At 37.9% G+C, this 144,179-nt stretch overlaps 2 protein-coding genes across 3 annotated transcripts; both read right to left on the bottom strand.

Moving 5' to 3' along the window:
* Positions 1 to 28,739: 28,739 nt before the first annotated feature.
* Positions 28,740 to 35,968, bottom strand: LOC119062775 (RNA polymerase I-specific transcription initiation factor RRN3-like). The gene is given in 4 exon segments (XM_037163845.2): positions 28,740 to 30,646; positions 30,648 to 31,330; positions 31,333 to 31,846; positions 35,840 to 35,968. Coding segments are annotated over 4 exon segments (2,118 nt in total). The 3' UTR covers positions 28,740 to 29,854.
* A 19,638-nt stretch (positions 35,969 to 55,606) lies between these two features.
* On the bottom strand, positions 55,607 to 112,204 carry PNPLA8 (patatin like phospholipase domain containing 8). Of its 2 annotated transcripts, XM_053655116.1 has the most exons (10): positions 112,059 to 112,204; positions 103,194 to 104,339; positions 102,902 to 103,051; positions 93,861 to 94,012; positions 89,851 to 89,945; positions 86,373 to 86,544; positions 76,305 to 76,362; positions 74,064 to 74,258; positions 61,145 to 61,340; positions 55,607 to 57,528 (listed from the first exon to the last, which is right to left on the bottom strand). In XM_053655116.1, exons 2-10 carry the CDS (start codon positions 104,247 to 104,249, stop codon positions 57,254 to 57,256), a joined length of 2,349 nt encoding a protein of 782 aa, XP_053511091.1. In that variant the 5' UTR covers positions 104,250 to 104,339; positions 112,059 to 112,204; the 3' UTR covers positions 55,607 to 57,253. The 2 variants fall into 2 exon arrangements, with proteins under 2 accessions (XP_053511091.1, XP_037008658.2); XM_037152763.2 differs by lacking the exons at positions 55,607 to 57,528; positions 61,145 to 61,340 and adding an exon at positions 72,576 to 72,810.
* Between the last annotated feature and the right edge of the window lie 31,975 nt (positions 112,205 to 144,179).

Raw genomic sequence — 144,179 nt, forward strand, 5'->3', positions numbered from 1 at the left:
TAAAGACACCTTCTGCTTGGCAGGGAGCAGCAAAATCACCTACAAAGACTTGAACAAAATGTACCCCCTTAAGTTCCCAACTGATGAGAACATCAGTCAAGTTTGAGTCAACTTGACTACAACCAAAAAGAGTAATCACCTGATTAAACTACTAACTTCATACCTTGTCCAGTTAAGAAAATACTTTCCTCACCACTCCCAGTATTTATGTGATTTAATTCAAAGTATGGAGACTTTCTAAATAAATGATTTATATACATATTCCTTTGGTACACAAAGTAGACAATGATGGATATAGATATGTGGACATACGACATAGTTCTGGAGGCTGGAAGTCCAAAATTAAAGTGTCACCATGGTTAGTTCCTTTTGAGGCATCTGTTCCATAGCTGTCCCTGGCTTCTGGCGGTTTGCTGGCAATCTTTGGTGTTCCTTGTTTTGTAATCTCTGCCTTCATCTCCACATGGCTTTCTCCCATTCTGCCTATCTCCAAATTTCCTCTTTTTTATGAAGACACTAGTTATACTGAATTAGGGTCCATTCTAATGACCTCATTTTCACTGTAAAGGCCTTATCTGAAAATAAGGTCACATTGTGAGGTACTAGGGTTTAGAATTTCAACATAAATTTGAGGGGACACTGACCACCTAGAACACATGCCCATTTCTAAAGTTATATGTCTATACCCAGGTCAATGACAACCACTACTTTTCAGCTTTATTGAGGTATTACTGACAAATAAAACTGTTAGATATTTAAGTGTACATCATGATGATTTAATGTACCTATGTATTGTGAAAGGATTCCTCCCATCTAGTCAATTAACACACCCATCACATATTTGGGGGAGGAATGGGGATTAAAACATTTGTGTTATTCTCTTAGCAAACTTTAATTATACAATACAGTGTTATTAACTATAATCACCATATTTTACACTAGATCCTCAGACCTTATTCTTCTTATAACTGAAAGTTTGTACCACTTCACCAACCTCTATTTCCCCATCCCCCAGGTCCTAATAACCACTTTTCTGTTCTGTTTGTATGAGTTTGACTTTGTTTTTTAGATTCCATATATAATTAATATTATGCAGTATTGGTCTTTCTCTATGTCCTCCAGACTCATTCATGTTGTCACAAATATATATGGAACATCTTCATTATCCATTCATCTGTTGATGGACACTTAGATTGTTTTCATATCTTGGCTATTGTGACTCATGCAGCAACGAACATGGGGATGCAGATATAGATATCTCTTAAATGTCCTGTTTTTATTTCCTTTGGATATATACCCAGAAATGGAATTCCAGGGTCAAATGACAGTTCTGTTTTTAATGTTTTCCAGAGTAGCTGTGTGGCTACAATTTTTAAGTACCTGTCTCTTCTCTGAAGTGCAGAGGAACAGAATAAACACAAACAACAATATAAACACAAACCTACTCACAAGCTTCACTGCATGTGTCTCTCTTTATATAAAACCTCGAAGCATATTCAATTTGTGAGCTTGATTAGTTTAATATATTCATATGGTTTCACATTTTATTTGCTTGTGGGGCTGCTAGTTCCTTGTGACTGACACACAAAAATATTAATCATGTCCTCTTGAAAAATATAAATAGGATATGGCTTGAAATAAAACAATTAGATTTCAAAAGACTATTATTGACAGAATACATTTGGAAAAAATGTGTTTGCTGAATTCACAAACTTTTTAATCATATTGACTCAAGCTGATTTTGCATACATATTATCATTTGTTGAATACAGTTTGTGTTTTGAAAACAGTCCCACCATGCAGCATCCAAAAGGTATCGATCTATTTGTAGCATGAGACTACTTCATTTATTTAAAATCATGTAGATATAATTGTTGCTAAGGACTTGTGAACATATGTACCTCTGAAGCAAATTTGGCAGAAAAACATGAAAAAAATTGCAGGTGCATTCTACCTAGTAAGAACATGGACTGACATTGTCTTTCAGCACTTTCATTGTTTTCACTTGTCATATGAATACTACCTCATACTCTTATGAGATAGGTTGGATGATAAGTAAATTTATGTTTTACTTTCATTATCTAGCTAAAGGAAGAGAAGTGCTTAAGCTGCTTTTCCAAAGCTATACGTTTATTGAGGTTTTTTAGTCTATGTAGAGTGGATCGGTACTTCTCAAAATTTAATTATAAATTCCATGTAAATTTTGTTCTCTGGGTATCTCTCAAACATGGCAGCACTGCCTTGTAACCCCCTAACTAGCTGGATAAGGCCAGGCCATCAACTCACATCTTGGAATATAAAGAAAACAACAGATAGGAGTACTTAATGACCAACCAAACGGTAAGAAAATTTACCTTTTAAAACTGCATCCTGAACACTTCTGGGCCTACTTTCATGCACCAGCCTTTACACTTCACATTTCAGTTCTGTCCTGTCTGTTTCACTTCTCATTTCTCCAAGTTCAGAGAGTAGAAAGCAATCTCAGAAAGTACTTAACTCAATCAGTGATCAGTGTGAAGCCACCCAGAGACATACAGAAGGAAATGACAAACACCAGCTTCAGGCAGTGAAGGGAAAGAAAAGCCTTGTGCAAATCCTGAATCATCTGCCACAAGCAGAGGTAGACAATTACAGAGGAACCCTTTCGGGATACAAAAATGTCATTTAGGGCTCCAAAGCAGCAATTTTAAAAATGATACCCTTCTGGATTAAATTACTTCACCTGTCTGCTTTAGTGCCTAGTTTAGAACCAGGAGGCAAATTACAATTACACAGAATCCAGGCATGAAATTATGAATGTTTGATTTTCATTGGTCTAGACTTTGTGTATGTTTTTTAACCAGGGCTGAGGGTCAAATTCTCCATTTTCTCCAACATAGGATCTACTTGACATTTGGCAATATTCAAGTATTCAGTCATTCACTCTTGCATTCACTCATTCATCAAATATGGGGACTCTTGCATACATACCACATGCATAATGAGAAATGCAGCTCAGGCTCCTAATGAAGCAGAGCAAGGGCTGACTTCACAATCTGAAGGCTGGGAGAGCTAACTGAATTCTCTTATGAGCATGCCAAAATTGCCTGGAGTACCGGGATGGCTATTATCTGCCTTTCTTTATCATGAGAGACTTGGCCTCTCAATATTATCTAGAGAAAATATCAAATATTTTCATAAAATTGAGGCAATTCTCTTCATTTACCACCTGTTCACCTCTTTACTGATTTTTTTTTTTTTGCCTTTTGCTTGGGTTTCGCTTGATACCTATTATGCTGTGCTCTTTCAATAGACAAAGTACCCTGTCCACTTAGATATCCCTAGAAAGTTGTGCCTGAATTGACTTCAAAGCATTACAGGAACTCACTCATCATATAATCCTGTACAAAGCAAAGAATCCTATTTACCATTAATAATCACCCCAAATATATTGGTCAAGTTCATGTTTTAATATATCTAATTTTCTCAAGGTGGGACCATCTATATATTGTATAAAGGAAAAAATAGCTAAAGAAGAGGTGATCTGATTAAGAATTTAACTGTTTTATATACTTTGCTTCCTCACACAACCAAAAGAAGGACAACAACCAATTTAAAAACAAAAATAACCAGAACTGCCAGAAAATCAAACTGTATGGAAGTCCAACAACCAAGGAGTTAAACAGAACAAGAAATATTCATCCAGACCGGTAAGTGGGGCAGAGAGAACTCGCAGCAAGGCAGTGCTGAAGGACTGAGCGGTCCCATACTTGCATGTGGATGAACCAGGAGGAACATTGGGGAGAGAGCCAGACTGCACAACCCAAGGTTCCAGTGCAGGCAAATAAAGCCTCAAATCCTCTGACTGTAAAAACCAGTGGAAGTTGCAGTGACAGAAGAAACTCCGAGCCTCATAGGAGAGTTCTTTGGAGAGACCCACAGGGTCCTAAAACATATACAAACCCCCCACCCAGGAATCAGCACCAGAAGGGCCCGATTTGCTTGTGGGTATTGGGGGAAGAGACTGAAAGCCAGCCCAGCACCAAGCAAGCAGCATTATTCCCTCTCAAACCCCTCCCCCTCATATACAGCCACAAGTCAGTGATGTGGGTTGCCCCACCCAGGGGGGGCGGGAGAGAATACCTAAAGCTCCGCCCCTTCCTGTGTAACAGGCATGGAGACAAAAATAATGGCTAAAGGAAAGGACAGCTCAAAGCTCCAAAAATAGAACTAAGTGATGAAGAGATAGCCAACCTATCAGATGCACAGTTCAAAACACTGGTAATCAAGATGCTCACAGAAATAGTTGGATGCAGTCACAACAAAAGAGAGGAAGAAGTGAAGGCTATGCAAAGTGAAAGAAAGAAAAATGTACAGGGAACTAACAGTGAAGGGAAGGAAACTGGGACTCAAATCAACAGTCTGGACCAGAAAGAAGAAATAAACATTCAACCAGAACAGAATGAAGACAAACAAGAGTTCAAAAAATGAGGAGAGGATTAGGAACCTCTGGGACAACTTTAAATGTGTCAATACCTGAATCATATGGATGTCATAAGCAGAAGAGTTAGAACAAGAAATAAAAAACTTATTTGAACAAATAATGAAGTAAAATTTCCCCAATCTGGCAAAGGAAATAGAGTTCTAGGAAGTCCAGGAAGCTCAGAGAGTTCCAAAGAAGTTGGACTCAAGGAAGCTCACATCAAGGCACATCATAATTAAATTCCCCAAGATTAAAGATAAGGAAAGAATCTTAAAAGCAGCAAGAGATAAGGGGACAGTCACATACAAAGGATTTCCCATCAGACTCTCAGCTGATTTCTCAAAAGAAACCTTGCAGGCAAAAAGAGGCTGGAGAGAAGTACTGCAAGCAAGTCATAAAAGGCAAGGACCTACAACCAAGATTACTCTATCCAGCAAAGCTATCATTTAGAATGGAAGAGCAGATAAAGAGCTTCCCAGATAAGGTCAAGTTAAAGGAGTTCATCATTACCAAGCCCTTATTATATGAAATGTTAAAGGGACTTATCTAAGAAAAAGATGATCAAAACTATGAACAGTAAGTAAAATGACAACAAACTCAAAACTATCAACAACTGAATGTAAAAAAACAAAAACAAAAACAAACTAACCAAACAATAGAATAGGAACAGAATCACAGAAATGGAGATCACATGAAGTGTTATCAGTGTGGAGAGGGAGAGGGAATGGGAAGAATGGAGCGAAAGGTACAGGAAATAAGAAGCATAAACGGTAGGTTCAAGATAGACAGGGGAGAGGTGAGAATAGTATGGAAAATGGAGAAACCAAAAAACTTATATGTACGACCCATGGACATGAACTAAGGGGAGGAATGTGGGTGAGAGGGGATACAGGGCAGAGGGGAATAAAAGGGAGAAAAATAGGACAACTGTAACAGCATGATCAATAAAATATATTAAATAAATACATAAACGATACAATTAAAACTCAAAAAAGAAGTTAACTGTTTTATTCTGAAACAACTTTAGCTTTGACTCTTAGTAAGTTCTTCTCATTGCATTTCTTCTCAATGTAAATGTATTAACATATTTTGTTTTGAAGAATGTCTTATAAGTTATTTCCATTTTATGATATCAAGTCACTTCAATGACCTAACATACCACAAAAAAATTACTTTTATGCTGCTCTTTACTCTCTCCTTATTATTTAAAATTCCTTTCACTTCTTCTGCCTTCTGTAGAGGACACTTCTCCAGGATGTCACAGTTCTCATTACTCACCTGAGTCTCCTCTCCATCTGAATCCTTCACACTCTCTGATGTCTACTCTTCCAATCCCAGTCCTACCAATCAGTCTGACCATGAACTCACTCCCTGCTGTTTAATGAGATGGTTCTAGGGCAGCAATAAACCTTTGATATATTTTACCTTCCACTTAATTTTACAACAAGGTAACTGTTACTAGAAATATACATATATAGCAATGGAGTTTTTAAAAACCCTATCCCAACTATTTATTAAAATGCAAATTATTTTAGGATTTGTGAGACATGCAAAGCATGCATCACAATTTATGTAAAGAAAACATGTAACAGAAGTTAATGTAATCAATTCTGAAGTAAATTTACTTTTGTTGCTATTACATAATTAATAGTATTAATTATCTCTGAGTTTCTACTTTATTATTTTATTCACGTAGAAATTTCTTGCCATTATTTCTTCAAATATCAACAAGTAGAAATAGTCAGTTGAATGTATTAAGTGCATATGAAAATGGCTTTTACCTATCATGTCACTTACATCAGAACAAAAGGCTATTACCATCAGATCCTGCAAGTGGTCAAAGATGCCAAAGCAAAATTTTCCATTCTAGTTTTATGGAACCCCAGGAAGTATTTCAAATTACCCCAAATTATTTTTTATTTTTCTTGCATTCCAGTAGCCTCGACTTCCCAGTAGCTACTTATTATTCTTGTTATACACTCAGCTAACTTCTCTTTCTGAAATGTTTTAAATCAGATGCTGCCTATCCAATTGTATGAGGGACCATGTGCCATATTAAAAACAAATAACAAATATGATAGTGATGGATTCCCACTAGAAACAGAAAGCTGAAATCACTCTTCATAAATGTATTCATATAGGAGAAAACACTGGTTAGTCAATGTTTATGATAGATTTATCTTGTCACATATCAAAACAATCTGTGATCAATATCAAAACACTACAGTGAGATTTTACAGGGGAAGGTGACTGGGCATTTCTGTGTTTATTCAACTGAATACTAGAGGTGAAAGCAGGAGAACAGTCAGAAGAAGATTTGCAATGCAATTAGGAGGGACAAGTGCATCTGAGTGTATGCCAGATGCAGGGGCCTGTCCTTATTCACACAGTCCAATGTCTTAATGCAGTGTAAGGCATCAAACTGCACTTCCTACAATTTTAAAACTTTTGTCAGTTAACTAGATGTTTACCGAGCACCTCGCTTGGGCACTCAACATTTTGGGAACACCATCCAGCTCTATGTACGCTGTTCCAACACCATCTGTCACTTAAGCTTCCACAGATTCACAAATTTCAATTCAAACTAATCTACTCGGCACTCAAACTAAAGCTATAATTCAAATTTCGACATGAAGCTTGAATTCCTTTTCAGTGTTCTTCAACTTTGACCCAGCTCCCCCTCCTTCCTTCACTGAAAAGGGCCAAGACAACAGCCCAGCAAGTGGGGCAGGCAAAACAGGCCTCCTTTGTTCACTTTTGTCCTTTCAGCTCTCTATTGAGGTGAGGCACTGAAAAGCACACAGGCTTTGGAAGGCAGCAGCGCACCAGCTCACAAGCCGCCCCCCTCAAAGACCAAAAACCTGGAGAGTGAAACTCTTTCGACAGTCCACTTTTACCTTAAGCCACAATTAATGGGATATTAGTACTTTCCCTTTCTCTTGAGAAAGAATATGTTAATGGTGTTTTATATGAGTCTGTAATGTTCATCAAAAATGTATGCTGCAAATCATACCATTCAAATGCCAAGGGCATCTGAAAGTGGCATGAAAGTGGCTTTAAAGTTGAAATTTGGAGAAAAGTGCTACAGGCTGAATACATATACTAAATTTTTTGAATGCTCTCAGCCCACTTGAGAAAGATAAATCAAATTCATTGCATATTACACAGTAGAAGACCTCCTACAGGATTCCCTCAGATTGCCCTGGGAATATATTTTTCTGGTTACAGTTGGTTTTGAACCAATATATCATGCACATCATAACTTAAATATACATATAAATTTATGTACATATATTCAAAATATTTTCTCCAGCCCTTCCTATCAACATTTAGTAAGAAGAATTCTTAAAAGGATCATTTTCTGCTAATAGTTAACTGTCATTTTCACTCTCATGTGAATTCAGCAATGCTTCATTGCATACAGGGCAGTGTGAAAGGAAATCAGACAGCACGAAAGACGAGATGTGATTTATTTGTCATTCCTGTTTTTAAACTGAATAAGCCAGTTGGCCAGTATGTGCCGTGGATGAGCATCAGTGTCTGCAGATTTGTTCCCTTCACCATGGGCATTTCTCTTATTCAGTAATTTGTTAGTCAGTTGAGGGAAACCCTCCATCAAATTTTTAAAAATTACCTCTTTCTAATTTAAAATTCCAATCTTGTATGCTAGTAAAATAGGTCAAGTACGCTGACACCACAGCTTTTTTATTAGCTCAGCTAAGCAATTATAATTGGGTGGTCAGTGTTTGTGCTGTCATCTTCAGGGACTTAATGATGGGGAGAAATGTCCAACCCAGCCCTGAGATGTACAACTACAGAGCATCCGTAAATACTTCTAGATATGAAGTGAATTTGCTGTTGATATGGGTTAAAATATAGTCATTTTCCCAGTAAAATAAAAGCACCGTAGTATTTAATCTATCCTCATAGCAAAATCACTGAGCACAAATGCACTACAGACATATATGACAATTCGTATTCAACATCAAATCCAATTCAACATAAAAACCCATGAATATATGTAGCCAATGCTGGCTCATCCTGCACTCTGACACACGCTACACAGCGTCTGTTTTAACTTTGAACAAAGTATGGAGTCAATGAATACTTCTTAAAAACTATACATCCCCTTATTAATAGTTAAACTGATAGGTTAGAAAACATCATGAATAACTTGTTTATAATACATTGCATATTAATTTACAACTTTAAAAATTTATAACTCTAGCTCTTGACACCAACAGAATGGCTTTAGCAAGAACACAGAAAGTTAGAGTTGGCAATGATGTGGAGAAATTGGAATCTTTGTGCAATCTTGGTGGGAATGTAACATTATGCAACTGCTGTGGAAACCGGTATGGTGATCCTCAAAAAATTAAAATAGAATTACCATATGATCCAGCAATCCCACTTCTGGCTACATACCCAAAAGAGTTGAAAGCAGTGACTCAAAAAAAAATATTTGTACACCCGTGATCATAGCAACATTGTTCACAATAGCCAAAAAGTGGAACTAGCCCAACTGTCCACTCACAGGTTAATAAATTTTTTAAAGTGGTATGTATATACAATGGAATATTATTCAGCTTTAAAAAGGAAGGAAATTCTGACACAGGTATGAGCCTTGAAGACATTACACCAAGTGATGAAGCCAGTTACAAAAGGACAGATACTGTATAAATTCACTCATATGAGGTACCTAGGGTAGAAAAATTCATAGAGACAGAAGGTAGAACGATTTTTCCAGGGTTTGGGGAGAAGGGGAATAGGGAGTTAGTGTTTAATGGACTTGGAGTTTCAGTTGGGGAAGGTGGCAAAAGCTCTAGAGATGGACAGTGGAGATGGTTACATAATATGAAATATTTAATATTACTAAACTGCACAGTTAAAAATAGCTAAAATAGTACATCTTTAAAAGATTTTGAAAATTTATTTTTAGAGAGAGGGGAAGGGAGGGAAAAAGAGAGGGAGAGATACATAAATTAGTTGCCTCTCTCATATGCCCCCAACTGGGGACCTAGCCCGCAACCCAGGCATGCGCCCTGACTGGGAATTGAACCAGTGACCTTTCAGTTCATAGGCCAGCACTCAATCCACTCAGTCACACCAGCCAGGGGGTAAAACAATAAATTTTGTTGTATGTTTCACCACAATGCAAAAGTAACTTGGCAACAACATCACATTTTGTATAACTATGGATATACTACATTTACTCCCCTATTTAAAGACAACCCGATATTGAAAAGAGTTATCATTGCTAAAACTGGAGGCAGAGCTATTCCCATATTTTCCTCATGTAGCCCTCTCCTTCACATTTTGAGAGGGAAAAAATAAATACCCATCAGTTCATTTTGGAACACTTTCCTACTCTTGGAAACTTCAGCCTCCCAAAGGGGCCTTTTGTTTGCCTGGATGGACAAGGATTAAATAAAATAAGCCATTGGGTTCTTGCCCCTGGCATCCCTAGATGCTAGGAGATCCCTACCATCTCCTCTGTTCTCACCTGGCAGGAAAGCCAGGGCTCCTTCAGGTGGGAAAGCATGAAAGGGAAACATATGTAAATGTATTTAGTAATTTGAACCATTTCAAATTATTTTCATTTTCCTCTTTGACAATCACTTCAGCAGCTGAAGGCTGACCTAAAACAGTCTTGAGATGCAAACACACAAAACTTCCCAGACAAAAAGAATACATTAGGAACTCTATATTCTTGTTAAATTTGTTATTGGTTACCACACTTCTCAAATGGAAACTGTTCTTCGAAAATGGGAATGAGATGCCAAAGTCTGCTGAGAGAGGCGGCGAATCAGGTCTCCTCCTATGGACTGAACTGTGTCCCGCAAAATTCGTATGTTGAAGTCCTAATCCCCAGGATGACTGTGCTTCAAGATACTGCTTTTGGGACGTAATCAAGGTTAACTGAAGTAATAAGGATGGGCCCTAATCTGTGTGGATCAGTGCCCTTATAAGAAGAGGAAAGGGGAAGGGGGTTCTCTCTCTCAACAGGCAGGCACCAAGAAGATAGTCTGCAAGCTGGGAAGCAAGCTCTCACCAGAACCCAACCACGCTGGCACCTTGATCGCTGACTTCCTGATACCAGAAGTATAAGAAAATAAATGTCCATTATTTAAGCCACCCAGTCTATGGTACTTTGTGATGGCAGCCCAAGCTGACTAGGACACAGACTCTGATTCCATGGTGGGGCTACCAGAAAAAAAGCATGGGTGTCTCAGGGGTTACCCTTACGGTGAATAATGACTGGTAGAAGCCACAAGAGGGCTTTCTCCTATGTTCATAATATTTTGTTCCTTTTTTTGAGCTAATCTGGTGTGTTCAGTTTGTGCAAGTTTGGCTAGCTGTGCATTTATAGTATGTGAAAAAAGAGTCTCTGTATGCAGAAGTTTGCAGCATAAAATTAGAATTATTCTCCCTGAAGGCAGGGATTCTGTTCTGCTCACCACTGTAACCTCAGTGCCTAGAACAGTAGGTCATGCACAAAATAGTGATGAATGAATGAATGAATGAATGAACAAATCCCTTTATCAGAAAAGCTTCCTGTAGGATTCTATTAAATAACTCCTTTGTACATGGAGAATATAATATCTTCAGATTCTACTCATTCAATCAGTTACACGAGGAAAACTACACTGACACAAAAGCATTATTTGAAATGACTCTTAAGGAAATTTTCTACAGTGCAGGTGTATACATTCTCATTACCCTCTCACCGTCCTGAAGTACTCACACCAACTATTACTGTCATTGTCACATGGGCCTCACAGAAAGTATGATTTCCAAAGATAACTTCTTTTTCACTTACTCTCACTGATGCAATAATAAAAAAAATGATGTGGTGGCCCTGGCTGGTGTAGTTCAGTGGATTGAACCCCTCACTGGGCCTGTGAACCAAAAGGTCACTGGTTCGATTCCCAGGCAGGGCACATGCCTGGGTTGTAGGCCAAGACCCCAACAAGGGGCCCATGACAAGCAACCACACATTGATGTTTCTCTTCCTCTCTTTCTCCCTCCATTCCCCTCTTTAAAATGAATAAATAAAATCTTTTTAAAAATGATGTGGTGTGAGGGCACTAGCCTACAGTCCAAAGACTTCATCATTACCCTGCATTAGGCCCCACTGTACTTATTTTGAAACCCAAAGGTTCAGGTGATGTTCTCTTACAGCTCTAAAATTCCTGAATTATATAAAATGTTTAGCAAATCTCCTGTAATAGAGTAAAAACAGGTTGAAAGAAGACCAAGAGTTAGTAGGATTTAGAACTCATTCTTCCAAAATTGATCAGTCAGTTATAATCATCCTAAAAACTGTTGCAGGAATAGCTGCTTTCTCTTTAGTTCAAATTCTTGTTTCTAATAGTTAATATGTAACATGTTTGCAAATGCACCACACAGTCTTATATATCTAGGATATTGAACACTTTTCAAAGATTTTATAACTAGGGTCTATTCGAATTCAATATCCAATTTGAGAAGTAAATCTCCCTCAGTCAAAAGTGTCTACAAAAGAGATTCAAATCTGGGAACCTGAGAGAGAAACATTTGCCAAATGGAAACATTGCCTTTTCTTAAAAAAGGAAATAACTACATAAATTAAAAGGTTTCTCAAAAATTATCATGTGCCAGGAAACTCTCAGCCTCTCTGTAATGGCAGGGGGGCTCTGGTCACTAAGAACAGTCCAGTGACTGTAACTAGTTGGATTGTGGTTAACAGCCAAGTACTTAGAAGCTAATGGGAATAAAGGAACTTGTAAAGGAATTAAAGGGCAATAAAAGGCTACTTACACAATACAATTCACTGAATTACTATATTGCCTGCTACTGTGAGATCTACGGGGGTTAGAATTAAATGGGTTTATAATATGTCCCTGATTTTGAACACTGGATGATTTCAGGCTTCCTCTAAACTAACGATAAGCCTCCAAAAGGACCCATTTTCACAGTCTTGAATGACAACGTGTAGGGGCAAAAAGCTTACCCTTGCTTCTCTTAGCATGTGGCCTTGGTAAAGTTACTTGACTTCTGTAAGTCTCCATCTCCCAGTTTTTAACATATGATTGTTGTGGAAAGTAAATGACATGATACGTGTAAGAAACCCAGCATCCAGAAGTATATCTGAAGCTTTTCAAAAAAAAAAATGTTGACTATTATTACCATTAAAGTAGAAAGCATCCAATTGTCTAAACCTATTTCTATACTTCTGGAAGGTCTCATTTATTCGCGAAGTATTATTACAATATTTTAATAACAGGACATGGTTAGCAGAAAACAGTCCCAATCCAAAGCGGACCAGCCCCCTTAGGCTTGTATTCAGCGGTTACCGCTGTCCCTTCCCAGGACAGCCCCAGGGGGAGCTCCTGGTACTGCACGGATGACTCCCACCGCAGTGCACTCGCCTCCACCTCCTCCGGCGGGAGAGAAAGGGCCCAGCCCCTTGGACCCGCACCTCTGCGCGTTAAGCTAGAGCGACCCCTCAGGAAAAAAAATGCTCAGCTCTTCGGACAGACAGCGCGCCGGCTGTGGCTTCCGGCTGGAGCTGATGGTACGAAAACGCGGAGAGAGGTGGGGAGGGAAAGAGACGCCAAGGCTCAGCCCCGGCGTCCTCCCTCTCCGCCCACCCCACGAAGGGGCGGCCTGGGAGCGTGCGGTGGGTAGAGAACGAGGCTGCGGACTAGGATGCAGGCGGGCGGGGAGGCGATCCGAAGAGAAGGAAAATGGCTCGCTCGCCAGTCACCCGGACCCAGGAAACCCACCGGCGTCACTGGCTGCCCCGTGTACACCGCTTTGGAAGAAATGACGACTCCTTGGCTCCCCCTCTCTGCGCGCTGGCAGATGCAGGCTGGGAATGGTTGAGCTGGCGATCCACTGGGGGACCACCACGCAGCGGTTCCCACCCGCGAGGCGTGGAGGGACCCGGCACAGAAGGCGCTGGCCGCGCGATGGATGCTCCACGGCCGGCAGTCTCTCCCCGCCCAGCACAGCTGCGCTGACTGAAGCCGTTACCAGATAACCCCTTAGGGAGCACGGGCAGGAGCCGCTGTGGGGTGCACGGATGGGGAAGGTGCTCCTCGGAATCGGCCTCAAGCCTTGGCGACCCGGCCCCCAGAGGCCGGGCGTGGCGCCAGGTCCCCGGGGCCGGTACCTGGACACAGCCCACCCTGCCCTTCCCTGTGGTCCCCCCGAGTTCTCTCCGGGGCGGCGACAGCGCAGGTCTGCTCGTCCCAGAACTGCGCCGGTCCGCGCAGGTGTGAGCACTTACGAACAAAGCCCACGCCCAGCTGTGTCCTCCCGGACCCAAGAGCGCACCCGCCTGAGCGCGCCGGCCCGGCCCCCGCGCTCCCGGGCCCGCACTGGGGCGTGACCTCCCCGCACCGAGCGTCGGCGCCCGCGAAGCCCAGTGTCCAGCTCAGCAACCCCTCCAGGCCCAGCTCTGCACACGGAGACCGCCAGGCAAGCTTTCCCCTACGCGTCGGGCTCGGACGCGGAGGCAGAAGTTGGCCTGGAGGCGGTGAGGGGCGCCAGCCCGGGCAACGGTGGGCACTGAGCTGTGCCCCCACCCGGGCGCCCGCGGTGGGGTCGGGGCCTGAGGCGAAGCAGGACGGTGGCCACAGGGCTCGCCCTGCCGCGGGGACGGCGGGTGGCGCCGCCTGCCCCAGACGCGCCGCTAATCCCCGCCGGGGTCGCGGTGCCCGGACAGGAGTCCCCGCGCCCTCCTCCGCGTCAGGCGAACCCCTGGTCAGGACCGGGTGTCACCGTCAGACCCGCATCGAGCTACTCACGTTCTAACGGGGCGCCCACCTCTTCGCCCTGGAGTAAGCACTGTCGATCGTGACAAAGCTGTCGCCTCTGGCAGCCCCTCGCTGTCCCCGCGCCAGCGAGTCCGAGGCTCCGACTGCGGCGCGCGTCAGCCCACGGCCGGAGTGAAGCTGGACCGGCCCCGCGCGGCGCGCCCCCGCCGCTCCCGCCTTCGCCGCTCCCCTCCCCGCGTCGGCGCTGCCTCCTCTGGCTCCCGCACTCCCCGGGGTCCCCCGCCCCTTCCCCTGCCCGCCAGCACCCCTCCCGCCCCTCGGCTGTGCTGCCGGCTGCGAATGGACTCCGCCGCCAGCGCCGGGCGGTTTGGGGAGCTCCTCACCTGAGCCCGGGCCAGCTCCACAGCAACGTCATCCTGGGAGCGTTTGAAGTGGGCAGGAGGCTGCTGGGGGTGGGGAGGGACGGAGGGACGGAGGGGGCGAGGGTTCCGGGGGCGAGGGCGGTTGGGATTTGGCTACAAAAGATGTTCCAGAAAATAAATGGGTGGTTTTTAAATACCACTCTCCCAGGTTTCCATTTCTGTGCAACGTCTGTGGTCTTTTTGCTTTCTTTTCTCTTTTAAAACATTTAATCTCTTCGAAACTTGTCAGGTGGGATGATTGAAAATTATTTCCTTTTATTTTCATTTATTTACTTACTTATTTTTCAAGCGTTATTTCCAAACAGCCCCCAGAAAAGGGAGCCTTCAGAGTAAGGTAATGCTATCTATTCGCGGTAGGAATTGGATCTTCTGGTCCCAGAGAACAGAAGTAGTTCAAATTTCCTTATTTTCCACTTTAGGAACATTATGAAGAATTATTAGAAATGTGAGGAGAGTTAGAATTTTCTAAATGTGTAGAATTTTAGCAAACACCCTGAGGGCTGCAGAGGCCAGGCTCTGGAGCCCTAACTCCACTGTATCCTACATGGTGCCCAAGACCCTTAGCCTGGCCCTTAAGGTCCTCCCTCAATAATCTATTCTGCTCTGCAACCTGCTTTCCCGAAGGTTCCTCTCAATCACGAGGTATCACCGACTTGACCACCACTTACTGCAGGCTCTGCTCTCACTTAGCCTGAGCCTGGCTTGGGTCAGTTCTCTAATTAAAGGGAACACTTGTGTAGCCCGGGGTCCCCTCTCCCCACTCCCAGGCTCTGGGCCCCGGTGCTAGGGAGGGGGTTTAGGAAGAAAGAAGGCACAAGGTCACCCTGACAACTCTGCTCTACTCTAATTTGAACTTGCCACTTCTACCCACAGCTCCATGCATGCAAGTGAGCAACCTTCTTTTCTTTCTTTTGCTGCTGCCATCCTCTCCTCCCACCACCAAATGTGCTCCAGCCACACAGAACCTCCTGTTCCTGAAACCACAATTCCCGAAACAGTGCTATGATCTCTGGCGATTAGGTCTTTGCATAGTTTTTCCTCAATCCCATTGCTTTCTGACCCTAGTCTTTACCCTGCCCTACCCTGGGTACCTTTCACCTCTCAATTGTCCAAATTTCCATCTAAATCACCTTTCTTTAAAAAGGAGGGGGGATGTGAATCCATGATACCCTTATTTAAAAGTATGGGCTGGTTCCCTGTCACCTATCAAGCAAATTCCAGCTCTCTTGCCATGCTCCTTCACAGTCTGCCCCTAACTTCTCCATCCTTCAGAGAAAAGAATTTTTGTGACATGAACCCCCTGCATGTGAGATTCCTCTTTTCCAGAATATTCCTTCCATCTCTTTTTCAGCTGGCAAACTCTTGCTCATCTCTCAGAGCCTTACTCAGTTGTTACTTCATTTCTGAAGTCTTTCCTAAGTTCCTAGGTGTTTTATTATGATAGTAATCATCACGTTTTAATTACGTTAGCATATTTGACTCCAGAAAATATCACTTCTTTGAGGACAATTTGTCTTATTTTTGTGTGACCACATTCCAGACTAACATAAAATACAGCCGCAAATACACATAATTAAACTCTCAATAACTCATCATTCCTAACTGTGTAAATTACTTCAGAGCCCTCAATTCTCTCCTCAGTACAATTCCCAACCCCAGTAATTGCCTGGAGTTGTACTATATGTTCTTCTGCTCTGTCCTCTGGCATGACAAGGGTGCCCCTTCACTCAGCCACTGCAAGACAGATTCCCTGATGACATTCCTTTCCAGGGCACCCACATGACAAACCTGTGAGATGGGAAAATGGCACTCTATCCTCTTCAGTTCTTGCCCTAGTTCTGTGTAACAGTTTGTCCCCTGGGCACTAAAGCACTGCCTTATGTTCCCAAATGTTACAACCTCATAAAGACCTTCCTTAAACAACTCCAACTGCTGCTTTGAATGGGTCTTACTCTTCAGACCCCAGCCCTGCTGCATGGAGTCCAGGTCAGTCCTAAGCCTTGAAGACTGCCTACATGCAGAGGCACGTGGTTGCTATTGATGGGATGCAGACATGATGGAATCTCAGGCAAGTGACAGCTTCTCTAGGTAGAGTTTTCCTTATCTCTACAGGTAGAATAGCAATGCTTAATGCACAGTTATTGTAGGGGTCAACTTAAAACACTGCACAGGGGCTAGGACATAATAGGTATTCAGCAAACTCTAGTTTGAAAAGCAATTGTTTAATCAGAGGTTTTTGTCATATGAATATTCCTTCAATAAAAAGAACAAAGACAGCCGAGAGGAAAAGCTCTGGAGGACACACCACTACAGTGACAGCACCAAAAAATAAATAATTTTGATTTGATATATGTAATATAGTAGTATAAAATTATTATCCAATTTCATTTCAGCTCTACATATTGGGGATTAGTGTCCTGAGAGGATGAGTGACAGGAACAACCAAACAGCTACTGCACAAGGATCTGAAAAGAAGAGACCATGAGGAGGAGGAGGAGGAATGACCTGGAAAAGGATTAGAAAGATGCCTGAGTAGGCAAAAGAACTATCTGCTTGATTTGCTTGGTGATACACACAGCATTCTGACCTGACTGCACACTGACACGCCAAGCCTTATTCCATCCCTGAGCTTCACCTTGTTCTCTATCCCAAGATTCACTCCAACTTCAAACTCAGCCTAGGGCATTTTTCCATATGCCCAGCACTGTTCTTTGCACTTACAGTGATTAACTCATTTAATCCCACGGCAGCCCCATGCAGTGTGCACTAGTATTATCCCCATTGTAGAAAACAGGAAAAGCGGGACTAAGTAACTCGCAGAGGTCATGTAACCTGGTAGCAGGGCTGGGATCCAAACCTGGACGTTCTAGCTTTAGGATCCACAGTCTCACCCATTGTGCTCTGCTGCCTTTCAATGACAGCACACTGTGATGTGTGTTGATGGGTGCCTAAGAATGTCATTGCATTAAAGCAGCTGTATCAGAAAGTCATGGAGCCCTCCAGTGGCACCTGCAGTGAATATGTTTTTAGCCTTTCTCCTTGCCTCTTCTTCTGCAGCCCTATTTGTTTCTTTCTTGGTTTTTTTCCCTTTCTACTTTTTGTCTTTCACTTTTTTCTTCTCTCACCTTATTTTCCACCCTAGTATTTTTGTTGTTGTTCTTTTGGTAGCCCTATATTACCTATTCTCTTCTTGTTTAAATGCTTTTTTATGATACTAGATTTTGTCTACATCCATGCTCAGGCCACCCAGGTGAGGTAGTGCGATTAGCCCTGTCCTAAAACCAGTGTTAAGTTCACCAAAACCTAACATGGACTCAGCCACACTGTACCCAGCTGTGTGTCCATGAACAAGTCATTTCCTGTTTTAGTGTTTTCATGCTGTGGAAGGAAGGAGTTGGGCCAGGGAAAAACAAAAATTGTTTGTTAGCTGCATCATTTTATGATTCTGGTGGCAACTGCTATGGTAAAACTCAGATGAAAGTTAGCAGAACTCTAGGTAAGAAAGAGTGGATCACTAAAAATATTCTGTAGTAACGAGGTTGTTTGCTACCAGAGTGGCTTACATCAGTGTCATCATTGTCTTAATATAATATTCCATAGGTGGGCAACATGCATTGGGTTTCTGACAGGGATATAGTAAAGTCAGTAATTTTTAAAACCCTTCTATTTGAAAGGATATTATTATAACCAAATATTGTCAAAAGGCATAATTGTTATGGTGGGCAGCTTCCAAGATGGCTCCCAGAGATCCCCTCCTCCTAGTATTCCTTCACTGACCTTCCCCTTGAGTGTAGACCAAAGCTAGTGACTCACTTCTAATGAATATAATATGGCAAGAGTACTGGGACGTCACTTCTGATACTGTCCCAAAAAGACTGGCTTTAAAAAGAAACAGAGAAAAAAGACTCTGGCTTCTTCTGTCTTGCAGTCTCGCTCTTCTGCTTGCTTGCCCAGAGGAAAGCCAGCTGCTGTGTTGTGAGCTACCTTATGGAGTGGCCTACATGTCAAGGAACTGAGAGAGGCCTCTGGCCAATGGCCTGTGAGGAAAGAGGCCCTCCGTCCAGTGGCCCAGGAGGAGCCGAGTCCTGCCCCAGCCATCTAAGTGAGCATGGAAGAGACTCTGGTCCAGGATGGCTCCCCAACTGCAGCCTTTTGAGAGACCCAGAGACAGAACACTCAGTTCATCTGTATTAAGAGATAATGTTTCTAGTATTAAGCTGCTAAATTCATCACTGATACAGTTATATAAGTGCAGAACTTGAAATTTGCATTTGGCCACACCAATCTTATCTCTTTTCTGTATAGGAAAGGAGAAAACTAATTAAATGATAGTTGTCATAAGACACAGATAGGGTGATGGTTAAAGAAGCAATTGTGAAAAACAGATATCAGTATGACTTGTCCAAGGTGAACCTCAGCAGCTCCTAGTTCCACAACCCAAAACACACAGCTCATACGGCCAGGCCTGGGGTTAGCCTCCTCCTGTGCCCAACCAGAGCTGCTCCTTTCTCCTCTTGGACGTCAGCCACAGGCTCAGCTGTGCCACACCTCTTGAAGCTTCATGGTGGGTGATTATTACCCACCACAGATAATAATAGGATGTGCAGTTACAGATAATACATAAATAATAAAATGTGCAGTTCCATACATGTCCCGACCAGTGAGTAGAAGAAAGTTGTCACAGATACAAAATAGCAATTGTTCTCTCATGCCTCTCCTCACCATGCACCAAATAACCACAAAATTCCGTGTGCTTGTCTGGCTCTGCTTGGGCATGTGTCAAACGGAAAACAGAAATATGCAACCAATTTCTTGCCTAGTGCTTAGCAATACAGTATCCCTACACCTATCTAAAGAATGTAATGCTCAAGCTATTGGAGGAAAATGTGACTTTGGCTGTTGTTATAAGTGGATTTTTTCTCTAGAAGCTATGAATCACTAAGATCTTCTGTCCACCCTCATGCCTGGAGAATCAAGCTGGAAAAAGGAGGAACATTCTCAATAATAATAAGCTTATTCCTTGTGGTCAACTCCTCCATCTCTTCCTACAATGTCTATCTTTAAGAGTATGCAAATCCATTCTACTGAATGGCTTTCAGACTAACCAAGGCCAATGTGCAATTCACCATTGCAATTGGGGTCATCAGGGACAGAAAATTGTTGCTCTGAAAACAGATACTGGCCAACACTCTTGCTATGTGTCCTTCATATCTGCCTTAAGAGGGAACAGATGACAGGTACAAGGAAGATGAATTCACTGTGGAGAAATGAAATGACTTCAGGAACAATATTCTGAGATCTAAATGAATGCTTGGTTGACTTATAGTCTTTCCTATTTGTTTTTATGTCACATTTTAAAAAGAACAACAAAGATGTTAAGTAAATAGATACTAACATTTATTTCTGTTTATATTTTCTTTAAACATTGATTTAATTTTACTTGGTCTTCCTATATTTTTAAATGTCAGAATTTTAAAGGACACAAACAGTTGCAGCACCACCCTACCAGGGCCTTGTGCTTTAGAAAAACCTGCTCTGGTTCACCAAGAGGCCGTGCTGCCCTAAGTACCACTTCCGGGACCATCAAAACCTGCAAAGACCTGCTCATCGTTCTCCTAGCAGAGGATTGCTCTCCTTGTGTGCAGAACTTGAGGCCTAAAAAGATCTAAAAAGTTCTCTTTTGGTCAAGATAGCTGAGTAGGTAAACTTTGCTCACCTCCTCCCAGGGCTACATCAAAATTACAACTAACTTATAGAAAAACCACCTCTGAGAACCACCTGAAAACTAGCTGAATAAAACTCATGTAACTAAAGATATCAAAAAGCCATGTTCAGACTGGTAAGTGGAGCAGAAATGTTAAAGAGCTGGTCCTATACCCACATGTGGCAGTTAAGAATCAGGAGATATCTGAGCTGTGGAAGTCTTCCCTGAGGAGTAAGGGGTCCCAGCCTCACCCTGGGTTCCCCAGTCCGGAGCACCAATGCCAGGAAGAAAACTCCCCTCAATATCTGGTTATAAAAATCTGCAGGGAACCCTGGCTGGCATGGCTCAGTGGATTGGGTGGGCCTCAGGGCCTGCAAACCAAAGGGTCACTAATTCGAATCCCAGTCAGGGCACATGCCTAGGTTGCAGGCCAGGTCCCCGGTGTGGGGCATGTGAGAGGCAACCACACATTGATGTTTCTATCCCTCTCTTTCTCCTTCTTTCTCCTTCCCTTCCCCTCTCTCTAAATATAAATAAATAAGATCTTTAAAAAACTGTGGGGACTCTGTCCAGATGAGACAAGGGCTGCTGTAAGGGTGTCCTCTTAAAAAGCCCAGGCACAGATCCACTCCCAAACACTTGCCCTGAGCTCCAGTGAAGGGACAGTAGCTGAAAAAGCACCAGGGACATATGGGGAGGAACTGAACTGCCTTCAGGCTGGGAGTGGGAGGTAAAGCACTCTCCCAAGTAGAAGTGCTGGCAGGTATCATCGATCTGTTGCTGAACCCGACCCACACATAGCTGGTAGGTATAGGCAGGTGCCCAGTGTGACTCTACATGAATCTGGCCAATACTGCTATATCCACCCTGGTGATTCCCCGAGACCCTGCCCAACTCAGTGAATCAGCTTGAACCTCCTTCAGTGGCTGTGTCCCACGAACAGCCACTCTTCTTGTGCTGAAGATATTCCTAAACTCTTTCAAAGGTCCACGCACCCAAAACAAGTAGTGGCTGGCCTCAGTGTGTCCTGTGCCTCTTGCCAAGTGGCCCAAGCCCAGCACTGCTGGTAGCCAGCCTCAGTATGCCCCCTCTAAGAAGCCCCAGAACCAAAACACTCACTTCAGGCTACACCAGAGTACCAACCAATTAGCTTCACAAATGACATTCTCATAGGGTGAGCCCAGCAGGTACCAGAGCCCAACTAAAGTGAATCCCACTTGTCTACTGTATTATGGCCAGTCCTCACAGCCAGTCAGTCTGAGGGTCAATGCCACAACTGATGTGCCAACAACAATCAGGGCTCAACTGCAACGAGAAGGCAAACATACCCGCTTTCAGGTGACCAGGGCGACTATAACGCTGGGCTTTACATGACACCTACTACATAAGGCCACTTGGCCAAGCAAGCCTTGGACACATAGCAGATCTACTGAATACTTAGAGACAGACACAGAGAAGAATCCAAATTGAGGAGACAAATGTGTCCTAGAGAGAATAAAGATGAAAGATGAGAACAAAACTCCCGAAAAAGAACTAAATAAAATGGAGGCAAGCAATCTACCATATACAGAGTTCAAAATACTGGTATAAGGATGCTCAATGAACTTAGAAGAAGAATAGGTGAACTCAGTGAAAACTTACACAAAGAGATAGAAATCATAAAAAAGAACCAGTCAGAAATAAAGACTATATTAGAGGAAATCAATAGCAGATTAGATGAAGCAGAGGACTGAATCAATAATTTGGAATGCAAGGTCATGGAAAACACCCAATCAGAACAACAAAAAGAAAAAAGAATTTTCAAAAACGAGTCCAGTTTAAGGGACCTCTTGGACAGTATCAAGTGCACCAACATTTACACCATAGTGGTCCACCATAAGGAGAAGAGAACAGGGATTGAAAATCTATTTAAGGAAATAATAACTGCAAATGTCCCTAACCTGGTGATGGAAATAGACACACCAGTCCAGGAAGCACAGAGAGTTCCAAACAAGATGAATCCAAAGAAGACCACACCAAGACACATCATAATTAAAACGTCGAAGATTAAGGACAAGGAGAGAATCTCAAAAACAGCATGATAATAGCAGTTAGTTACCTGCAAGGGAGTTCCCATAAGACTGTCAGCTGTTTTCTCAATAAAAATTTTACAGGCCAGAAGAAACTGGCATGAAATATTAAAAGTGATAGAAAGCAAAAACCTACCCAGAAAGGCTATGAATTAGAATCAAGGAGACAAAAATAGCTTACTAGACAAGAAAAAGCTAAAACAGTTTGTTACCACAAAACCAGTATTACAAGTGTTAAAGGGAATTCTCTAAGAAGGGGGAAAAAGTCCTCATCACAAGAAAAAAAAATTGTAAGTATGTGTGGTGATGGATATTAACTAGATTTATTATAATAATTTCATTATATATACAAATATCATTGTGCTGTATATTTGAAACAAATACAATGTTATACATCATTTATATCTCAATAGAGAAAAATTGTGAGGTGATAGATGTGTTAATCTTGTGTTATTTTGCAACATATACATATATCAAATCATTTCCTTGTACACCTTAAACTTATACTATGTTATATGCCAAATATATCTTACTAAAGCTGGAAAAACAACAAAAGCAAACAAACAAAAAGCTGTTGTTCTGATAAGTGACTAATACAGGGGTATGGACAGAACTTGGACATGTAGGTTGGAGTGTTTATCCAAGTATGCTTGAGGCCTTTGAAGATCCAGGACTAAGCCAAGGGTGGGCCATGGGCTGGGGTCTGGGGCTGCTCTGCCTACACCACCACATTCTGGCAATGAAGTCCAAGAATTAAAAGTTCAAATGTGGACATCAAGATCTTTATGAAGGCATCTTTGTCAATGTAGAAAGTCAGAACTGTTTTCAATTCAAAGAGCATCACCTGCACATTTAGAAACTTCTGCAACCTAAGGGATATATGATTTACTTAATATCTTAAAGTATCTCTTTAGGCACAAATTAACATTTAAGGCCTACGGTTTCTAAGTTCATACTTGTTTTATTTTAAAATCAATTTCAGAAACTAGGGCACTGAAAATTGTTTATAATTATTTGGAAGCAAATCACATGAAATGTATTAGTTTATGTGCAAGAACAGCACTTTTCTCTAAGATCTACAATGTTATTTTCCTATAAACAAGAGTGGGTATTATTATATACACAATTTATATCCCCAAAGTATAATACTAGTATTAGTGTTTTTAGCAATATACCATATGGTACAATATAACAGAATAATGAAAGATAATGCAGGAAAGTATAGAGGTCATAACAAGTGATTGCATGTTCAAGAACTGGAGGGGAAGAGTTTTGCATAACTTAGATCTGTGACATTGTATTTGAGAAACAACATTTTGATTTCAGAAGAATACATTGAAGTAAAAATTAATTCTTTATACTTCCCTATTTTAATTTCCCAGGACATAAAAATAACAGCTATTATTTAGTGAGCAGCTATTACAGTCCAGGCACTTTAACCTCCATTAGTCTTAGTGCTCATAACTCTGCATTTTTTAAGTAAGGAAACTCTCAGGGATGTGAAGTGACTTGTCTAAGGCTTCATTTTGAACCTATTCAAGTTTTTTTTAATATAATTATTGTTCAAATATAGTTTTCTGTCTTTTACTCCCATTCCAGCCCACCCCCCCCAGTGCTCCCCACCTGCCTCCCATTTCCACCTGTTAGTTTTTGTCCATGTGTCCTTTATACTTGTTCCTGTAAACCTTCCCATTCAAGTTTTGACAAAGACCTTCATCTTAAACACAAATCCTGTTGCCTCCTATGGACTATGACCAGGGAGTTTGGAAAAACTGGGTACAAACTGGGCAACACTATGTTGATCCATTTGTGTACTTCCATAGTGTAGAGGATGTCACTCACTATATTATTTTTTTATCTAGATCATCACAGAACCTTCACAGGTCAAATTCTTCAATATACTGAAATGTCATTCAAATTAAGATTGATGACACAGACCTGGCTCACGCAGCTCAGGGGACTGAGCATTGGCCTGTGAACCAAAGGGTCTCTGGTTCAATTTCCAGTCAGGGCACATGCCTGGGTTATAGGCCAGGTCCCCAGTTGGGAGCATGCGAGAGGCAACCACACATTGCTATTTCTCTCCCTCTCTTTCTTCCTTCCTTCCTTTCTCTCTACAAATAAATAAATAAATCTTTAAAAATAGATTGATGATATAAAGGACACTTAAAAATATTATTTAGATGTGAAGGACTCCCATGTTAGAAATACAAAAGCAAATCTCACAGAAATACAAGTTTTGTGCAGTATTGGGAAAGAATACAAATTGCCACCATGATCAAACCTATGAGTTGCATCTGATCTCACCACCTCCAACTATTATTTGGAAAGCAGAGGAAAGAGCCCTGGGCTGAAAATCCACTGGCTCCAGCCATCTTATTTAACAGGATGAGGTCAGACAAGCCTTTGGATTTTTCAGTGCTTTCTTTCCATATGTTCCTTGTTGGGATAACAATGCAGGCCTTGCCAAACCCACAGGACGGCTGTTAGAATAAAAGGAAGTATATTAAAGGTGTTTTGGAAAGTATATAAATGCTGTACCAATTACAAATAAGTGTTGTACACAAATGTATTACTGTAGTTATTGTTCATTGAAGGTACAGAGTTCCCTATCCATAAACTGAGTAAAATAAGGTGTGTCTTTAAGGATTTAGGCAAAAGGCAGCTCAATAAAAAGCCTCAATCTGACAAAATAAGGAAGATCCCAAGCTAGGAGGCAGTGATGAGAAATATGTTTTTAGAATGAACAGATACTGGTCAGAAAGAGGTAGGACAAAGAAAAAGCTCACGCTTCAAACAAAAGAAATCTTTCTTCTGTGCCCAGAGGGTTGTATTTGATCCCTGTCAACATACAAGACATGCAAACAGTGTGAACAATGTTTACCTCAGGCGCTGGGTGCAATGAAATGACAAGCTTTGCAAACTGTGCAGTTTTTATTGTCTGGAAAGAGTCTTGCTCACACGAAAGAAACAACCCCAGCCACCATTCTACCACCAGTATTTTCATTTTGCCAATTTCCCAGAAGGGCATAAAGCAGATCATTCCTAATTTAAGAAAAATATTTATTAAGGACCTATAATGCATCTAACAGAGTGACAGAGGTTATGAGATATTGTTTTAAATGTCAATATTTTTAATTTTTAGGTTTTTTCCTTTTTAGTGAATTTATTGGTGGTGAGACTGGTTAACAAAATTATACTAGTTTCAAGTGCACAATTCTACAACTGCGAAATATTCTTCGGGAGCATATGACAATTGAGTTGGGAGTACATAAAATTAGATTAAAAAAGGCTACATTATTTCAGTTATTGCCCAATGACTATTTTCTTTCATTTTTCTCTCATGCTTCTTAAAGAAGTACATATAATAGTTCTATGCACATGTTTTAAAGTTGTAATCATGACTTTTGCAGATGTTTTCAAATGATTGCAATGCATTCCAGGTACTTTTACAAAAAGTAACTCTTTGGTTGTGAAACTTTTAAAGAGAGTTGCAGTTGAGCTCTCATTTTTTAAGCTGTTTATTAAGCTTGTGATGATGGATATAACATTGTTTTCCACACACTATAGTAGACACATGGGACACTGTCTGCATATCAGGACATAGCCACTTACTTGTGCTCAGAAAATGACAGTGTCATAAGCTTTGAACCCTGAGAAAGAAGATACCTATTTGGAAGGGCTCCTGTTGGGAACCACTCTGCCTGGTTTCAGGACTTGTAACTGCCCCCAATGGCTAAGGCTGAGTGAGTGACCTCAGGAATGGGAGCCAATAAAGGGACAAAGCTTGTCTCTGAGAGCAAATGCTGCTTCTGCGCCAGCCCCTGCCCCCAATGCTTGGTTGGTTAGTCTATGATGCTTAAGACCCCTCAGAGGGGGGGCAACCTAAGCCAGACACGATCACTTGAGAGGCCCTCCAGGAAGGACTTGGGGGGCTGCAGCAAAGAGGGAGTGATGGACCCTCGTCCCCCTGGCTATTCTGACATAGCCCGAGTCCCCATGTCCTCTGGGAGAAGTGCTTCCTGGCTCTAATCCACTTAAGCCTAAAAACCTATGATGGGGAAGGTGATGCAGCCCCTTGCTGGCTAGAGTGAGATCCAGGGAGACTGGGCATAAGAAAGAATTCCTAGAGTCCTATGAAGCCTGCTTTTGCTAAGAGCACTTTCATTCATGTGGTAAGGGTCCGAGCAGGAAATGAGTATGTCTCCCAAAGTTTTTGCAGCCCCTTTACCTGACAGACACTGACTCAGACTAAGCCCTCAGATTTTTTTTTGAAATGTTATATACTGTTTGATCCTTGCTGCCTGACATTGATTGATGAGCTTTACCTGTATTCCTGTGTATTACAACCTAATAAAAGCCATTGAGGAAGAGGTTCTTGGTCCTTCTCCTCTGAGAGATTGCCCACTTCTCCTCCCCAAGCATATCATGTCTTGGCTGTATTATTTTTATTCATGGTGGACGGGGGGAATTGCTGGCAAAGTTGCCCCCACAGGCTCCCAGTGCTAACTGTGCTGAAATAAAAAACAAAACAAAAATAACAATCTAGCGTTGATTTATACTCAAGGGCCTCTCATGCAAACCATACTTCAGGAAGCAGCCTGCACTAAGCTGCCTGCTTCCTGGTTGAAGTGCTTTCCTGTACTGGGTTCCTGCCATCTGGCTCAGCCCAATCAGGACAGTGCCTTTTGGACCAATCAAATTCTGAGAATTTAGAGTCCTCATTTGTGTGAGAACAGACCTATCTGGGACCAGGGCTGGGGACTTCTGCCTATATAAGTCAGTGCCCCTGGCTCAGGGAGTGCACTTTCCCATTTCACTGAAAACTGAATACTGTTTGACTGGATCTGGGGCTGAAACACTAAAGATGTTTCACCTGAGCAGAGTCAAGCCAAAGTGGATCATACCAGAGCAAAGAAGACCTGTCTAGCTGGAGATGGGCCTTGCCCCAGGGCCGCCTCACAGCCATGCTGCCTCATAATTGAGCTGTAACACTACTGAAGTAATCCACAGCCTTGCAGTTTTCACAGCTGTGCTGTATCACAATTGAGCTGTTTGCACTGAATAAAGTTTCCTTTTTTATTGCACCCCAAATCCTGTTGATACTGAATTGATGGCCAATGACAATTGGTTGACAAAGCTTATATTAAAATTCTGTACTATCTGAACTTCATCAAAACCTTGAAGCATGTATTTCCTTGTTATACTCCATATGCATAACATATATAAGCAAATATTTGCATTACATACTTACAGTCTAAGGTTCCATCACTTCTACAGTGCTTGAGTGTCAGCATTTGGCACTTTTCCCATGATTCAGATTGGAAATAGATACCTGAAGGCATGTTTAGATGTGTATGGATTAACCGTATCCTGATACCAAGTGTGTTCATCATAATAAGCAAAATAAGAGAACTGGTAATTTACAAGAACATGGCTTCAATAACTAAGAGACAGAAAAGAACTGTGAATTTAAATGGCTCTTAATCCTACTAGTTTTATTAAAAACTTGTTTTTTAAATAAATCTGAAAGGCAGAGAGAAGTGTTATACTAGTTTTAACTTTTTCAATTTGAGAAACTTCTGATTAAGAATTCTTTAGTTTGTTCATATATGTTGCCACAAACCCCAACTAGAGTGACTGTTTGTCACTCTAAAACATTTATTTTAAAAAATGTGGTCCAATTGTACAAAACATAATGAAAGATAAGATAATTTCTTTGGTGAGATTTCTATACTGACTACCAAGGACTGTCGATCTTGGCATAGAACACTCAGTGACTTGTTTCTTCTCTTTTAATATTGCTCTGTTTGGTCAGATATGGGTTAGTTTTAATTGCATTCACAGTTCTTTTAAAACCATTTTGATAGGTAATTTAATTGCAATGCTACATTAAAGACTATTTTGAAGCAGTGTCTGTTGGGAATACAAAGTAATACAATTAACATAAGATGACACAGCTTTCCTTTCTTCTCAGATAATTGTACTTTTGGATTGCTGTTACTTTGTCGCTTACCAAAATTGTCAGTGGTAGTGTATACTATAAGAAAGAGTGCTATGAAGAGTAATTTTAACTACTTTTTCTTTTTTTTAAAGCAATAAAAATTCATATTTTCCAAAAACATATTTACAGACTGAAATTCAAACTTTACACTGCCTTCAATACATTTATACAAGAGCATACAAAGCCCTAGGAAAGTATTTCATTACAAAATATTTCTCATCAAGAAAATATTACTTGTCCTTAAATAAAATACAGGAAAAGGGGTAGAAAATAAATATGTTTAAAGATGTCCATTCTCATGAGTAACAAAATAGTATACAAATAAATGAAGCTAAAATATGCATGAACTTTAAAACGACTCTAGCAATGTGTGCACAAATTTGTTATAAAGTAAGGTTTCGACAACTCTCTGTGTTTAGTTATAAAAATTCAAAAAGAACCTAGACACAGGGTTTCACTGAGCTGAATCCATGATACAAATAGCCGGTGGACAAAGAATGTAGCTGTAACCTTGGCTTTTGATGCTAGCAAAACCATCCCACCAAATGACCTGAAATGTACCCCACCCTCCCAAAGAAATTTTCAAGATAAGAGATGGTCTACTAATTCTGATAAAAAAAAAGTTTTTAAAAAAGTTAGTATTTCACTACAAACAAGCAGTTTCAGTTCTAACAGCATCCTTGGGAGTTTCAGGGTAAAATGCTCTGTGCTTGTATTTTATGAAAGTCCAACCCCACTTTCGGTCAATGGGAATTACTTCTACCCGAACTCCATTTTTCTTTTAAATCCACCTTTACACTCACCAGCATATGATCTGTCTGTTTCCCTAAACCTCTCTTCCCTCCAGGCCCTTCATGGTCTCCAATGTCCCTGGAGAGCGCTAACTTTCAGCACCTGGGACCAGCTCTGCCCATCTCCCCACTTTCGTCCTGTCTCCTCTGTACCCCACTAAACCCCAGCATACAAATACAGTTACAGCACAGGGCACCCAAAACAATGTACTCAAAATAAACTCATTCTAAAAACCTTAATAGTGTCCTAGAGGATTTTCACCCATCAGCAAAGTCCTATACTTGTGGCTGTGACTAAAACCTATGTTAAAGAACCAATCTGTTAAAACAGGCTGTTGCTGATAACAGAAATTTCACAATAATTACATCAAGAAGCTGTAACAGATAAATAATGTATACCTTAAGTTAAGCCTTCAACATTTGTCATCAGTTCTATTGTAAAATATTGCACATGATATTCAGTCTTTTCCTTTTGTCTGTACGGGAACAAAAAGAAATAAACACATGTCTATTCAGACACCAGAGTAAGTCTAACATGAAGGTAAGCTGCCTGAGACAGGTCCTTGCTCTTGTCTGATGTGAAGCTCCAAGAGTGTGCACCCTGGTACTGAAGGGCAGGATGGGGAGGGATGTTTGTCTCAATCACAAATCCTTGCCACCAGAGGCAAATGGTCTGGCAAGTCCAACACTGGCGGGGAGCCCACACTACTTGAAGGACTTCGGAAATGCGTGTCAAAGGAGTTTGGTGTGATCCCAACTTCGCCTTTCAAAAAGTCATCATCTTCATCTTCTACCACCTCCTTTTTAATGGGTTTCTTAAACTCCTGAAGCTCTTCTGCACTCATGTCTTCCCATATCTGATAAATAGAATCAATAAACTTCTTTGACCTCTTAAGCACACAAGGATCGAAGGGAAAGGTGTCCAGTGGGTTTGTGCAGGTTTGCACTGAGTCTCCTCCAGCTGTATTTCTAATAATTGGTAGCATCTGGCGATTATTCCTCTCAATAATAGTGTAGCAGAAGACTAGCTGGTATTTACTTGTAATTGCAGCAAAAAAGTTAACTACCGAGGGTAGGCAAATCTTCAGAGGATTTAGTTGACTCATCACTATCCGTTCAAAATTTAGACTTTGAAGGTACCTCAAACCTTCCTTCAGGTTTCCACTTAAAAGCTGCTTGTGTCTAAAAACAAAAGTGTAGAACACAGCTTGACAGGCTGAGTAGAATGGTCCGTGAAGAGCAACATCACAAAATGCCTTTGTTCCCGAATCCTGGTTATTAAGGTACATGTGCAGCCAATTAACCAAAAGATCTAGGCATGATTTTACAGTAATAAGAGGAATATATTTAGCTCTTGCCAAAAGGCTTCCAATGTAATTTCCAGCAGCTTGCCTGATGATGGCAGGGTTATTTGGATCCTGCAATTTTTTTCCAGAGATGTTCCAAAAATGCTTCTGCAAATCCCAACTTAAAGCTGCAGAGGTAAAACATGAAGAACTGTACGTGGCAGGAGGGATGGGTGGGCAATAAGAGTTTGTCAAAGATGATTATGAGATCGTGATATAAATCCTTTGTTTTGTTGACATCAATCTTACCATCTACATAGCAGACATCCTTAATGTGGGACAAAAGTAAAGACAGCAGGATGTCCAGGCGTTCCACGACAGGATGGACCATCTGACTGAGCCTTTCAGGGTCAGCCCTTGTTTCGTGTTCAGGAACTTCATCTTCATCCATATTAAACAGTCCTTCTGTGGCATCTGTCCCGCTACCAGTTTGAGCTGCTATTTCCTCAGCATCTTCAATATCCTGCCGGGACGCACTCACATCTAACTTGAGTAACTTTTCAATGACAAGCTCTAGAATGTCATGCCTCAAGGTTGGAAAATACACACTAATCCTTAGTAAGTTATGAACATAACATTCCAATGTTCTCTCAGATTTTCGAACAAATGGAAATTTTTCTACCAGTATTGGCATGAGAAACCATGGTGTCGATGGGACATATCTTGCTATTATTTGCAAGGCCCTATGACACATGTCAAAATTTGCAGGAAGATTATCATCTTCGTCATCAGAATCTGAAACATCTATGTCACCTTCCTTAATGACCACCGGGGAGGTACAAAATGGGAAGCAATCATGCTGAGACATGGTCTAAGGAAGACAGTCTGCGCTGATACGAGATTACCAAGAAAAGCCAAATACTCCTCCACCACCGTCTGACTTCTATTCAACCACTGCAACCTCAGGAGAATATTGATAAGCTGCTCAAAGTCTTTGGTCAAGTACATGATAGAGGAACGGAATTCTAACAGCCAGTTAATGATCTGGTCATCCTTTATGTCTGGATCCAACAGCTGATTCTTTAACAACTCATAGTCATTTGTTTCACCCTTTTTGTACTTCAGCAAGACTTCTCTCACAGTTCCACCAAATCGAACAGTTTTTCTTGGGGAAGAGTTGAAGAAATCATTCTCTAATTCAAGCACATCTGAAATCCCAGGCCTAGAGGCACCCAGCGTCTTCACCACAGAGGCTGAGGCGGCCGCACCTCCAGGTAACCGCGTGTGAAGCACTGGGGCCGCCACTGGGCCGGACAAACGCGACAGCTGTACTACTTTATCTTTCTAGAAGATGGATATATTTATCTTGGGTTGATCCTTGAAAATTGCTTAGGTAATACAAACCAGGCATTTAAATGTGGTGTGGGTTAGATTAGAATATGTGAAAGGATATTACAGTATTTATCTTAGACATGTAATTTAAGAAAGACTGCTACACACCATGTTCATACCATAATCTATACAGAGTCTAAATAGCAGCCAAGAAATAGAGGACTTTTCTCACCATCATCATCTCAGTGCTAGTATAAAACAGGGACAGTGACAATACCTACCTCATAAGGTTGTTGTGAAGTTTAACAGCTAAATATTAGCTACAACTACAACTAGAATGCAACCATTTTAGACCTTATTTAATCAAATTAAGTTTTTTAAAAATTATTTTTAAATATATATTTTAAAAGATTTTATTTATTTTTAGAGAGAGGGGGAGGGAGAAGAGAGAGAAACATCAGTGTATGGTTGCCTCTCACATGTCCCTTACTGGGGACCTGGCCCGAAACCCAGGCATGTGCACTGATTGGGAATCAAACCAACAACCCTTTGGTTCACAAGTCTGCACTCAGTCCACTGAGCTACATCAGCCAGGGCCAGACTGAGATCTTTAAACTACACCCTGATATACACCATCTAGAGGTAAAGACTGGGTCTATATTGTTAAAGATTTTATTATGAAGGTTAAGTCAACATTATAGTCAGCACTTTATTTTTAATTGTATATATTAGTAATACATATCTATAGAATGATCATTTTCAAGCCACCTGCATCAGTTGAATAAAGATTATAATAAGGCAATCAGTATGATTTCTGAAAAAGACATTTATCAAACCCTTGGACAAGTACATGCAAATAATTTAGTCCAGGGACATTTGTACTCTTGAGTCTTTTTTGGATGGTGGATAGCTCCAGAAAGGAACAGAATAAAATTTAAAGAAAAAATGTGATCTTCCTTTCTATTTCCTACTCATGAAGAGTAGCTGCCATAGATTTGGTCCAAATTAAGTGAATAGTTCATTTGTATTTAAACTTGGCAAAAAGAAAGAAGGAAGAGCGATCAAGCATGCACATGGGCCATGCAGAGCTGGTACTTCTGGAGGGCTGTCTCCCATGGAGGCTTCTGTTCACAAATCAGACAGGTGGGTGGTGCGTTGTGTGGCATGATTGTGGGGAGTGGTGTGGGCACTCCTACCTCCACTGTAAGCTCAGGCTACACTATCCTGGGAAGGGGAAGAACTGTCCTTCCCCCTTCTATGTTTGTCTGCAGCATCCCCAACGAGAAACTATTTGGATCTGCCCTTACCCAAGTCCCAGTGGCCCCACCCAGCTGAGCTCAGTTCTGCAGGGGGAAGGGAGGGCTGCTTGGAACTGGGACATTTGAAGTCTGTCTCCCTTAGAAGCTACTGTTGGGGACCAAAACCAAGTGCTTGGCTTCCAACTGCAGGCTCAACTGGCACCACCTCCCCACCCCGAGACTCTTGATCTGTCTCCTCCAAGCCCCAGGGGCTTTGCCGTGCCAAAGTTGCTCCTGCAGAGAGGACGGCTGGCTGTACCCAACCTGAACTTTCAATGTGCTATTCCTGGGGGAGACTATGGCAGAGACTGAGTGCTTTGGTTCTGAAGTAGGAGCCACTTTCCCCCCATTGAGAGCCCAAGTAGGGGAACCACTAGCCCCATCCTCTCAACCAATCTCCCCACCATACCAAGCTCCTAACTTGTGAGGTCTGTGGGTTTGGCCAGCCTGGGCCTATTACAGTCTTTGCAAGGCTCTGGAGGAAGACCAGACAAAAAGAGGGAGGCAAAGTAGCTGATGGGTAGAGGCAGACCTCAGGGAGCATTGAATCTTTTACAGATCTGCCGAAGCTCTAAGCTAGAGGAATCAGAGCCTTGTATACAGGTTGGCCCCTCCCATGCACATTCAGGCCCAGTAGACACAACAACAAACAGTAAATAGTGTGGTAGCTCCAGACACCAAGGATGCTACCTTTCTGGAGCCATCATGCTACTCACTGTGGCTGAACCCCATCCATGTGGACCCAGAACCAACACAAACAGTACCAGGCTCCAGACCACATCAGAGCTTAACCCAACTAGCTACACAAGTTGCACACCCAAAGGGGGATCCCTGAAGATATTAGACCCTGCTGGGAACAACTCTGCCTTGAGGGGCAGCCTCTGCACATACATGGGTACTGAGGTTTATCCTTATAGTCAGCTAGCCTGAAGGGTGAACTCCACCCACAAAAGGGCCAACAGCACTTAACACAACTACAACAGGAGGTTACACATAACCTAGAAAACAATATTCCTGGAGCACCAAGCTCAGGTGATCTGGAAGATTATGCCACCAAGTCAAACAAGACACCTGCATCACAAAGCCATCATAATAAGTTGGAAGTCATAGCAGATACAATATAGAGACAACATGGGAAGGAAGAGAAATAGGCCTCAAAAGAAAGAACAAGAGAATGCCCTGGAAAAAATTAAATGGAAGCAACCAAAATATCAGCTGCAGAGTTTAAAATAATGGTTATAAGGATGTTCAGGGACCTTAGAGGAAATGAATGACTGCAGTGAAAACTTGATAGTAAGCATTTAAAAAGACATAGAAACCATAAAAAAAGAACCAATCAGAAATGAAGACTATAGTATCTGAAATGAAGAAAATACTAGAAGTAATCAACAGCAGGCCAGATGAAGCAGAGTAGCAGATGATTTAGAGGACAAGAAAGATAAGAGTAAGCACCCAAGCAGAGCATCAAAAAGAAAAGAAAGTTTAAAAAACTGAGGAAAGTCCCAGGGACATCTAGGACAACATAAGGATAAGAACATCTACAACATAGAAGTACCACATGAAGAAGGTGAGCAAAAAATACAGAACCTGTTTGAAGAAATAATGGCTGAACATTTCCCAAACCTTGTGAAGGAAAAAGTCACAAGTGTTCAGAAAGAATAGTCCCAATAAAGATGAACCCAAACAGACCCACACAGAGACACTCCATAATTAAATGTCAAAGGCTGAAGACAAAAAGAATCTTAAAAGCAGCAAGAGAACAGCAATTAGTTACCTGCAAAAAAAGTTCCCATAAGACTGACAGCTGATTTCTCAACAGCAACACTTCAGGCCAAAAGAAATTGGCATGAAATATTCAAAGTGATGAAAAGAAGGACTGCCGTGGATGGTGTAGTTCAATGGATTGAGCACAGGCCTGTGAACCGGAGTATTGCGGTTTAACTCCCAGTCAGGGTGCATGCTGGGGTTGCAGGCCAGTTCCCAGCAGGGGATGCATGAGACGCAACCATACATTGATATTTCTCTCTCTTTCTCCTTCCCTTCCCCTCTAAAGATAAATAAATAAAATCTTTTAAAAAAGAAAGGAAAAGCAAGGACCTACAACTAAAACTACTGTATCAAGCAAGGATATCATTTAAAATTGAAGGAGAAATAAATAGCTTCCCATACAACAACAACAAAACCCCTAGAGGAGTCTGTTACCACCAAGCCAGTATTGCAAGAAATGTTAAAAGGCCTGCTTTAAGAAGATGAATAAATAAAAGAGGATCCAAGGTGGTAGAAGAATAAGTGGAAGCTACACTAACCTCCTCCCAGGACCAATCTGGAATTACAACTAATCAGGAATTCCCAAATGAAAAATAGCTGGAGAGAAACCTTATGACCATGGACAGATGTAAGAAACCACTTTACTGCAACATGACTAGTACAGAGTGCACAGGAGGCACAGCAGGCCTGGCTGGGCTACCACAGGTGGCAGCTGAAGTTCCAGAGAAAAATCTCAGCAGCTGAGGGATTCCCCCTGAAAAGTGTGGGCTCTAAACCCCAAGCTGGGCTCCCCATGCCTACAGCACCAGAGCCAGAAAGGAATCCATGTAACACCCAGCTGTGAAAAGCAGCAGGGCTTATGTCTGCTAGGGAGAGACAGCTGAAGATACATGGAACCTCTTGAGGGGCAATGCACAGAATTTCATTTACAGCCACTTACCCTGGGCTCCAGCAAAGTGGGGACAGAGTGGACTATAGACACTTGAAGAAAGTGTGGGTGTGGGGATGGTTTTGGGGACAGAACTGAGGGAGTAGCCTCCAGGGATCCCTGTGCTGAGTCATCCCCCATACTACAGTTGCCATCTTGCTCAAAGCAGTACACTCCCCTCCAAGTAGCCTCAGCCTGAGGAGAAGCAATAGCCCTGCCCACAGGAATTACTCGGCCCTACCCTGTGGTGCTTAAGTATGAGGGCTGATTACAGATTGACTAGATTAACAACTGAGAAAGATATCCACAGACTGTGGATTGCTGGTAGTCTCAAACAGGCTGCCTAGGGACAGGCTGGGACACCATCTGATATCACCAGGGTCAGATCTGGAAAGAGAAGACAATGGTAAACACTATATTCTACTGAGATGAATTCCAAATAATGAAAAGCAAAGGCCTGCAACCAAGACTACTCTACCCAGTAAGTCTTTCATTTACAATGAAAGGTGAAATAAGGAGTTTTCCAGATGAAAAAAAAAAAAAACTAAAAGAATATACCTCCACCAAGCCAGTACTGCAAGTGATGCTAAAGGACTGCTTTATGAAGATGAAGAAAAAGAGAGAAGGGAACACAGGTACAAAAGTACAGAGGGAAAAGGAAACAAAAGACAATGAATAAGTATCTATCAATAATAACCTTAGTGTAAATGGATTAAATGCTTCAATCAAAAGAGAAAGGGTAGCTGAATGGATAAAATATGACTTGCATATGTGCTGTCTATAAGAGACCCACCTCAGAACAAAAGAGCTACACAGACTGGTGAAGGGATGGAAAAAAATATTCGAAGCGAATGGACATGGAAATAAACCCAAAAAACCTGGGGTAGTAATACTTGTAACAGACAAGAGAGACTTTAAAACAAGGGCCATAAAAAGAAACAAAGGACACAACATAATACTTAGGCAATACAACCTTGTAAACATATATGCCCCCAACCAATAGGCACCCAAATATATATAGAAAATCTTGGAGAACTTCAAGAAAGATATCAACAGCAACATACTCATCATAGGAGATTTTACCACTCCACTCTCAACAGTGGATAGATCTTCCCCCCAAAATCAACAAGAATATTGTGGCACTGAACAATATTCTAGATCAAATGGACATAATCAATATATACAGAACCTTTCACCCCAAAGCAGCAAAATATACATTCTTCTCAAATACACATGGAATATTTTCAAAGATAGACCACATGGTAGGACACAAAACAAGTCTCAAAAAAATTAGAAAACTGAAATCATATTAAGTATGAATTGAAATCCCTATAGCTTGAAACTAAAAACTAACCTCAAGGAAAAACTCAAAAACATTCAAATTCATGGGAATTGAATAAAATGCTATTCAATAATTAATGGGTGAACAATGCCATCAAGGGAAAAATCAAAATGCAAATGAACACACAACAGCCCAAAACCTACGGGACACAATGAAGGCAGTCCTGAGAGGGAAGTTCACAGCAATAGAGGTCCATCTAAAATAGATAGAAAAATATCAAATAAACAATCTAACCCTACATCTACAAAAACTAGAGAAACAGAAACAAAGCATAAAGTAGAATGAAGAAAATAATATCAAAGCAGAATTAAATGACACATAGACTAAAAGAACAATCCAAGGGATCAATAAAACCAGGAGCTGGTTCTTTGAAAAGATAAAGAAAATGGACAAGCTTTTACCAGACTCATAAAAAAAAGAGAGAGGGAGAGCCCAAATAATATCAGAAATGAAAGAGGGGAAATTCCAACGAATACCACAGAAATACAAAGGATTTTAAGACATTACTACGATATGCCAAGAAATTTGACAACCTTGGCAAAATGGACAAATTTCTAAAAGCATATAAGCTTCAAAAACTAAATCAAGAAGAAACAGAAAGCCTGATCAGACTGATAAAAACTAGTGAAATTGAAATAGTAAATAAAAAAACCCTCCCAGCACACAAAAACCCTGGCCCAGACAGCTTTACATGTGAATTTCCCCAAACATTTAAGGAAGAGCTCATTTCTATCCTTTGCAAACTGTTCAAAAAAATTCAAAAAGAGGGAGGACTCCAAAACTTTTTTTTATGAGGCCAGTGTTATCCTAAATCCAAAACCAGGTAAAAACACAAGAAAGAAAACTACAGGCCAATGTCACTGATGAACATCAGTGCTAAAATCTTCAACAAAATATTGGCAAACTGGACCCGAAATACATTAAAAAGGTCATACACCATGACCAAGTGGGATTCATCCCAGGGATACAAGGATGATACAATATTTGCAAATCAGCAAATGTAATATACCACACAAACAAAATGAAAGACAAAAATCACACGATCATATCAATAGATGCTGAAAAAACATCTGATAAAGTACAGTACCCATTTATGACTAAAACATTCAGCAAACTGGGAATAGAGGGAGCATTCCTCAACACACTAAAGGCCATATATGGGAGACCTACAGCCAACATCATACTCAATGGACAAAAACTAAAATCTTTCCATCTAACATCAGGAACAAGACAAGGGTATCTGCTTTCACCACTTTTATTCAAGACAATATTGGAAGCTCAAGTCACAGTGATCAAATAGATAAAGAAATAAAAGGCATCCAAACTGGAAAAAAAGGAAGTAAAACTGTCATCATTTGCAGATGACATGATAGTGTACATAAAAGCTCTATAGGCTCCACCAAAAAACTACTTGACCTAATAACTGTATTTGGCAAAATAGTGGGATACAAAGTCAACATTCAGAAACCAAAGGCATTTTTGTACATCAACAATGAAATAGCAGAAACAAAAAGTAGGAAACAAACTCCCACTTACTACAGCAACAAGAAAAATAAAGCACCTGAGAATAAATTTAACCGAGGAAGTAAAAGACCTGTACTCTGAAAACTACAGAACACTGAAGAAAGAAATTAAGGAAGATACCAATAAATGGACTTTTCCATATACCATGTTTATGGACTGGAAAATTAACATTATTAAAATGTCCACACTACCCAAAGCAATCTACATATTCAACACAATCCCTATTAAAGTACCAAAGACATATTTCACATATTTAGAACAAATATTTCAAAAATTTATATGGAACCAAAAATGACCTCAAACAATTGCAGCAATCTTGAGAAAGAACGAATTACAAAGTCACTGTAATTAAAACAGTCTGGTACTGGCATAAAAATAGACACATATCAATGGAACAGAAGAGAGAGCCCAGAAATAAACCTAAGTCTCTATGGTCAATTAATATCTGACAAAGGGTCAGAACACAAAATGAAGTAAAAACAGCCTCTTCAACAAATGATGCTGGGAGAACTAGAATGGTACATGCAAAAAAAAATGAAACTAGCCCTGGCTGGTATGGCCTAGTAGATTGAGCACTGGCCAGTGAACCAAAGGGTCACTGGTTCAATTCCCAGTCAAGGGCACATGCCTGTGTTGCAGGCCAGATCCCCGGTTGAGGGCACATGAAAGACAACCACACAGAAATGATGTTTCTCTCCTTCTTTTTCTCCCTCCCTTCCCCTCTGTCTAAAAATAAAATCTTAAAAAAAAAATGAAAGTAGACCACCAACTTACACCATACACAAAAATAAATTCAAGGTGGATAAAAGAGTTAAACATAAGTCATGACACCTTAAAGTACTAGAAGAGAACACAGGCAAAATTTCAAATATCCCACACAGCAATATTTTCACCAATATATCCTTTAGGGCAAGAAAGTAAAGGAAAGACTAAACAAATTGGACTACGACAAATTAAAAAGCTTCTTTGGGGCTAGAGAAAACACTATCAAAATGAAAAGGGAACCAACCACATGGAAAAACATATTTGTCAAAGATACCTCGGACAAGGGTTCGAGCTCCAAAATATAAAAAGAACTCACATGCCTCCACACCAGGAAGATGAGCAATCCAATAAAAAAATGGGCAAAGGGCCTGAACAGACATTTTTCCAAAGAGGACATACAGAGGGCCCAGAGATATATGAAAGGATGCTCAACATCACTAGCCATCAGAGAAATGCAAATTAAAACCACAATAGGATACCAACTCTCACCTATCAGAATGGCTGCCATCAATAAATCAACAAACAACACGTGCTGGTGAGGATGTAGAGATGAGGAAACCCTTGTACAGTTGGTGTTAATGCAGATTGGTATACCCATTTGGAAAACGCTATGGTGTTGCCTCAAAAAATTTAAAAGGTGGAACTCCTTTCTTGACCTAGCAATTCTACTTCTGGGAGTATATCTGAAGAAACCCAAAATAGTAATTTAAAAGAATACATGCACCCCTATATTCATTGCATTGCTCTTTTTAATAGCCAAGATCTGGACACAGCCTAAGTCCCCATCAGTAGGTGGGTGGATAAAAAAAAAACTATGATATATTTACACAATGGAATACTACTTGACCATAAAGAAGGAAAATCTTACCTTTTGTGACAGCATTGGTAGACCTAGAGCTTATTATGCTAAGTGAAATAAGCCAGTCAGAGAAAGTCAAATACCACATAATCTTATCTCACTTATATATGGAATCTAATAAACAAAATAAACTGACAAACAAAATAGGAACAGTGGCATGGATACATGGAACAGACTGATAGCTGTCAGAAGGGAGGGGGGTTGGTGGACCAGATGAAAGAAAATGAAGGAATTATGCAAATAAAAATACACAAGCACAGACAACAGTGTGGTAATAGCCAGAGGGAAAGTGTGGTGGGGGCCAGGTGGAGGTGGGCAGAGGATGGGAAAATGAGGACATAAAGAAAACTGCTTGGGGTGATGGGCACAAGATACAGATGTGCAGATGTCATTTTGTTGAGTTGTGCACTTGATACCTATATGTTTATGTGAACCAATGTCACCCCAATAAATTAATTCAATTAATAATAAAAAAAGAAAACTGTTTAAGGAATCTTCATTTCCTACTGTATTGTTTAGGTGAGAACTCTGAAAAATCTCTATACATGTTTGGAACATACCTTGGTATACGTGTTTGGTTAATTAGCGGACAGCAGAAACCCTGTCACCCAACAATTCTATTACTTGGAATATACTCAAGAGAAATGAAAATATACATCCATCTAAAAATTTACACACTAATACTCACATGTCCATCAACCAATGAGTAGATAAATAAAATGTGGCATGTTTATACAAAAAATAAACTTGGCAAAAAGTGAAAAAGGAAGAAAAAGGAGCAATTAATTATTTAAAAATCCCTATTGGGATAGAATCAAAGTGGAATTTTACAAATGATTTATGTACCTAACTCTGAGTTAAGTATATCCTCAATTTCTTGTGGAACAATTTGTATTCTGTGGATAACCAACTCACAGTTTCTGAAAGGGAGCAATGTTGGTGTTCTGGGTGGGACAGTTCTCCATTCTTTTTTTTTTTAAAATATATTTTATTGATTATGCCATTACAGTTGTTCTATTTCCCCCTTCATTCCCCTCCACCCTGTACACCCCCTCCCCCACGGTTCCCCCCTTTAGTTTATGACCACGTGTTTCAAGTTCTTTAGATTCTATATCTCCCCTACTATTCTTGCCCTCCCCCCTATCTATTTTCTACCTACCATCTATGCTACTTATTTTCTGTACCTTCTCCCCCCTTCTCCTTCTCCCACTCCCCTGTTGCTAACCCTCCATGTGATCTTCATTTCTATGGTTCGCTCCTGATCTACCTGTCCTCTTAGTTTGCTTTTGTTTTAGGTGTGGTTGTTAATAACTGAGTTTGCTGTCCTTTCACTGTTCATCTTTTTTATCTTCTTTTTCTTAGAAAACATTTCATATAATAAGGGTTTGGTAATGATGAACTCCTTGAATTTGATCTTATCTGAGAAGCACTTTATCTGCCCTTCCATTAAATGAAAGCTTTGCTGGATAGAGCAATCTTGGATGTAGGTCTTTGGATTTCATGACTTGGAATACTTCTTTCCAGCCCCTTCTTGCCTGTAAGGTCTCTTTTGAGAAATCAGCTGACAGTCTGATGGGAACTCCTTTGTAGGTGAACTCTGATGGGAACTCCTTTGTCCCCTTATCTCTTGCTGCTTCTAGAATTCTCTCCTTCATTTGAATCTTAGCTAATGTAATTATGATGTACCTTGGTGTGTCCCTTCTTGGGTCCAACTTCTTTGGGCCCGGGCGTGCAACCCAGATGCGCCGGCAGCCGTAGGCGGATCCCAGGTGTGGAGAAGCAGGCAGACCCACTGAAGGCACAGGGTGGCGAACTTACTGAAGGCTGACGACGGTCACACATTTGCTCGCAGATAAACTGGTGAAGGAGGGAGCAGTGAGACAGATGGTGCAGGCCCCAGTGGCAGGAAGTGGCAGAGGGGACGCCATTGTCCTCCCTGACCCCGCCTCCACATACAGCATCACAAATCAGCAACCTGGGTGGCCCTGCCTGGGGACTATCTAAGGCTCCGCTCCTCATAATTAACGGGCGCGAACAGACAAAAACATGGCTCAAGAACAACTCGGAGCCCCAGAGCCGATAAATCTAAGCGATGAAGAAAGAGCCAAACTTTCAGATGCACAGTTCAAAACTCTGGTGATCAGGATGCTCACAGAACTGGTTGATTTTAGTCACAAATTAGAGGAACATATGAAGGCTAAACTAATTGAAATGAATGGAAATGCACAGGAAACCAATAGTAATAGAAAGGAAACTGGGACTCAAATCAAAGGAGTGGACCAGAAAGAGGAAAAAAATGACCAAACACAAAAGAATGAAGAAACAAGAATTCAAAACAATGAGGAGAGGCTTAGGAACCTCCAGGACATCTTTAAATGTTCCAACATCAGACTCCAACAACATCTGGGGTACCAGAAGGGGAAGAGGAACAGCCACGAGTGGAAAACTTATTCGAATAAACAATAAAGGAGAATTTCCCCAATCTGGCAAAGGCAATAGACTTCCAGTTCTCGATTCTGAGTGTCTATCGTATGCCCTGTGCATTGCCTAACATTTGCCCTCTCTGATTACCCCCAGACAAACTCTCCTGATTCCCCCAGATCCTTGGATTCTTCCAGGAAGAGGGGTAATGCCACACCTAGCAGAGAACTATTGTGGTAGACAAGGACATCAGGAGTATAATACAATTTGATGTTAAAATTATGCTTCTTCATGGACTAAACTTGACTTTCCCAATTACAGTTTAGTATATTAGATTTGAATTCATTTTGTAACATTCAGGAAAGGACATTTTACAAAAGAGTGACAGAGTTGTGATCAAGAAAATGGATTTATCTCAGTTCTACCACTTCCTAGCTGTGATAACTTGGGCAACTTTTTCTAAGAAAGGGAAATATTTACCTCATAGGCTTACTGTGGGAATTAAATGTTCTAATACATGTAACTTGCTTAGGTCAGTTCTTGGTATTCAGCAAGAACTCAAATGATATGGCTGTTAAGCATAAAGGTGGTGAAGTAGGAGTTTATGTGTTTAATGGCCATCATTCAGAAGGACCAAGAATTTGTCAGGAAAATGTACACTGAAAGAAACAAAGGTAAATTAGGGCAGCTTCAGAAATAACTAAATATTAAGGCAAATGACAACTTCTACTACTAGAAATAATGTATTTGTTGTCTTAACTGGTAAAAAAAGGTATATGTTTTAATAAAGTTATAAAGTCTGAGATGAGCTTTCATGTTTCCTATTTTGTGCCCTATTTTAAACTCATCACTATTCCTGTTTCAAAGAGATACAATTCAGAACTTCTATATTTGATAGTTAATAACTGCTCAGTCTATGAAAAAATGTTTTGTTTCTTTAATTATGTATTCAGCACAGGAATCCACAGTAAAGAAATATAAAACAAGGAAGCATGCTCTTTAATTCCTAACTTCTTGATCTAACAAATGTATTGAGCACCTAATATGTTGTTCTTCTCAAAAATAGCCTGCAATTCATGTTTTTACTAATTGAGACTGAAATCCAGCCCAATTAAACACATTTAATCAAAAATAAACTCAAAACATTTTACAAAGTAAAATGTTATTTGTTAGCAATATCAAAATACTAAAATGTAACAAGTAACTCACCAAATACTGAGTGCCTGCAACAAAAAATATAGTCCAATCCAGATTCCAAGGCAGGATCTGATTTTTTTCTAAGTAAATATTTTTTATTTTATTTTTTTAAATTAATTTTATTTAGTTATTTTTTAAGTATAGTTTTTTGTCTATTTTTCCCATCCCAGCCTCCCCCGCCCCTTGCTCCCCACATCCCTCCCATTTCCACCCCCCTTAGTTCTCGCCCCTATGTCCTTCCTATTTGTTCCTCCAAATCCCTCCCCCTTTTTCCCCTTAACTTCCCTTCCTTCTCCCCTCTGGTCACTATCCCCTTGTTCTCTATTTCAGTATCTTTGTTTTTTTTTCTGCTTGCTTGTTTGTTTTGTTGTTTAGCTTCCTGTTAAAGGTGAGATCATAAGGTATTTGTCTTTCAGCACCTGGCCTATTTCACTCAGCATAATGCTTTCCAGTTCCATCCGTGTTGGTACAAAAGGTAGTAGCTCCTTTCTCTCTGAAGCATAAATTCCATTCTGTAAATGTACTACAATTTTTTGATCCATTCATTTACTAATGGGCACCTACGTTGTTCCAACTCTTGGCTATTGTAAATTGTGCTGCTATGAACATTGTGGTGCATAGGTTCTTTGATATTGATGTTTTAGGATTCTTAGGATATAATCCCAGCAGTGGAATTGCTGGGTCAAAAGGCAGGTCGATTTTTATTTTTCTGAGAAAATTCCATACTGTTTTCCATAATGGTTGTACCAGTCTGCAATCCCACCAACAGTGAACTAAGGACCCCTTTTCTCCACAACCTCTCCAACATTTGTTGTTTGTTGCTTTGTTTATGATAGCCATCCTGACTGGTGTAAAGTGGTATCTCATTGTGGTTTTAATTTGCATCTCTCTGATAGCTAACAATATTGAGCATCTCTTCATGTGTCTCTGAATGTTCTGTATGTCCTCCTTGGAGAAGTGTTTGTTCAAGTATTTTTCCCATTTTTTAATTGGGTTGGGTGTCTTCTTAGAGTGGAGTCGTGTAAGTTCTTTGTATATTTTGGAGATTAAACCTTTGTCTGAGGTATCATTGGCAAATATGTTTTCCCATACAGTTGGTTGTCTTGCTAATTTAATACTGTTTTCTTTAGCCACGCAGAAGCTTTTTATTTTGATGAGATCCCATTTGTTTATTCTTTCCTTTACATTCCTTGCTCTAGGGGATATATCAGTAAAAAAGTTGATGCGTGAAATATCTGAGATTTTCTTGCCAATGTTCTCCTCTAGGACTTTAATGGTGTCACGGCTTATATTTAAGTCTTTTATCCACCTTGAATTTATTTTGGTGTATGGTGTAAGTTGGTGCTCAAGTTTCATTTCTTTGCACGTAACTGTCCAGTTCTCCCAACACCATTTGTTGAAGAGGCTATGTTTACTCCATTTTATGTTACTGCCCCCTTTCTCGAATATTAATTGACTGTAGAGAGTTGGGTTGATTTCTGGGCTCTCTGTTCTGTTCCATTGGTCTATGTGCCTGTTTTTATGCCAGTACCAGGCTGTTTTGATTACAGTGGCTTTGTAATACAGTTTGATATCAGGTATTGTGATCCCTCCTACTTTGTTCTTCTTTCTCAAAAGAGCAGCTGCTATTCGGGTTCGTTTATGGTTCCATATAAATTTTCGAAGTGTTTGCTCTATGTCTGTGAAATATGCCATTGGTACTTTAATAGGTGTTGCAGTGAATATTGCTTTGGGTAGTATGGACATTTTGATGATGTTAATTCTTCCAATCCATGAACAAGGTATATGTTTCCATTTGTTTGTGTCTTCCTTGGTTTCGTTCTTCAGGGCTGTGTAGTTTTTTGCATACAGGTTTTTTACCTCCTTAGTTAGGTTTATTCCCAGATATTTCATTTTTCTTTTTGCTATATCGAATGAGATTTTTTTCTTGATTCCTACTTCTGCTGATTCATTGTTGGTATACAAAAATGCCTTTGATTTCTGGATATTGACTTTGTAACCAGCTGTTTTGCCAAATTCATTAATTATTTTGAGCAGTTTTGGGGTAGAGTCTGTAGGATTTTCCATGTACACTCTCATGTCATCTGCAAACAGTGACAGTTTTGTTTCCTCCTTTCCAATTTGGATGCCTTTTATTTCCTTTTCTTGCCTGATAGCTGTGGCTTAAAATTCCAATACTATATTTAATAGAAGTGGTGAAAGTGGACAACCTTGTCTTGTTCCTGATCTTAGTGGAAAAGCTTTTAGTTTTTTTCCCATTGAGTATGATATTGGCTGTAGGTCTCTCATATATGGCCTTTATTATTTTGAGAAATGCTCCCTGTATTCCCACTTTGCTGAGTGTTTTTATCATAATTGGGTGTTGTACCTTATCGAAAGCTTTTTCCGCATCTATTGATATGATCATGTGATTTTTGTCTTTGCTTTTGTTTATGTGATGTATTACATTTACTGATTTGCAAATATTGAACCATCCTTGCATCCCTGGGATGAATCCCACTTGGTCATGGTGTATGATCTTCTTGTTATATTGCTGGATGCAATTTGCCAATATTTTGTTGAGGATTTTAGCATCTATGTTCATCAGCGGTATTGGCCTGAAGTTTTCTTTCTTTGTTGTGTCTCTATCTGGTTTTGGAATTAAGATGATGCTGGCTTCATAAAAAGAATTTGGGAGTTTTCCATCCTTCTGGATTTTTTGGAATAGTCTGTGGAGAATAGGGGTTAGCTCTTCCTTAAATGCTTTGTAGAATTCTCCTGTGAAACCATCTGGTCCGGGGCTTTTGTGTGATGAGAGTTTTTTTTTTTTTTTTTTTTTTTTTTAATTACTGCTTCAATTTCTTTTGCTGTTATTGTTGTATTTAGATTTTCTGCTTCTTTTTCACTGAGTTTTGGAAGACTGTATTTTTCTAGAAATGTGTCCATTTCCCCTAGGTTTTCAAATTTCTTGGCATACAGTTCTTCATAGTAATTTCTTACAATCCCTTCTATTTCTGTGGTATCAGTTGTAATCTCTCCTCTTTCATTTCTGATTGTGTTTATTTGTGTCCTTTCTCTTCTTTTCTTGATGAGCCTACTTAAAGGCTTGTCTATTTTATCTTCTCAAAGAACCAACTCCTGGAATCATTGATCCTTAAAATTGTGCTTTTAGTTTCTATGTCACTTAATTCTGCTCTAATCTTGGTTATTTCCATCCTTCTGCTTGCTCTGGGCTGTCTTTGTTTTTGTTCCTCGAGTTCTTCCAGGCGTAGGGTTAGGTTGTTTGTTTGAAATGTTTCTACCTTCTTTAGGTAGGCCTGTATTGGTATAAACTTCCCTCTCAGGACTGCCTTGGCTGTGTTCCATAAGTTTTGGGTTGTCAGATCATTTTCATTTGTTTGCAGAAACGTTTTGTTTTCTTCCCTAATTTCATTCTTGACCCATTCATTGTTTAATAGCATACCATTCAGTCTCCATGATTTTGGGTGCTTTGGGTTTTTTTCTTTGGGGTTGCTTTCTAATTTCAGTCCCTTGTGGCCAGAGAAGATGCTTAGTATGATTTCAATTTTCTTGAATTTTTTGAGGCTCGTTTTGTGTCCTATATCATGTGGTCTATCTTTGAAAATGTTCCATGTGCATTTGAAAAGAATGTGTATTTAGCTTGTTTGGGATGAAAGACTCTATATGTATCAGTTAAGTCCATTTCATCAAGGGTGTTGTTTAATGCCACAATATCTTTGTTGATAATTTGTTTGGAAGATCTGTCCATTTTTGATAGTGGGGTGTTCAAATCCCCTACTATAATTGTGTTGCTGTCAATATCTTTCTTGAAGTCCTCTAAGATTTTCTTGATATATTTGGGTGCCCATATGTTTGGTACATATATGGTTACAATGGTAATGTCTTCTTGGTGGATTCTTCCCTTGAGTGTAATGAAGTGACCTTCTGGGTCTCTCTTTATGGCCTTTTTTTAGAAGTCTATTTTGTCCGATATGAGAATTGCTACCTTAACTTTTTTTTCTTGTCCGTTTGCTTGGAAAACTTGTTTCCAGCCTTTCACTTTTAGTCTGTGATGGTCTTTTGTCCTGAGGTGGGTCTCTTGTAGGCAGCATATGTGTGGGTCATACTTTCTTATCCATTGAGCTATTCTGTGTCTTTTGATTGCAGCATTTAATCCATTTACGTTTAAGGTTATTATTGATAGGTACTTATTCATTGCCATTTTTGTACCTGTGTTTCTGTCTGTCTCCCTCTTATCCTTCCTTCCCTTAAAGCAGTCCTTTTAGTATTTCTTGTTTAGCTGGTTTGGTGGAGGCGTATTCTTTTAGGCTTCTTTTGTCTTGGAAGCTCTTTATTTGGCCATCTATCTTGATTGAGAGCCTTGCTGGGTAAAGTAGCCTTGGTTGTAGGCCTCTGGTTCTCATTACTTGGAATATTTCTTGCCATTCTCTTCTTGCTTGACGTGTTTTCATTAAGAAGTCAGTAGCTAACCTTATTGGGGCTCCCTTGTATGTTATTTCTTTTTTCTCCCTTGCTGCCTTTAAGATTCTCTCTTTGTCTTGGAATTTTGCCATTTTAATGATGATGTGTCTTGAAGTGGGCCTCCTTGGGTTCCTCTTGATTGGGACTCTCTGTGACTCCTGGATTTGTGAGACTTTTTCTCTTATCAAATTAGGGAAATTTTCTCTCATTACCCGTTCAAATACGTTTTCTATACCTTGTTCTTCTTCTTCTCCTTCTGGTATTCCTATTATTCGCATATTATTACGTTTCATATTGTCTTGCATTTCTCTTAATCCCTCTTCATTCTTTCTGAGCCTCTTTTCATTTTCTTGCTCTTTCTGTGAGATGCTTTCTACCTTGTCCTCCAACTCACTAATCCTATCCTCCGCTTCACCTATCCTACTTTGAAAACTTTCTACTGTGTTCTTCAATTTGGAAATTGTATTCTTCATTTCCTCTTGTCCCTTGCTGATAGTTTCCATTTCCTTTTTCATGTTGCTGTTGTTTGCAGAGAGATCATTGTAGTTCCCCTGTAGTTTCTGGTAGTTCACTGTGAGCTCTTTGAACTTTGTAATAACCAGTGCTTTGAATTCACTATCTGATAGTTGATCAGCCTCTATTTCATCTAACATTCTTTCTGAAGTTTCTGCTTTTTCTTTCATTTGGGGATTGTTTCTTTGTCTTCCCATTGTTTGACACTCTTCTTGTTAGTCTGTGCTTCTAAAATTGATCTGTTCTGAAACCCTGGTTTTATGGTGTAAACTTCTGTGGTATGATCCTTGTGAAGTTCAGTGGTGCAGACTCCTTGAAGTTTCTTGATGTTCTTCGTCTCCACCTACACTCACGCTGGTCCTCGTGCTGGTCCCTGCGTTGGTCACCTACCACTGCTGAATGTCCCGGCTCTAGTAGCCACCTCCTCAAGTACCCAGGCCCGTTACTACGGCAGTGGCACAGAGGCTGGGAATGTCCCGGCTCCTGTATCGGGCTCTCTGCCACCCAGGACCGTCACAGGGGTTTGGAGTGTCCCAGTTTCTGTACCTGACTCCCCAGCGTCTAGTCCTGTCTCTATGGCAGTGGCACAGAGGCTTAGAATGTCCCAACTCCCGTACCTGACTCCCCGGCATCTAGTCCTGTCTCTATGGCAGTGGCACAGAGGCTTAGAATGTCCCAACTCCCGTACCTGATTCCCCAGTGTCCAGTCCAGTCGCTATGGCAGTGGCACAGGGGCTGAGAACGTCCCGGTTCCCATAGCAGGCTCCTCTGCTGCGTCACAGGGGTTTGGAGCATCCCGGCTTCCATATTTGACAGCTTCTGTACCTGACTTCCCAGCGTCCAGTCCTGTCGCTATGGCAGCAGCACAGGGGCTGAGAACGTCCCGGCTCCCGTAGCTAGCTCCTCAGGGCCCAGGCCTGTCTCTATGGCAGCGTCACAGGGGCCTTTGGTGTCCCAGCTCCTGCAACTGACCCTTCTGTTGCCCAGGCCGGTAGCTATGGCATCGGCACAAGGGCCGAGAATGTCCCCGCTCCGGTTCCTGACTCCTCTGTCTCCCAGGACCGTCACAGGGCTTGGAGTGTCTGGCTCCCGTACCTGACTCCCCGGCTCCCAGGCCTGTTGCTCTGGCGGCAGCACAGGGGCTGCGTGAGACCCAGCTCCAGTAGCTGACTCTGCCGCTGTCTGGTGTTTCAGCGTCGGTCACAATCTCTGGTCTTTTAAGTTCATAAATGCTGGGTAACCGATGGTTTATTGTGCTGTTTCTCTACAGATCTGCCAGGATTTTCATCCATGAGTACAGGAGCTAGCATCAGCTCCATCTTACTCCCTCACCATCTTCCCAGCATCCCCTATTTTTTTAGATTTATGTATCTTTATGACACAATAACACAGTAATGTAAATGTGGCAACACATTGTGGAACTATATACAATTAGAACTGAACACTTTAAAACAGGTGTTCAATGCCCCCGAATAAAAACAACCCAAAACTATCAGTCCTGTGTTATCAGTAGGATACTACTACAATTAATTTTCACAGTTTCTAGCACTCTACCCATACTTCATGGATTAGGAAACTGTGACATTACTAGTTTCATAATTCACAAGCTCAAAAAGCATGCTACCACCAGGGCTGTAATCATTGTATATATTTCTATATACTAGTCACAATCAGAAAATGAAGTTAAAAATTCTGCTCATAACTGCATCAAAATATGACTTAGAATTAAAGTTTACAGAAATGTGCAAGACTTGTACACTGAAAACTGCAAAATATTGCTGAGAAAAACTAAATTAATGGAGAGCTAGTCCATGTTCATTGTATATTTCAAAAGACAGACACCACTGAAAGACTCAATATTGTTAATACGACAATTCTCTCAACTTTATACATCAATGCTATCTGTTAGAATTCCAGCAAGATCTCTCTGTTATAATTCCAGCAAGATCTGTTTGTGTACATTGATAAGCTACTTTTAAAATTTATATGGAAATGCAAAGGAACCAGAAGAGTCAAAATAACTATACTGTCTGATTTCAAAACTTACATAGGTATAGTAACCAGGACAGTCTGGTAATGGCATAGGGTTAACATATAGATCAATGAAACAGAATAGAGTCCAAAAATAACCTCTCAAATATAATGAAAACACATTTTTGACAAAAGATTAAAAGCACTTTGGTGGTGAGAGATTATGTTTTTTAAACAAATAAGGCTGAAACAATGGGATAACCTTATAAATGAATAAATAGTGAGTGAGTAAATACGTAAATTTGACTGTTACTTACAATAGACACAAAATTAACTCCAAAGAACAAACTGATAAACTGACCATCAATATTAAAAACAAAATAAAAAGACAAGCTACAGTCTAGGAGAACATAGTTGCAAATGCTTTATGTGGCAAAATACTTGTTTCCGGAATACATGAAGAACTCTCACAACTTAATAAGACAAACCTATTTAAAAATGGGCAAATATTTGAATGGACATTTCATTTAAAATACACAAATAGCTAAAAGCACCTAAAAAGATGCTCAACATCAATAATCATTAGTGGACTGCAAATTAAAACCATAATGAGATTCCATTACATACCCCTACAGATGTCTATAATTAAAAAGACAAACAATATCCAGGGCTGTTGAAGATGTGGAGAAACTGGAACTTATACAGACTGCTGATAAGGAACATATACAGACTGCTGATAGACACTTAGGAAAACTGGCTGTTTTTGGAAGGTTAAATACATACTTACCACACAACTCCAGCAATTCCATTTCCAGATATCTATTCAAGAGAAATGAAATCATACATTCTCACAAAGGCATGCACATGATTTTCATAGCAGCATTATGCAGCATTGTGGGCAAATCCTGAAAACTATCATTTAACTTTCTATAACTTTGGTGTCCTTAGTTGGAAATAGGACCACTAATACCTCCTTCACAGATGTATAATGACATCACAGATACAGAGATTTCAGTATAGTGCTTGGCATACAGGTGCTAGGTACTGGCTATTAACCATCACAAAAATATTCAGGTTTGCCCTGGCTGGTGTGACTCAGTGGCTGAGTGTTGGCCTTTGAATCAAAGGCTCATTGGTTCATTGCCAGATCTAGGGCACCTGCCTGGGTTGTGGGCTAGGTCCCCATTAGGGGGCGCACAAGAGACAACCACATGCTGGTGTTTTCCTTTTTCTCCCTTCCTTCCCCTCTCTAAAAAATAAATAAAATCTTTAAAAAATTCTGTTTAAAAAACAATATTCAGGTTTCCTCTAAAAATGTGAAAACTCTTAACAAAACACATTTATGTTCTTGTAAGAATGGGCTGGGTAGGACAAAAGGGTGGCTGAACTACAACCTGGAAAAGACGACTGACCTCAAACCAGAGAGCTGAAAGGGCGGGCTTTGCTAAAACAGATATCCCCATAGCAACCTGAGCCCGAGGAGAACCACCAATGATATATTGCTGCTTTGTTCAAAGGGGACCAATCCCCAGCTCCCATGAAGAGAGCCAACAAAAACAAAACCCCGCCACATCCCCTGCTTAGGCAAGGCTTCTTCTTAGGCCCCACTATGTAGACCGGAGAACCTCGCCTGGGTGCGCAAACCCCAGTAAAGCTCTAACTTTAAAGCTCTACACAGCCTAACTTTGTGGTTGATTGGCATTTCTTCCTCTGTGGAGCCTAAGAAAACCTTTCACTTCTGTTTCTGCAGCGATGAAATTTCTTAATGTAAAAATAGAACCACAGTTTAATCAACATTACTCGAAATTGTAATAAAACTATTGAGAGTGGATAAATTTTGTTTTTTCAATCAGATTTTTCAAAATATAGCCATGTTCAAGGCACACATTGTTGTGTTTAAAAATATCAAAATGATTAACAAAATGAGATCTATCCATTGGCATGAGTGAAAACTGATTTAAGTAAGTTTATCAAAAAGCATAAGCTTTTAAAAACATCAGTTAAATCTTATAGAATAAGTAATATGAACAATATCCTAAATTCTTCTTTGACCAACAAATATTTCTTTTACTGCTCATTGCAGTACATATATATGATCACAGAATTACAGGGTTGAAAGGAAGCTAACTAGGCTATTTTTGTGTCTTTAAAATTTCTATCATAAAAGTCCTAATCCTACTAAACAACAGTCCAATGGAGAATCTATAACCTGTTTGGTAGTGAGTTCTCTTCTTTCAGAAGATTGTTCTTCAGTTGTTCTTTTCTGAAAAGAAATATGATATGCTCTTGAACAAAGAAAAGCACTGGCTACATTATAAAATTATTATCTCAGGTAATTTAGTTATGCAGATAATGTTTCAAATACAAAAACAAACAGCAATGGCTGAAAACTGGCATACCTCACAAGTGGGTGTACCTTTGGTTAGAAAGTAGTAAGAGATAAAAAAAAAAAACCCTGTAGCCTGGGAACATACTTAGGTGCCATGTTATAACTGAGCAGCCTGGGGTCTGGCCACCTGCCATGGTGTGCAAGCATAACTCGAGTCTTGGAGAATGAAAAAGGTCTTTATTAACAGGATAGCCAATTTGGTGGGGTTGCGAAGATCTCTGCTCCAAGCCAAGCTCTTCTGCAAAACACAGAAGTTCCCTTCTTCCCGAGAGAAATCTAAACCATGCCCAGTTCTCCATCATTCTGTCCTGTTGGAGTCCAAGGCAGCTAGCTACCCAAACAGGTCTCTGTCTCTCCAGCTTTCGGGCTCTCTGCGGTGTGCACTTGTGGGTCCAGAGTCATCATTGTCTCATGCAGCTTCCTCTCTCTCCTGGGGTCTGGGGGTGCACCCTGCCAGGTCACTCCAATCAGTCATGAAGGGGCACCCTGTGGGGCCTCAACATCCAAAGCTGCTCTTGTCCTTTGGACAAAGGAACCTTCCCTCTGTGCTACCCTGAGGGCAACAGATGCTACCCTCAGGGGAAGAGAGGAAGCAGTCCAGGACTCCTGCTGTGTGGTGTAGGGTTGCAGAATCCCACCAGAGCCCATCACTGGTGGAGTGCCTGCACAGGGTCCTGCTCCAAACCGGGCTAGCAGGCTAAGAGGTAGGAGTGAGGTGAGGCCCGGCGTCCTGCTGAGCACTCCCTGCACCCCAAACAAAGGCAAGAGGCAAGGAAGAGTGCGCTTTTACAAATGTTCTGTTTCAAAGCCTAGGCCCAGAAACCCATGTGCGATGGAGCAACGAGCTTTTCAACCAGTGTGGGCTAATGTTGGCATGTTTGTCAGTGTCTTTGCCCCTCTTCCTGCAGCCATTTTGCAGAAGGGGGCAGAAGTTTCCCAGCGGTGCACAGGCACGCAAGTGTCTCAGCCCAACACTGGGTATATGGCTTCCACAGCTGATGCAGGATCTTTGTAGGCTGTGTCACCCTGGTTTGTGCAGCCTCGTTGCCTTAGGGTATGGGAAGGCTGTCATGTGGTTTGGGTTGTGATTTCAATCCAGGCAATCCTGGCGGCCTTTGGCACTTCCTGCAACCCCCACCTTGAGGCAGAGGGGAGGTACTGGCTCTGGCACTGCTTCTGGGGTCCCTCAGCAGCTCCCAAGCGATTTGGTCCAACCTACCCTATTACAATGCTATGTGGTTTAAGAAAGAAGCTATTCCTAGAATACACTTAGGGCAGAAGTAGGTTTACAGTTGTCTGTATAGAAAATAATACAATTAATAAGTAATATAATAAACTGTGTTTCACATACAACTACAAACCTACTTTTACCTCACCCTGTATATTTTATTGCTACTCAAGAGGGAAATAATTAGGTAAGCAAAAACAAGGGACAGAGTTAACTTCATGATAGGTGCATATATGCAAAATGTATCAAATACCACTTTACTGTGCATAAAATTTGACTTAATATAAAGAATACTCAGAAATATTCTAATTTCCAATTATTTGTATTTTTCTTACATTTATAAGTTTTCCTAGTTGCCTATGAATATGAAATATTCATTGTCCAAAAGGATTTTACATTTTTAGAAATAATTGATATCTTCATATTTGCTTATACTGCATCAAGCAACAGTGATTCAGATATTAAAAGTTAATGTTTTTAATCATATTACTAGCACCAATACCTGTGAAATATTCAAAACTGTTAGAATTTTTTATAGAACACAACAGTTACGTAAAATTGAGCTTTGAACTCTAGGAGTCCTAGCTATTTCAGTTATTAGCAACTCTGTAAGGGAAAAGGGGAGCCAGGTGTCAGTAGCTACTGGGGCACGGGAAGCTAAAAACGACCCCCTCCATTCAACTACCAAAACAAAGCTGTAAGATCCTCCTCTATCCCAGCAGACTACAGGCTGACTTTTCATGACTTACTTCCCCACTCAGAAGATTCCTTTGATATCTTTCTCCTGAATGAAACGCAGTTTGGGAGGGAAAGAAGCACACAGTGTAACGATAACCCAGGCCATGCTACCTCCAACCCCTAGGGGAAACCCCAGCCAGACCATATGCCTCTAGGGACAACCTATCTGAGGTACTATTTTTATTAAGGAATAATGTCTGCAGCAAGGAAGGAAATGAAATATCACCAGTATGCCATTTATTACAGTGACAAACATTTTGAGACATCCAAGAAGGCCTGAGCAAAACAATTTTTATTCTCTGTATATATTTTTAATTATATTTTATCAATTACGCTATTACAGTTGCCCTGATTTTTCCCCCTTAGCCCCCTCTCTACCCAGCACCCCCTCATTCCCTCAGCAATGCTCTCACCATTGTTCATGTCCATGGGTCATGCGTGTAATTTCTTTGGCTATTCCATTTCCTATACTGTTATTTTAGATCCCCATGGCTATTCTGTAACTGCCCACCTGTACTTCTTATTCTCTATATTTTACAGAACTGATGAGTTGGAGAATTTATTACATTTTATTTCTAAAATATTCTTTTTTACTTCTAAAAAAACACATTTTACCTATGTTGTACTGAAAATTCATGTTCATATCTCTTCCTATATTTTGCTTATACAGTTACAGATTAGTTTTTAGGTTGCTATAAAGAAATGTAAATAATATTTTAATATTTTAGAGCTAGCTGTCCTAATTTTACAAATGAAGTATCTGAACCTCAGAAAGGTTTCTGCCCTCTGTCAGGTCACAAATAGGACTCTGCAGTGAAGGTGGGATTAGCATTCAGACTCCCAGCTCCCCTCAGCACTCACCAAACCGCATCACACTCTATAAACCAGTGTTGCAAAGAAGCAACGCGACAGTCTGGGTGACAGAAGTCGTTAGCTTTAGTTTATATGTACAAAGCAAAGGGCACTTACCTTTTTCATTTTCTTCACAAATCTAAACATGATTAACAAGGCAGATAGATAATCCAACAGAGATGAATTTGGTTGGCATAAACAATGATTTGAGTTGGTATATGTTATTAATTTCTATGAAATCTAGACAGTTAAAGGAGTTAATATGGCAAAAAAAAGACTAACATTTTTTAGTGCATACTACTGTTAACTGGTATATTCAAATGCCACAAAGAGATGGGGAGCTACGTTACACACAACAGACAATCTTAAAATGACATTAGCCTTTTAATAATAAATTATTTCAATAGTTTATTCTTGTTATTGATAGGAATATTTTCTTAATAAATTCAAATAATTTTGTAACAGTGAATAATAAGCTAACACTAGAAAAGTTAACATACACAATTACACTGACATTTTAAGGGCAGAAAGCGATTGACTGAAATCTCTCCTATAACTTTTAATTTTTAGTCAAACGATGTTGAAATAAGTTGGAATAGAAAACTGTATCTGATTCTTTCATATTTTCAATGTAAAAGTGCTCTGACAAAGAAAATTCCAATTTTCTGTATGTTTAAATGATATTACAGCAAAAGGCAACATTTAGATTGTAGAATGTAGCTGATAAAAACATGTGATATAAATTTAAGTAATTAGCTTTTTCCACATAGAAGAAAATCAATGATCAAGTAAATTCAACATGATTATGGTGACTACAGAAGAAATATCAAGTATGATATTTTTTAGTTCTTGTTTGGCACATATATTAATAAATTTTCAAACATCAAACAATATAACACCAATATTTACTACAACCAACTAACACAACAGTAAGATTCCTAATGCACAGTTAATTATTAACACCATAAAAACCTAATTTCCTTATATATTCTGAAACCAGGTATACCCCCTGTGCTGTGCAAGCTGGCCCAAGCCCCGTCTTTTTGGGGATCCCCAAGAATTCATAAATATTTCAAAGTTAACTAATGTTGAACCCCACGATTCCTCACTGAATTTGGTGGATCTTCGGAACAGGCCTTCATTATGGGAATATACACAAACACTCATCACAATTTTGAAAAGAATGGAAGGCCTTCATACATGTCAGTTTTTAGTTTTATCCAATCATTAATTTTCTGCAGAGTTGTTTTTTCTTGACTTAATATTTTTGCAAGTTTTTTCATTTTTTCTTCGTTTCTTTCTATGTATCTCAACCCTTCCAACTGCAGCTGATCCAGCTTTTCATTCCGGCTTTCATCTAGAGGTATATTTTCACACATTACAGGATTGAATCTAAAATAGGTGTCAGGAGGTAACAGACCATCAAGCATTACATGGACTTCTGTTAAAACAGAGAGAACAGGGTGGATAGGAAAACAGTTATTCTTCTGTAGTGATCTAATGTTCTTTTTTTAAAGTTATCTTCTTTTAGAGAAAATTACAAAACCTTGTTTATTTCATCATTCCAGCTAATTAACAGTAGAAAAAAATCCACAATAATAAATATAACTATATAGTAAAATTCATCTCCCAGAATCCTTTCTATAGTTCTGTTAAGTTAGGATACTTGATCCAATACTCTCTTCTGTTTTTGGTCATACCAAATTTGAGCCACTGCTGAAATGCCTTTCCAATCTCCTATTTTTGTTTTCAGTTTTCTGGGATCATGTTTGTTGAGGCACAATTTACATACAATAAAACTTACCAATTTTACCAATATAATTCGACAAGATTTGACAAATGTAACCACCAAAACAATCATGACGTAGAACATTTCCTTCACCCCCAAAAGTTCCTTCAGGACTCTTTACAGTCGGTCTCCCCTTACCTCTGCCTTTTCTAGAATTTCACATAAACAGAATCATAAGGATACAGCCCTTCTATGTCTAGCTGCTTTTACTTAATAAAAGGCTTTTAAAATTTATCTATGTTTAGTATGTATAAATAGCTCCTTCCTTTTTATTGCTGACTAGTATTCTATTGTACAATTTAGCATAATTTGTTCTCTACAGTTATTTCTCTTCAGTTTTTAGATATTAGAAATGATCCTCCTATAAACATTTATACCCAAGTATTTTTGCAGATAAATGATTCTCTTTCTCTAGAGTAAATACCAGGGGATGAAAGTGGTAAAAGTATGCTTATTTTTTTAACAACTGCAACACTGTTTTCCAAAAAGCTATACCATCTTGCATTCTAATCATTAACACACCAGAGTTCCCACTGTTTCATATCTTTGCCAAAACTTAGTATTGCCAGTCTTAAATTTAGCCATTCGAGAGAATGTGTAGTGGTATCTTGGGGCTTTAATTTTAATTTCCCTAATACTAATGATTTTGAGAAGTGTTTCAGGTACCTATAAATCATCTACCCGTACATCTTCATGGAGTGTCTATTCAACTATTTGGGGCATTATTTTTTACTGAATTTCTTGTTTTCTTCTTCATATATTCTTTATAGATATAAGAATTCTCTATATATTTTGGGTATGACTATATATTTCTGATAATGGATCAGATATACATTTTACTAATACTTTATTTCAGCGTGTAGCTTGTCTATTCACTATCAGAAGTATCTTTGAGCCCTGGCTGGTGTGGCTCAGTGAATTGAGCACCAGCCTGTGAACCGAAGGATCGCTGCAGGTTTGATTCCCAGTCAGGGCACGTGCCTGGGTTTCAGGCCAAGTACCCAGCACGGGGCGAGCAAGAGGCAATCACACTGATATTTCCCTGTCTTTCTCCTTCCCTTCCCCTCTCTAAAAATAAAGCAATAAAATCTTAAAAAAAGAAAAAGAATTGTCTTTGAAAGAGCAAAATTTGTAATTTGATGAAGTCTAATTTATTTTCTTTCTTTTGGCTCATGCTTTTTGTGTTACATTTAAAAATTTTTACCTAGCATAGGCCATTAATATTTTCTCTGGGGTATTCTTCTAGGAAGTTTTACAATTGTAGCTGTTATACTTAGGTTCATGATCCATTCAAGTTAATTTTTATATATGTAATGAAGGGTCAAATTTCACTCTTTTTTGAATACAGCTATGTAGGTGTTCCAGTACAATTTGTTGAAAATTTCCTTTCCTCAGAAATCTTTTGAGCTTACATGTATACATCAACTTCTGTACTCTCTATTATGTATCACTGATCTATGTCTATCTTTATGCAAATAACATAGTCCCTTGCTTTCCTCCAACTCTGTTCTTTTTCAAAACTGTCTTGGCTATTTTAGGTCCTTTACACAGCCATATAAATTCTTCACTAACTAGAGTGAAATAAGTCTAGAATGGCAGCATTTCACATTTCTTGAAAATCTGAAGTGAGCTCATCAGAGGGTTTGCACAAGGTACATGTTTAATATGAAACTGCATAATTTATCTTTTTCTCAGTGGAGTGCTTGCATAAGAGTATTTTATGGATTTGACAACAAAATTTCACATAGTGAAAAAACCAGTACATATGTCAGCTTTTCTTGGGTTATCATTGAATAGATGAAAGTCCTTCGTGGGTTCTTAAGGTCCTTACGTAGGCAAATGAGTCAGCTAATAATATGTTAATAAGAAAAAGTGAGATTCAGAATCAAGGGGCTAAGTGGTAACAATTCTTTTAAAAATTTTAATAATTGGCCCTGGCTGGTTAATAGCTCAGTAGATTGAGCACATGCCTGTGAAGCAAAGGGTTGCCGGTTCGACTCCCAGTCAGGGCACATGCCTGGGTTGCAGGCCAGGGTCCCCAGCAGGGGACACATAAGAGGCAACCACACATTGATGTTTCTCTCCCACTCTTTCCTCTTCCCTTCCCATCTCTCTAAAAATAAATAAAATATTTTTAAAAAATTATATAATTGATTTCACATAGGATTTTAAAATAAAATAGTAAAAAATAAGGAGATTGAGATCTCAAGGCCAAAACTAGAAATTCAACAAATACTGACTGTCTACTAAGTACCAGACACTGAAATCAACATATTCAACTGGATCAATTCCTGCCTTACATTTTTGTAGCATAGAGAGATAATAGGCAATTAAACAAGCAAGTATGTATAACATACATCCAAAGGAGATAAACGCTTTAGGAGACTGAAAATAAGGAACAGGATAAGGTGTTACAGTGAGATGGTGAGGGAGCAGGAAAGTGGTCAAGAGAGGTCTCCAAGTGAATGATATCTGAGAAGTGGCTGGAATAAAATAAGGGAATGAATCAAGCATGTATCTTGGAAAGGCTTTATAGGAAGAAAATACAGCAAATGTAGTGATCCTGAGGCAGGAGACTTCTTAGCAAGTTTGAGGAACAGTAAAAATTAAAGTGCAGGTGGATACGTTATAAAAGGGACACATTTTGAGGGGAAAGGAAAGGAGGAAGAGATGTAGTCAAAAACTGGGTTTTACAGGGCCTGGTAAATTTCAGTGAATGAGACTTCTGGATTTGGTTCTAAGTGTAATGGGAAGCCTCGAGGGTTTTGAGCAGGGTAAAAGACATGATTTATGTTTTTTAAAAAATCACTTCAGCTTTCATATGAAGACTAGACTACAGGAGCATCAAGGGCAGAACACCTTATTCTAAATCCAGTTTGTCTCCATATTACTAAATAATCTAACGCTGGAAGGATTCTAATTCTCTCACTATTGTGTGTATATTTGGACCAATCTGACCCCTTTTCTCTTACCAGTTTCTTAAATGGCTTACAAGTCTCCAACTAAGCCTTTGCACTAACTCAGCTATAGATACTTTTCCAACTCTAAATAGGCAAGGACCTAACTCCCACATGGAGAAGAGTCTCTATTCTAGGGTCACTTAGAAGAAATAACTGGGGAGAAATAAAGACAATAGAAGAATTGCTCCCAGGTGCTTCCTAAGCCTACAATACAGATATAACACATACTCTTTTGCAGTAAGCAGCAGCACATCCTATAAAAGCTGAATTCTAGAAGTTGAAGCGCTCCAAGGTAGCAAACAACTCACCTTCCGTATCTGTAGCACTGTTGATAACATTAGACAGTTTAGTTTTCAAGCTTGTATATGTCATGGTGTTTCTTACATCACTCTCGTAACGTCCAGTGCCTAGGGACACTATACACTCTAATGGGACGTCTGGCCAAAGACATTTACACTCGTGCATTGCTAATGCTGAAGGATTATTCAGAAGCAAACCTCCATCCTGCAAAATACAAGAAAACATAACACAAAACTCTTAAAAGTAAAATTCTGTTTTACAAATATGAAAACAAAAAATTGTAATTTAAAACTAACAGGGAAAGGTGGACTATTTAATAAATTCAACAACATATTATTTAGTAACAAAAGGTTTCTTTAAAGTGCCCTGACCGGTGAGGCTCAGTTGGTTGGGCATCATCCTGCAAAGGGAAAGGTCACTGGTTCTACTCCAGGTCAGGGCACGTGCCTGGGCTGCAGGTTTGATCCCTGGATGGGCGCGTGCGTACAAGAGGCAACCAATTGATGTTCCTCTCTCACATCAACGTTTCTCTCCTTTTCTTTTTCCTCCCTCCCCCCTCCCTAGAAAAAATAAAATAAAATATAAAATTTTACAAAAATAATATACCATTAAAAAGTTTTTAAAAATTTTAAAATCTTTTATTGTTGATCAATTAGTTGTCCCCATTCCCCCCACACCCATTACTCTCCCCTGCCCAGCCCACCCCCCACCCCCACACTCAATCCTCCCTGTTGTTCTTGTCCATGGGTCCTTTATACACGTTCCTTGACTTGACCCTTCCTATTTTTTCCTGTTATTCCCCTCCTCCTCTCCCCTCCGTTCACTGTAAGTTTGTTCTTTATTTCCATGTCTCTGGTTTTATTTTGCTCATTTGTTTTGCTGATTAGGTTACTTACAGGTGAGATCATATGGTATCTGTCTTTCACCACCTGGCTTATATCACTTAGCATAATGCGCTCCAGTTCCACTCATGTCAAAAAGGGTAAGAGCTCCTTCTTTCATTCCACTGCATAGTATTCCATTGTGTAAATGTACCATAGTTTTGTGATCCACTCATTTACTGCTGGGCACCTAGATTGCTTCTAGCACTTGGCTGTTGTAAATTGTGCTACTATGAACATTGAGGTGCAGAGGTTCTTTTGGATTGGTGTTTTAGGATTCTTAGGGTATAACCCCAACAGTGGATTGCTGGGCCAATGAAAAGTTCCATTTTTAGTTTTCTGAGGAAATTCCATACTGTTTTCCACAGTGGCTGCACCAGTCTCTAATCCCACCAACAGTGCACTAGGATTCCCTTTTCTCCACAACTTCACCAGCACTTGTTGTTGATTTGTTTATGATGGTCATTCTGACTGGTGCAAAGTAATATCTCATTGTGATTTAATTTTTTTTAAAAAGGTCTTTTTAAAGTGAATTTACTTTATATACTATGGCTACAAAAAGTCATGCAAAAACTCACTGACCTCACTGGCCTTATTAAGCTTTCCTTTATTATGGAGGTTCTGTGAACTTCTTGGATTGCTTTATCCATTTTGCTCAAAACTACTGAAGTGAATTGAATTACTTTTTAAAGATATATTATCCTTTGCTTAGTGGTTAATATAGAATCTATACAAAACCTAAGGAAAAAAGCTGTGCTTCCACTAAACAATTAAAACTAGTTCTCCACTCACAAGTCAACTAAATTAATGCAAATAATTTGAAATTTTATTGACAGCACAATTTCAAAGTATTACATTCATTATAATGCAGATATTATGTAAACAAAGCAGGCAAGCTTTCTATTTCCAGGCATTTATCAATAATCAATATTATTTTGACAAATTCAAAAGGAAAGAAGGGTAAAATATGCTGAAGGAGTACTATTAAAATGTAGTAGTAAGAGTGCACAACCAATGTACAACTTGGTTTTAGTGTCCATTCACATGTGAAAAGCTATGAGCTGCTAGAGAATTATTTCTTCCAATAAGTGCAAATCTCTCCCGGTAACTTTTACCTATTAATTGTGGATTTTGCAGTTACACAGAATTGGTTGTCTAATCCTGCAATCTAGTCACTTACATATTTTAAAGGAAGGTAGTGCCATCATAGTAACTCAAAAATTCTTGGGCAAAGATACCCAATGAACTAAATTTTTTGTGAAACATTTTTTCCCTTCAAAATTCCTTTTTAATGTCCTAGTACAGTAAAATTATGGTAATTTATTTATTTTATTTTATTAAAAGATTTTATTTATTTATCTTTAGAGGGGAAGGGAAGGAGAGAGGGAGAGAAATATCAATGTATGGTTGCCTCTTGTGTGTCCCCTGCTGGGAACTGGCCTGCAACCCAGGTATGTGCCCTGACTGGGAATCGAACCATGGTTGCTTGATTCCCAGGCCCGTGCTCAATCCACTGAGCTACACCAGCCAGGGCAAATTATGGTAATTTAGAATGTTTGGCAAATGAACTGATTTGCATAGCAGGGTATTCCTTAAAGTGGAGAGTGTATTTAAAAATTAAACTTTTGCCCTGGCTGGTGTGGCTCAGTGGATTGAATGCTGGCCTGTGAACCAAGGGTTGCTGGTTCAATTCCCAATCATGGCACATACCTGGGTTGTGGCAGGTCCCCAGTAGGGGGTGCAGGAGAGGCAAACACACATTGATGTTTCTGTCCCTTTCTCCCTCCCTCCCCCTCTGTCTAAAAATAACATAAAGTCTTTTTAAAATTAAACTTTTTCTGCAATGCTATACACTTTTAAAAATATATAATGTATTTAAATTTTTCCTGAGGATTCAGGATTGTGGGGAAAACACAGATTAGGAATATTGATATTTATAATTCTAAGTTCAGCTCTTGTACTCACTAGCTCATTGGTTGAGGCATCATACTTTTAAAAATAAAGTTAGACTAGATAATTTGTAAAGTACATTCCAGTTCCAAAATTTTATGATTAGGTATTGTTTTGATACATTTTACATGAGCTCAATAGTAACTTATTTTACTACTGGCCCTAGAACTTAACAAGTTTTCCTTTCAAATAATCTGCAAGTTTCTAATAAAGGTAAAAAGAAGATGCAGCAACCCAACCTCTAGAGAGGTAATCATCTGCCTGCCTTTTTACAAAACTAGTTTATCAAAGGATCAAAGAAACTTCTCCCAAGTGGTTTCCTTTCCTTGTGAGAAATCATCTACCCTAAACCTCCACTACTGTCAGTATTAGTGGTCTCTAGCTTAAGACCCCATTAAAAACTTTATGCAGGACTTTGCTCTGCTAATGAAGTATACTACTGTTACTAAAATATATTATGGACTGTGAAGCAGAAACACTTCTAACCTTTTGTGTACTTATATTCGGTTACTTTAGGAGAGGTCATACTTATTTCACAAATCATTGGTAATTATAACTCTTCATTTTAAACATTACCAAAACAACTTTCTCAAAAACAGGTATCTCAAATAACAGCCTGGTTCAAGTAGTTGAGATTACACTGGATGGCAGGAACACAGAAATGTTCCAAAGTAGAATCGCAGCTTCCGGAGAAAGTTGATTGGCTCTTTAGTTAAGGAATACCCAGTGGGAGATTAATGGTCCTTTATCATGGCATGTCATTCATCCGCAACATACAGCTTTATGATACCTTGGGGATGATAACAAGAACACACAGGGCTGTGTGGACTCTCAGAAAAGCTGTTTTATCACATGTTCTCAGTGTTGGCCCTGTTTGCCATTTTAGAATGGGTTGTCTGCTGCCACTTCAACTCTAACCTCTACCTTCCTGAGCTGCCAACCTCCTCCACTGTCTAACTACCTCTCTTCAAAAGACTGTCTTATGTTTCCACATTTGTGACTTTCATAAGAAAAGGCTATTCTTTTAAAAGAAATCTCTTGTCAATAGGGGCACATTTATCACAGGCCCACCATATTTCAGTTCTTTGGCTCTTTTCCTAAATGTTACTTTGTGGCTGAAATGTGCCCTTAAATTGCGATTGTCTCTGAAACCTAGAAACGAAAGAAAGATGGTTTGTGAATGACCCAGGTCTGGGACAGGAAAAAAATGATGGGAGTGGGGGAGGCTGGGTTCACCTTATTTGCCCCCCAACTAGCAGCAGGTGTGCTAAGAAAGGTGCAACCTTCTTCCTTTCTTTACACCCAGGAAGAAGGAAATGTGTACCAGCAGCACAATGACAAAAAAGCAATACACATGATAGCACTGTATTTATCTTTATTATAGACTCAATAGGCCCAATTCTCAGTGTAAATTTTAGTAAGATAGTTAAATGCTATAGTAATAGTTGAATCATTCCTAAACTCATAGAATGGCAGAGAATATGCACAAAACATCAGAATCCTAAACTAAACTTCTCAAAGTGCAAGTTCAGATTGTAAGAAGTAAGCCTTCTCTAACCAAGTAGATTGTTTCAGTTCAAAAACTTAAATGCCGACCTACTTTATGACAGCCCAAAAAGCGTGATCCCTGTGTGTGCTGTTTGAAGCAGATGAACTGAGACTGTACCTGCTACAACCGGTCACTATGGTGAGTGAGACAAGTTTTTAGTGCACGAGGCCCACTTTCCTTCATGTTCTTTAAAGACTCTGCTATTGCACTATGCTGACACTTCCCCAGTATTGTCACCTACCAGTCACTCCTTCTATTCAACAAGTTGGTCAGAACGTGGCTCACAGACTTACCTGCTCGCCCATGTGCCAAGGGCAGAAATCCTTTATATTACCCAACATGCCTTCGCATATTTACAATACCTTGGATTCTCAGTTCCGTACTCCTCTTACTGACAAAAACTAGTTCCCTACTCTCCAAGGTCACACATTATCTTTTGTTATCAAAATAAATGGAATCACACAGCACATGGTCTTTTGAGTCTGGTTTCTTTCACCTAGAGAATGCTTCTGAGATTCATCCATGTAATTCCCACCTTTTTATGGTTGAGTAGCAGTTAATTATTCAAATTATTCAAATATAACAGTTTATCCATTCACCAGCTGAAAAAAACAATTTTTTAAAATTTATTTATTTATTTATTTATTTATTTTTTAAAGAGAAGGGAAGGGAAGGAGAAAGAGTGGGAGAGAAACATCAATGTGTGGTTGCCTCTCATGTGTCCCCTATTGGGGACCTGGCCTGCAACCCAGGGAATCCCTGACTGGGAATCGAACCAGCGACGCTTTGCTTCACAGGCCTGTACTCAATCCACTGAGCTACACCAGCCAGGGCAAAAAAAACTATTTTTTAAATTTAGCTATCTTTTCAAAGCCATGAATTGGCTGGGAACTTGTATTGTTTAATTTTCTAAATATCTACTTAGTTTCCTTAAATAGAGGTAATAATAATTATTTTCTAAAGGTTTTCTCAAGTCAAATTTAATCTTTTTAACTTTTTGCTTTGTTTTCAATTAATAGTACATTAGAATGATACCCGTCCCATAATAGAGGTAACCTCTGATTGCTAATTCAGCAAAAGTTACCTTTTTTATTCAACTATCTTTATCTTAAATTCTATAGTTATACTCTGCATAACTTCTAATCATGTGGTATATTAAGTGAAACACTTCATTATTATGTCTATTATGAAGGATAAGAAAGAACAAAAGGAGAGAAAAAAAGAGACAAACAAGGTTTAGCAAGAATTGGTAATAGGAAGATCAATCCCCAAACAAAAAGTTGCCAGACTTCAAAGTAATTTCCTGTTTTTTACACTTTACCTGCTTTCCCTCAAAAAAGTGCTGAAGTTAATATCCCAGTGCTCACTCTTACTACTCCAGTGGTGAGGTTTAGCATCTCTTAAACTCTGTTTACAGTTATCCTAGTTCTGTCAGATGCCTCTTCCATCAGGAAGTCATTAGGCAAATGTTATGTTTACGGTATTTTATGTAGCCTTTCCATTCCTTTAAGTAATCAAATTCACATTTATTTATTTATTGTGTACTTGGCATTTGCCAGGCACATTGCTAGGTGCTGAGGTAAAAAAAACTTCAAAAACAAACTGACTGAATAATTTCAGAGGTATACGCAGGATTACATTTTATCTATAGAACACTGTACATGTACTTAATGGCCCAAATTGTAAGCACTTTTTAATTACTTTCAATGCATATTTAATCTTTTCAAATCATACCAGACCACCTACCAGAAAATAAACAATGGACAATATAAATGTTTCCTAATCATATCATCATCTTCTTCTTTTTTTTTTTAAAGATTTTATTTATTTATCTTTAGAGGGGAAGGGAAGGAGAGAGGGAGAGAAATATCAATGTATGGTTGCCTCTTGTGCATCCCCTGCTGGGAACTGGCCTACAACCCAGACATGTGACCTGACTGGGAATTTAACCGTGATCCTTTGATTTGCAAGCCTGCACTCAATCCACTGAGCTACACTAGCCAGGGCTATTATCTTCTTTTAAGTTTTTTCAAAAGTTTGTTTTTTATCATGGTAATATATATATATGTATATATACACACATATACACAAATAACATAAAATTGGTGTTTTAAACCATTTTTATGATTCAGTGGTATTAACTACATTCAAAATATTTTACAACAATTATCATCACTACCTATTTCCAAAAAGTTACCTACCCCCAAACAGAAACTCTGTAACTATGACACAATCACTCTCCATGCTGTCCTCCCCTTCTGGGTCTATCCTAATCAATTATTCATTCTTTATATATCAATTCAGATCAAAACATCTTTGTAAAGCTAATACTGACAGAAGAAATCACATCTTCTATACTACTTCTTAAGCCTGTACTAATTTTTATTACTGAATTTATCATCTCATTCTATAACTATATTTATAACCTTCTAGCTTGAGGGTAGAATCCAGGAAATACAAACAATATGCTAGCACTTATTAAAAGTCTTTATATTTCTCATGGCTAATATAGTGCCTAGAACTGAGGAAGTGCTCACTACATTTTAACGAAAATTAATAGTTGTAGCCTGGAGACACACAGTTTGGCAGGTGCTAGGCAGGCTCTCTGCTAAAAACACTCTTCACCTAAAAGATTTTTTGAAGTATCATAATTCCCTTTAGGTTAATAATGCATTTTGAGTTCTGAACATAACCTTTTAAAATGTAAATAAGGACAAAAAATATGAGACTGTCATCAAAATTCCTAATGCAAACAATTTATCAGGCTTTTTCTCTAAAGACAGGGAATAAAAGGGTTATATCTATTATGTCTAAATTCGTCAATTATATACATAAATCTGTGCAGTTTTTTGGGGGGGAGAGAGATGTAGAGGGAGGAGGGAAGGGGGAATAACTTTGTGTAAAAAGTACTATTTCAAGATAAATATGATGCTAGCTGGGCAGGGAAGTGAGAATACATTGGAAACTACTCAAAAGTAATTCTTCCCACTTTATAATGTGAAAAACGAAAAGAAAATACCTACTAAGAAGGGTGCTCAGTAGTTTAATTGGATTCAAGTTTTAAAAAACAGAGCCTACCAGCCATTTGCCCACAGGGGCTTTTCATACAGATCACACTTCAGGGAAAATCCTGCACTAAATTGCTGGCTTCCAGCACTGAACTGCCTGCACTGGGCTTCTGCCAACTGAACCAGCCCTTAAAAAGGAGTTCCTGGAATATTACTTGAACCATTTAGACTGAGGCTTTCCCCATCCAAAATCAGAGCTGTGGGCCTATATCCCCCATCAGTATTTTCACCAACCAATCAGAGCAGCTTCATTCTGACCTATTAGGACAGTGCTTTTTGGACCAAACAGGGAGGATTTGGAGTCCTTATTTGCTTGAGGGCAGACCAATCAGGCACCAAGGGTGAGGACTTCTACATAAGTCAGCTCCTTTCTGGCTTTGAGACCTGTTGTAGACCGCTCTGCCTGGTTTTAGGAATTGTATCTCTACCCCTTGTAACTAAGGGCAAGGGACGACCTCTGGAGTGCTAGCTACAGGATACAAAGCTTGTCTCTGGTAGCAAATGCTGCCTCAGTTTCCTCTCCCTGCCCCCAAAGCTTGGTCAGAAGTCAAGGACGGGTAAGACCCCTCACAGCAGGGGGCAACCTAAGCCAGACTCGATCACTGGGCAGGCCTTCCTGGAAGGACTCCAGGGGCTGCAACAAAGAGCAATGGACTCTCACCCCCCCCCCCCCCAGCTTTGACATAGCCCGAGTCCCCATGTTCTCTGGGAGAAGCGCTTCCTGGCTCTAATCCCCTTCAGCCTGAATACCTGTTGGGGAGGGGTGCAGCTCCTTGCCTTGCTAGAGCATGTCCCAGGGAAAAATCTGGCATCACAAAGACTTGCTGATAAACCTGTGAAATCTGCTCTGCTAAAAGTGCTTTCATTCATATGATAAGGGTCCGAGAGGAAATGAGTATGTCTCCCAAAGTTTCTACAACTCTCTTCCTGACAGACATTGATTCAGACTAAGCCCTCAGATATCTTTGAAATGTTATTTACTGTCTGATCCTTGCCACCCTGTATTCCTGTGTAGTTGAACCCAATAAAAGGATATAGAGCAGGGGACTTGGAGTCTTTTTCTCCTTGGAGAAACTGGCCACTGCTGGCCTTTGTCTCCCCTGAGAAACTGGCCACAGCTCACTTCTCCTCCCTAAACAGATCACAGCATGACTGTCATTTTCACTTTCATCCAAGGCACTGGGGGGGGGGGCTTGTGATAAAGTCACTCCCACAGAGACCACACTTTCCCTTTTCACCACAGACTGAGGGCTGTGTCCCAGACTGCAGCTGAAACACCAAAGAAATCTTGCCAGATCAGAGAAGAGCAGGTAGGGAGGAGCAGGGCATAGCAGGCCCCAGTGGACTGAACATAAGCAGAGCAGAGCTGTCCAGCCAAAGAGGTGCCTGGCCCCAGTACCTCCGAGCCATCCTATTTCACAGCTGTGCTTCTTCATAATTTAGCTGTAATACTACTGAGCTATTCTTACAGTTGTTCTGTATCATAATTGAACTGTTGGTACTGAATAAAGTTTCATTCTTTACTGCACCCCAAATTAAGGATCCCTGTTGATATTGAATTCATTCCTATGACCGTGGGTTGACAATAATGTTCTAGGACATGTAATAAACCTATAATATTCTCTTTATAATCAAAGGCAAATGAAATTTGTCTGTCTGCCTTGTGTGAAAACATAAACGACTCCACCTTAACTTGCCATCTTGACATGTGGGTAAATGAGGATCCTTGAGCCTCTCAGCTTCCCCCAGGTGACTGGTAGAATATGTATGTACACAGAGCTCTGGGCTGATCACAGGATTTCCAGTAGTTCTCACTCCAGGGCAAGTTGCATTCACCATTGTCTCTCTCTTAACCCATCTATCTCTGGCACCAGGGCTTCCCAGCACCTCGCACCTTTGGTTATCAGAGCACTCTCATTGCTTCAGAGATATAAGCACATGGTACAAGGGGTGAAGTTGCAGGGATCCATTTCTCTTGTTATTGCCCAGGACTGTGTTTCTGCATATAAGTCCTCTATTAAACTCTTTAACCTACAAGCTGGACTTGTCTGCCCCATTCTTTGGTCTCTCAGCTCCTTCAGCATTCGAGGGCCACTTCTGCACATATAGCTGTCTTCCAAAACACAATCAATTATAGCACTACCTTCAAAAACTGCTGAAATAGAATATTAATCTATAATTTATACTCTCCTGATTCCAAAAAGGATATGAAGTAAATTATACATTAAGACATGTATCACACATGACATTAAAAGTAGTTTTAAAAATGAGACTGGAGATAACTGAGTATTCCAAGAACTTAACAGATAAGAGGATTGTAGTTAAGTCCATTTTAGTTTTAAACTTCTTGGCAACTTCTGAAGAACTAAAAAGAAACTCTGCTTAAATGTTTTCTTTGTTTAAGCAATCAAGATCATTGAGCCCTGGCTGGCATGGCTCAGTGGATTGAGCGTGGGCCTGTGAACCAGAGGATCTCGGTTCGATTCCCAGTCAGGGCACATACCTGGGTCGCAGGCCAGTTCCCAGCAGGGGATGCATGAGAGGCAACCATACATTGATGTTTCTCTCCCTCTCTCCTTCCCTTCCCTTCCCTTCCCTTCTAAATATAAATAAATAAAGTATTAAAAAAAATTCATACCATAGAATATGCTAATCAATCTTTCATAGTTTCTTTTGAAGAGAAAAATGCCCCATTTCTTCCTCAAGTATTGGAAGAGAAGGCAGTAAAGAAAATATTACTTAAGGTTTGTTTAGGGTCCAGATTCCTTTAGAATATTCTTATTAAATTCGATGTGCCAATATTTCTGAAGTTAGTCACTATTTACGTAAAAACGCATTCTCTGTACATGTGGTCATATGCTTTACATAAAATTTATAGAAGTTATTTCAACCTAAACTCAAAGATTATGGTCATCAAAACAGATATAGCTAAGCATGAAAAGAAGTATCACTGACCTATCTGAAATGAAATAGAACCACTAAATTACTTTTGTTACATGCACTCTACAGGGTCAAATTAAACTTTAGAACTACTACTTCTTAGATAAAAAATAAAAAGAATCTGGTAACATATGCTTCTGAAGTGCAGTTGACTTATTTGAGACTTTCACTAATATTTGTCATAATGGCAATTTTGTAGCGTGACAACTGTCTTTGTTTTTAACTTTATTTTTCTTATTGACACTATTAAAATGCCCCTATTCACCTCCACCTTTGTCCACTGCCACCCAGCCTCCGCCCCAGCTCTCCTTCTCTCAGGGCAGCGCCACACTTGTCTGTATCTATGGGTTATGCTGTCTTTGGGATATGCATGTATGTTTTTTTGATAATCCCTTCACCTTAAGATGGTTGTATAACAACCATCTTAAAGTTATAAAAATTAACCACTATATTTTGAATGCACTGTTACTTCATCATTTATGACATGGTAAGAATATAGAGAAATAGTTGTTAAAAACAGCAAGCTACATATTAAAATAAAAATTTTATTTTGACCAATAAGGCCTGAAATCAATGTGAGAAAAACTCCATAGCTTCTGTCTTGAGGGGATGGAAGAAAGAAAAGAAAGAAGGGGAAGTGTCTTATACAATTCAACAATGACTAATTTGACAAAGAAATAAAATTGACTCCAAAGACAATAGGAATCCTACTTTAATCTCTTAACTACAAAGAAAGAAAATGAGAGCTAACAGTCACATTTAAAAACATATTTAAGCTACTATATGAAAGAGAAAAAAATTGATAAAATTATTAAACACTGACACATAAATTAAAATTATATAGTTGATATGTAGTTTATACAGAAGATCTATGTATGATGTTTTGAATAACATCTGAAAATTGTCAAAATTTTATTTTTCTCAACATATATCTGAATACCAAATAGAGCATACCATATACTTCACTAACCAAAGAGGAAAGCTAAAGCTACTGATTACATCAAATGAGATTAATTTTAAGTGAAATATTATATTAAAAATTCAGCATATATAAAATATATAAATTTCAGCACTATCAGTTCAAAACTTTTATTGCTATTATTACTTAATATAAGTTATGATTTAAGAATTCCATGCAATGAGGGAAACACTTTTAACAGAGAAAAAAATATTATAAGGAAATGAGTCATCTATGGTCATACCACCCTGAATGTGCCCGATCTTGTCTGATCTTGGAAGCTAAGCAGGGTCGGGCCTGGTTAGTACTTGGATGTGAGGAAATGAGTCTATATAACAGAAAGGGAATGAATTACCAGAAATATTCAATTTTAAATATCATTTAGCCATAAATTTTTAGTGTAATTACAGAGAGTATCCTGTTACTTAATAGCTCTGATCCTAGTCCAGTTACGTGACCTCTCTAAAGATTCAAATTTATTTGTAAAATGGAAATAACTCTACCTCATAAGCAATGATGATTAAATAAGATAATGCATACAAAGGACTATATAGTGTCTAGCACACAGGTAACTTAAGTGTTTACTATTATTTTATTATATCCTCTCGTTCAAAACATGACCACCAAATGTAAAGTAGAGCATAGGGAATAGAGTCAATAATACAATATCTATGGTGTCAGATGGGTACTAGACTTATCAGAGGGATCACTTTTTAAGTTATATAAATGTTGACAAATAAATTACTAAATTACTATGTTGTACAACTGAAACTAATACAATATCCTATGTCAACGATAACTGAAAAAAATGTTTTAAGTGACCACCTAAATTGTCAAACAGATTGTGTTCTGCACTTCCAGGGACTGTGTTTCATTTTTAATTTTTGTCGCATTTGGAAAGGCAATCATTATCGTAATTGGCTATGAATCATGTTATGGAAAATACAAAGAATCTTTCCTGAAATATGCTCTTTAAGCCAGAAGTCTTGTTAATTTAAAGAAAAACAAACAATAACAACAACAAATCTTGTACCATACAACTTCTACCACATGGAAACATAAAAAGTAAGTCTTCTTGGGTGATCTGTTCTAAGTTCAGTGACATTTAATAAGTGCTGATTCTTTTCAATCAGGTAAAAGTTTTTTTAAACCCTTGCCTGAGGATATGTTTATTGACTTTAGAGAGCGAGGAAGGGGGAAGGAGAGGGAGAGAGAAAGAAACATCAATGTGAGAAAGAGTCACCTCCCATACATGTTCTGACTAGGGATCAATCTAGCAACCTGAGTATGTGCCCTCACAGGGAATCAAACCCATGACCGATGGGCCATATGTAGCCCAGGATGGCTAGGTATGTGGCCCAACACCAAATTGTAAATTTACTTAAAACCTCTTTTTTGCTCATCAGTTTCTGTTAGTGTTTGTGTATTTAATGTGTGACCCAAGACAACTCTTCTTCCAGTGTGGCCCAGGGACGCCAAAAGGTGGGACACCCTGGCATGGGATGACTCCCCAACCAACTGAGCAACCTGGCTAAAGCAATCGTGTAAAGTTTTAAAAGATCGGCCATAGACTCAACTTACCTGATGGAGATCATTTCCCAGTGCATATTCTGCAAAGTAGCCTGGAGCAGCAGATGAGGCTCTAATGGCCTGCCACATTTTGTACTGACAGCCTCCCAAATAGTGAGAGTTGACTCCAGGAAAATGACCATAGTTTCTGAACACAAAAGCTTTTGGTGTTATCCCTCTGTTTACTATGGTACTTACTGCAGCTACCTAGTAAATTAAAAAGTGAGTGATATCCACTGTCAGCAGCAATATTTGGGATTTATAAAAATTAAACATTTTTAGTAGTATGAATTAAAACCTACAAGTCTATCCATTAAGATAAAAGTAAAAATAACTATAATACTAAGCAATGGAAACCCAACCTTTTTAAGTAGGTATTTCTTTATAAAGAAGTAGATACAAAGACAGATAATTTTAAGAAATATAAAAGGTATTTTTGACTACATGATTTGACAGCTATTTAAGAAGACATTCAAGAAGGCATACATTTGTAGATCTTTATATAATAACACATACAGCAATAGCAGCAACAAATAAAAACTACCTAAAGATAAATATATTATTTTCACAATAAAATTTACTAATTAGTTTTGTTCCTATGCTCTTTGAAAACATTAACAATTGAAACTCAGACTACACAAACTCTTACGACCTTCTGATCATAGTTAATAGCTGGCAGCTAGGCAATTATTTTTATTTAAAAAACTAATGTGCATCACCCTGGGTCTCAGATTTTACCAATATCAGCTGTATTCATGTGCAATATGTATTAATGACTTGAAATATAAAGTTAAACAGTGAAAGGTATTGAGAAGGCCAAAGCTGTTAAGAGTCCCATGTCAAGCCCTGCCAGGGGCCTGTGTGCTTTGCTCTCGTATAAACTAAAGGCCTTAGCCCAAGTTCCTATGAGTGATCCAAAGTGTAACTCTAGGCGACTATGAATAAAAGTTGGCCATATTATAATATAGATCTTTCTATCTACTGGTATACAGACAGGCTGAATTAAGAAACATGGGTAACTATTGCATTTATGTGTGAATTACTATTCTAGGTGGCTAAAGCTCCCCCACACCCACTTTATTCTTTATTAAAGTTGACAAGTCCCACAATTTAAAAACAAACAAGAAGCCCTGATGATTCAGGGGAACAAGCAAGAGGTATACAGTGCATCCGAGGGTCTTCTCCAAAAGAACTATATGTCTCTTAGTATCATGGCTTCTAAGGCCCTGCTTGGTCTGATCCACCTACCACTCCAGCCTCACTTCACAGGCTGTCCTTGGATCCGTAGGCTCTAGTCTTCAGGAACTCCTCCAGTTCCTGACTATCTCCAGAATTCCTCCTGCAGAGGTCATTTCCCTTTGCCAGGCATACTCCTACTCATCAGCCTTCACACTGAGATCCCAAATCTCATTTCCTTGTAGTAGCCTTCCCTCAAGTCCCTGTAAATACATGCTTTCAGAGAACTGTTTTTATGCTCCATAAAACTTATTTCAGGGAAACTTTACTTCATCTGTGTGATTATTTGATTAATGCTACTTTGCCCTACTAGACTATAAAATTCCATGTCTGCATTTACTCACTAATGTATCCAAGGTGCCTAGCACAATTCTGGCACATTGGGTGTATAATTAATACCTAAAGAATCAATGAAAATACAAATAAACAAGAGTGAAAGACCAATAGAGGGAGTGGTATTTGATTTTTTTCATGGTTATAGCTTGTTATCCAAAAATAAATACAAACTGCATGGAATTCCTAGGTGCAGAAATCCTATTCCTTAATCCTATTCCTTAACAAGTATTATCACAGAACATAGAACTCAAGCAATACTCAGTACATTGTGTTTCAAACAAAATAAAGAGAAGCCAGGCTGAGACTTATTCTAGTAACATAACATTTTTAATATTAGGATTCCACGTGTATATTAATTCTATATATATATCTAAGAGGCATGTATAATTTCTAGGAGAGAAAATGTCACAATTTTTTTTACTCACTGAATTTGATTAACCCTTGTGATAATTCTTCTTATCCTTAGCCTCAGTCTTTCATGTTCTTAAATGTTTATTTTACTTTCACTACACAGAAAAGGTCTAATGATCACATATTTTTATAGAATGACTCAGTATATAAGGAATCAATATAATCTATTAAAAGAGGTTCCTAGAATTTTTTCCTCTAATAAAGGCCTTCAACTTAAGTATTTTCACCTCATCTTCAACTCTAACTAGATGTTATATACTCTAAACTTACCTTAGGACATGTGGGGTTTCTTGCTGTTTCAATCATTAGTGAAGATCCCATTCTATCCCTTTATTAAAGGAGAAGAAATAAATTATATCAAATTATTTTATCTTCTAACATCAGGGAACATACACTATGCAATTATTGTTTGCCCATGGTTTTGTCAAAGTGCCATGAGGCACCAAATTTAAAAAAAAAGTGTAAGATTCTCCTCCAGTAGGCTTATCCAATCAAAGCACATGAACAGTATGTGATTAATCAAAGCACATGAACAGTATTTATTAATCTCTGATTCAAACTACCAGTACCTATGGTTCTGGGGAGGCAGGGTGGGATTATATAGGCTGCAGTATCTGAGAAAGATACATAGAGGTGTAGCTTGGAAAGAACACCAAAACATGGCAAGATAACACAATCAAAGTCAGGACATAAACAGGAAAGGCACAGATGCACAGTAAATGTGTTGTTCTCAGGGTCCTTCTCACAGGATAAAGGAGCTATGTGAGAATAAGACTACAGAATGGGTAAACTAGTTACAGAGTAATCCAGATACTAGATCAAGGACATTTATACTTTAAACTTCTATTAGTAACACAAAGCCAATGTCACCACCATCCCCCAAAATGTTTTTTAAGTCATCTGAATTGGCGTTTGAATTACTGTAACATTATAGATATTGTCTTAGGGCAGCAATTTTTAAAATTCCATGATGGGAATTTTATTTCAGTGCAGAGTTTTTCCTGACTTAAAATTATCCCCTTTCCCTTGTATTGAATATAAAGACTATGCTTTTTACCAACTTGCTTCAGTAAGAAAACACATTTTTATATGACATTTTTTTTTCAAATAATACTCATGTTTCTCAACTGGAATGTTAATGAATTCACATAAGGGTAGTATGGACAAATTTTGTAGTAATCTACCCTTCACAGTCTTTCAAAGATATTAATGTAAAATACTTTCTAAAACAGACAAGATCTTTGTCTTTCCCAACATGACCTATGTCTCTTCTGCATGAAGATCAATGCAATTTTATTCTAGATTTTTCACTTGACCTTTTCATAGAACTCTTGCTGTACAATTGGGGCAGAGATCCTTGGGAGCAGCTGCTCTCACACTTTAAGCAAAGTTCACATTTACTTTTTGTTTAGACTTCGCTTTTATTAACAGAACCAAAATGTGTTAGGGAATTAAGTTATAAATATAAATTCAAAGAGAAAGTCAGGAACATTGCTTATTTCAGAGAGATGCCAAAATATTTTTTAAAAATCTCGACATTTCTAGATTCTGCTGATGCTATAATTAAAAGTGTCCCTAAAATAATACAAAAGCATTTTCACAGAAGCAAACACCTATAAAACTGCTTTCAATAAACAATGAGGGAAAAAAAAATGACAAAAATGCCCAGAGAATAGGTATGGTAGATTTTAATAATAATGGCCCCCAATGAATATACTTCCTGATATCCATATACCTGTAAATAGTTCCTTCCCACCTGGACCCTAGGTTTAAGTGGCTTTGGTCAGTAGGACATTCACAAACATGCTGTAGCAAAAATCCTTTCATTTCTATAATCTCTACTGATAATTTTAAACTTGGTCTGTGTTAAAGTGAAGGTTAAATCATACACTGCAAAGTATAGAAGGATTTGTTTTAATTATCCCAATGACAGACTTGACTACTAAGTTTAAACTATTAACCATTTAACAATTCTAGACTTGTGTTTTTTCTTTGGTTTGTTTATTTTTGCGTTTACTTCTATGCTGCACTAGTTTACCATGTAGCAACTGCACTGTGCAATATTCAAACGAGGACTAGGAAGATTATTATGGATATTACTGATTATTACAGTTTCAGTCATAATTTTCTCTAGTTCTCAGTGATTTAAATGTGACCAAGCCTTCTATGTTTTGTCACAAAAAGCGGGTTTTCCAAGTCACTATTTTAGTGAGTATCAAAAAGAACTTATGGTGTGTGACTGTTGATTCACTTTGAATTAAAAAAATATATATAGCAGCAAAAATAAATACATTAGAAAAAATAAAATAAGGCTTGGTAAGTACTTTTGCACTGGAGCTTGCCTTCTTGGAACTCTGAGACTACCACTATGAGATAAAGTGCAGAGTAAGAGTGACCATGCGCACAGAGAGACCAGCTGTCCCGGCCATCTCAGCTGAGCCGCTGACAGCCCACAGCCATGAGTTTAGGTAAAAACAGAAGAAACACCCTCAAACCACAGAAGCGTGAAACTAAATCATTGTCATTTTAAAACAGTAAGTTTTGGAGCAATCTGTTTTGCAGCAAAGGTTGAGTGGAAAAGTTGAAAATAGAAAAAAGATCACATTTACAAAGTTTATCAATGATGTGACTAGCAATAAAGAAGCCTTTGAAGGAGCATCAGTGAAAGAGCAATAACCAAACACATGAAAATATTCTAATGAGTAACAAAAGGTAAAAAATATTTCATAGCACACAGGCTGGTATTAAGGTACATTTTTAAATATTCATGAAAATCTTTTTAACAGTACTATGATTTTATGATGAGCATACAATTTTCTTTTTAAATAGACACAAAAGAAGACCCCAAAATAAGCAATGAACAACATTAATGAATAAAAAGATTACTCAACTGGAAAGAGATGCCATTAATCCAAAAATAACATCTACATTTCATGTCATTTCAATCAAAATATAAGTAGGATTTTTTTAATAAATAAGAATAACCTAAGATTCATTCTGGAGATAAAATGAAAATAGAGAACAGATTTATGAAAATCAATATAAAAACATTATGGAAAGGATCAATAACTAAACAATGAATCTGGACTAAAAATTTAAAAATCAATTAAAAAACCCAAAAATTTGACCAAGATTCTAATGTAGATAAGAATTTAAAATATGATAAGTATGGTGTTTCCAATCAGTGGAAAAAAAGAAAAAACTCCTTGATTACACTGAGTACCTATTGTAGGTACAGGGACATTTGATTTAACATTGGAGTAAAATATTCAGTCTCACCCCCTTGCAATATACATCAAAATAAATTTCAGATGACAAGAACTAAAACCAAAATTAATTAAAGTTTACGACTAGAAAATAATATAAAGATGTATTTCATTTAATGTAAAAATACCCTTCTAAACATGAAAGCAAAGTTAAAATAAAGAAATTGACTAAAGATTTTAAATTCCTCTAACATTAAAAACTATTGTTAATTGAAAAACATAATCAATATATAAATGTTTCGTATATTTACAATATAGTGAAGAATGCCCTGATAGAAAATGAGAAAATTTATGCCCTTGAAATTCACCAAAATATAAATATATATCTATATAAATATATATAAAGTCAAAACACAAAAAATTATTACAATTTATCAAAGTGACACAAATTTGAAACATCAATTTAAAAAGCTCTCAAACTGATGGTTTTAAAACTAAAATGTTTGCTGAAATGGAAATACAAATTAATGCTGTTGGGTGAATAAATTGGGTCAACTGTTTTGAAGAACAATTCATACATATATATTCATGTATATATATATTAAAAAAATTGCTAGCTATATGAGAGATCTATATATTTATAGATAGCAATTTTTAAAACATGTATACTTAGTCCCAAAAGTTCACTCTAGTAATTTACTTTAAAGATACAATCCAAGATTTAAGCACAAATATAGAAAGTCGATTTATTTTAAACTGTAAATATTTAACTATCCTTCTTTTCCAATAGTGAATTTGTTAAATAAAAACAAGTGGCACTTCCATAAAATAGGACAGTGAAAAACCATTAAAACGTATCTCAGAAAACAATGACGTAGGATACTATTCACGAAAAAAATGCTAAGGTAAAAATGCAGGATCAAAAGTACAGGTTCATTATCACCCCAATTTAGTGAAGGGTTATTAAGCACACACACACACTCAGAACCCAATACACACACACTTATTTATCTGTAAGAAATTCTAAAAAAAAACAATGAAAAAATGTACATCCCTATGTCAATAGTATGATTATATGTTATCAGTTTTCTTTGTATGTTCAATATTTCCCATATGATTATGTTTTAAATTTATTTTATTGTTCAATTACAGTTGTCTGCACTTTCCCTTAAACACTCCCCCCAAACCCAAACCCACTTCCCTCCCTTGCTTCCACCTTCCCCCTTGGTTTTGTTCATGTGTCCTTTACAGGAGTTTCTGAAAACACTTCCCCTCATTGTCCCCTCTGTCCTCCCTTCTGGTATTGTTAGATTGTTCTTAATTTCAATGTCTCTGGTTATATTTTATTTGCTTTTTTTTGTTTCTTGATTATGTTCCAGTGAAAGGTGAAATCATATGGTATTTGTCTTTCACTGCCTGGCATATCTCACTTACTATAATGCTCTCCAGTTACATCCACGCTGTCAAAAAGGGTAGGAGCTCCTCCTTTCTTTCTGCTGCAGAGAATTCCATTGTGTAAATGTACCATAGTTTTTTGATCCATTCTTTTACTGATGGGCACTTAAGTTGCTTCCAGCACTTGGGTATTGTAAATTGTGCTGCTATGAACATTGGAGTGCGTTAAGTGTTTTTGGATTGGTGTTTCAGGGTTCTTAGAACATTAATCCCATCAGTGGAACTGCTGGGACAAAAGGCAGTTCCATTCTTAGTTTTCTGAGGAAATTCCATACTGTTTTCCACAGCGGCTGCACCAGTCTGCATTCCCACCAACAGTGCTCTAGCATTCCCTTTTCTCTACATCCTCTCCAACACTTGTTTGTTGCTTCGTTTATGATGGCCATTGTCATAGGTGTAAAGTGGTATCTCATTGTGGTTTTAATTTGCATCACTCTGATGGCTAATGATGCTGAGCATATTTTTCACATGTCTCTGGGTCCTCTGTATGTCCTCCTTGGAGAAGTGTATGTTCAAGTGTTTTGCCCATTTTTTAATTGGATTGCTTGTCTTCTTAGAGTGGAGTTGTGTAAGTTCTTTATATATTTTGGAGATCAAACCCTTGTTTAAGGTATCATTGGCAAATATGTTTTCCCATATAGTTGGTTCTTTTTCATTTTACTGCTATTTTCTTTAGCCATGCAGAAGCTTTTTAATTTAATGAAGTCCCATTTGTTTATTCCTTCCTTTATGTCCCTTGCTCTAGGGGACATATCACTGAAGATGTTGCTGCGTGGAATATCTGAGGTTTTCCTGCCAACGCTTTCCTCTAGGACTTTTATGGTGTCGCGACTTATATGTAAGTCTTTTATCCACCTTGGATTTATTTTTGTGTATGGTGTAAGTTGGTGATCAAGTTTCATTTTTTTTTTTGCATGTAGCTGTCCAGTTGTCCCAACACCATTTATTGAAGAGGCTATTTTTACTCCATTTTATGTTTCTTCCCCCTTTGTCAAATATTAATTGACCATAGAGACTTGGGTTTATTTCTGGGCTGTTTTGTTCCATTGGTCTATGTGCCTATTCTTATGCCAGTACCAAGCAGTTTTGATTACAGTGGTCTTGTAATAGAGTTTGGTATCAGGTGTTGTGATCCCTCCTGCTTTGTTCTTTCTGGGTAGTTTATAGTTCTGTGTAAATTTCTGAAATGTTTGTTCTATATCTGTGAAATATGTCATTGGCACTTTAACAGGGATTGATTTGAATCTATAAATTGCCTTGGGTAGTATGGACATTTTGATGACATTAATTCTCCAATGCATGAACATGGTATATGCTTCCATTTGTTTGTGTCTTCCTTAATTTCTTTCTTAGTGCTGTATAGTTTCCTGAGTACCCATCTTTTACCTCCTTGGTTAGGTTTACTCCTAGATATTTTATTTTCCTTGTTGCTGTCTCCAAAGTAATTTTTTTTCCTGATTTTTATTTCTGATATTTCCTTTTTGGTGGACAAAACTAACTTTCATTTCCGAATACTGACTTTGTATCTCACTGCTTGCCAAATTCACTTATTAGGTTGAGCAGTTTTTGGGTGGAGTATATAGGATTTACTATGTACACTATCATGTTATATGCAAACAATGACAGTTTTGCTTCCTCCTTCCCAATTTGGACATCTTTTACTTCTTTTTTTGTGTGATTGAAGAGGACTTCCAATACTATGTTGAATACAAGTGATGAAACTAGACAACCTTGTCTTGTTCCTGATCTTGGTGGACAAGCTTTTAGTTTTTGCCCATTGAGTATGATTTTGGATGTAGGTTTCTCATATATGGCCTTTATTATGTTGAGGAATGCTCCCTCTATTCCACTTTGCTGAGTGTTTTTGTCATAAATGGGTGCTGTACCTTATCAAATGCTTTTTCCACAGGTACTGATATGATCATGTGATTTTGTCTTTGCTTTTGTTTACGTGATGTATTACATTTATTGATTTGCAAATACTGTACCATCCTTGCATCCCTGGGATGAATCCCACTTGATCATGGTGTATGATCTTTTTAATGTATTGTTGGATATGGTTTGCCACTATTTTCTTGAGGATTTTAGCATCTATGTTCATCAGCCATATTGGCCTGAAATTGTCTTTGTTATTTTTGTCTGGTTTGGGGATTAGGATGATGCTGGCTTCATAAAAAGAGTTTGAAAGTTGTCCATCATTTTGGATTTTTTGGAATAGTCTGTGAAGGACAGGGGTTAGCTGATCCTTAAATGCTTTATAGAATTCTCCTGTGAAACCATCAGACTCAGGGCTTTTGTGTGTCAGGAATTTTTTTGACTACTGCTTCAATGTCATCAGCTGTTATTGGTCTGTTGAGGCTTTCTGCTTCTCCTTCATTCAGTTTTGGAAGATTATACTTTTCTAGAAATTTGACCTAAGTTTTCAAATTTCTTGCCATATAGTTCTTCATAATGATTTCTTACAATTCCTTGTATTTCTGTGGTATCAGTTGTAATCTCTCTCTCCTCTTTCATTTCTGATTGTGTTTATTTGGGTCCTCTTTTATTCTTGATAAGTCTGCTTCAGGGCTTGTCGATTTTGTTTATCTTTTCAAAGAACTAGGTCCTGGATTTATTGAACCTTACAATTGTGTTTTTAGTCTCAATGCTATTTAATTCTGATGATCTTGGTTATTTCCTTCCTTCTACTAGATCTGGGCTGTCTTTGTTATGGTTCCTAGAGTTCTTATAGGCATAGGGTTAGGCTGTTTGTTCGAAATGTTTCTTTTGTTTTTCTTTTAGGTGGGCCTGTGCCACTATGAACTTCCCTCTCAGGACTGCCTTCACTGTGTCTCATAAGTTTTGGATTGATGTGAGTTCATTTTCACTTGTTTCCAGAAACTTTTTGATTTCTTCCTTGATCTCATTCTTGACCCATTTGTCGTTGTTTAATAGCATGCTATTCAATCTCCATGACTTTGAGTGCTTTGGGTATTTCCCTTGAGGTTGGTTTCTAGTTTCAGTCCCTTGTGGTCAGAGAAAATGCTCGATGAATTTTTTGAGGCTTGTTTTTTGTTCTATCATGTGGTCTGTCTTTGAAAATGTTCCATGTGCATTTAAAAAGAATTTATATTTTGCTTCTTTGAGATGAAAGGCTCTCTGTATATATATTAGTTAAGTCCATTTGTTCAAGGGCATTGTTCAGTGCCACAGTACTTTGTCGATCTGTTTTTTGGAAAATCTGTCCATTTTTGACAGTGTGGTGTTAAAATCCCCTATTATATTTGTGTTGCCGTCAATATCTTTTTAAAGTTCTTCAATGTTTTCTCTATGTATTTGGGTGCTCCTATGTTGGGTGCATATATATTTACAATGTTGATGTCTTCTTGGTGGATTCTTCCCTTGAGTATTATGAAGTGACCTTCTAGGTCTCTCTTACTGGCCCTTTCTTTGAAGTCTATTTTGTCTGAAATGAGTATTGCTACCCCGGCTTTTTTTTCCATGTCCGTTTGCTTGGAAGATGTGTTTCCAGCCCTTCACTTTTAGTCTGTGTAGGTCTTTTGTCCTGAGGTGGGTTTCTTGTAGGCAGCATATGTGTGGGTCATGTTTTCTTATCCATTCAGCTATTCTGTCTTTTGATGGGGCATTTAATCCATTTACGTTTAAGGTTATTATTGATAGGTACCTATTCACTGCCATTTTTTGTACCTGTGCTCCTCTCTCACTCCTTTTCTTCCTTTTCTTAAAGCATTCCCTTTAGCATGGCATCTCTTGTCGAGCTGGTATGATGGAGGTGTATTCTTTTAGACGTCTTTTATCTGAGAAGCTCCGTATTTGGCCTTCCATCTTAACTGAGAGCTTTGCTGGGTAAAGTAGGCTTGGTTCCAGGTCTCTGGTTTTCATTACTTGAAATATTTCTTGCCATTCCCTTGTGGGCTGGAGTGTTTCCATTGAGAAGTCAGCTCCTAGTCTTACTGGGGCTCTGTTGTATGTTACTTCCTGTTTCTCCCTTGCTGCCTTTAATATTGTCTTTGTCTTGAAATTTTGCCATTTTAATTATGATGTCTTGAAGTGGGTCTCTTTGTGTTCCTCTTGAGTGGGACTGTTTTTCCTGGATTTGTGTGACTTTCTCCCTCATCAAATTAAGGACGTTTTCCATCATGACTTTTTCAAACAGGTTTTCTGTCCCTTGCTCTTCCTCTTCTTCTCTGGTATCCCTATTACACAGATATTACTACGTTTCATATTGTCTTGCATTTCCCTAAACCCCTCTTTGTTCTTTCTGAGCCTCTTTTCCTTTTCTTGTTCTTCCTGGGTTTTTTTCCTACCTTGTCCTCCAGGTCACTGGTTTCTCTGCTTTTTCTAGCCTGCTTTTGATTCCTTCTACTGTGTTCTTCAGTTCAGAAATTGTATTCATTATTTCCTCTTGGCCCATGTTGATAATTTCTATTTTTGTTTTCATGTTGCTATAGTTTGCAGTGAGTTCGTTGTAGTTTCCTGTAGTTTTTGGTAATTCTGTGAGCTCATTGGGCTTCCTGATAACTACTGCTTTGAACTCAATATCTGATAGTTGACTTACCTCTATCTCATTCAGCATTCTTTCTGAGGCTTCCTCCTTTCCTTTCACTTGGGGATTGTTTATCTTCACATTGTGAGACTGTTCTTGTTAGTGTCTGCTTCTTAATTGATAAGTTCTGACTCCCTGGGTTTATGGTGTGAACTTTTATGGTAGAAGACCTGTGAGATTCAGTAATACAGCCTCCTTGATCTCCTGAGCCTGCTGGTCTTGGGCTGTCATTTATGTTGGCTCTCTATATATCTTTTGCCTTTGATTGCTGTTGGATCTTCCTTTGGTGGGTCCTTCCCTCCAGCTAATTAACTGAGGGTCACCCTGTCCACAACGTATTGTATTCTGTTGTACAGTTGTGGACACATTTTGTTGAAGCTGGTTCTTCTGTCTGTATGTGGTTTTTAGGCTTTTGTCTCACTCTTGTTCAGTTGTTTGTTCTGGTTTATCTCTCTACCATTTAGTTGTATTTCCGGATTGGTCCTGGGTTGAGGATAATATGTCTTCCTTCACCTTCTTCCATTGTTATCTGGTGGTCGTTTCTTTGTTGGTGGGTTTCCTCTTCTAGCAGGTATACTGGTGTTCACAGCTCTCACCTCATAGTAGCTTAGTTTGGCTTTGCCCAAAATGATACTTTGAGACATATATGATTATTTTTAAAACACATCAGCATTGGTCCAATAATTACATATCTTACAAACTGATATACTGCAAGGTCAGGTTTGTGTAAAATTTTATGTTTCTACTCAAGGCTTCTACTTTGGGATATGGTTATGACTTTGTTGTATTTTGAAAAAAATGTTTAAAAATGAATGTTTTAGATTATCTGTTAATGACTTCTGAGAAAAACTAATATGGTAAATAAAAACAATAGGTTGCAGACATGGTCTATACATAGTATGGTATCAATTTCTGAAAGGCAACTGCAACTTTTATATGCAAATCTCACACATACAAAACCAATAAAATAGTGACTAGAACAGATTCACCAAAATATTAATCACGATTATCTCTAACTAATGGGTTCAGTAATTTAATATTCTTCCTCATACTTTCCCGTATTTCCCTCATTATAACATGTGGTATTACCCAGATAATCAAAATGTTTTTAGAAAGAATAATTAAACTTACTTAAGAATATTTTCCCATGTTTGACTGTCATAAAATGCATGGCTCCAACTCATTTTCACTGTTCCAACGATGACATTTTGTGAAAACACATCTGTTCCTAATTTTCGATAAAGTTCCTCACATTCATCCAGGGGCATATGAAATAATCCCAACATGAATGCTAATATAGCACCTGAAAGAAAACAAACTGTGTCACCTGGGACAAACTACTTAACCTCTCAGAGCCCTGATTTTTCCTTTATGAAGCAAGGATAATTACAACAAAAATTTACAAGGTCCTTATATTGAGATAACACATGTAAAGGGCTTTATTTATTTGGCCTCAATAAGAATACATAAATGGCAACCAATGGTGACAACAACAATTTTTAAATTGTGTTGTAAAACAACACAAAAATGTGTTGTTTCACCTTAGATTAAATCATATATAATTAAAATATTGTAGTAGAGAATGTCCTTTCTAACCTTAACAAATTCCTTAGTTTTGGTCACAGAAAACAGTATACTTGACAACTTTCCAATTTGTTTAAAAAACTGCTTCTCCTTCAGGCTGGTGTTGGAAACCAATGTAATTAAAGAAATGAGGTCTTTAAGATATTATTTTAAATAGCATGTTTCATATCCTAGCTGCAACTGGTGGGACATGCTGCCACCTAGTGTATCTAGTTGGCCTAACTCTGAACTAACAAGAAAAACTGGAGAAAGGTTCAGAGGGACGGGGAGACTGTTTTATTGGACAAGGCAAAGACCGGTATTATATCACTGCTTACTTTGAGATTGCAAAGAAAAAGAAAACAGAAAATCACTAACATACTATATTTTACATATTTTATTATATTTAGTTTTATTCTACTGAAAGGTAAGACAGTTTATATTTGAAAATACACTGTGTGGCATAAATGTATGATAAATATTGTTATTTTTCAATCTGCAGAAAAGTTGTAATTAATACAAGAAATAACTTGCCAAAAATCAAGTTCCTTTTCCTTTTAAGTAGAGCTACTATATAAATGGGAAGATATTAAAAATACTGAATTTTATTAAACTTGTAAGGACATCACTCTTGTATTAAATATATGTTTGTTAACTTTATAGAAATTATAAACAAAACAAAATTTCCACATTAGAATATACAAAATGGAAAAAAGAAAAACTATAAGTACTGTATGATAAATTAAGTTTAACATAAGCTAGAAAACAATAGAAAAGATATAGTATGATTAACATAGAAATGTACATATTATATAAACGGATATTCTACTCCATGAGTTAATCTTTGTGACTTAAAAAATTACCAAAAAAACTCTAGCGCTGGAAAATGTTTGTTCAAGAAAAGTTCCCATAGTTAAATCAATTTGGGATATACATATTATTTTCCAATTTCTGAGTCATGATGCTCTTTTAACACACCAAAAGATCTAAGAGGTGCTTCCATAAAGAAACTTGTTTAACTTCCTTTAGCCCAACATTTTCCAAATACACCAACATCTTGAGGAATTAGTATTCAGTGTAGTATCATAGAAATCTCATTCCCAAAGCTATTGAATCATCCCTGTGACTACTCTTTTTCAGTTTTCACACCTTGTTATACTTGACACAAATAATATGGACAAATCATTTGACTTTGTTGCTAGAGGTCTTTAAAACTATAATTTTAAAAACTAGATGCGAGATATAGAAATTAAAATCTACAAAGATAAACTAAAATGAGAAATTATCAAGTCAAACAGTAAAATATATAGCAACGATCTGCGATCTTAATAGTCCATCAGAGTCACCTGGGAAGTAAGCAACAGCAATGAGTATCCTGAGATAAGATGTAAAGGGGTGGGAGGTATTAGGAGTGGGGAACAGATGGGTGAGAGAGCTGGGGTAAAGAGACAGAAGAACAAAATGAAAATGCATATGATGAGTCAATAAAAACTAAGAAATTATTCAGTATCATTGCATCCTAAGTTGCCCATTTCTTCTACACAAACATGAAACTATAAAATTTATGTGTCACCTAGCAATATTAAAAGTAGCTTTAATAAACATAGACTCTCACAGTTATCAATTTGAAAATGAAATGGGGTACAAAATGGGGGTCCCCCAAAATAATCCCCACAGCCCAGGGTTGGGGGATAGGGGAGAGGGATTATACTGCAGTTAAAATACTTTTTATAACAATGGCTAATTGACAGCAGTGCTACACTCACTCCCAGGTAAAAGGTTTACAGGACTCTCAGACCTTGACTTTTAGACCATACAGTGACTCCTGATGCAGCTGGCAAGCTTATATAGCACCTATGTGAGAGGCAGGAGCCAAAGACTCCTGTGCCTGCCCTGACTAAAGATGGCAGCCAAAATAAGGTAAAAGATATGGGGAAACTGGCAACAGTAGCACATTGTAGGGGGTCAGATATGAGGTCACATAAGAAGCTCCAGGGCAGCATTTAAAATAAGGGCAGGATGAGATAGAGAAGGGTAGCAGCATGTGGTCTGAAAGGGTATAGAAGGGCCATCTCATTGGCCATGAGGTCAGCAGTGAAGAGCAGTCATGAGGTCTGAGAGAGAAGGAGGCAGCAATGAGGAAGGAGCCATGAAGTAGGGGGATTCATCCATGAAATCTGGTGTGTAATGAGGCACCACGTGATTTAGAGTAAGGAGATGCCATGCGGTTTTGGATTAAGAACTTGCTGGGAAACCTGCCCAGAGAATACAGTGGCAGAGCTGATGGAGCCGTGCACAGCCCCATCTAACCAAGCATGGATTAGTGGGAGGTGCCTGGCATGCCGAACTATGACCAGAAATGCTGAGCTGCAGATTTCTGCTTTTCTGAAAGACAGTACCTCTGACTGCTGTACTCTACAACTGGCCTGGGTTGGCAAACGGGGGCAGGATTATGTGTTTTGGGGTGTTTTAAACAGAGTGGGACTTAACAGTAAAAATCTGCCATTATTCTGAATCTGTATAACCTGTAAATAAACACTCCTTTCCTTTTCACCAAACTCTTGCCTTGAAAGTCATGTTTCTTGGTGGGAGGCAATCAAACCCCATAGCTGTTCCAGAACAGCATAGGTGGGGTTCCGTAATACAAACAACCAGATTAAAGAAAAGTGATAGAAAAAGCAATTAATTTGTTTTTTTCTCACAAATAAGTACAATCTTATCTATTTTTAATATGCTATTGGTTCAAGTACAAGTTGAGTACCTACTGACCCTTCATTTCATTACTGTCCTTAAAGTGATCATTCATAGTTTGTAACTTGTCACTGTGACTTATTTAGAAAATATTAGCAAACACATTAAAAACTATTTTCTTAATGTTACTTTATTCCCAATAAATTATTTTTCAAGGTTCATTAAGCAAACCAAAGGATTATTCACCAAAACATGAAATTAATATTCATCATTTCAAAGAATGATCTTGAACATAAGTGCTTAACGTTCTTATTGTTAATGCACTGCTAGGATGTACCATTCCCATAATAATTACCTGTGCTGACACCACAGATGTAATCAAACAGCTGGTGAACTGGCTTCTGAGTTAATTCAACTAATTTTCGCAGTGTCTGAAGAGCAATCAAACCCCTACAAAAAATATAAAGGCAAAATATAAAGGCAAAAATTCCTGTTTCAAGGAAAGTTAAGTTATTGAATAAAACAATCCTAAAAGTTGCTTTTCTAGCTTGTATGCTAATACAAAAGCAAATAATATACTTTAGCCTCAGCAAAAGTTGCTTAAGTTTTCAAGATGATCTTTGAATATCCAGTATCTAAATGATGGTACAAAACCTATGGCACTGCTCCATGTTTTAAAATATATATGAGTATCTAGACTGCAAAGATATGCCAATGTGAGATTAAAATTATAAAAAAAAATCCCAACTGCCCAGGCTGGGTAGGTAAGTCACTTAGTGTTGTCCTGGTTACAAGTTCGATCTCGGGTCAGAAAACACAAGAATCAACCACTGAGTGCATAAATAAGTAAAACAACAAACTGATGTCTCTCTCTTCCTAAAAAATCAATACATAAAAAAAATATAATAAAGATAAAAACATAAAAATACCCCAACAGTGGAAAATACTTAAAATCTCCACTCACCAGTTTGGGGATGCCATATATTGGTTTCTTCTCTTACCATTGTAGTCAGTCAGTCGCCTATGCTTCTACACAATTTTGTTTTACGCATTTCACTAGTCATTTAAGCTTTTATCCATTTTTTTAAAGTCTTAACAACCTTAGGATAGTGCTTTACATTAAGGATGTATTAATTTATGCTACTGACTTTATTCATTTCTGGATCTTTGCTAAAGGCTGCAAATAACTTCACAATGAATGTAAAAGATGAAATAGTCTAGGAAGTGTAAGCCAATTCAGGGTAGACAATTCTGTTTTGAAAAATTTTGAATTTACTTTTAATTATAGTTGATATACAATATTATATTAGTTTCAGGTATGTAACATAGTGATTAGACAGTTATATAACTTACAAAGTGATCACCCCGGTAAGTCTAGTAAACTATCTGGCACCATACATAGTTATCACAATATTATTGACTGTATTTCTTATGCTGTTCTTCACATCTCTGTGACTATTTTGTAAGTACCGATTTGTACTTCAAAATCCTTTTACCTTTTCTACCCATTCCTGAATTTGGCAACCATTAGTTTGTTCTCTGTATCTACGAGTTTGTTTTGTGTGTTCATTTATTGTGTTTTCCAGATTGCACATTTAAATGAAATCTTGATATTTGTCTTTGTCTGACTTATTTCACTTAGCATAATAACCTCTGGGATGTGGACAATTCTTAACACTCAGAGAATAGACAGAAATAATGAAACATTATAATCCCAACCCAAGGTGTAGGGCAGAGAAGTCCTGGAACACAATGGCGGTCAGACACCACAAAATAAAATTGAGAATGACAAATTATACTTTGATACTGCTAACAGGAAGTCATCAGAAAATCAAAAATGCTGATGTTTAATTGTAAGAAATAATGTGGATTTGAAGTGTTAAGAGAACATAAAATGACTTATAACAGCTATGTTCTGAATTCAAGGTGAGACATGAAGAGTTAAAGATAATGCTGGATAAAATATATTTATTAATATGATCTCCCTTATAAAAATGAAATAAAACATGCATATATATTCACACAGAAAAATATTTCAGGAAATAAATAAAAATATTAAAAATAATCTTGAAATTCTGAGCTATCATTTGTTTTACTTTGTATTTTCCCTCCCAAATTTTACTAGTATAATGAAAAAGAAAACTACTTGTAAATGCTATATTTAGAAATTAACTCAGGATAAATTTAAAAATAAATATATTTGTCAGGTTGGTTCTATATGCCCAATACTGTACCTACTGTACCTTTTCTTACACAAAATAAATAAAAGATAAAAATTCTTTGTCTTACAAATCCTCTTACCTTACTCATTTTGACACCAACTTCCCATTCTGGCTGCTCTGTCACATTCCCCTAAACCAAGGTTTCTCTCAACAACAGCACTGTTGACATTTTGGGATGGCTAATTCTTTGTTGTAGAGGGCTATCCTATGCATTGTAGATACTAAGCAACAACTGTCTTCTCACTAAATCCAAGTGGCAGTCCCCTAGTTGTGACAACCAAAAATGCCTCTAGACACAAATATCTTCTAAGGGGAAGAGATGTCTTCAGAGAAGAATCAATGATCTACCCTACCTTCATTCTAACCCACCTCTAGGTTCTCCCAAATTATCTTCACTTCAATTTCCTTTGACTTTCAAAACTACCATTTCTAGGAAGTCAAATACTTATTGGCCATAAAGCTCTTTTCCCCATTATCTCCCTCACTCTAAACAGATATTTTAATATTCTTCTTTCAGATCTCCACTTAAATGTTACTTCTTCAAAAAGTCAATCACGCTCACTCTCTGAAATAACAGTTACTCTCTACCCCTTTCCCTTGCTTTTATTTTCTTCACAGCACCCATTACTCAGTATTTTTTTTCTATTTGTTGTCTCTTCCTTTCTCTAGAATAGTAGCATGATGAAGACTTGGATTTTGTCTGTTTTGTTTACTGAGTCACACCAGGACCTAAATCAGTATTTAGAACACGGTGGGCACTTAATCAATACTTGTTACTTGACTCAATGAATAACACCATCCCTCCCAACTCTCCTGAACTTAATGGCAGAGAGACATGGCTTCTTCCTACTCCTCGGTGAAATTCCTTACTGACTTAACTGCCACTTTCCCTGCTTCTCATCCCTTGTACCAATTCGGTGAGTCAGAATGATTCTCTTCAATTCTTTACAACTTTATCACACGAATGATGTCTACCTTCTTGGATTATTTCTCTTCCCTAGAACAATCCAAAAGGTCTTCTAAGACTCTTCCTCTCAATCAATTTTATCTTCATTTACCAACTAATAGGTACTTCTACGTGGAAGTGTGATACCTTATATTCAACATACCTAAAACAGAACTCTTTTTCAATATCAATCACCTTCTGCCCATCCCTACAGTTCTGTCCTAGTCATCCACAGAGTTTATACTTAAGAATGATCTTGACCTATTGTTATTATATCCATCCCACCTTTCCCTTCAAATTTTTTGCATATTATTCCTTTTTCTTGCTTTCCACTTGCTACCCCATGAGGCTGGTATTTTATTGCCTTCTGCCTATATTATTAAATAGCCTCCTCCTCTCATCATTCACATTAAAGGATTTGGCTCACATGCAAAACTATAAAATTTAACAAAAAATAAGGGTAGTACTTGATCATACAAAATAGTAACTGGCAAAGCAGGTATACCAGAGAAGGAAGTCAGAGAAATAAATTAACTGAAGAACGTAAGGCAAGGCATGTACTATGACTCTAGGAGGTAAGAGAAGAAATGGCAGGGAATTGGAACCCAAGCTAGCAAACTGGGGGAAAAGTTTCATAAGACTAAGCCAAAGAATCTAACTAGTAAGTCATAAGAAACTAGACAAACTAAGACAGAATAAGAAGTGTGGATAGACTGCCAGAAGAATGGAGCTTGACAGTAAAATTATCTCCTTTTGAACTAAGAATGCACTTGGGTAAAACCAGAACTGGCATCTACAAATGAAGATGTTGGCGGTCAGGAAATCACTGATATAGGCTCCTTCATTACCATCACTTTACTAAATGAGTCGTTGACATACGGTAAGATAAATGTAATTTAAAAAGCGAGTATTATAAAATACTGCCAGGCTTTTAAGAGAAGGTTGGTTCATAAACTGTCTTAAACTGCCGAAACTGTCTGAAAAGACCAAATTAAAATATAAAGACTAGGCTGAATTAAAATAAAAGGAAATTCAGATATGCTGAAGGAACTCTGAAATTGGTAAGTAAAGAAAACTATTTCATGTTTTATTTTAAAAATTTGATTTTGCAATGACATAATTATACCAAATTATTTTTTAAAAATTCCTAAGCTGAATTGGAATTATAGATTTTAAAGATCATTTTTCCAGTCTTACCTTGTTCCTCCACCATCAATTGTAAGAATTCGAATTCCTCTTCCTTTCACTGGATCCACATAGCCAATTAAAGCCAAAATTTCTCTAACTGCAGCCTGAAGAGTTTCATCCTTAATTTGCCTCAATCGTAATAAATATGGAATAATTTTCTCCTATATTGAGAAAAATGACTTTTTGTTACTTTTGTCAAGTCAAAAGTAAAAAATACATGATTAATTTGTAACCAATATGTGTATACCATCACATGCAATGAAGGCGCCAGTGTTTATTACTTTCTTAGGTGTCTTAAATGATACATTAATGCTTGACACATTGATTAATGTCAATTAATATCTAGAATATATTTGTCCTAATATCTAGGTCAAAAATTAACCTCTTCCCAAATATTTCCTTTAAAGATGCAACACTGAAAAATCAGAGAAAATGTAATTTGCTTAACAAAACTTTACAAACAATGTTACAAAATAAGGTTAACATTATAAATTTTATACAATATTTTGTCTAAATCCCAAAGTTAAGATGAAATTGCTTCATAATTATAGGAAATTAAACTTGCTACTAAAGGAAAAAAAACACCTTGTGTACACTCAACATGGAACACCAGGGTAGCTCATGGTGATATATGAACAAAAGTTAATTAATAAAGTTAAGGTAGAAGGCAAAAGATGACCATTACAATTAAAAAGTTAAACAAACCTGGGACTTCAAAATGCTATGCATTCAACTTCATACTGCTGATCAGAGGCAAGAGCTTAAATCCTAGGGTTCTACAATGAATTTACCAGGCTCTACAGGTTCTGTGCATAGAAACATCTTGTCAGTAGCCCCGATTTAAAGTTTAAAGGAATAGTTGAGTTGTAGGTATACTTGTGCTGTGTAACCTCCAGTAAATCAACTAACCCCCCAATGTATCACTCATTTTGCTTCTCTTTTTTAATAAGTCTAAATCTACAATATTATTGTTCTAAATCTTTCAATTTTTTTTTTGTTTTATTTGCTCTGGCTTAGTGTTGACCTCCAAGGCCCAACCGGAGTAACCTGAGCAATAGTGGAGCATGAAGATATTAACTGCTATTCTTGCTGGCACAGAACAGTCTCTTCGTAAGATCATCTGGAAAGCTTGATTTGAAAAAAAGTACCACTGATTTAAAAGCACTGAAGAGCTGCTGAAGGTACAGGAGGAGCTAAGATTCTGGTAAAAGGATACCTGCTAGAACGTGAACTTTTATTTCTCCTGAAGTATTTGATGAGTTGGAGACGAAACTAGAGATTGAAATGCTGGGTTTGGTTCAGACAGAGGACCATAAATGGAGGACAGTGAAACCAGTTGGTCATTTAGAATTTAGTCTCTCATGGGTTTACAGCCACAAAACTAAAGACTTGAGGGGCCACAAATCACAAGGCTAGTTTCACCTCAAGATATTTGGTGGCTTCTTTAATTTTGTAGTATGGGAAGGTAAAGCTGAAAAACTCTGGAAATGAGAGTGCAATTTTTGTATTCTTGAGTTTTAAGACTCAGAAGGGTAATGGCAGTGGTGGTCGTGAACACACCAGGCTCTCAAGTGCAAGCACCAGAGAAATATGGCCTAAAAAAAGGGCAAACTGAAGGTCTCACCAAATTGTAAACCAGCCTTAACCCAGCTCTGACCCTAACTGATTTAAAGTCATCAGTGCCCCCACCCCATGTTTCAAGCAGAGGAACAAATAAACTATCTCTGGAAAAAGAAATCATTTGATATAATATAGACCTTAAGCAAGTTTTTAAATTTACAATGTCCAGTATCCAGAAAAATTATATAGTATGTGAAACAAGCATCAAATGATCAAAGACCAAGAGGTGATCCTAATATAACAATCACCAGTCAAATATATTAAATAAAAATACCAGAAATAAAATTACTACACCAACATCATACACCTAGGAATTACTTTTTTAAAAAAAAACCTAATGAAATATGTGAAGCCATTGATTGAAAAGCTTTTAAACACTGAGTACTCTGGTCTGAGTATTTGTGTCCTCTCAAAATTTGTATGTTGAAATTCTAACACCCAAAGATCATCATCTTTGGTATTAGGAGGTGTAGTGGTATCAGGATGGTATTAGGAGATGGAGCCTCTGGGAGGTGCTTAGGTCATGAGAGCAGAGCTCTCATTAATGGGATCAGTGCCCTTAAAAGAGATCCCTTGCCCTTTCCAGCATGAGAGGGCAGAGTGAGAAGGTACCAGCTAGGAACCAGGTAGAGGACCTTCACCAAAAGTGATCATGCTGGCACCTGGAACTTGAACTTCTAGCTTCCAAAAAATACATTTCTATTGTTTATAAGCCACCTAGTTGTTATTTTGCTGTAGCAGTCCAAATCCACTAATACACTGAGGGAAAACAAAGACAGTCCAAATGAACAGAAGAATGTATTATATTCAAGGTTTGGAAGACTCAGTATTATAAAGACTCAATTCCCCCCAAATTGTGCTATAGAATCAATGCAATCCCAGCATGAATAATTCTCTTCTTAAAAAATTTAAAAAAATTTTTATTTATCTTTAGAGGGGAAGGGAAGGAGAGAGGGAGAGAAATATCAATCAATGTATGGTTGCCTCTCATATGTCCCCTGCCAGGAACTGACCTGCAACCCAGGTATGTACCCTGACTGGGAATCGAACTGCAATACTCTGGTTCGCAGGCCCACGCTCAATCCACTGAGCTACACCAGCCAGGGCTCTTCTTAAAATTTTTGATAGATAGGGTGGTTCTAAAACTTATATGGAACTACAATGTGCCAAGAACACCTAAGTCAATATTAAGATGAAAAACAAAGTTGAAAGATTTGTGCTACCAGATACCCAATTTATTATAAAGCTACAATTTCAGCAGTATAGTATGGGAGCAAGGATAAACATAACAATGGAACAGAACACAGCCTTCAGAAACAGATCCACATATAATCACCTGATTTATGACAATTATGTGCCAGACCAACTGGGTATGTATTTTTTAAAAAAAAGTCAGGTCTCACACCATATAACCTAATTTATACTACAGGAACAGCAAACATGTGAAGAGTAAAACAATAAAGTTTTAGAAGAAAACAGAGGATAATCTCTTTATAATCTCAGGATAGGCAAAAATATCTTAAACAGGACACAAACACTAAGCATAAAGGAACATATATATAAATTGGACAATATTAAAATTAAGAATATTTGTTTGCCAAAAACCATTAGAAAGGATAAAAAGGATAAAGGTAAGCATATATTATGCTTATTACTTATGTACTTTACTACATATGTTATGATATATATAGAAATATTTATATCCATTATATATAAAGAGATTCTCCAAATTAGTAGAAAAAAGCTGGTCAACTCAACAGAAAAATGAGCAAGACCTGAAAAATGCACTTCGCAAAGGAAATATTCAAATGACCAATAAACACTGAAAAAGGTGCTGAACTTCACTGTTACCAGACAAATACAAATTAAAGCCACAATTCAATACCACTAAACATTCAACAAAATGGCTAAAATATAAAAGATAAATAATATAAAGTGCTGAAGAGGAAGCAGAACAACCAGAAGGCTCATGCAATTCTGGTGAATGTATAAATTGGTATAAGCACTATGCAAAATCATCAGGCATTATCTACTAAAGAAGAAAACAAGCATAATCTATGATCAGGAATACTACTCTTGGGTATTCACCCTAAGAAATGAAGACATATGCTTTCCAAAAGATACATCCCAGAAAAGCACTATTCCTAAATATTCCCAAAACTGGAAACTATCCAAATGGCCATCGGCAAGAAAACGGATATATACATTGTGCCATATTCATACCACAAAACACACCACAATGAGAATGAATGTTCTACAACTATGCTCAATAATACAGAAGGTTCTAGCAAAGATAATGTTCAACAGAAAAATGAAACACATAAAAAACCACATACTGTATTATTCCATTTATATAACATTTAGGAAAAAAGCACAGCTAATATACACTGCTAGAAAACAGAAAAAGTGGTCAGTGTTTTTGGAGACAGTGATTAGAGGGACGACAAAGGAGCTTTTGGAACACGCGTAACTCACTGGGTGGTGGTTTCACAGATGTGTTCAATTTTTGAAAAATTCACGGAGCTGTATACGTATGATATATATTTTCTCTATATATTTTTTCTATATATATATTTTATAGTAACTTTTTAAAAAGATATTTAAATCAGCTTGAAAGGGAACCTCCAGAAGACAAAAGCTGAGACAAATTCAGCATTTAAAAACAGAGATGGGAAGAAGAAAGGATTACAGAAACACAACTTATTAAAAACCATAAGTTCATAATGACAGTAAAGAAAAAAGTGCCCCAAATCATGTCACCACTGAGGCAGCTTTTGAAGCAACTCTGTACTTTGAAAATTGATGTTTAGAAACAAATTATTTCTCTTGCTTTTCCTGCAAAATTGATCTTTAAAAATAACCTAATTGCTTTACCTAGCGAATGAAAGCTCTACTATCACAGAATAACATCAATTATAATGCAGAAGAATGACAGAATTAGAAATTTATTCTGCAATCCTAATGAAACAACTAGTTCTGGAAACAGGTTAATGGTTAATAAATAATGGTTCCAGCTTCAATGTCCAATGAAAAGATCAGACTGCCACCTCCCTAATCCAGTGGTCAGCCTGAGTTAGCATCACTAATGCAAAATATGGTTGTTCTACCAACCATATTTTCTAACAGGCTGCAGTATGAAGCACTGAACATCAACTATAATTTGTTCTGGTAAGAAAATGTTTAACTCAATCAAGCCTTTATATTTAAATTCCGGTGTTCAGGAAATAAAGAAAAGAGGAATATATATAGCAAATCACACTAAGAAGAGGAAGCCAGGTAAATCCAGAAAGTCGAGCCATTCTATAAGATAAACAGCCCGTTCTCTTCAATTAGTCAGTTCTAATGGTGCAGGTAAGGAAGGTCTACATTATATTATATAAGGTCTGTCTGAAAAAAATCCAGATATTGTTAACATAATGAGAACAGTTTGTGCAACATCAATGTAACCTGACAGCCAAGAAGAGTAGACTGGAATGTGTATGAGTGAACTATGACAACTTCACTATACTAGTTGGTGGTGGCAGTAGACACTGTTGAGTGAACATGTGTACTGTGTGGCCATTGCATTCACAATGACTGAGAGTAGAGCAATGAATCTGCATCAGATTTTACGTTAAGCTTGAACATTCCTCTGTAGAAACTATCTGGATGATTCAGAACGCTGTTGGAGATGATGCAATGAGTACAGTGCAAATAAAAGTGTGGCACAAACACGTCAAAGATGGTCAAGAAGCTGCTGAAAGTGATTCACCTGCAACAAGCAGAACACCCCAGAATGTTAACCGTGTATGGGCTACAATCAACAAAGATCAGTGACTGACAGTGTGAGAGTAGAATCTGATCTGGGGATTCCAAAAACTACTGTGTCTGAGATTTGGATGCAGGATTTTGGCACGAAATGTGTCATGGCAAAATGCGTTCCACTGCTTCTGCTACCTGAGCAGAGGGAACATTGTGCTGCAGTTGCTAATGACTTGATTCAAACCGCTACCAATGAACCAAATTTTCTCAAGAAGGTCACAACCTGAGATGAATCGTGGGTCTACAGCTATGACAGAAATGAAGGCTCAGTCATCCCAGTAGAAGTCCCCTGGTTCTCCACACCTGAAGACATAAAGCCATGGCAAGATTAAGACCATGTTAACTGTGTTTTTTGATTGGGAAGGTGTTGTCCATCTCAAGTACGCCCCTCCAGGCCAAATAATTAATAAGGAGTACTACACTTCAATGTTCTTTGTCAGCTGAGACATGCAATATGATGAAAATGGTCACAGCTAAGGACAACTGGTGATTGGCAGCTTCATCGCAACAGCTCGCTTGCTCATGCACTCATGCAGCACTTGTGTAATTTTTTGGTGAATCATTATATCACCCAGGTGACTTGGCCCATTTATAGCCCAGATTTGGCACCCTGTGATTTCTAGCTTTTTCCAAAATTAAAATCATACTTGAAAGGGAAGGGACTTCAGATGGTTGATGAGATTAAGGAAAATATAAGGAGGCAGCTGATGGCAATTCCAACAAAGGATTTTGCACAGTGTTTTGAACACTAGAAGAGATGCTGGGAGAACTGTGTGAGGTCCCAAAGTGACTACTTAGAAGGGGACTGAGGTATCATTGTCCTATGTACAGTATGTCTTGTATCTTCTTCAACAAATGTCTCTATTTTTCATAGTACATGGCTTAATACTTTCTGAACAGACCTCTTAAGTGGCTTAAGGAAAACAATCACATGAAATGTATTGTCTAAGTTGGAAACTCTTATAGACCCAATCAGTTATATAACAAACATTTTGAACTGGGTATAGGATGAGATGAAAATATACTGATATAGAAAGGTGTACAATGCAAACTGAACAAAACAGGTTATAAAATAGTACATATACAATGACTTCATTTTGATGTATACTTATAGAACAATTTCTGGAGGAATACTGTGGTAGACATTACCAATACCTAGTTCACTTCCCCTGTAGGAACACAAAGGCAAGTACTTCTCAGGCCAGTAGAACTGGGCAGGACAAGTAAGTTTTGAGCAGAACAAACCAATGGTACTTTCTCCTCAAATACTCTTAACCTGATATAGAAAAGATGGAGTAGGCCTTCTACTGAGATATAAAAAACAGGATAGAAGTAACCACTGCATATAAATAAGTACACTTTCTGGGAATCGTCCAGAATCACTGCTGACTTTGCATGAATGATAAACTTATGTTAAGCTGCTGAGATTTTGGCACTGTTTGTTATTAGAGCTTAACTCAGCTCAATTTAATTAATATAAATAGATGCTAACACTTTAATAATAGTAGTGATCTCAGGTAGTAGAAATGTTTTTATTTTCTTACTTTTTGCTTTTTCTAAAAATTTTCTACAATTTCCATATGCTGTCTTTTTAAAAATTATAAAAGGTTACTTTTTATTTAAAAAATAGTGAAGGGATATCACCTTCACCATCAACAGTGAAAAAATCATCAGAGATAATTTCCTAGATATGGCTGCCATGGTGCAGTACACAAAATACATACACAGAAAAGAAACTAGTTTCTTTTAGAGCATTAGATACAAAAGACAGTTTCCCAGACTTTCCCATAAATACGGTACACACAAATAAAACTCATATAGATTGTTTTATAAACAATTCTAACATTTTTCAACAGCTCAATTCTTGCTAATAATTAAAAATTCAGTTGGGAAAGGTCATATGAAAGTATACATGCTACCATGTTCAAAGCGACTTATCAAGGAGTTCCTACCCTTTGCAACAGCATGGATGGAAATGGAAAACATGCTGAGTGAAATAAGCAGACATTGAAAGACAAATACCATATGATCTCACCTTTAACAGGAAGCTAAACAACAAAACAAACAAGCGAGTAAAATATAACCAAAGACACTGAATAGAGAACAGGCAGACGGTGACCAGAGGGGAGAGGGGAGGGAATTTCAGGGGAAAAAGGGGAAGGATTTACAGGAACTAGTATGAAGGACACATGGACAACAACTAAGGGGGGTGAAATTGGGAGGGAGGTGTGATATGATAAGCACTGGGGGGGTGGGCTGGGATGGGTGTAAAAAACAGAAAACTGTACTTAAACAACAATTAAAATAAATAAATAAAAAGTTCATTGTTACTGAGATATTATTTAGGAGAAGAGTGAAAACTTTCTTTAGACTACCTACATTTTCATCCATGACTGATCTGAATATACATTCCTATATTACATTTCTCCTTGGTACTGAAGGGTCCTTTGATTTGGGATCAGTTATGCAAAATAAGAGTCCTCAAATTTCAGTTAGCAAGACTATTCATAATAGACTAAAACTGAAAATAATTAAAAAATCCATCAATTGTGCAATTAATAAATAAATTGTGGTATATTCAAACCATGAAATATAAAAGCAACAATGACTAAATGATATACAACTAACAATATGAGTGATTTCTTCCAAGAAACCAGTCACAGTATTTCATATAATATACAACATGAAGTAAAACTAACGTGTGATTACTTTAGTGGGGGACTATGATTTGCGGTACAAGGTAAGCTTCTGAAGCATGGTCAATTTATTCTTCAACTAGGTGCTAGTTACAAGGGTGTGTTTAGTTTTTGAAAATTCAGGGAACTTTATACTCACAACTTACTTCAATAAATGCTTTTAAAGAGTTCTTTAAAATATGAAATTTTAGGTCTCTGCTTTTAGTATATGAATGAAAATGTTAAACAGACTTCAATGAACATTTCTTTTTAGACAATTTATCTTTTAGGTAAGAGATTATATCCATATGAAAGATAACTCCAAATTTTATGAGCATGAAAGTTTAGCTATTATTATAATGGAAAACTACATTATTCAAAGATTTAGAAAATTTTGCGGCAAAGATGGCTGTCAAAAAGTTGAATATATATAAATTAACTTAAAATTTTCTGAATGTCAAGTTAAAAATATGCACTACAGATCTCTAATGAAATATTAACATTGTCTATTCATTATATTTTGAATTGTTCACTAAATATTACAAATAATCCCACCACAGACACAAAGATACTCAGCCACATCATTTATATCTTATTGTATTTTCTGAAAACATTCTGTTTAAATGGATGTAAATTATCTTGACTATTTTATACTTGAAAAATCTGAGACAAAGTTAATATATTGATACTTATCTTCCATTATAAAATATTTTATTATAAAATACAGATATTATTACTAACAGCACAATTTATAACAAAGAGTAAAAGGGAGCATTTAGCATAATGTATATCATAGAATAATGGGGCAATTTACTGAATATTACACATCACATGTATGATATAAACCACAAAAATATTTAAATAAAATAATGAAAGGCTCTGCTTTCCCCATTTTAGAAGATTTATCAGTATTTTTACTCCAAGACAAAACCAGATCAAAAAAATTAAAATTACCTTGACAGCCACTCCTTTTCCTTCAGGAAATTCTAGAAGATGAAAAGTCAATTCTTCAACCCTATTAATGCAAAGTTTTGGGTCACTTGTTCTTCTTAACGCCTGAACTAATGCCCGGGTTCTGTTATCAATACTCACTCTTGCAATAATCTACAAAGACATGCAAAATATATGATTATAACATGATACTGCTCTAGTAATACTAACAAATGATTAAAGTTTCTAAGTCCCATTAGGAAAGAAAACATCAATTTGACAAAAATTAAAGATTAAAACCATCATAACAACTTGCCTTTTCTCGCTGAAGAGATAAACGCTTTTTCTCCTCTACATTTTTATCTTTGCTGACAGCCTGCTCAGCTTTGGTGACTTCTTCCTGTTCTTCTGACTGGCTCTTTGAATCATACTTTAATTTAGGGACAAGTCCACCAATATAACCACCTACTAAAGCTTGTACACCTTCAGTGGGACGAGAAAGGAAGTTAGCAATACTTTGTTTAGTAGAAACTGGAAGAACCTCGGGTGTCCCACTGGGACTTTCAGGCTTATCCACAGTATATGAAGAAAATTCTGAGTCTGGCTTCTTATCAGTCAGCACACCAGGATCTGGAGAACTAGATTTCTCTTCTTCAACCTTTTTATCTTCAGGTTTTGATTTATTCTGGAAATGTTTGTTTTCCTTTTTTTGAGACATTTTTTCCTCACGTTTGAAGTATGAATTAATATGATTGGATAAAAAGTAGAATGACTCTCCAAATTTTGTGGTTATACTACTTGTGTAATGAAAAACACTTTGTTTACCAATATTTTCGTCTTTATCTATAATGCGACTTTGCTTTTCTGGAACAGAACTCTTTTCTGTTGATTTGTCACTATAATTTTTTAGAGATTTGATGATTTGTTTAATGTTTCTCTGTTTTAACCAGCGACCATCTGACACTTTTCTTAATGTTATAGAATTTCGCTTAAATTGAGCTAAATGTGAGATCATTTCATTCTGATTTCCAAAAAGAGCCTTTGAAACAGAGGTTAAAGTACTTTTAATATGGGACATACGAATGCTCACTTTTGTAAGTCCCTTGGGAGCAGAAGTGCTGAGTCTCAAAATTCCGGTGTGTAAATCATTGTTGCTTGGAGAGTAACAGTGTTTACTGTAAGCAGAGGCTTCACTTTTGGTCCCTTTACATCTTATTTTGCTTGTATGAAAACCTCTTTGTATACTGATTATTTTCCAGTGATATTTAGGTGAGCACAAGAAATGTAGTTGCTTGCTTTTCTGCTTCCCACAAAGACTTCGTGAATTACTAAGGAGGTAAATATATATATCTATAGTCAAATTAATAGACATAACTTAGAAATCACTTATTTTCTATTTGTTATGACTTTCACTTCATTCCTGAATGCTTCATTTAAGAAATGCCATAATTCATGGTCTTACCTGAAATGGCAAGGAAAAAAAATTAGAATTCAAGGTAAAATTGAAATTGGGTGTAAGAAAAATACATTGATTACTATATGAACTAAACTTGGAAACTTGTCTCAAAGAAAAGACAGAATAATATAATTCCATTATGGTTGATATAGATTTCATTTTAAAGCTAACAGAAAATAATTCATCTTTCAGGACAGAAGTCAATGAAAAAAAGATTAGAAGGATGTTTCATGAGCACTAACTCAGAGAAGCTACTCAACAGATAAGTTTTATACACCACTTAACTGAATGTGCATTTTAGATACTATGCTGTTTTTCTTCTTTGTTGTTAAAGTCTTGACAAGTTTATGTGATGCTAGACTATGTTCTTTGAAGACAAGAGTCAGGTCTTATAACTCATTTATTATAAATCATTTATAGAATATGTAATCTATACTCCGTATGTTGCTAAAAGCTGAGACCCCAAAGACAAACAGGATACTAAGGAACTTTCAGTTTAGAGCTAGAGACTGGCTATGTAAAGAAAATTTCACTATCTAGTAATAAGTTCTTATTAACGAAGGCAGACTAGAAGCAGCCATGTGCAACATCTAACAGCTGAGGGGTTCATAACCACAATATAAAAAGAACACATATAAGTAAAAAAAGTAATAATCCAACAGAAAAACAAGCAAAGAATATAAACAGTCCAGTCACAGAAGAATACAAAAAATTATGAAAACATCTTTGCATCAAAGAAAAATGCCAATTAAAATAAATTTTTATAATTGGTAAAAATGTAAATGACTCATAATATCCAGTATTTAACAAGGGGCTGAGGAAATCGGACACACAGAGCTATTTGACAGTATCTAATGAAATATTAAATGCTATCTATCAAATGTTAAAAGGCACATATTCTTTAATCAGCAATTCCCCTATTAAGAACTGCTTGCATAGTAGTGCAAAGGTATATACACGCAATCCCTGCTGCACTGCTTGGAATATCAAAACACTGAAAACAAATGTAAATTTCTTCTGGCAAGGGATAAGTAAATAAATTATGGTCCATACATACAATGGAATGAGTTACCAGTTGGGAACTGCCCTGATTGGTTTCAGAAGCTATAACCCCTCCATGACCAAGGCTGAGTAAAGAGACCTTGGGACCATAAGCCACTAAGGAGACAAAGCTTGTCTTCCTAGGGGCACTGCCTCTGCACCCTTTTACTTCACCCAGCTTGGCCCCAGCAGGGTGCCAATGACAGGTAAGATTCCTCAAGGGAGGGACAACCTAAGACAGGCACAGGTTACGAAGGGGCCCTCAGGGAAGGACTTGGGGAACTATAGAAAAAGAGGGTGATGGATCCTTACCCCTGGGCTTTGACATAGCCTGAGTCCTCATTCTGTCTGCGAGAAGTCTCCTAATCTCTTGGTTGCCTTACTTACCCTGCCTGATTTAAGCCTGAAATAATGCCAGAGGTGGGTATGGCCCTGTGCTGGAAAGGGAGGTTTCCCCAGGGCAATCAGGCCTAAGAAAGAATGCATAAAATCCTCTGAAACCTGCTTTCCTAATACTCTCAATTTAAATGATAAAGGTCCAAGCACAGCATAAGTTTGTTTCCCCAAAGTTTTATGGCCTTTTAGCTAACTGACCCTGACTCAGAATAAGCCCTCATTGTTCTTGGAATGTTATCTATTGTTTGATCATACTGACTGACAATGATTGATGAGCTCTACCTGTATTCCTGTGCAAACTGAACCTAAAAAAAGCCCACTGAGGAACAGGCCCCTGCCCCTTCTCCTTTGAGAGATAGACCACCTGTCCTCCCCAAGCAGATCTTGTCTTGGTATACTTATTTGCATCCTTGGTTGACGAAGGTGCCCTGTGGGCATAGCCCCACCAAAGTTACCATACCAGTTAAAGACAACCAGATGATCTCTGTATATGGACATATCCTTCATACAGAGTACAGTAAAAGGCAAGTTGCAACACTATATGTAGTATACACACACAAAGACATATAAATGTAGATACATAGATATGTAATAAATGAAAGTAAAAGCCTACATGTGTACTTTAAAGCTGTGGCTGCACAGACTGATTGATTCTGAAAGGATAAGCACCAGTTTATTCCATGAACTGAGGAGTGGGGTCAAAAGAAAATTAGAAGGACTTTTACTTTTTATTTTACTTTTGTAATAAGAAAAATCAAACAGTTTAAAGCACTTTTAATAGATGGTGCCTTATGAACGGAAGACACAAAGTGAGAGTAAATATCCAGGTTAGTATGAAAAAAGATAGTAAAAACTGGGCAAAATTAAAAAGTATCACAGGATCAAGATAAGGGAAGGAGAGAATTCTAATGAAACAAAACAAAACAAGCATTTAAGAAAGCAAACACAACATGAACAAAAACTGCAAGGAGTCTACTTTCACTGCAGGATCTGGAGAGAATGAGAGAGGTAGAAGATGATATTTCGAAGGCAGTTTGGACCAGATGATGAAGGGTTTTATAAATCTTGCTAAGGAGATTAAAAATCAAACTGTCAATAAAGTATTTTAAGGAAAGAAATACCATTAAAAGATGACTCTAGCAGACCTCTGAGAGAATGGAGTAATGGGACAAGAACCTAGTGTGACTGTTCAGAAGATGGTACTATGAACTAAAATCTTTCTAAATATCATGTGAGCATATTATTTTAAAATATCCAATTTTACTGTGGGGAGGAGAGAAAAGAAGCAAACCTATCCATCTTCCTGGTTCTTATGAGCTCCTTACAAGACTTGTGAGGAGCTCAGGACTTGCAGTCAATATAATAAGCTGAAATAACATAAAAGCTCTAAAATCCCCAATACAGAAATATTTGATAAAATACCATTGTAATTATGGATATCTGTGGACAGAAAGCCATGCTCAAAACCAATAATGGACTTCTACAACTCAACAACAAAAACAACCCAATTAAGAAAGAGGCAAAGGACTTGAATAGACTTTTCTCCAAAAATGATAAACAAACAGCCAACAAGCATATGAAAAGATGCTCAACATCACTGATTATCAGAGAAATGCACATCAAAATCAAATGATATATTACCTCTTTAGGATGGCTATTATCAAAATAAATAAATAACAAGTGTTGGCAGAGATGTGGAAAAGTTGGAACCCTTGAGCACTAATGGTGGAACCAAAATGGTATGGCTGCTATGGGAGACAGTATGGGGTTCCCTCAAAATATTACTAAAATAGAACTGCCATATGATTCAGGAATCCTACTTCTGGGTATATGACCACAGCAATTGAAAGCAGGGTCTCAAAGAAAAGAGATATTTGCACACCTATGTTCATAGCAGCACTATTCACAATAACAGAGGTGGAAACAACCCGTGTCCATGGAGAGATAAACAAAACATGACAAAAAAATATAACATTATGCAGCCTTAATAAAGGAAGAAAATCTCATCATGGATCTCATCATGGACAAGCTACAACATGGATGAACCACTAGTGAAATAAAGGTTTTTAAAAGACGTTGAGTGAAATTAGCCAGTCGCAAAAGGGCAAATACTGGTTCCACTTATGGGAGGTATCTAGAATAGTCAAATTCAAGTACAGAAAGTAGAGTGGTGGCTATAAGGAGTTCAGGGAATAGGACAAAGGAAAGTTGTTATTTCATAGGTACAGAGTTCCAGTTGTTCAAGATAAAAGTTCTGGAGATCTGTTTTACCACAATGTGAATGAACTTAATGGTTCAGGTAAATTTTGTATGTGTTTTTGACCACACAAACATGAAAACAGTGAGATATCCACATATGAAGAGGAATCACAGACCTAGATCTACAGTCACATTACCTTGATGGTACAGAGACCCTAAACAAATGAAAACTAGTCAGAGCTGGTGAAGTCAACAGAAATTAACATTTAAGAACACTTCCAAAGCACAAGGCAAATGATAGTCCTACACTGAGGCACCACCACTAAAGTTTAACTCATAAAGAATAAAACAAGCAAGGAAGTAAATCATCACCTCGAGAGTATACTAGCAAATATAGCCAAAATGGAAAATGTGTAACCAGACTTAGTAGTCCTGAAGAACTAAGAAAAACAGAAAAAAATAAGTAGATTTACAATGTCAATGAAAACACAAAAGGAACAAAAATAATGAGACAAGAAAGAATTGTACAAAGAGTGAACAGAAAGAGCACATTTCTGAAATGAAAACTTCAATTACATGCTAGTTACTAGACATACCCAAACCAAAATGACAAAAAATGATTAAAAATAATGGAACATGGAAAATGATATACTAGGTATACACTAACCAAAAGAAAGCAAAAAAGCACTTTAAAGGCTTTTAAAATTCAAGGTAAAAATCATTGAATATGGATAAAAAAGGGATACTATATAATAGTAAAAAGAATAATCCAATTGTTTATTAAATCTCAGGTAGTCTTTTAGGCCTTGGAGGACAATACAATCGCTTAACAAATAAAGAATTAACATAACATATAATATCAGGTAGCGAAATGCCATAAAGAAAAATAAAGCTGGGGGTTGGAAAGGAAAGGCACAGAAGATGGTATTTTAGTTGAGGCTGTCAGGAGAAGTGAGTTGACATTTTACTGGCGACCTGAATAAAGTGAGGACACAAATTATTCAAAGTATCTGGGAAAAAAAGCATTCAAGGCAGAGGAAAAAGCAACCAAACTTTGGAGACATGAATGGACTTTGATCAGGAATAGCAAGAACAAAAGGTGGTTTGAAGGGAAGAAAACGCAGGAAAAATGGTAGAGATGGGCCCAAGAGTCAATCAAAAGACAAAGCTACATAAGCCCAGACTACAGTAGAGGTCTGAATTGTATCCTTCCAATAGGATATAATCCTCATGACCAATCATAAATACAGCTATCAACCTGGTATTGAAATATAGTATATAAGGCAGAAAATAAGGGAGGGGGGACAGTTACAGGAAGACTAAATAATTTCACAACCAATTTTTAATACACCTCTCTAGACATGACAATTCTCAAGAAAAATTACTAAACGTAAAGAGCTATTAATAAAATCAAGCTTAATTTAACTGCTAACAAATTACACTAGTAAATGCAGATAAGTGTTTTGCGAGTAAATGTACCTGAAATGAAGTTAGAGTGCAAAAATACACAGAGAAAAATATAAAGTGAGGTGATATCATCAACTAAGAAAAGAGCAGGGAAGATTAGACTACCTTTTTGCGGGTGGTATAAATACAGTGGAGGTATAAATTTAATAAAAAAGAAATGTGGAAATTTCTAGGTGGATGATGGAAAGAATAAATTTCTAGGGACTTAGTTATTGCAATAATGCAGGCATAAACTGACAAGGATCTGAATTAAGGTAAAAGTACTATAATGGAGAGGGGAGTAACTCCGAGCCACACTTTGAAAATGGAGAAATAACACAGGGCAGGAAAGATGGGGTAAGGAAAAGGAGGTGTCAAGACAACTAAAGGTATTTAATCAGTCTTAAGAAGAATGCCATTTGTAAATATAGAATAACTAGGAAGGGGGGGCCAATTAAATATGAAAGAAAAATATCTTGTACTTAGTCTACATTGAAATGGAGATGTACTACATGAACGTAAGCTATGCGTTTATGGCTGGAGTTTCAAGCACAGTGACACCTGAAACTGGAAGACTGGATTTACCAGACAGGTTTACAGTAATAATTCTCGTGAATTTGGGGACCACAGAACCTGAAAAAAGTGCCTCTTCTTTGAAAAATGCTTAGTTGCATATGTATACTGTATTTTCCATGACATTTCAGGATATTCATGGACCTACTAATGTAGTCCTTGGGTTTCAAATTTTAAAACTGTGGTTTAAAAAGAGAACGAGGGTAGAGCCTTGACTGCCATCCAGAGTTAGAAAGAGGAAGTCATCCAAGGAACCATAAGGCACAGGAGAAAAAATAGCCTGAAAAAAAGTCAGGGCAATGAAATCAATATTCTAAAAACTGACGGGCAAAGTTCTAAAAACTGATGGATAGCTCAGACTGGTGTGATTCAGTGGATTGAGTGCTGGCTTTCAAAACACATGGTCACTGGTTTGAATCCCAATCCTGGTGAAAGGCAACCACACATTGGTGTTTCTCTCCCTCTCCTTCTTACTCCCTTCCCCTCTCTCTAAAAATAAATAAATATTAAAAAAATAAAAACTGATGGATAATGAACAAAGTAAAATATGAGAAAGATGATGAAAACAGGAAGGCGTCTTGGGCTAATAGCTCTAACTCTGACATTTTCATAAATGATACACAATGACACAATACATACCTTCAGCACAATTCCTTTGTCAACGTCTGAGCCAAAAAAACCAAGTCAAAGTACAAGCTGTACTTTTAACTTTGCATGTGAAGTAAATACATAAACTAGTAAGACTGATCCTGTCATTCAACATCACTTATTAAAAGGATATTGCTTTTAAGACTTTAATTTACATCTCACATAGAATTGGAAAAACTATCATTATGAGAAAAAACTTTATTAATAAAAATTATGAAATCAGATCATGGTGATTTATTGAAAGTACAACAAATCTGCACAAGCACTTTAACAAAATAACTACAATAGGCTTGAAACAACTGCCTCATAGGCATAAACTCTAAAAATTCTCACTTTTTAAATTCTTAATAATACAGCGTTTTAACAGCATTTTCTTGATACATTTAAACAGGTTTTTTTTCACTTTTGAAATCTCAACAATTAGAACTGTGAAACCACGATGCAACTATTACTGGAAATAAAAACACTGCTTTAAATAAGATTATATGACGGTCCCTAATGACAAATCTCCTAAGTTTTTCCTAGGAGTCACCACTTTTCTTTAATATTACCATTGTATGAAACACAGAAACCAGGTTCCTCCCAACATGACAATGAGGGGAAGCACTGCAATATAATGATGCAATCAGTATCACCTTTTAAAAAGCACAACTGGCCCTGGCTGATGTGGCTCAGTGGATTGAACGTCAGTCTACAAACCAAAGGGTCGCGAGTTCCAGTCCCGGTCTAGGGTACATGCCTCGGTTGCGGACCGGGTCCCCAGTGCGAGGTGCGTGAAAGGCAACCAAGCACTGATGTTTCTCTCCCTCTCCTTCTCCCTCCCTTTCCTTCTAAATAAAGTCTTTTTAAAAATAAAATAAAAAGCACACAACTGAATCCGCATAAGCAATAGTTAAGGATAGGGTTAAATGTGGGTGGGGTTAAAAAGTAGTAGCTGACGCAAATACTAAGCAATGAAGTCATCCGGTGCACTGACATTCGAGAATGATGTAGAATAGGAAAGCCGTTTTGACAGTCACCGGGGAAATGCTGGAAAACCCTACCGTTGGGGGGAAGCCAAGCAGACTCTGGGTAACTAGGCTAGGAGTCGAGGAGGTGGAGCAACAAGCACGGGGAGGGACCAGAGAAATCAAAACAATTTGCACGACTGTGCCCAACAAAACCCACGGGGGTACCGGGTCAGAGGGCACTTCGCACGAAACGGCCCCAGTACTCGCGAAGCTCCTTCCGCTGTCCGGTCGCTGTCTGGAGCCTAGGTCCTGGGACCTCCTGCAAGCTGCGAGTCTCCCACACCCCACCCCCGACACCCCCGCCCCCTCTGGAAGCGTCCTCGAAGGAGAGCTCAGGAGACCAGGAGGGTTGATAAGCGCCCGGGGCTCCAAGACTTCCAGCTTCCGCCTGTGTCCCTCTGCGGCCACTTACCGTGGTGCAGGCCGCAAATACTACCGGGCTGCGGCGACTCGCCTCTTCCTGGAATCAACCTCCACTCAGGCCTGCCAGCATTAGCTGAGCTCCCAACACAAACCCAACCGCAGACGCCGTGACCACCCGCTCCCCAGCTCCGCCCCGCTCCGCTCCAGAGGAAGTGACGTAACGTGGCCGGCGTCTACCCGCCCATCCTGGAGGACCGGCCTGGTCAGCTCGTCTATCGCCCCTCCTACCCCGCCTCGAGACGTGCGCAACAGAGCACCACTGAGAGCGAGGCGGTAGGCGTGCGTGCCGGCACGCGCCCGCTGCACGCACCCGCTGGAGACTGGAGACGCCGCCGCTTGGGGGCGGAAGAAGCAGTTTGTTTTCTTCTTTCCTCTTCGTTGTGAGCTTCCATTCTTTGTCGGCCTCCCTCGTTCCTCGGAGCGTGAGTTCGGGCCCACACCACTTAGCTGTCACCATTCCTGGGCTTCGATGCCGAACTAAATATCACTGGAAAGCGGTTTAACATATATTATCTCGTTGGAAGTCACCCTGTGAAGTTAATGTATACTCAGGTTCTGACATTTTATGTGTACCATGTCAGCAAACTATAGATAGCCCTTAGGACAAATATGGCCCACTTATTTTGAGTATCTGTGAGCTAAGAATGGTTTTTACATTTTTTTTCAGTGGTTAAAAAAATAAAAATGTTTTAGGGCACGTGACAATTACATGAAATTCAAATTTCGGTGCCCATAAAAAAAGTTTCATTAGAACCCAGCCCTGCTCATTCTTTTACATGTCAAGCAGCTTTCATGCTACAGCAGCAAATTTGGGTAGTTACAACAGCTTCCTCCCTTACTCCCTTGAATTGAACTAGCAAATAAGTTGAGATTAGAAAACAGAAAAGTGTCATTACTGTACCTCAAACTCAAAATGTTACTAAGGCTTTTACCCTCTCCCCCTAGGTACACTAGTACCCTCATGGGTGTTAAACTTTAGCTCCCCGGTAAAACTACTGTAAAGTCTTTTAGAAAGGGTAAGCTGCCAAACACTGGGTGCTGGACTGACATTATTATCATTATTATTTTATTAAGATGAGACAGTCAGCTTTCTAGACTCTTGAGACACACACATGGATGGATTGCATACATCATTATGCCTGGTAAACCCATGCAGTACATAATCCAGACATGTTTTTTAGCTAGACAATAGTTAAAAGATGTATGTACAAATTAAATTTTGCAGGCATATAGAAGTATCTTTAGTTTTGGAGAGCTCTTTCTCCCCATTGTTAAAGGAAAAAATATTCTTATACTTGTTAAAATGATTAGGAAGACTTTATAGTCCTAAAACTATTACTGTAGGTGTCAAGACTACTGAAGAGTAGGAGACAGATTGGCCTCAACCATGAATATGACAAAGACAGATGGAATGAAATAGCCCAAGAGCAGCGGAAAAGAAGTCGGTGGATGGAAAATTACTAAGAGGGGACTTTAAGGGTGGAGGTGATCCTTGCTAAACTGACTTTACAGGATTCTTGCTAAAGATGGACCAATGTGATTGTCCGAATAAGGGGGAGAGATGAAGAATTTGATCATATACCAAGGGTGATGAGATGTCAAAGGTGGGAAATTCTATCTAAACTGATTCAACAGAATTTTTGCTAACACTGGACTTGGCAGGCCAAAGACAGGAACCACACAGGAAGCTTAGACAAGAAGAGAGCTTTGAAAAACCTAATAAAAATTTGGTCAAGGGGAAAGTGTTTGCCACCATCTATTTACTCCTTGTTTTTCTTTATTCCCTAATTTCATCAGCCTTTATTAAATACCTGGATTTTTTTACCATGTCAGAAATTTTCAGAAACGTCAAATCCACCCGTCTTTACCATTCACTCTCCTCCTTGCCCTTTCCTTCTCTCCCTTTTGCACACTCATACCTTTAACAGTCATGAAGTCTGTCAATTCTTGAAAATCTCTCCACCACTCTGCATTGTCATTTCCACAACTTTAGCTTAGGCTTTCATCCCTACAACCCCATCCTTTTTCTTTAATGTTAAATTTGAATTGTGCTTTTTAAAACTGAGGTAAAATTGACATAACATTATATTAAGTTCAGGTGTACAATGCAATGTTTCTATACTTGTGTGTATTGTAAAATGATCACCTGAATAATTCCAGTTAATATCCATCACCACGAATTGTGTAATATTACAGTCATGTGCCATGTAACAGTGTTCTGATCAACAATGGATTGCACATACAATGGTGGTATACCATATAACCTAGGTATGTATTGGGTTGGCCAAAAAATTTGTTTGTTTGTTTTTTCTGTAAGGTAGCTCTAGTAGCGCTTATTTGTCTTTAACTTCATTCTAAACAGTTTTGTTAGATTGTATTGTGACAGCTATCTTATCAATGTACATTTTTAAAAATTTAAATTGGTGAACTTTTATATAGCCATTTTAATATTGAAGATGGAAGAAATATGTAACATTTTTGTTGTATTATACTTTATTATTTCAAGGAATGTAAAAACGCAGCTGAAATGCAAAAAAATGACTTGTGCGGTGTATGGAGAAGGTGCTGTGACTGAGTGAACACTTCCAAAGTGTTTTTGCGAAGTTTCATGCTAGAGATTTTTCACTGAATAATAATCCACAGTTGGGTAGACCGGTTGAAGTTGATAGCAATCAAGTTGAGACATTAACTGAGAACAATCAACATTATGCCATGTGGGAGACAGCAGACATACTCAAAATATCCAAATTAATAAAGTTATTGGTGAAAATGGAAAATTTGTCTTTTATTTTACGGATAAAACGAAATGAACTTCTTGGCTGCCCCAATGGTAGGCTCTACCATCTAGGTTTGTGGAAGTACACTCTATAGATGTTCACACAACAATCTAGTTGCCTAATAACACATTTCTCAGAATGTATCCCTGATTTATCTAACCTGTTTTTCCAGCCTGTAACTGACCTACAACTCAGTCATTCTTTCTGTGTAGTCAAGGTAATCTTTCTAAAGTACAAATTCAGTCACATGTTTTCCCAATAAAGTTTTTGCTGGTGCTTTATCTCCTTGGAATAAAATGCATGGCAGAATAGGCTCTGATGCTGCCAACCTTCCAGCCTTAATTTCACCAACTTGCTCCTTGCTGTCTACTCTCCAGCCACACCTAAAACTTCCCAATACCTTGTGCCTTTTCATAATTCAGTGTCTTTGCTCACGCCTCCTTCAAAACCAGGAAAGCCTACAAAACTAAACATACTCTTACCTCCAGCAATAGTAATTCTGGTGTTTATCAAAAAAAGTTGAAAGCTTATCTTCATACAAAAACCTACAGACATGTTTGTAACAGTTTTATTCATAATTGCCAAGCTTGGAAGCAACCAAGATGTCCTCTGATAGGTGAATGTATAAACTGATACTTCCAGACAATGGAATATTATTAAACACTAGTAAGAAATGAGTGTCAGCCAACCCATGGAAGAACCTTAAGTGCTATTACTAATTGAAAGAAGCACATCTAAAAAGACTATATTACTGTATGATGCCAACTATATCACATTCTGAAAAAGACAAAACTATGGAGACAGTAAAAAGATCAGTAGTGGTTAGTTAGGGTGGCAGGGTGGGGTGAACAGGTGGAGCCCAGAGGATTTTTAGGGCAGCGAAGATACTTAGTACGACACTACAGTGATGGATACATGTCATAAATATTTGTCCAGACCCACAGACTGCACAACATCAAAAGTAAACCTTAAGGTAAACTGTGAACTTTGGGGTATTTTGATGCATCAATATAGGTTCATTGATTGTAACAAATGTACCACACTAGTGGAGGATGTTGATAATAGGGGACACCATGTATGTGTGGGGGCAGAGACTGTATGGGGAATTTCTGTACTGTCCTCACAATTTTTCTGTGAACCAAAAACCTATATAAAAATATTGCCTTTAAGAAGAAAAAACCCCACAGGGAACCTTGTCTTACTACTTCATAGAGTAAATCATTCCTTCCATGTGTTCTTGCTTCTCTTACTGCCCTGTCTGCACAGTATTGTAATTTATTCATTTATGTGCCTGTGAGTTTCCTATAGGCAAGAAGAATAACATAACTATATTCCAATCTTCTGGATCCAGCATAAATACCCAGCAAATAGATGGGTATTTAGTAGATGCTCTAAAATGCTATATTGTTGAATTGAATTTTAATTTTATTCTAGATTACTAGTTAGTACACTGAAATATAAAATAAAACCCATTCATGATACATTTGGTGTTGGAAAATTTTTTAAGATAAAAGTGAATTTCAGTTTATTTTAAACAAAATAAATTTAGTAGTGTGTAAAATAGGATATTATGTTGTTTTTAATAGCAGATTAATAATAATAGCATTTATGAAGCATCATACTTATAATAATGTGAAATACAGTAATTGTTCAACCCTATTATATTCTTTTGCTGCTAAATCAAATATTCACATTGCTCCTCTATCATTTACTTGGCTGTTTTTATTCCATTCACAAGGTCTATTTTAGATCTTTCCCTTCTCTAAATCCTTAGTCAACCTCTTTTTCTACTAATAATATCTGGCTCATAATTAAGTTCTCCACAAAGAACTTCTAGTTTCTCTTGATTATTCAAACAAAACTCAATGCCATACCCACAAATAAATTTAGTCATATGACTGCAAGATATTTGTTTAATTACCTGAGTGAGGGATATGCCAGGAAATAATTCAAGATGAGTAGTTACTGTGATTAGAATGATAGCCTCCTAAAAAAAGCCCTTGCCACAATCCATGAACTGGTGGGTATGTTATGTTATATGGGACTTTACAAATGTAATTATGAGTACAAATTTTAAGAAAGGGAAATTATTTTGGATTATCCATTTTGGCTCAATCTAATCACAAGAGCCATTAAAAGCAGAGAACTCTCTCGAGTTGGAAGCAATTAAATGTGGCAGAAGAGTAGTGGGAGATATTCTTGAGTGGTAGGGATGGTGGGGAGAAGTGGGGACAATTTGGCAAGAAATACAGGGGACTTAAAGAGTTAAGAGATACTCCTTGCTGACAGCCAACAAGAAAATGGATACCTTACTTCTACAGTTACATGAAACTGAACTATGCCAACATCCTAAGTGACCTTTAAAAGCATTTTCTCCCCCAGGGCCACCATGGGCTAACTGACATGTTGATTTTGACCTTGTGAGATCTGGTGCAGAGGAATAAGTTGACCCCTACCTGGACTTCTGACCTATAGAATTGTGACATAATAAATCTGAGTTGTTTTAAGTTACGAAGTGATATTTTGTTTCAACAGCAATAGAATATACTATAATTACCTTTATATAGTTTGAGGAAATGAAGGCAAGGACTTTATCTGTTCTATCCTTAGCATCTAGGCCTGGCGTTCAGCAATTACTCAGTAAATATTTGACAAGTGCATCTCGATTGAATTAGATTCATTGCTTCAATAGTTATTTTCTAAGTGTCTACTATGTGCCTGTCAAAAAGTACCAAGCTGTTTGATAAAGCCATTTGATTAAAAAAATTAAAAGGAATTCATGGTATAAGTTTAGGTAATTATATTACTAATATGGAAAGAACACTAATAGGGATATGCACTCAATATTATAAGAACTCAGAGCAGGGATACCCAGCCCAACTCATAGAGTTAGAAAAAACTTACTTGGAGAGTGAATTTCTGAGATGAGTCTTAAAGGATGAAGTTGTTAGCAAGACAGAAGGCAGCAGTGGAGGTGGTAAAGGTGTGGAAGAAGGGAGATAGCTCTACTGAGAGAATAGATATCATGATCAAACCCGATGAGATAAGGTACAAACAGTGACTGAGCACTCACCAGTACTCACGAAAAGAACTATGATCTTTTCCATATTGCTGGTCCTGGAAATGTAATCTAAGAGTTGTGGGAGAGCTGAGGCTGAGCTTGGACTTAATCTTGGTAATCAGAGTCATTGTTAGATTTTAAGAAGATTGTTAGAAGAGTACTATGGTCAGATTTTTTAAAAAATTACTTCTCACCCAAGGATATGTTTATTGATTTTAGAGAAAGAGAAATAAAAAGATAGAACATCAATGTGAAAGAGAAACATATATTGGTTGCCTCCTGTATACACCCTGACTGAAGATCAAACCTGTAACCTAGCTGTATGCCCTGACCAGGAATGAAACCATAGCCTTTTGGTGTACAGGACAATGCTCCAACTAACTGAACCACCTGGCTAAAGCAAATACAAGTTTTAAGTAGATGCCTTTTGGCATCCTGAGAGGACAAGATTTGAAGAAAATGAGGAGCTCTGTTAATGTTATCTATTTTCCTATTTAATCTATTTTTTTCTTCACCCCCCCAAAATTGCCTTAAGTACTTTGCCTCTAATCTATCAAGCTTAAAACGAGACAACCCCAGAGGCGGTAAACCAGTTTGTACGATGTAATTTTCTGGGCGAACAAACAACAGTTTTATTATTAAAAAGTTTGTATTTCAGGTTTTAGCATAAAAGTAACAACACAAAATTAAAATCTTAAAGACAGGTAATTATATTTTCTTTAACTTTCTTTTGATTCTGACATATTTTACCTTTTATGTAATACTTTTATAGGTTACTTCTTCACTTAATACTTATTTGGAAGTTATGTTATCCAGTTAAAAAAATTAGCAAAAATTTAAAATGTCCTGCTATTGAATGTTATTGCCATTTTCTTCTAGGCAAGTATCAATACTTGTGTTACTTAACTTCAGAGTTAAGACAGTATTGGAGCACAAGCCTTATTTAACTTTTACTGGTTGTAATACCTTGAGCAAATAACTTCTATGAGCCTCCCTTTCTTCATCAGTAAAAGTTCTCAGAATCCCAATTTAATTACCTAAGGTTATTATGGTATACAGCCAGGGGATGAGGTACTATGATTGGACAGCATGGTGAGGCTACCTCAGACTCCTCAAAAATTCCCTAAGATGTTCGGTCATTTAAGGAAACGGCAGCTTCCTCATGACCACAGAATTTTTATTCAGAGAAAGTTTTTTTTTTTCTTTTTCTTTTCCCAGAAGAAGGAGGGGAATGCAGGGCAGAAAAGCAAAGAGGCTGGGCCACATATCAAGTAGATGAACGCTGGTTGGAACTATGAATGTATCAGTACTTATATGCAAGAGAGCAAGCAACCCTTTTCCTTTAGTGTTTTTTTACAGTCCCCAAGAGCTAGAGATTTGTTATGGACTAACACTGTTTGGGAAGTACAGCACTTGTGAAAACCAAGGGCTTTGAAATTGGGCAGATGTAAATTCCTATTTTAGCTTTTTCATTTATTTGAACAAATTACCTAACTTTAAAGTCTCAGTTCCAGTGATTGAAAAAATATATTATTCTGTTTGCAAGGAACTTTTCAAGGACATTTGAATTCAGTTTGAGATAGAATATCAATTTTTGAAAGGCAGCAATACTTGCTTGTATCATATCATGAAATACCTCAAAGTATGGTCTGAAGAGCCATATGAACCAGAATTATTTTATCACTCCCAAAATGATGGTGGGAAAGTGTTGTAACTCCTTGAGTCTTATTATCCTCAACCCCCCCAAAAAAGGTGCAATAATACCAATCGTACACTGTTTTACAGAGGTGTAAATGAGATAATATATATAAAATGCTTAGTATTAAAAAATAAAAATTTATAGTACATTTTTTATAACCTATTGTTGTGGAAGGCTTTGAATATATATTGGTCAATAAAAGAGATGGAGTCCCAGCCCTAGTGGTCTGTATAATTTAGCAATATGAACACAGAGAATATACTTAGTAAACTTTGTTAATATTATTAGCATCAATACCAATTTAACAGGGCTGAAAATAAATTCTTAGGGTTCTAGACATTTAAATAAGTCTAGCTGAACCAACATACTAGGCTGATGAAATCTATTCAGTAGACATTACATTTATGAACGTTGACTATATGCAAAACAGTGAGCTATGTGCAGTTTCTGAAACTGGAAAAGTTGAAGTTCCTGCTTCCTGTTACTACCAGAACCAATAAGTAGAGACAAGGATTGAATCTTCATGGGTGCTTTATTCAGATGGCTGGTGATCTGAAAGGATAGCATGCTATGTACCCTCAAAACTTGCCTTAACTCTCATTCTTATAAGGAGAAGAAAGGGGTTTGGAAAAGGTTAATTGGATAGAAGGGTAGGTAAGGAGTTTAGAAAAAGGTTAATTGGGTAAGATTTGCAGTCCAAGCAGCAGTTTTTCTAGCACTTCTTTATCTGGTGATCAAAAATCCTATGTCTGCATCATGAGTGTTTCCTCCCTGGAGCACGATGGCTCAGATACCTTTTTGGTGGCTTTCAGACCCCCTGGAGTAAAGATTGAATTGCTTGTAGAGTAATTCACATGTGATGCATTCCAGTTCCCAGAATAACAGCTTTGCACATACATTAGTCAATAAGCCTATCAATTGAGGCTAAATTTTTTAACTCTTGAGTTTCCCTATCATTTCTGCCTTTAAAAATAATTGTAGTAAAAGTTCAAACTTGTGGAAAATGTTTATAAGAGTTTAGTTGAGCAAAACTGATCACATTTGCTGAGGAGCAAGATCTCAGATGATCTGGAGAATATCAGTTTTGCAGTATTTGAAATTAAGGAAGGACCATAAGAAAGATTACTTGAAGATGGGGGGAAATCAAAGCAGGAATTGGAATACAGAATAGTTAATAAGATATGTGCTCTCTTGTGGGTAGTTAAGCTTATTTCAAAGGTATATTAACCTAGATGTACAGAAACAATGGACAGGACTTGCTTAAGGCAAAAGTAAACCTTTCACTAAAAAGTTATATGTCTGGGGCATGACTACCTCCATGACCTTCCCAGATTGTTCTGTGAGGTTACTTTTCCTGGAACCCCTTTTCACTCATAAAAGTGTTCATACACTTATAGAAAAAGCAAATCTCTAGATTTACTATAAAACAAGGAAGAATTAAATATGTTATATAACAAAAGAATTAACAAAGTGATATGGAAATTCAGAGAAGGAAGGAACTGATTGATTACAGAAATGGGTGAGGGATAGGGTTGCCATCTTTAGCAAAATAAGTATTGTATGGCATATACTTGTACTAAAATATTATTTGTTGTTTATCAGAAACTAAATTTAACTGGACATCTTGTATTTTATTTGACTACACTATTAAAGAGAGCTACTGACAGCCATAGAACTTAATTATTTTCAAATGTAAGAATGTAGAAAGACATTTAGTAGGGTATAATTCTTGTTAAATAAAAGTTAAATCTTTCTATTCCAATTTTGAATGTTGAAGTTGCAGATGTACTGTGCCTATAATAATAGAAAAATCCCAAAGAGAAGGCCTGATAGGTGGGCTTCTCTCCAAGAAGGTCCTGTTATTATTTTAAAAAATGGCATTGTTACAGGAGAAACTCACTCAGTTCTTCTTGCCAATGCAGTAAAGAATTACAGATCAGCAAGCCTATTAGTATGCAAGCAAAGTGTATGATTGATAAGTTCTCATGGAAGAGAATGGGCCTTGCTAAGGGAGAAAGGCAAGAACTTGGGTGGCAAAAACAAGAGTGATAAGAGCAAAGGTAGCAAGAGGAAAGGGTGGCAAGAGTCAGGATGGCAATTACAATGGTGGCAAGATGAATCAGGTCCTTTGTTCTGAGGACTTATAGTTGGCAGGATTGGTGTGAGGGAGTCACATATTGATTGGTGGGTAAAGGTGGTGCCAGCTTCCCCTGAGGGACATGACTACACAAGTGTAAGCATGTATGAGGGTTCTTTCCAAGATAGTGGAAATGATACATAGAATTTCAAGGACTTCTCTTCCACCTTATAGGCCTTGGGATGTTTAGGACACCTGGAAATCTTAGTAAGATTGTTACAGAAGCTTAAAGAAGCCCAGTCTCAAGGACTCTCTCCTCCTCTTGTACTATCATAATTTTGCTTGTGTTCTACAGAATGCCTGGCAATCTTATTGGACCAGGGACAGGACTGCTGGGTCAATGGGTGAGACCTGTCTTCCTTTGTTTCTAGCCTCCTGTACTAAGTTCTTTGTTGGATAACAATGGCAAGGGCTCTGCATTTATTTCCCCTCTTGCCACCCATTCCTAGCTGTTACCTAAACAGAATCTTGAAGAAAGCTGGAGATAATTTCAGATTAAACAAACAAATTTTGAATTAATTTAGCTTAAAAAGTAAACTATTAAAATACCATTAATACCTTGAGAAGATGAGGAAAAGGCCTGTCTAAAAAAATGGGAAATTAATTCTCTATAGGAAAATTGGTCAATGCTTAGATATGTGAATCACAGGCTTTAGAGTAGATGAAGCAAGACTGTATGCAATTGAAATATTCAGAAATTAGTTCTGAACAGGAAGTGACACAATTCACAATGGAGTCACAATGTGTGAATCAAGGACACATCTTATCTCACCAAAGAAGCACAAATGGAAAGCTTCCTTATTTTTTCAGTTGGGCATTTACAATGCCAGAAATTTGTCAGCATGGGGGAAGAAGGTGCTTTGCTAGCTAGTAAGCCAATCACTATAATTCAAATAAATGGTCTGAGTTAATCAGACTACAGAGAAAAATTCCTAAACTGAGGTAAAATAGTCCCAAAAATGTGATGTGGGAAGGTCATGGTGGATAGTCACATAAAGAAAATATTTAAGAATGAATTTACCAAGAATGTAAAAGATCTATACACTGAGAATTGTAGAACATTGATGAAAGAAAGAGAAGAAGACACAAATAAAGGGAAAGATTTCTATATTTATGGATGAAAAGAGTTTTTTAAGTATTCATAATACCTAAAGCAATACAGAGATTCAATACCACCTCTGTGAAGATTTCAATGGCATTTTCACAGAAATAGAAAAAACAATTCTAAAATTCATATGGAACCATGAAAGACAGAAAACAGCCAAAGTAATCTTGAACACACACACAACAGCCCCACGCCAAACTTGTGTTAAACTACATGATTTCAAAATAAACTACAAAATTCTCTGGTAGCCACATTTAAATAAAGTAAAAAATAAATAGGTGAAATTAATATAACCTTTTATGTAATGTAATATATTCAAAATATTGCTTCAACCTATAATCAATATGAAAAATTAATATTTTGTTAATTTATATTAATACAATATTAATGTAAATAAAATATTTACATTAATATTTTATTAATTTACTGAGTACATTTAAAGTACTCAGTAACCATATGGGGCAGTCATATTTAGCAGTGTGTGTCTATACTGAGCAGGTCAAGAGTTGTTTCTACACCCTACTTCAGGTGCGATTTGAACAACTGTCATCACCTTTCTAGTTTTAACTTCTTACAGTAAGATTAGTGTCTAACTTAATTATAGATGCTTCTTTGAACACTGATGGCTTTATAACTATAAGTTTTTTCTCAACAAGTCTTCTAGATTTTTAAAACTTATCCAGGCATGAGGAATTCTATATAGATTCTAGATACAATGACTAATTGTTTTTGCAATACCATTTCTTATTCTTAAGGGGAAAAAGAGCTTGACTGTCTTGAATATTCAAACTTAAGATTGTTCTGATATCAAGATCATGTTTCATTTCTTTATTTTAATTTTGGAAAAAGAAAGGGAAAGAAAAATACAAAAGTCAATTAAGATAGTCTTACTGTAAGTATTCTTAGCTTTAAGGTATTGTACAAACTGAATATTACATTTATGAAACATTACTAAATCAAGCAAGAAGCCTATATGTTTCTGAGTTACATGACTCACAGAGATCATTAGTCATAAATGTTTTCATGTCATTTCAAAAACAGAACACAGACTACTTTTCTATAGCATTTAAAAAGAAATGCTTTTTCACCTTCCCTTGAAGAAGGAAATATGTTAGAGGTGAAATATCTGAAATGGGATGACCAAAATAAAATGAAAAAAAAGGTTGGAAGAAGGAATATTTGGTTTCAAAAATTTAAAGTGAGAAAAGGCCCAAGTTAAGAAATGCAGCTAAGTGCACCTCAACACAAAGGCTGAGATGACACAAAGACTCCCAGAGCCTGCACAGGACAGAATGTGCTGGGAGGGAATAGGCACTGTGTTTTAGAGGAAAATGAGTGGATAAACAATTCTAGTGCTCTGAGTTATATTTAACATCTTATCTCCTTGAACATAACTTTTTTTCATTTAGTGATGGATGGACCATGAAGAATTTGTGCAGTATATTGCATAGGGACCTGTTCCTTGTGTTTTGAATCCTTTGATTGTGTTACAGAGAGGATAGAAGAAGATGACAAATGATGCCTTCTGAAGAGGTCTCCCTACTCCTTCCCTGTGCACTACAGCCCCATTTTTAGTACTGCAGTGAAGTAGGCTTAGGAAAGGAAGACCCTTCTACAGCCACAGAATGTAAACCATAGAGGTTCTAAGATGGGTAGAGGAGTCAACAAATAACTCATTCTGACCAAAGAGATATATAGACAAATCTGTTAGAGGGCTTCCAGAAATGTTTTCCTTCCTGATAAAAAGAGGCACAGTTCTTTTTTCTGTTTCTCCATAAAGTTGTGGGGGAACCTGAAAAGTAAAGCAAGGACTGCCATTTTGTAGTCATGAGATTCATAGGCAAGCCAGCCCAAAATTCTGCTGTCACTCAGTGCTCAGAGGTAACCTACCCTAGTTAAAACTGCTTTTATACACTGAACAAGGTATCAGATTTGTTTATTTTTATAAATTAAGTTTTATTAAAATACAGCTACCTACAGTTTTTTTAATGTATTACCTATGGTTACTTTTATTTTTTATTTTTTTCAAGTATATTTTATTGATTATACTACTACAGTTTTCCCATTTCTTCCTCCCCTTTATTCTCCTCTGCCCTGCACACCACTCCCCCAAGCATTTTCTCACCTTAGTTCATGTCCATGGGTTGTAAGTTCTTTGGCTTCTCCTTTTCCTATACTATTCTTAACCTCCTCTTGTCTATTTTGTACTTACCTATTATGCATCTTATTTCCTATACCTTTCCCCCATTCTCCCCTCTCCCTGTCCCCACTGATAATCATCCATATGATCTCCATTTCTGTGATTCTGTTCCTGTTCTAGTTGTTTGCTTAGTTTTTTACTTGACAAAAATCTTTTTTAGGGATTTTGGCTTCTCCTTGAAAAGATAGTTTAAGGATCTGGTGAGATGTTAAGTAAAAAGTGATTAATAAAAATACTCTTCATCCTAATTAGAGCCTGTAAAAGAGCCAACAGTTCTGTAGTCACTTATATAATAAAGACAAACCAATTATTTGTATACTTAACCAGGAGGAAATGTGAGGTTTCTTTGAAGGCTTGAGCTGTGCACATCAGTGTAGAAGTTTCTGACAGTTGTGATTTTTTTTAAATGAGAATTTATCTGAGCCTTGGCCAGTATGACTCAGTTGGTTGGAGAGACTTCCTGTAAACCAAAAGGTCATGGGTTTGATTTCCAGTTAGGGTACATGCTTAGGTTTTAGGTTCCATCAAAGATGGGAGCATGTGAGAAGGCAAATGATCTACATTTCTCTTTCACATCAATATTTCCCTCTCTCACCCTTCCCCTCTCCCTAAAATCAATGAACATGTCCTCAGGTAAGAATCTAAAAAGAGATTTAAGAAGAAGAGTTTATTTGAGCCAAACTGATGACATATGCTGGGGAGCAAGATCTCAAATGCATGTTATGAGTGTAGTATTTAAGTTCTTTGAACATTGAAAGCATGAACTAGGTCACCACAGGTCCCTTTTTGACTTTAGTATACAAAACCTATATATTCTTACTGTTATTACCCCTTGTGGCTCATTACTGGCATTTCAAATTTCATCATGTATATAAGCAAAAATATTCTCTTTAAAAACCCTCATTTGATCCCATGTTCCACCAACTATTACCCTTTTACTCTATCCACGCTTTCATAGTCAATGGACAGCTTTCAACATTTGACACTGTTTACCTTCACATTCTTGAAATCCTTTTATTCTTTGGATTCCTCAACAACTCTTTTCCTGGTTCTCTTCTGCCCCATTGCCCTTAGTTTTAAACACAACTGCTTTTCCATCAGGTGTGCCATTTTTTAAATAAAAGCCGGCAGCTTATAACTAGGAAAGAGAGGAGGTAAGATCACGGGGACTAGCAATTATTTTTAAAATTATGCTTTCTTTAGTAAATCTGTTCAATAGAACTTTCTGTAACTGAGCACTTGAAATATGCCTGACAAAGCTGGGGAAATGAGTTGTTAATTAATTTTAAATGAATTGACATAGCCGCATGTGTCAAATGGCTACCATATGGACAATGTAGCACAGTTTTGCTACTCAAAGTGTGGTACATGGATCAGCAGCTTATGCATGACCTTCATGCCATTAGAAATGCAGAATCTCAGGCTCCTGTGCAGACTTACTGAACCAGAATCTGAATTTTAACAAGATCCCTTGGTGGTTCATAACAACAATAACATGAGAAACATTGCTTTAAAAGGTTATTTTTAAAATACTACAGTGTGAGGCCTTGCACAGTTTCTGTACATTATTATACCCTGAAAAAGTTTTTTTCTGTGAATTTTTGCCAAGTCCTTCTTGACATAGTCACCAGATTCACTGTTGACCATATCTTGACTGAAGTACATCTGGATATTGAAGTATTAAGATAATTATCATTTCAGAAAGCAGTTGAGTTTAATCTATTGATCTGAGTTACATCTCATTCTTCAGTCTAGTATGTGTCATGTGTTAGTAAAACCACCTGTTACTTTCCCGTGCTCTGAGGAAACATTACCTTCCTTTCATAAAGGAGCAGAATAAAACAGAAGGAAAAATTAAACCACATTATACAGCAAGCTCCAAAGAGGTAACCCACTTTTTCTATACTGATGGGTACCCTCAGGCACAAGAGATGATTCACATAAAGCATTTAGAGCTCTGAAGCTAAAAGAAAGATTATAGGAATAGTTTATGTTGAACAAAATATTTCCTTACTACTGATTGAATGTCTCCATTCTCTGAATGCTTCCAAATGGGTAGGAGACACAGTCACCTAAAAATGACATGAGACTCTTGAAATATGGTGAAGCCTCCATTGTTGTGGCCTGGGAATTGGTCAGATGGTCAAGTGGGGTGGTAAAGCAGGTCAGAAAAGGATGGGCTGGGAGTATCAGAGGCAGGGCATCTGTGTGGCTTCTACTCAGGCTGCCTTGCCCCTCTGGCCTCAGTTCCTTCTTCTGTAAAATGATTTACTTAGAATCAATAGAGCCTGTTTTAGGTCAATTCTACCTCTCATACTCAACCCTGGTCTGAGAATGTTAAAAATTATTAAATAATTCTCTTCAAAAGGAGTGTTATTTCAAACTTGGAAGATGTGGACAGAGTAGGAGGGAGCAGATTCCACTTCGGCCTACACATGGGAGAAAAACCTGGCAGATCTACAGAGGAACAGAACAAACAGCCAACAGTACCCCAACATATATGAAAATAAGAGACCAAAAATTGTAGCGGACACTGAAAAATCAGATGGTAGGGAGACAGCTGCAGGACAATAAGGTCCCAGGGACCAGCACAAGGACCAGGGTGGCTGCATCCCCAGGCCCAGCGCCTGTTGCTGGTTCTGGGTCTACCAGTTTCCTTGACAGTGGCGGGCCTGCCACAGAGTCCTTGGGAGAAAGCTGGATCAACTGCTCCCTCCACCCCTGGCCAAGCAGGGTTTGAGCAGCACCAGGAGAGACCTGGTTGCTTGAAGTTGCGGAGAGGGGAATAAGGACAAAGAGGCAAACACACAAGGGCCATGATCACCTGCAGAGTCTGTGGTCTCCCGCTTGGAAGAGTTGAGAGCCCCGCAGTGATGTGCACTGACCTTTATAGTCACCAGTCTGGCTGGAGAATTGGGCTGTACTGAGCAGCGGGCTTGAATAGGAGGAATTTCTCAAAAAGTAAAACTGTTTGGGGGATTCTCCTGCGACAGCCGCTCAGCTTACTCCCCACCCAGTTGAGCAGCAATCTCGAGCTAGTGTGGAAGGCCCTGCATTCCCCCATAGCACTGGGAAAGGTTTGCGCCCAAACCCGTGGGACCCAGGCAGCCTGGCTGGGCGCGCGTTTGCACCCGCACTCCAGCCCACAGGGATAACCCCCTGAAACTGCTCTGAAGAAGACCTGGATACCCCACCTAAGGTGCCCAGGAGAGGCGCCAGACTAGCTCTTGGGAGAGTGCTTGCAAGACTGGCTGAGTACACTTCGGGAAGGGAGAGAGGCCACACCAATCATACCCTCAGCCTGCTTCAGCCAGCGAGACCAGAAAAACTAGTTTGGCCAGTTTGAAACCACCAAGAGGCGGGTTTTTTGTGTGTGTGTGTTTTTTAAGTACTCTATTACTTTTTCAATTTTTATTATTGTTTTATCTTTCAATAGCTTTTCCCTCTCTTTCCTTCTTTCTTGTTTTATTCCTCCTTCCTTTCTTTCCAATTTTATCTCTTCTTCCTCCCTTCTCTTGCCTTTTTTTTATACCCACAAATCAGACAAGAAACGTGGAACTGTGAAAGGACCAGAGTTGGACCCAAAGAGGGGGCATCCCACAGTTGAGACAGTGAGACAAATTTCACTTTGCTATTGCAGAGTAACTACAAGTTACTGCATATTTGTATTATTTTTCATTATTCTTATATCTTTTATTTTAACAGTATTTTTGTATTCCTATTCTTTCTGTACAGTCTTCTTTGCTTGGCTGGTTACATTATGTCATTTGACAGGTTTCCCCTGTTTTCTCTTCCACAGTGTATTGCTAATTTACTATCCTTCATGTCTCATGAGTTCCTCTATCACACTACTCAAAGTTCTATACCCCCTATTCATGTTATCCAGATTACATAGATTCTGTCATATAATTGTTGCTCTAATATTATTGTAAATAATAGGTGTTCCATACAATTATAAATACTTCACATCACCCCACCTGGATCTTAGCCCACTTCAGTTTCCTGAACTCTATTACTGTAGTGGTTAACTTTATTCTCTCACACACTACACCTATTTACTATCCTTTACTCTCACCTTACATCAAAGTCTGACCTTCCACAAACTCAATGTCTCCCATCTCTTCTCTCTTGGCTGCTACTGTAAATATAGAATACTCTTCTGCTGTCATAAACCATTTTGCCTTCCCCTCTAACTGATCACAAAAAAAAAGAGAAGTGGAAGCGGTGAACACCAGGATACCCACTGAAGAGGAAACCCAACAACAAAGGAACCACCAACAGACAACAACAGAAGAAGCTGAAGGAGGGAGTGGAAACCACACAAACTTCAATACAGAACCTATCTGGAAATACAACTAAATAGTGGAGAAACTACTCAGTACAAACAACTGAACAATAGCAAAAGAGCATCTTCAAAACCTTGTACACACAAAAGAACTGGCTTCAACACAACCTGCCCCCACCAGCACAACAAATTACAAGAGGTGGTGGACAGAGTGACCCTCATTTAACCAACTGGTGGGAAAGACCCACAATAGAAAGGCCCCCCAAATTTCAAAAGCAAAGACAAACACGGAGCCAACCTAAAGGGCAGCCCAAGACCAGTGAGCTTGGGAGATCAAGGAGACCACACCACTAAATCTCACAGGTATTCTAACATAAAGTTCACACCATAAACCCAGGAAGCCAGAACAAATCAATTTAAGAAGCAGACACTAACAAAAAGAGTCTCACAATGCAAAGACAAAGAAAAAAATCCCCACACAAAAGGAAAGGAGGAAGCCTCAGAAAAAATACTAGATGAAAGAGAAGCAAATCAGCTAGCAGATATTGAATTCAAAGCAGTGGTTATCAGGAAGTTCACAGAGCTCATGACAAGCTACCAGAAACTACACGGGAACTACAATGAACTCACTGCAAACTATATCAACATGAAAAAAGGAAATAGAAACTATCAACAAGGGCCAAGAGGAAATGAAGAACACAATTTCTGAACTGAAGAACATAGTGGAAGGTATCAAAAGCAGGATCGATGAAGCAGAAGATCAGATCAGTGAGTTGGAGGACAAAGGAGGAAGAAACACCCCAGAAAGAGCAAGAAAAGGAAAAGAGGATCAGAAAGAATGAAGAAAGATTAAGAGAAATTCAAGATAACGTGAAACATAATAATATCCAAATAATAGACATAGCAGAAGGAGAAGAAGAAGAGCAAGGGATAAAAAACCTACTTGAAATAGTAATGATGGAAAACTTCCCTAACTTGATAAGAGAAAAAGTTACACAAATCCAGGAAACATGGAGAGTTCCCATCAAGAGGAACCAAAAGAAGCCCACTTCAAGACACATCATAATTAAAATGGCAAAATTCCAAGATGCAGAGAGAATCTTAAAGTCAGCAAGGGAGAAACAGGAAGTAACATACAAGGGCGCCCCAATAAGGTTAGCTGCTGACTTCTCAATGAAAATGCTCCAAGCTAGAAGGGAATGGCAAGAAATGTTCCAAATAATGAGAACCAGAGGCCTGCAACCAAGGCTACTTTACCCAGCAAGGTTCTCAATCAAGATAGAAGACCAAATAAAGAGCTTTCAAGACAAAAGATGTCTAAAAGAATACACCTCCACCAAACCAGCTCTGCAAGAGATGCTAAAAGTACCATTTAAGGAAATGACAAAAAAGAGACAGAGAGGAACAAAGGTACGAAAATGGCAATGAATAAGTACCTATCAATAATAACCTTAAATGTAAATAGATTAAATGCTCCAATAAAAAGACACAGAATAGCTGAATGGATAAGAAAGCATGACCCACACATATGCTGCCTACAAGAGACACACCTCAGGACAAAAGACCTACACAGACTAAAAGTGAAGGGCTGAAAACAAATTTTCCAAGCAAAAAGACAGGGTAAAAAAAGCCGTGGTAGCAATACTCATTCAGAAAAAATAGACTTCAGGAAAAAAAGCCATAAAAAGAGACCCAAAAGGTCAGTTCATAATACTCAAGGGAAGAATCCACCAAGAAAATATAAACATTGTAAATATATATGTACCCAACATAGGAGCACCCAAATATACAAAGAAAAATCTTAGAGGACTTCAAGAAAGATATTGAGAGCAAAATAATTATAGTAGGGGATTTTAACACCACACTGTCAAAAGTGGACAGATCTTCTAAACAAAATATCAACAAAGATACGGTGGCATTCAACAATGCCCTTGATGAAATGTACTTAAGTGATGTATATAGAACACTTCATCCCAAAGAAGAAAAATACACATTCTTTTCAAATGCACATGGAACACTTCAAAGATAGACCACATTATAGAACAAAAACGAGCCTCAACAAATTCAAGAGAATTGAAATCATACCAAGCATTTTCTCCAACCACAAGGGACTGAAACTAGAAACCAAGCCCAAGGGAAAAACCTGAAAACACTGAAAATCATGGAGATTGAATAGTATGCTATTAAACAATAAATGGGTCCAAAATGAAAGCAGGGAAGAAATTGAAAAGTTCCTGGAAACAAGTGAAAATGAACTCATGACAACCCAAAACTTATGGGACATGGCTAAGGCAGTCCTGAGAGGGAGGTTCATAGTGATACAGGCCTACCTAAAGAAGATAGAAACATTTCAAACAAACAACCTAACCCTATGCCTACAAGAATGCGAGGAACAACAACAAAGACAGCCCAGAGCAAGTAGAAGGAAGGTAATAACCAAGATCAGAGCAGAATTAAATGACATAGAGACTAAAAGCACAATTCTAAAGATCAATGAATCCAGGATCTGGTTTTTTGAAAAGATAAACAAAATTGACAAGCCTTTAAACAGGCTCATCAAGGAAAAAATAGAGAGGACCCATACAAACACAATCAGAAATGAAAGAGGAAAAATTACAACTGATACCACAGAAATACAAAGAATCATAAGAAATCATTATGAAGAAATATATGGCAAGATATTTGAAAATCTAGGTAAAATGTACAAATTTCTAGAAAAATATAGTCTTCTGAAACTCAATGAAGAAGAAGCAGAAAGCCTGACTAATAACAGCTGATGAAATTGAAGCAGTAATCAAAAAACTCCCAACACACAAAAGCCCTGGACCAGATGGTTTCATGGGAGAATTCTACAAAGTATTTAAGAAACAGCTAACCCCTATCCTTCACAGATTATTCCAAAAAGTCCAAAATGATAGAAGACTTCCAAACTTTTTTTTTATGAAAAAAAGCATCATTCTAATCCAAAAAACAGATAAAGACACAACAAAGAAAGGAAACTTCAGGCCAATATGGCTGATGAACATAGACGCTAAAATCCTCAACAAAATATTGGCAAACCACATCCAACAATACATTCAAAAGATTATACACCATGACCAAGTGGGATTCATCCCATGGATGCAAGGATGGTTCAATATTCGCAAATCAGTAAGTGTAATACATCACATAAACAAAAGCAAAGACAACATGATCATATCAATAGATGCAGAAAAAGCATTTGATAAGGTATAGCACCCATTTATGGTAAAAACACTCAGCAAAGTGGGAGTAGAGGGAACATTCCTCAACATAATAAAGGCCATATATGAGAGACCTACCACCAATATCATACTCAATGGACAAAAACTAAAATCTTTTCCACTAAGATCAGGAACAAGACAAGGTTGTCCATTCTCACCACTCCTATTCAACATAGTATTGGAAGTCCTAGCCACAGCAATCAGACAAGAAAAACAAATAAAACATATCAAAATTGGAAAAGAGAGAACAAAATTGTCATTGTTTGCATATGACAGTATAGTATACACAGAAAACCCTATAGACTCCACCAAAAAACTGCTCAACCTAATAAATGAATTTGGCAAGACAGCAGGATACAAAGTCAGTATCTAGAAATCAAATGCATTTTTGTATACCAATAATGAAATATCAAAAAGAGAAATCAGAAAAAAAGTCCCTTTTGATATAGCAACAAGAAAAATAAAATACCTAGGAATAAACCTAACCAAGGAGGCAAAAGACCTGTACTCAGAAAACTACACAACACTGAAGAAAGAAATCTAGGAAGACACAAACAAATGGAAACATATACCATGTTCATGGATTGGAAGAATTAACATCATCAGAATGTCCATACTTCCCAAAGCAATTTACAGATTCAAGGCAATACCTACTAAAGTACCAATGGCATATTTTGCAGACATAAAACAAACACTTCAAAAATTTATATGGAAGCATAAACAACCTGGAATAGCAGCTGCAGTTTTGAGAAAGAAGAGCAAAGTAGGAGGGATCATAATACCTCATTATATTATAATTACCTCCTTGATAATACTGATATCAAACTGTATTACAAGGCCACTGTTATCAAAACAGTCTGGTACTGGGATAAAAACTGGCACATAGACCAATGGAACAGAACAGAGAGCCCAGAAAAAATTAGGAGAGGGGAGATAAACACAGTCCCCTGCGGGACTGCCTACCACTAGCTCACCAGCCTCTAAAACCAACTTTCTATGGTCAATTAATATTCAACAAAGGGGGCAGCAACATAAAATGGAGTAAAAATAGCCTTTTCAACAAATGGTGTTGGGAGAACTGGACAGCTACATGTAAAAAAAATTAAACTCAAGCACCACCTTACACCATCCACCAAAGTAAATTTAAGGTAGATAAAAGACTTAAATATAAGGTGTGAAACCATTAAAGTCCTAGAGGAGAACATAAGCAGGAAAATCTCAGATATTCCATGCAGCAACATTTTCACTCATATGTCCCCTAGAACAGGGGACATAAAGGAAAGAATAAACAAATGGGATCTCATCAAAATAAAAAGCTTCTGCATGGCTAAAGAAAACAGTATTAAATTAGCAAGACAACCAACTGTATGGGAAAACATATTTGCCAATGATACCTCAGACAAAGGTTTAATCTCCAAAATATACAAAGAACTTACACGACTCCACTCTAAGAAGACAAGCAACCCAATTAAAAAATGGGCAAAGGACTTGAACAGACACTTCATGAAGGAGGACATACAGAGGATCCAGAGACACATGAGTAGATGCTCAATATCACTAGCTATCAGAGAGATGGAAATTAAAACCACAATGAGATGCCACTTTACACTGTTCAGAATGGCCATCATAAACAAAGCAACAAACAAATGTTGGAGAGGTTGTGGAGAAAAGGGGACCCTAATTCACTGTTGGCAGGATTGCAGACTGGTACAACCACTGTGGAAAACACTATGGAATTTTCTAAGTAAAAACAGATCTGCCTTTTGACCCAGCAATTCCACTGCTAGGATTATATCCTAAGAACCCTGAAATGCCAATCCAAAGAACCTATGCACCTCAATGTTCATAGCAGCACAATTTACAATAGTCAGGAGTTAGAAGCAACCTAGGAGCCCATCCGTAAATTAATGGATCAAAGAACTATGGTACATTTACACAATGGAATTCTATGCAGCAGAAAGAAAGAAGGATCTTGTACCCTTTGCAAGAGCATTGATGGAACTGGAAAGCATTATGCTGAGTGAAATAAGCCAGGTGGTGAAAGACAAATAACATATGATCTCACCTTTAACAGGAACCTAAACAACAAAACAAACAAGCAAACAAAATATAGCCAAAGACACTCAAATAGAGAACAGGCTGACACTGACCAAAAGGGAGAGGAGAGGGAATTTCAGTGGAAAGAGGGAAGGGTTTACAGGAACAAGTATAAAGGACACATGGACAAAATCTAAGGGGGATGGAAATGGGAAGGTGGGGGGGGACTGGGTGGGTGGGCTGGAATGGAAGTAAAAGACAGAAAACTGTACTTGAACAACAATTAAAATAAATAAATTTTTAAAAAGTAAGAAAAAAGATATCTATTTTTTAAAAAGGAGTGTTATTTCTAGTCACTCTTAGAAAATAATGTACATTTTTACATTCATTCAACAAACATTAGATTCACAAGTATGTGCCAGGCACTATTCTGTGCATTAGGAAGTAAACAATGAACAATACAGTTAGGGTCTGACATAATACATATTTAAGAAAATGGTAAATAAATCAGCAATGGCTGTTTCTCAAATATGTTTATACTACCAAGTCATTGACCAAGACTTTGAAATGCTAGGCAGAATGTCCTGTTTGATATTAAAGTCCAAAAGCTAAGTATAATGAGATACGGGAGGAAGACAAGAAAGCAAATAAAAAACCCATGATGAACAATTGAAGAATTAAAATACCTGGTGGAAAACTTATATGTACAGATTTAAAACAGGGCAAGGAGGTATGAGCAGTTGCCTAACACTGTGGCAGTCAGAGAGGGCTTCCTCAAGGATGTGACATCAGCATTGAGAACTAAATGATAAGAGGCAGACTAACATGTGGAAGTTATTACAGCATTCTAGGCAGAAAGACCCATAATGGCAAAGGACACCATATACAAGCACCTGGATGGGCTCAAGGAGGAAAAAAAGTTGAAGCATGGAGTGTGGTGTGGTATGAATCAAAGTTGAATATGTTAATGGGAGGCTTTTGAGGCCAGCATAAATCTGTCCCTGCCTTCGTTAAAGTTTCCTTCTTAAATGTCTAATCTCAGTCTCTCTTGCTGTACTTAAAATCACATAATTTTTAAATCAGCTGTAGGGAACACACTGACAGGATGAATTATACATCTATATGTATATTTGAAAACTAATATCTATGCCATCCAAGACTATTGTGCATCAACTTAGATTTTATTATTTCAGACTATATCAACACTAAAAAGTAAATTCTAGAGAATATTTAGTTTTTTAAGAAATATGGTTTTTAGAACCATATTTCTGCTTGTTTGATGCTCTTCAGTTTGATTGCACTGAGAGATTATCAGCAATACCGCCCTGAGTCACCTTCTTTAGGGGAAGGAGTGAGAAGGACAGAATAACCTTCCCGGGTCTTCATATTCTATCTGTGAAATGGAGGACAGAGATGGGATGGTCTCACTGGACTCTTGTGGTTTAAAATCTCTTGTCTCCATGGAAGAAAGTTATGCTGCTCCTGAGAGAGAGTGAGAAAAATAGAGCCATGCACATAAACAGAGAGAGGGACTGAGGATGCAGGTACCTGGAGTAGGAGACATCAAAGTCCCAGGTATAGCCTCCAGTATCTAGGTAGGCTTAATCTTTGGACCTTTTGAGTCAAAGAGGGCACCAAGCCTAGTATTTTAAGATCTTGGTTAATGACTTTTGAGGGTAAACAGTTTGAGATTGATAGTTACAGATCTTGTTACCACTTCCCTGAGAATATTCTATAGTAGTGATACATGTTTATCTGGCCAGATAGCCTGGCAAGACCCTGGAGAGGGACAGTTTGTGGGAGAAGTTGGCCCAGGGCAGTGATAAACAAGCTGCTGTGGCCCATGATGACAGATTTCTCTACCCCAGACAGAGACACAGCAGAAGGCAGCCCTGCACAGAGCATGGGTGAGGCTAGTTAAAAGCCCTCCTACTCCCTTCTGGTACATGGTGGAAGGGGGAGGTGCTGTGCTGGGAAAATCCTGTAAGTCTAGACTGGGAAGAGAATGGAATTGGTTGGGGTGCTGGAGCCCTCTGGATTGCACGGAAGCTTGGATCAGGAGATTTAAATGGAGGGAAGGCAGATACTCACCCTTCTTTTCTTCCTGGGGATTCATGGAAGGGACATGTGTGCCAGAGCACTAGGAGACTGGTGGGCCCTGGAAGTCATGTGGCCAGTAGGCAGGCCCTGGGCCCCCAGTGCAGGAAGCCAAGGTGTGGCAATGCTGGTGGGAGCCTCATGTGCAGACCCCAGGGAGTCTGACGCCAGAGAACCATCTGCTTAGCAGTCTTGAGCTCCAAATAACAGATAAGGATGGAGTGGGATTTCTGGGCATGGTTTTGGGTTGCAGTCTTTTGGGGAACAAATAGGTTTTCTTTTTCCTGTGTTTTGTGGAAGAGACTGGCCTGGAGCCAGGGAGTTTCCTCTCCCTCAAATGGTGGAGCATCTTAATAAAGACGTTTTCCTTCCCCACTAACCTTTGTGTCTGGAATTTGCCTAGAGGGTGGTGGTGGTCAGCAGAACCCCATTTCTGTTAGGTATAGTAGCAATTGAACACTCTAGACAGACAAGCAACCTGCACCCAATTCTTTCAGGAGCTGAGATTGCCCACCAACAGTCATCTCAAATCACATGTTGCGTGGAAGGGGAGACATGGGCAAGATGATGGCATCTCCAGCAGCATTTGTTTTGGACCTGTTCCTGCAGAGGACAGATTGACTTTGCCTTCTTAAAACTACCTTAAGCTAATTACTAATGTTAATGCCTTATTCTAACATTTTGGGGGAGGGGAGCAAAGAACTATATTTAGAGAAGAATTCTAATTCTCTAGGATTAAAAAAAATGTTTTTACTTAAACATTAAGGTCCATTCCAAGAATAAGATTCCAGATATTACAGAGAAGAAGATGGAAAATTAAGCCACAGATTGTTAATGTGTCACCAGAAGTTGTCTTAAGTTCACCATATATATGTGCATTGTAGTGCAGTGGACACATGTGCTTGGAACAGGGATGTGGTTCTCATCTTTATCTGCTCCCTACCTAGTCCTGTGGCCTATGGTCGTTTTCAAAACTCCCTGAATTATGGGGGCTCTATCTCTTACATAAGATGGTTGTACTATTCTGGACTATGTGATTCCTAACTCTCATATTATGATCTTACTCATTCTCTTTAAAATCTTGACACTGCTTAAGGAAAAAATCTGAATTCTGAATATAGTGGGAAAAATATGGAATACATGCATTCTTCTTACTGTGCCATCAATATAAATACATACATTTCAGTACTCTGAAATCCTTGTATGATCAATATTAACAATTAATTTGCATGCTGGCCATACTTCTAAATAATAACTGAGTTTTATTTTGATCTTCTACTCCTGGTCACAACTAACTTCTTCTTGCCAATTTAGTCCTTTGTCAGACAATAACCCCTAAATATTGCATGGTTTTGTTGGGTACATGCTTTACCCTGTAGATTCCAGAAATATGTTTACATGTGAAAAATGAGTCCTGCCAGAAAATATGTTCAAATACAGGCATATACCCTAGATTTTTCTATTTTTAATTAATTTTATTAATTTAAGGATTTATATACTCATCATATATATAATTGGTTGAAAAATTTGTTCCATGGGAAATTTTTCTAGCTGAGTTCAATTGTACAAATTTGCTTTTAATAAGAAGAGTTGTATCTTCTATTGAGAATTTTTCTTGAAATAATTAAGCATATGGCTGCATTATATTTTGATTTCATTTTATATCTCTGTGGCTACAAGCACTATTGGACAATCGTATAGCACATGACACAAAACAGCATGATTCTCATTCTTTTCCAAAGAAAATGAGAATTTTATCAGTTGTTACCTAAATGCAGGCCATAATGAGCTTGCTATACAGTAATAGAGTTTTGGCCATTTTGAATTCCTATAGCTGAATGAAAATTTGATTCGGAGCTGGATTTGCCTGGAACTTCTGAAGGCATGTTGGTTTCCTATCTTTATGTGAACTAAACACAATACTTTCTTAAATATGCCCTGAGTTCTTAGCATACCTAAAGATGACTATGAAGTTAGGACCCTTTTGAGAGAAATTAAATGAACCCTTTTGTTGAAGTGACGTCACTGGAGGGTTGAGCTTCACAAAGAACTAATTTTCAAATGGTAGTTAATGAAGGAAGGGAGTCTTTAGAAATTGAAAGGCTGAAAGGCAAAATATAAATATTTTGAGCTTGCTGCTGAGTCTATGAAAGTCTCACAGAAAGTAGGTCATTTTTATTCTGAATGTGAAACATTTTGGGTAAAACATACAAGTGCAATAAGAAATAGCATTTTAAAACAAACCCTAAGTTGTTCACAATACAAAGAAAAATTCCTCCAGGTAAGTCACTGATGGTAAAAATGAAACTCTTTACTTATAGAAATAATGTTGAAACTGTTTAACCACTGGCTTTAAAGTAAACATCCGTTTGTGGTCCACTCATTTTATCTGGTTCCTCCATCTTGGCAGTTTAATATCAGAGCATCCATCTAAAGTTTGAGCTATTGCTCAGTTCATCATTCATCACAAGATCTCTCTTGACTATGTTGTTAGTGGAGTCTCAATTATAGCAAACTGCTCTTATTGCCTGCCCTGATGCAGAGCACCAACAAATGACCAGGATGCTTCAAGTCCTCCACCAGATGCAAATTATTACACAAAAAGAACAAGTGAGTAGTTTTGGTAGTAATTTGTTTCTGCATAGAAAACAAATCTAGAAATTTCAGTACTTGGTTTTAATGAGCAGAGAAGCTACAGGTTGTGGAAGAATAATGTTGGGGCTGTGATAGTCATAAGGGTAATAGCCTGAGGGAAAAGAAAAGTGATGATTTGACTTCTTCTTGTTTAATGAATTCATCACTGTGCTTTGAAATATTCATAGGACAGTTTTGAGAAGTAACTAAAAAAATACAGAAACTTGTGTTTATGAAAGATCTTTGTGTACATTTTAGGGAGGGAGAAGTAGCATTGACACTTTGATGACTTATTCTCTGTCAGTAAATCTGTTATGGTCTTTATAGATACATCCTAACATACTTCTCAAAACATTCTTGCAAAATAGGTCTTCCATTTTCATACTTACAGCTGAGAGACAACTTTACAGTTAAATATTTGTCTCATGATTAGCCAGCTAGTAAGTGGCAGTGCAACTTGTTTCTCCATGTTTCCATTCAAGTTGTGAATCTGATAAATAATTTAAGTTTTCAAAGCTTTAAAATAATTTCAAAATTAAATATTGTTTGCTTAGACTTAAAGACTAAGAATATTTTAAAACCATTAGTATCTTGTTTGTTTATAAATCATCTAAACTATTTGTTTTTATTTTAAAAAGTGTATAAGCATTATATATTTTATATATACATTTTCAAATGCATATTTCACCACATAAAATTTAGGTTGTTATGCAAGTTATAATTATGTTGTTGTTACAATAAAATTTTATTTAAGGGTATAAATATGCCAGGTCCAGTATAATTTTTCACAAACAGAAACAAGTTATTTTAAAAAGATTCTTTAGTAGCAGAAGAAAAATATTAAAATGTTTAGATGTTCACTGTGGAATAACTTCTCCCTCAGATACAAATGCTCAATCTTTGCTTCTGGCCAGGTCGGCAGGAGATAGATGAGGAAAATGGACACACTTTCTGAGGGAAAAGTCTGATGTGCTGATGCCTGATTCTCATACAGTCTAATCAAAGGTCTGAAAAAGTTTTTTTTTCAATAATTTTATTTAGTTATTTTTCAAGTACAGTTTTTTGTCTATTTCTCCCATCCCAGCCCCTCCCCGCCCTGTGCTCCCACCTCCCTCCCATTTCCACCCCCCTTAGTTCTCACCCCTGTGTCCTTCTGAAAAAGTTTTTTAATGGTCAGATATTTATTAAATACTTACTGGTGCAACAGCAATTTTATGTAATATAACTGGGTATCTGTCCCTATGTAGAGTAAGGAGAAAGAAGAAAATAGTGTCTTTTTGTTTTTATTGTTTCACCTTAAGAATCATAACTTTCATATGGCTTTTTATGTCAGTTATAAAGCTGTCTCAAACACACTAACTCATTTAATTTTGTAGTAACTCTTTAAAGTAGGCAGTACAACCTTTCACATTTCATAGCTAGAGCTCCATGCACATTCCCACAGAGACTGAATGGCAGAGTTGGAACTTACTTGAAGGATGGTAGGTTGCCAGCACTCTTTCTGCTACACAATCACTGCTCTTATGCATCCATTCCAGAAAACCATAGGAAAATGAAAAAGAACCTATTCACAAACCCAGATTTTTCACCAAAATGTAGCACACCAGTCTAGGAAAAGATTCAGGGTCAGGAAGAAAAAAAAGAATGCTGATAACATATATGCTGCTTCTTGCTCAAAAATTGTTCGCAGAAAATATTTTAAAATGTTGTCTGATATCCTTTCTTATAAGAACTACATGCTTTATACTGCCTTTTCTACACTACCTCAAGTTGGATTTTCTGACAATAGGAGAGATAACCTTTATAGAGCTGATCTGAATATGCACTATGTGTATACCACCCGATTTTTATTAAAAATTTCTTATTTTGTTTATCGTGAATTTTTTGTATTGATTTTGATTTTTAAAAGATACTGTGTTAAAATGGTATATACTTTGGATACTGAGTTTTTGGCTCTTCCTTAAATTTCATGCTAGCAGCTAACATGTCTCACACTGATCCTGGCCTTAGTACTTGAGCTTAAACATATATAAACATAGAATACCTAAGCATACAGTTGTGAATTTTATATTAAAATTTATTTTTGTGATTTTGTTTCACTCACTTCTGTCTCTTCAATATATTTGGGTAACCAGGTGGAGTCTCTGACAATATTTATTGGATATCCAATTTTAGGTTTGTAAATAATTGGCTAGGATTGTAAAACTCAATACTATTATTAATGTGCAGTTGCTGTAAAGTTTCAATATATTTATCTTAATTTTGTAAAACTTTTTATTTAAGGATTTATGATCTTCTAAGCATTTTGTGGTGAAATATGGAGTCAGCCAATACAACCACCCAGTCAAATATCTCAAACTTAGAACCAAGCTACTGCAGCTCACACTGCAAGATGATTCTGATAACACTCTACAGCGTGGTTTTTCTTGGAGGTACTACCGGAACAGTATTAATGTCATGTTTAATGATCAAAAGGAAGAGCCTATCAGTGATTGCCACAATTGTTCTTAATATCATAGTACTGCACTTGGTCCTCCTAATCAGCCTTCCACTCCGCCTCAGCTATTATGTATTAGGCACCTGGAAGTTTGGATCCTTTACATGCCGACTGGTCAGCAGCATAATATACTGGCATATGTATTTCACCTTTGTTTTCTATGTGACCATTGTCATACTCCGATTGCTCATCTATTTTAAGAAATTCCAAATGCAAGAGTTACAAAAGTACCATATAGTAGTTTTAAGCATTATTATTTGGATGGTGGGTAGCCTAATATTTTTGCCAATATTTTTTTTACAATACGGTATAAATCCAAGTTATTCAGAACAACACCAATGCTTTGAGTTCCACAAAGATCTCAGTAGAGGGAAATTCATTATCTTAAATTATTGTATGGTTGTCATTATGATCACAGTGGTTGTGACCCTCTTTCTGATACAGATGGTGGTCATCACTCACCTGATAAAGGCTCTTTGGCCTGACATGTGGGCCCATCAAGAATACAGAGCTCAAATCAAGAGCTTCTTTTTCCTTGTAGTAGTAGTTGTCTGTTTTGTGCCCCACCATGCATTCCGGGTATACTTCATTCAAAATTATTCAATAGAAAATCCTGAGTTAGTTCTTTATAATGAAATTTTTATTGCTTTAACTACTGTCTGTTGCCTGGATATGCTGTGTTTCATAGGTGGAATTATTCATTAAATACTCTTATGTCACATGCTTTGTTCAGTTTTTCACCATTGGAACCAAATGGTTTCAATTGAATGGATTCTGCTATGATTTCAAAAGTTCTCAAATTTTCTGTTGTTAATCATCACCAAATTATTCCATAAAGAAGTGTGAGGATTGATTGTTTCCTTCTTCTCAAAAGAACTGTTACATATTTTCTGTTAACTAATAGAGTTCGATTTCCTTAGCTCTGTACAAGTTGACCCAAAACATCCCTTCCAGACTTAACCCCTACCTCTTTTTCACGTAATGTTTATTCCCCCTAAGCACAGTTACTGGTTTTCCCTATACATCATCCAGGCTGTTCTCCTTTTTGCATTTACTCTCACTGAGCTTTAATCTAAGAATATTCTTTGTCTCCACCTCCAAACTATAACTCCAAGATAGTGACTTGACAGAAACTTCAACCTATTAAATTTATGCATAATTTGAGAAAGATGCCTCTTGAAAATGACTGATATCTAGTAAATCTGTAGCTGCTGGCTGTGGTATTTGGAAGAAAAGAGTAGTTCATATGGTCAAATGACTCACAGGAAGCACTTTCAGAACTGACAGAGAATTGATGTGATTTGATTCTTAGTAAGACAAGTAAGAGAATACCTCCTAGATCAGCCTTCCGAGACATAAATTAATTAAGCAAGAAAAGAAAATTTAAAAGGTGGAAAACACCTGGACATAGTCTAAGCATAGTAGAAGACTGTACGAGAGCCCAAACATTTGAGACTATGGGACTTTTCTTAAGCTTGTTCAAGGTACTCTATATGACCAAGTAATGTTACATAATTAAAATCAATACTGGTATCAGTTAAACTAAATAAAAACAGCCAGAATAACCAACTTAGATTCTACTTGTCTGATATAAAAATTAATATGCTCTTATGCTTTACTTATAATCTTACTACCTTTAAGACTAAAGTCAATGAATCCAAGAGTCAAACAGTGTCCTTACAAGTTAACAAGGTAACATAGTTAATACAAAAGAGTTTTGGAGTCATCTGGAGATTCTGGACTTAAAACTGTTTAGTAACTATAGAATTCTGAGCAAGATATTTATGTTAGTGACAAAATGGCACCAGAATATTACCAGCAATTGGACCTTTGTTCAGCAACCTTGGTATTTGAGTTCTGGCTGAGAAAGATTTCAGAGCCAAGACTTAAATGCAAGCAAAAGTTTACTTATTTATTGTAGAAAGTTACACAGGTAGAAGAAGTGAGCCATGGAAAAAACCAGCAGGTCTGTGTGGGCTCAGGAAATGAGTGGCAGAGGCAAAAGAAGTGCCCTTAGAACTTAGGAGGAAAAAAGGCAGTGGTAATGCACCTGGGGTTGGGGGGGAAAGGGAAAGGTATGGTTATGCTCCAGGGAGAGCACTGACCTGGGGATAGAAAAGGTTGGGAAAGGCATAGGCATGTGAGAGAAAGAAAGAGAGCACTGAGTCCTTTATCCTGAGGGTTTTATCCCTCAGGGGAAGGTTCTAGAGCAGAACCTCAACAGAATATTCATCAGCTTTTCAAAGTATGGCCTTTCAGGGTTTTGGTCTCCACTAATTGAATAGCACTAGGGGAGGGGATGATTAGTCATTACATCTGGTCCTGATGCCAGGCATGGC

Source organism: Artibeus jamaicensis, unplaced genomic scaffold (genome assembly GCF_021234435.1).
Source record: "Artibeus jamaicensis isolate MK-2021 breed Jamaican fruit bat unplaced genomic scaffold, CSHL_Jam_final contig_924, whole genome shotgun sequence".
Lineage (NCBI taxonomy): Eukaryota > Metazoa > Chordata > Mammalia > Chiroptera > Phyllostomidae > Artibeus > Artibeus jamaicensis.

Excerpts from the sequence above, each read along its gene's own strand:
- PNPLA8 (XM_053655116.1), bottom strand. The coding sequence starts at position 104,249 with ATGTCTATTAATTTGACTATAGATATATATATTTACCTCCTTAGTAAT. Across the intron at positions 89,946-93,860 it reads ATTGATGGTGGAGGAACAAG|GGGTTTGATTGCTCTTCAGA; the intron begins GTAAGACTGGAA and ends TATTTTTTGTAG. Across the intron at positions 76,363-86,372 it reads ACATGGGAAAATATTCTTAA|GGATAGAATGGGATCTTCAC; the intron begins GTAAGTTTAATT and ends CCTTTAATAAAG.